Source organism: Tachyglossus aculeatus, chromosome 16 (assembly GCF_015852505.1).
Source record: "Tachyglossus aculeatus isolate mTacAcu1 chromosome 16, mTacAcu1.pri, whole genome shotgun sequence".
In the NCBI taxonomy this organism is placed as follows: Eukaryota; Metazoa; Chordata; class Mammalia; order Monotremata; family Tachyglossidae; genus Tachyglossus; species Tachyglossus aculeatus.
In genome coordinates, this window is record NC_052081.1 from 27,189,131 (window position 1) to 27,333,309 (window position 144,179).

Below are 144,179 nucleotides of genomic sequence, written 5' to 3' on the forward strand. Positions count from 1 at the left end.
ATGCAAAATTGATTTCTTATGTCACCTTTGGACTGTTTTCAACTGTCCAGAGCTATTCTGGTCTGAGCCAGGAAATGAGCCAGTGGTGATAAATACATCTAAAATCTTGGAGCGTCTAAGACTTATTGATCCAAATATCATTAGAGGAAGTAACATGATCTATTTTGACCTCAGGAAAGCTGCTTTTACGTGTGTGATCATTTAATGTACTGGAGGTTGAATGAGAGTTTTTGACAGAGGAGGGGGAAGGAATATTTAGGAAAAAAATACTGAATTAGTAGTTGGCCATTTTAAGTCCAAACAGAGGCCCAATAGTAACTTTAAAACTTTTTTTTAAGTACTGACAAAAAGACAACAGTACCAATGAACATCCAGGCAAATGTTAACGGGGAAATATAAAGAACTGGATTAGACTCTGTAAGGGCAGGGCCCGTAGCTACCGATTCTATTATATAGTCCTCTCTCAAGCATTTAGCACAGGGCTCTGCACACAGTAAGCACTCAATAAATACCATTGACTGATTGTTTGAATCCAGCTTCTAGGAGACCTGGCTTATAGTTCTGAGTCTACCACTTGCCTACTATGTGAGCTTGGGAAAACCACTTAAGCTCTCTATGCCTCAGCTTCCACACCTGTAAAATGGGGATTAAAGATCTGCTCTCCCTCTCTTCTAGACTGTGAGATCTATGTGAGACAGGGATTGTGTCCAATCTAAATATCTTGTATCTTCCCCAGAATTTAGGACAGTGCTTGACACATAGTCAGCTCTTAAATAATACCATCATACTGTTACAATGTTACGATGTTGAGAAGAAGCATGGCTCAATGGAAAGAGCACGGGCTTGGGAGTCAGAGGTCATGGGTTCAAATCCCAACTCCACCAATTGTCAGCTGTGGGAAAGTCACTTAACTTCTCTGTGCCTCAGTTACCTCGTCTGTAAAATGGGGATTAAAACTGTGAGCCCCACATGGGACAATCTGATCATCTTGTATCCCCCTCCAGCACTTAGAATAGTGCTTTGCACATAGTAAGCACTTAACAAATGCCATCATTATTATGTGCTTTTAAGGTTAATTAAATTTGATGCTACACTATAAAAAATTAAATTGTATGTAAATTATCCCGGTTCCCTTAAAAATGCACAGGTTCCTCTTAGAGAGTGGGGGAATTTCATTTATTTATCTCATAGTCCCAGACTTGAATTCAATTTTTTTTTACAAATACCAACCCTATCTAAATCATCCTAATCATCTTAAGTATTGAGTATCTACTGTGTGCAGAGCACTGTAATAGATTCCTGGAAGCATAGAGCATACAGTAAAAAGTACAAGGTACAATCTCTAACTGCTTTGAAGGACTTTATAATCTAATGGACTCAAACATTCCGCCATCACACTATTTTTGTAATTGGTTGCAGTCCCATTAACCTTTCTCTTTTTTTTAAATCTGTGACTTTTGTTAGTTTTTGGCCACTATTCCATAACACATGTTTGCAATGCATCAAAATATTCCCAGGACCAATTTCAGAAGTATGCAAGTTTAAGCAGGGGCCCACCGCTAACGGGAAATAGTGTGATCCAGGGGAAAAAGCACAGGCCTGGGATTCAGAGGACCTGGCTTCTTATCCCAACTTCGCTATTTGCCTGCTGTGTGGTCTTGGGTAAGTCACTTAATATCTCTATGCCTCAGTTGTGTCATCTGTAAAATGAGGACTAAAAACTTCTTCTCCCTTCCTCCCTCCCTCTTAGACTATGTCTCTGTGAGCCAGGGACTGTATCTAATCTTTTTTTTTCAAACACATTTATTGAGCACTGTACTAAGCACTTGGGAGAGTATATTATAACAACAAAGAGACACATTCCTGCCCACAACAAGCTCGCAGTCTAGAGGGGGAGATACACATTAATATAAATAAATAGATAAATAAATACATTACAGATATATACAGATAGAAACTGTATAATATAATCTGCTGACACAGTATCTACCTCAGTGTTTGGCACATAGTGCTTAATAAATACCACAATTCTTATGATGTTGTATGGGACAGAAAGCTGGAAACAAATTTTTCTCTGCCTCAGGATGGTGAAATGACTAAAGTAGACCCTGAATATTTCTATTCCCTCAGGAAAGAACAGGATGGAAAGGGAATACTTAAACCCACAACTTGATCTCCTTTGGTTCAAGTGCTATTTTTTTAAAATTTCATTTTTAAGGTATTTGTTAAACACTTACTATGTGTCAAGTACTGTTCTAAGTTCTGGGGTAGTTAGGAGGTAATCAGGTTGGACACAATCCCTGTCCTACATGAGGCTCACAGTCTTAGGTAGGGAGTAGAAATTATCTGGGTAATGGAGAGGGGATTTAAGGGGGAGGAGGTGTAGAGGAGGGAGATGGTCTGCACGTTGTTTTTGGGCACAGTTGAATGGAGAAGACCTGAAGCTGAACAGAGCCCCAGAATACTTGAAATACCCTGGAGAGACCCTAGACTGGGAAAGTTTGCTTCTAAGAAATGCATCTTGGAATCCTGGGGGATCTCCAAGTCAGGACTGGGCTGATTCCAATAAAGTTCCTGGGAAATCCTTAGGATCATAAAGCCTTGAGAGCAGAACGTGGTGCAGAAGAGAAGGTTTGAGGAGGGGATTCTCCTGAGCGACTGGTTGCTATCTGCCTTCTGCCCTTCACAGTCTGCAGATACCTCAGAGCAGGGAAGAGAACATATCTACCAACTCTGTTATATTGTACTCTCCCAAGTGCTTAGTGTAGTGCCCTGCACACAGTAAGTGCTCAATAAATACCAGCGATAGACTGATTGATGTGTAGCTCCACATGGGCATCAGCTCTCTGGGATTTTCCCAGCATCTCAGTGAGCTAACCCAGATCTGATCAGTGATCTTGCCCTTGAGGCAGGTTTGTACCAGACCTGCATCTATTTCAAGGGAAGAAGTGTAGATGGGACTAAACTGAAGTTGAGCTAAACTGTACCTCTTAATGAAGGCTTAGGGGCACCCGAAAGAAGTCTAAAGTTACTCTCTGGAAATGTTGCTCACCTGAAGGAAGTCTAAAGTTACTCTCTGGAAATGTTGCTCACCTGAAGGGAGCAATAACTTCCAAACGCCCATCGGGCTGTTCTGTGGATTGCTATCTGGATTGGTTATGCACTGCTAAAATACACTACATAGCTCCCTGATCAGAATAAACCTGGGAAATTGACATAAATCAAATCCTACTAATCAATCAATCAATCGTATTTTTGGAGTGCTTAATGTGTACAGAATATCGTTCTAAGTGCTTGGGAGAGTACAATATAAGAGAGTTGATAAACATATTTCTTGCCCACAACAAGTTCACAGTCTAGAGGGGGAGACAGGCATTAATAGAAATAAATAAATTACAGTTATCGACCTAAGTACTGAGGGGCTGAGGGAGTGGTGAATAAACGGTGCAAATCCAAGTGCAGGGTGACACAGAAGGGAGTGGGATAAGAGGAGTAGAGGACTTAATTGGGGAAGGCCTCTTGAAGGAGATGTGCTTTTAATAAGGTTTTGAAGGTGGGGAGTGTGATCGTCTGTGGGATATGAAGAGAGAGGGCGTTTCAGGCTGGAGGCAGGATGTGGGCGAGAGGTTAGTGGTGAGATAGATGAGATCAAGGTACACTGAGTAGGTTGACATTAGAGGAGTGAAGTGCTCAGGCTGGGTTGTAGTAAGAAAGCATTGAGGTAAAGTATGAGAGGGCAAGGTGACTGAGTGCTTTAAAGCCAAAGGTAAGGAGTTTCTGTTTGATGTGGCAGTGTATGGGCAGTCATTGGAGGTTCTTGAGTGGGGAAATGTGGACTGAACTATTCCTTTTATTCTACATTCCCATGTTTGCCTACAAGTCAGGGGCCCTTAAATCTGCTTTGTGAATATGCCAGGAAATTCTTCCAACTCAGTTTTTATAAAATTGCCATGGTATTTGTTAATAATAATGATGGCATTTATTAAGCACTTACTATGTGCAAAGCACTATTCTAAGAGCTGGGGAGGTTACAAGGTAATCAGGTTGTCCCATGGGGGGCTCACAGTTTTAATCCCCATTTTACAGATGAGGTAACTGAGGTACAGAGAAGTTAAGTGACTTGCCCAAAGTCACACTGCTGACAAGTGGTGGAGTTGGGATTTGAAACCATGACCTCTGACTCCAAAGTCCAGGCTCTTTCCACTGAGCCATGCTGCTTCCCATTTGTTAAGTGCTTACTATGTGCCCTGGCAGTGCCTGCACTGTTACTAAGCACAAAGGTAGCTAAAAGCAAATCAAGTTGATCATGGTCCATATCCCACATAGGATTCACTGTGTTAATCTCCTTTTACAGATGAGGTAACTGAGGCATTAGAGAAGTGAAGTGACTTGCCTAAGCTCACACAGCAGAAAAGTGGCAGAGCTGTGTATGGCAGGTCTTCTGACTCCCAAGCCAGTACTCTTTCCACTAAGCCATGCTGCTTCTCTACTAATATCAAATGGAACACAATTTTTTGGGGAGTAGGACACGTGAGCAGATTGGATAATAACACAGTACCATCAGTGGTATTGATTGAGCACTTACTCTGTGCAGAGCACTATACTAAGTGCTTGGGAGAGCACAATACATCAGAGTTAGCAGGCACATTCCCTGTCCACAAGGGGCTTACAGTCTAGCCAAGCAGTGATCATTTGGTGAACTGAAATGGGATGTGCTAAAAATAATACTAATTGTGGTATTTGTCAAGTGCTTACTATGCGCTGTACTTACTGTACTTACTGTACTAAGCATTGGGGTGGATACAAGCAAATCGGGTTGAACGCAGTCCCTGTCCCACGTGGGGCTCACCGTCTCAATCCCCATTTTACAGATGAGGTAACTGAGGCCCAGAGACGCGAAGCGACTTGCCCAAGGTCACAAAGTAGACAAGTGGTGGAGCCACAAGAATGGCTTCCCTCCATATATCACCAGGCCCTCAATCGTTTTGCATGCTATCCTACCCAAGGAGTCCTCATAATGTACAGTAACTTGTTTATTGTATTTTGTTGTCAAAAATCAATCTAACTTAAGCCTATGAAATTATATACAGCAGAAGTTCTCAAAATTTCCCTTTTTAAGGGCTTTTGCTTAAAAAACAAATCTTCAGACTGGAACTAAATTACTAAGCGCTTAGTACAGAGCTCTGTACATAGTAGGCACTCAGTAAATACCACTGGTTGACTCAACAGGATAAAATTTGCTAGTCTATTTCAAATTCAGTTAGGGTGCCTGGAAAGATTTCATGTTTTGACTTGGCTGATGACTGAAAATGTATCTTATGAAATAGAAATCACTACCAGTTTTAATTCAAATCAAAGCCCCATCAACTACTGTTCAAAAATGCAGGGTTTGAATAAATCACATCAATAAAAATCCCAAAATTCCACTCTGTTCTATTATTTTTGCTATAAGAAGTTGCCAGAGCTGTAGAAAAGCCACCCAATACCATTTATCTTTTCCAAAATAATGAGATCAGGTAGCTTTGCTTCCTATTCATAGACCTACTGCACACATTGTACTGTACTCGAATGACTTTCTCTTTTTGCTCCCGTAAGTATATTTAGTTCCCAGAAAGTCCTGTAATGAAATTCTCCTAGTAACTCAATCTTTCTAGTTGTTGTTAGAACAATAGCCCTGGGTTGAATAGGTGTAATTTATCCCACCTATCATATGATATTCATCTACCTCTGTGCTTGAAATGGATATACTCCAAGACTGGCAGAGTAGCTCAATTTCAGTGACGCATATATCACGTTGATAGGTCAGTCAAGAGTTTTCCAAAAGGAACATGCTTCAGCCTTCTAAATTCTCTGTTTCAAACTTCAAAATGTCAGGCCTGAAATTCAGGATCTGCATTGTGTTGCTTTCTAGTCTTTTTATAAGGGTTGCTTATTGGCAAACCCTTCAAAAACATTAAAGAAGAGACATGGCCATTTATATGTCAATCTGCACAATTAAGGGCTGAGCAAGGCATGAATCAGAAAGGATTTCATAGGCTGTAGGTCATTAAAAGAGATTACTTGTTTTGGGGTCTAAAGGGAAATATTACTTGTTTCCCTGGAGTTGGGTAATGTCAGTCAGTGGAGCCACTGGTATTTATTGAGACCTCACTGTGCGCAGAGCACTGTACTAAGCGATTGGGAGAGTTCAGTACAACAAACGAATGCAGTGAGGCTGGAGTTGAGCAGATAATCAGATTCTGTTCCCAGGAGAACTCCAGTACATCCATCTCCTTCCTGCAAAATATCCCATTAACTGGAATGGATAGGGAGAGAGAAATAGGACTTCACTTTTACTTCTACAATTAAAGCTTGCCATTGAATATCCACAGTTGTAAATAAATAGTTTATAAAAAAGTGAGCTTCTTATTTCAAAGCTAATTTCTGTAGGTACTTTTAAAAACTAATTTTTAAGTGGTGTTTCATCTTTTCTGCCTTATCAAAACATGACAGCATCATTTGCATGAGTTACAGCAATTACAATTGTAACTTCCCAAGAAGATCAACTTAGCAAATACGTTTATTCTAAGGAATTATGCACCTTGAGCCTTGGATAGAAATCGTTCTGAGGAATGGCATGATGGAATCTCCCAACAGGAATAACAGATGAGCCTCAGTCCTGAGACTTGGGGACAAAAACCTGCTCAGAGGAACTGAAAAGTAAAATAATTGTAGAATTATTTCTAGAATTATAGAAGAAAAAGTAAAGTCCTATTTATCTTTCTCATTCCTATTATCTTTCTCAATCCATTCCAGTTAATGGCATATTTCCCAGGTAGAAGGTGGTTCTAATAGAGTTCTCCTGGGAGCAGAATCTGGTTATCTGCTCTTCCCCATCCTCAAAGTGATAGTTTGTTGTACTGAAACCTCCCAATCACTTAGTACAGTGCTCAACTCCAGGGAAACAGTGATATTTATTATTATTATTATGGTACTAGTTAAGCACTTACTGTGTGCTAAGCACTGTTCTAAGCACTGGGGTAGATACAAGGTAGTCAGGTTGGGTACAGTCCCTGTCCCACGTTGGGCTCACACTCTTTAATTCCCATTTTACAGTTGAGGTAACTGAGGCCCAGAGAAGTGAAGTGACTTGCCCAAGGTCACACAGCAGACATGTGGCAGAGCCAGGATAAAAATCCATGGCCTTCTGACTCCCAAGTCCTTGCTCTATCCACTAAGCCATGCTCTACTTCCCTTTAGACTCCAAATGAGTAATCTCTTAATGAACTGCAGCCTATGAAGTCCTTTCTGATTGGCTTTGCCCAGCCCCACTGACACTAATAATAATCATTATGGTACTTGTAAAGCACTTGTTATGCGCCAAGCACTGCTGTAATAAATGCTATTGAATGAATGAATGAATGAGAATTTGATCACCTTGTATTCTCCCCGGTGCTTAGAACAGTGCTTTGCACATAGCGCTTAACAAATGCCATTATTATTATTATTATTAATAATGACATGTATTAAGTGCTTATTATGTGCAAAGCAGCGTGGCTCAGTGGAAAGAGCACGGACTTGGGAGTCAGAGGTCATGGGTTCAAATCCCGGCTCCGCCAATTGTCAGCTGTGTGACTTTGGGCAAGTCACTTAACTTCTCTGGGCCTCAGCTCCCTCATCTGTAAAATGGGGATTAAGTTTGTGAGCCCCACATGGGACAACCTGATCACCCTGTATCCTCCCCAGCGCTTAGAACAGTGCTTTGAACATAGTAAGCGCTTAACAAATACCAAAATTATTATTATGACGATGCTCTCTTCCTTCAAAGCCCTACTGAGAGCTCACCTCCTCCAGGAGGCCTTCCCACGCTCAGCCCCCTCCTTCCCCTCCCCACAGCACCTGTATATATGTATATATGTTTGTACGTATTTATTACTCTATTTTATTTGTACATATTCATTCTATTTATTTTATTTTGTTAATATGTGTTGTCTTGTTGTCTGTCTCCCCCTTCTAGACTGTGAGCCCGCTGTTGGGTAGGGACCGTCTCTAGATGTTGCCGACTTGTTCTTCCCAAGCGCTTAGTAAAGTGCTCTGCACACAGTAAGCGCTCAATAAATACGACTGACCACTGTTGGGTAGGTGTTGCCAACTTGTACTTCCCAAGCGCTTAGTACTGTGCTCTGCACACAGTAAGCGCTCAATAAATACGATTGATGATGATGATGATGATGACTGAACGAATGAATGAATGAATGAAAACGGCACTTAGCCTCCAGACCTGGAGCGCGTGCCCCTCCCCTGACGTCTTTGTCGCCCCCCACCGTGACGTCAGTGCACCGCCTCCCCCCTCCTAGCGAGCGCGAGCTCCTGGCGCGGCGCAGGGAGGAGTGAGGGAGCGTGCGCGTGCGCGCGCGCGCTCGTGGAGCCGCGCAGGGAGGAGTGAGGGAGCGTGCGCACGCGCGCTCGTGGAGCCGCACAGGGAGGAGTGAGAGAGCATGCGTGCGCGCGCGCGCTCGTGGAGCCGGGCAGGGAGGAGGATTGAGGGAGCGTGCGCGCTCTGGCTCGCCCAATGCCGGGATGACGCACTCGCGTCCGTCCAATGAGCGGGGCCGGTGGGCGGGGCCCGGCTCCCCCTCCCCGCTCCGCTCCCCCCGCCTCACCCGCGGCAGGCCATCTCGGCACCCGCGGGGCCGGTGCGGGAGGACCCCAGCTGCCCTCCGACCCCCTCCGATGTCCTCAAGATGGAGGCAGCGGGGGCGGCGGTGTGAGGGGGCGCGGCGAGCGGGCCGCAGCAGGTGCCTGGGCGGCGGCGACGGAGGAGGAGGAGGAGAAGAAGGATGGGGCTGCTCCTGGTGATCGTGGCGTCGGCCGTGGCCGGCTCCTTCCTCACGCTCCTGGCCCAGATCCTGATGCTGTACCGGAGGAAGCCGGAGCCGCCGGCGGGGGAGGCGTGCGGGGGCGGCCGCTACAGCGCGCCGGGGCCGGGCCTCCTCCTGCGGGACTACCTCTATGGCGGCGGGGGCGGCGAGGAGGCCGCGGGGCCCGCCGAGGCGGGCGGGCCCGGCCCGGAGACCTGCTACTTCCTCAACGCCGTGTTCCTTTTCCTGTTCCGCGAGCTGCGGGACACGGCCCTGGTCCGCCACTGGGTCACCAAGAAGATCAAGGTGGAGCTGGAGGAGCTGCTGCAGACCAAGACGGCGGGCCGGCTGCTGGAGGGGCTCAGCCTGCGCGACGTGTCCCTGGGGGACGCCCTGCCCCTGTTCCGCACGGTGCGGCTCCTCAGGCCCGCGGGGGGCGAGGGCGACGGCGACGGCGAGGCCCCGGCCCCGGCCGGCGACGAGGGCGACGAGCCCGGCCCGGCCCCGCTCCCGGAGGAGCTGAGCTTCGAGGTGCAGCTGGACTACCCCGGCGGCTTCCACCTGGCCATCGACGTGGACCTGGTCTTCGGCAAGTCCGCCTACCTGTTCGTCAAGCTGTCCCGCGTGGTGGGCAAGCTGCGGCTCGTCTTCACCCGCCGGCCCTTCACCCACTGGTCCTTCAGCTTCGTGGAGGACCCGCTCATCGACTTGGAGGTGCGCTCCCAGTTCGAGGGCCGGCCCATGCCCCAGCTCACCTCCATCATCGTCAACCAGCTCAAGAAGGTCATCAAGCGCAAGCACACCTTGCCCAACTACAAGATCAGGTCAGCCCGGGGGCGGGGAGGGCGACGGGGGGCTCACCTCCCTTCTCTCCTTCTCCAGCCCAGCCCGCACCCTCCGCTCCTCCGCCGCTAATCTCCTCACCGTGCCTCGTTCTCGCCTGTCCCGCCGTCGACCCCCGGCCCACGTCATCCCCCGGGCCTGGAATGCCCTCCCTCTGCCCATCCGCCAAGCTAGCTCTCTTCCTCCCTTCAAGGCCCTACTGAGAGCTCACCTCCTCCAGGAGGCCTTCCCAGACTGAGCCCCTTCCTTCCTCTCCCCCTCGTCCCCCTCTCCACCACCCCCATCTTACCTCCTTCCCTTCCCCACAGCACCTGTATATATGTATGTATGTTTGTACATGTTTATTACAATATCTATTTATTTATTTATTTTACTTGTACATATCTATTCTATTTTATTTTGTTAGTATGTTTGGTTTTGTTCTCTGTCTCCCCCTTTTAGACTGTGAGCCCACTGTTGGTTAGGGACTGTCTCTATATGTTGCCAACTTGGACTTCCCGCAGTAAACGCTCAATAAATACGATTGATTGATTGATTGATTGACGGGGGAGGGGGAGTCCAGGCCACCCTGGGGGGCTTCTTTCCAAACCCCGCCCGAATCCTCCTCCTCCTCCTCCTCATCGTCCTCATTCATTGAGAAGCAGCGTGGCTCAGTGGAAAAATGCCCGGGCTTCGGAGTCAGAGGCCATGGGTTCAAATCCCGGCCCCGCCAACCGTCAGCCGTGTGACTTTGGGCACGTCACTTAACTTCTCTGGGCCTCAGTTACCTCATCTGGAAAATGGGGATTAAGACTTTGAGCCCCCCGTGGGACAACCTGATCACCTTCTAACCTCCCCAGCGCTTAGAACAGTGCTTTGCACATAGTAAGCGCTTCATAAAGCCGTCATCATTGTTGTTCATTCAATCGTATTTATTGAGTTCTTACAGTGTGCAGAGCACTGGACTAAGTGCTTGGGAAGTACAAGTTGGCAACGTATAGAGACGGGCCCTACCCAACAAAGGACTCACAGTCTAGAAGGACGGACAACAAAACAGAACATGTGGACAGGTGTCAAGTCATCAGAACAAATAGAATTAAAGCTAAATGCACAATGATGGTGGGTGCCGAGGGTTGGGGTAGCCACAATAAGAATAAGGTTGGTAGTTCATTCAAGCGTATTTATTGAGCGCTTATTGCGTGCAGAGTGCTGGACTACTAGAGGAGCAGTGTGGCTCAGTGGGAAGAGCATGGGCTGTGGAGCCAGGGGTCATGGGTTCAAATGCTGGCTCCACCAATTATCGGCTGTGTGACTTTGGGCAAGTCATTTCACTTCTCTGTGCCTCAGTTCACTCATCTGTAAAATAGGGGTTAAGACTGTGAGCCCCCCCAAGGGATAACCTGGTCACCTTGTAACCTCCCCAGTGCTTAGAACAGTGCTTTGCACATAGTAAGTACTTAATACATGCCATCATTATTATTATTATTATCATCATCGTCATCATTACTAAGCGCTTGGAAAGACCAAGTCGGCAACTGAGAGAGACGGTCCCCACCCAACAACGGGCTCACAGTCTAGAAGGGGGAGACAGACAACAAAACTTGTAGACAGGCGTCAGAACCGTCAGAACAAATAGAATTATAGCTCTATGCACGTCATTAACAAAATGAATAGAATGGTAAATTTGTACAAGTAAAATGAGTAATAAATCTGTACAAATATAGACAAGTGCTGTGGGGAGGGGAAGGAGGTAGGGCAGGGTGGGGGGATGGGGAGGAGGAGATAAATATGATTGAATGAATGAGAGGAAAATAAGAGCTTACTAGGTGCCAAGCACTGTTCTAAGCACGGGGGAGAGACAAGGTAAGCAGGTTGTCCCACGTGGGGCTCACAGTCTTCATCCCCATTTTACAGATGAGGTCACTGAGGCATAGAAAAGTGAAGCGACTTGCCCAAGGTCACACAGCTGGCAAGCGGCAGAGTCGGACCCATGGGATTCGAACCCATAACCTTTTACTCCCAAGCCCGGGCTCTTTCCACTGAGGTTGTCCCACGTGGTGCTCGCAGTCTTAACCCCCCGACCATCATAATAATAAATATTATGGAATTTATTAAGCACTTACTATGTGTCGAGCACTGTTCTAATCTCTGGAGTAGATACAAGGTACAGGGGAGGGAACTGAGGCACAGAGAAGTGAAGTGACTTGCCCAAGGTCACCCTGCAGACGAGTGGCGGTGCCTCTAGACTGTAAACTCATCGTGGACAGGGCACGTGTCGGTCAGTGGTTGTGTTAATAATCATTATCGCATTGGTGAAGTGCACTGTGGTGGCCAGGTACTACACTAAGCACTGGGTTGGATACAAGCTGGTAATCGTAACGTGTCGGTTAATGGTTATATTAATAATCATTATCGCATTGGTTAAGCGCTTTCCATGGTGCCAGATGCCGTACTAAGCGCTGGGATGTATACAAGTTTGTAATCACAATGTGTCGGTTGATATATTAATAGTCATTACCGTATTTGTTAAGCGCTTACTGTGGTGGCTGGGCACTGTACTAAGCGCTGCGATGGATACAAGTTTGTAATCTTAATGTGTTGGTTGATTGTTATATTAATAGTCATTATCGCATTGGTTGTGTTTATTATGGTGCCAGGCATTGTACTAAGTGCTGGAAGGGATACAAGCTTGTAGTCATAATAATAGTAATAATAATAATAATGATGGAATTGGCCAAGCGCTTACTCTGTGACAGGTGCCATACTGAGTGGCAGCAGCATGGCGTAGGGGCCAGAGCACAGGCCTGAGAGTAAGAAGGCCCTGGCTTCTAATCCCGGCTCTGCCATTTGTCGGCCGTGTGACCTTGGACAAGTCACAAGGGAAAGTACAATCACTTCCACTTCTTTATGCGTGTTACCTCATCTGGAAAATGGGGATCGAGGCTGGGACCCGCACAAGGGACAGGAATTCTGTGCAACCCTATTTGCCTGTATCCACCCCAGCGCTTAGTTCAGTGCTTGGCACATAGTAATATTAATTATTAATATTATTATTGAAAGCAAATCGGGTTGGACGCCGTCTCTGTCCCATGTGGGGCTCAGTCTCAATCCCTAGTCTACAGGTGAGGGAACTGAGACACAGAGAAGTGAAGTGATTGTACTTTCCCAAGCACTTAGCATAGTGCTCTTTACACAGTGAGTGCTCAGTAAATTACAATTGGTTGAACTGCACCTGGCCAGGGGAGGCAGAGGTAGGGGGCCCACTCTTCCACCTAGCCATCATAAGGCTTGGGATTGAAGATGGGCAGCTGAAGGGCCAGCCTTCTTCAGAGTTGAATTACTTCATCTAGAGACCCTTCCCTAGGTAGGCAGCGGCGACACACGTGAGAAGTAGATGTGTAGGGGACCTGTTGAATCTGACCTTGGAGATCAAAGGAACATGCCCCAAGGCACAGGAAACTATGCCTAGATGTGGTCGCTGCATTGGGCAGCAGTGTCATTGCCCTTGCAGCTTTATGAAGCTGCAAAGAATGTTGGGGCAGTCGGAAAATTCGGCCTGGACACGGTTAGAACTTCAAATGTCAAGGTGGCCCTTCGGATCGAGATCTGTTGGCCGTTGTATTGCCTGACGGTGACCGTTACCATTTTTTATCTTTATGCTTACCTTAAGCATACTGAGTTTGGTGCATTTCTGATTAAGGTTATTTAGGATCTTGATGTTTTTGATGAGTGTCCTTCAGTAAGGCACTGTCCCAGCATTCCTGATGCTCTTCTGAAAGAAACTGGAGCTGTGGGCCAGGGAGGCTGCTAGCCTGCCTAGGGAATCCTGCCCCTCCAAGTCGGTACCAGACCTTCTCCTGCCAGGACAATCTATGTAGAGTTGACCCTTGTGAACAGATAGTTTAGTAGTCTATCCTGCATGTGCGTGCTTGCTCTCTCTCTCTCTCTCTCTCTCTCTCTCTCTCTCTCTCGTGCGTGCGCACTCCCTCTAGAAAAATGAACCGATGCCTCATTTCTTATCACTTTTATGGAACAATATAAATAACCAAATTGTAAGTGCCCTTACATCCTTGAGTTAAAGTTGAGTGCACATGTAAGGTGTATGAGAGAATGCTGTACCAGTTGGACTGAGCCCATTGTAGGTCCCAGGAGATCTGAGCCCTTAGGACTGGATTGATTTGGCAGAAACTGAAGGCAGCCAGGTTTGGCCTGGTATTAGACTCCATTTCAAGTGGACTCTAAGCCGCTGCCCAAGTGGAATACAGCCGCCAAACCAGAAGTGGCCCGGAACTCATTTCCAGGGGGCTCGCCGGCCTCTGAGACCACTCGGTGGGCTGCTGAGACGAAAGCCTTATATCGCAACGTGTCCTGGAAGTGAATTTGGGGTTATTTCTGGTTTGGCCCAGCTCACTGTTGTATTCTGTGGCCAGGTTTTAGACCTCTTATATTGGGCCAGGTTGGGCACGGCATTAGTCACTACAAAGGATGTAGATTTCCATGCTGGAATGTAAGTGAGCATTAAGTGTCCCAAATCATAAAAGTGATAATTCTCTGAGGACAGGGAGTAACTCTAATGGTATTTGTTAAGCGCTTACTATGTGCAAAGCCCTGTTCTAAGCGCTGGGGGGGATACAAGGTGATCAGGTTGTCCCATGTGGGGCTCAGTCTTAATCTCCATTTTACAGATGAGGTAACTGAGGCACAGAGAAGCGAAGTGACTTGCCCAAAACCACACAGTTGACAAGTGGCGGAGCCGGGATTAGAACCCATGATCTGTGACTCCCAAGCCCGGGCTCCTTCCACTGAGCCACGCTGCTTCTCACTTTCCATCCTCTCGCTTTATTCTCTCAAGCCCCAATTCCATATTGGCAGACCTCACTCAACACCACTGAACATTTTTTTTGAAACTCTATATTTTATAAAATTGCTTCTTCTGAATTATTGAGGATTATTCTTGAGGATTCAGATTTCAAATATCTGAAGCCATAGGTACACTTAATTTTAATTAAAGTGCATTTTCAGTACATGATTTGGATAAAGTAAGATGGAAGAATTATGGAGTATTCTTCCCACAGCGTGCATCTGTTCTGGTATAATATAATCCACAAATTGGATTTAACAATAATCCTTTAGACTGTGAGCCCACTGTTGGGTAGGGACTGTCTCTATACGTTGCCAACTTGTACTTCCCAAGCGCTTAGTACAGTGGTCTGCACACAGTAAGCGCTCAATAAATACGATTGATGATGATGGCAAATTGGTGCAAAAAGATATGTCATAGGAAAAAATAGTTGTATTCGTATGTATGGGCTCTGTCAAGGTATGCTGCTGTGACACTTACCAGTCTCAGCCTGATTACTGGATTGTTCCATATAGTGCTTTTTTTTTTCCCTCAACTTTACAGCATTTAATACAAGAAAATAGCATTGAGTGGCAAGGGAAGTAAGATTGCAGTAGTAGCAGTATGGCTTAGAGGATAGACCACGATCCTGGGAGTCAGAAGGACCAGGGTTCTAATCCCGGCCCCACCGCTTGCCTGTTGTGTGACCTTGACCTTGGGCAAGTCACTTCACTTCTCTGTTCCTCAGTTACCTCATCTGTAAAATGGGGATTGACAGCCCCAAGTAGGACTTGGACTGTGTCCAGTCTGATTAGCTTGTTTCTACCCCAGCACTTAGAATAGTGTTGACCCACAGTAAGCGTTTAACAAAAACTGTGAGAAGAAAAGGGGAGTTACGCATTCCTGTAATAGGAATAAATATGGGATCTTGTATCACCATGTGAAACAGCGTTGTCAGCTTTTAATGCGGAGTGTGGGGCATGGGGGAACCTCTTGGGGTAAGGAGGAGGAGGAGCAAATCCAGGGTCAAATCAGAGTCACGGACACATGCAGCAGGGCCAGGGAGCTGGACTTAGAGGCACTTGCCTTTGGGCACATATACGCGTGTACGAGTGGCATGCAGGCTCCCAGCCTTACATAGGTGGGCTGGAAGGACCAGGCACAGAGGCTCATACGTACCCATGGGGTCTAGAAAGTGAACACACGGGCATACACACTTGCACACGGAGTCTGGGAGGTGGTAAGGAATGCACCCACTTTCACATAAATGCCCTCTCATGTCAAGTCTTGGGTAATGCCAGCTGCACAGTCCTCGGGGCACCCGTGGTTTGTGGCGGGGTGTTAATGGGGCCGGAAGCGCCTGCTCCCCGCTGAGAAGGGGCCAAGAGAGAGCCACGCCCAGGAGCCTTGTTGAGACTCCAAGTTCTGGCCAGCTCCCTCGCCCTGATAGATATGTAGTTAGGTAACCCAAAAAGCTGGGCAGGCCAAGATCGTGAGAAGCAGCGTAGCTTAGTGGAAAGAACACAAGTTTGGGAGTCAGAGGTCTTGGGTTCTAATGTCGGCCCTGCCACTTATCAGCTGTGTGACTTTGGGCAAGTCACTTAACTTCTCTGTGTCTCGGTTACCTCATCTGTAAAATGGAGATTAAGACTGTGAGCCCCACGTGGGACAGCCTGATGACCTTGTATCTACCCCAGCTTTTAGAACAGTGCTTGGCACATAATAAAGCGCTTAACAAATGCCATCATTATTATTATCGTGGCTTCCAGGAGTTTCCATTCAATCAGTGGTATTTATTGAGCACTTACTCTGTGCAGAAAGCACTGTATTAAGTGCTTGGGAGAGTACAGTGAAGCAAAGTAGACCTCTTCCCTTCCTATAACAAGCTTACAGTCTAGAGGACTGTAATTCCACGGTGTGATAATCCCCATTGTCCCTCTGAGTTGGCCCCCTTGCCGTAACCTCTTTTCCTGACTTCCATCCTTCTGCTCTGTCGACATCAAATGTGCTCCTGGAGCTTCTGCTCCTGGGATGCTTTGCCAGCTGAATCGTCCCAGCAGCCTGGTTTCCCAGGGTTCCAGTCTATTTGATATATTTCCTGTCACAAGATGTTCATCTTCAACTAGATCCACTTTTAGTTTAAATTTGCATCACATCAAGTAATGTAACATCATCGTGGTCTGCTTGACACCAAGGAGAGCTCATGTTATAGGGGAAAGAATATGGAATGGAGAGTCAGGACACCTGGCTTCTTATCCTAGCTCTGCCAGCAGTCTGCTGGGTGCCCTTGGGTAACTCACGTAATCTCTCTGGGCCTGTTTTCTCATCTGTAAAGTCAGGATGAGACATCTGCTCTCTGTACCTCCTGGATTGTGAGCCCAGTTTGGGATCTGGATTGTGTCTAATCTGATCATCTTGTATCCACTCCACATTTAGCACAGTGCTTGGTGTATAGCACATAAAAGCCATAACTAATTTCTTCATCTCTGTTGTGTGGTGAGCCATTTCATGAACAAACCAGCTTTTTAACTCAATCTCCTTTTTAAAACATTTCTACCATTGAAAAAAGCGTGAGCCTATGTCAAAGCTGTTTAAATAGTTTTAAACAGCTTTAAAACTATTAGTTTTAGTTTGTCTGATTAGTTTGTCTTATTGTGGATAAGGGAATATATTCCGTAAACCACTGTAAAATGTGATCTTGAGCAGTAACCACCTTGTTTTATATGTCTTTTTAAAAACACTTAAAAATTCTAGTGGATTTTTTGTCTAACACAACTCTGAGACCAGAGATCTAAGGATTAGCTTAGTCACGTGTAATTGTGCTTCCTTATGCTTAGTGAATATTTTCAGTCATTCTTTTTGAAACAAACTGCAGCTCCCTCATCAACAATTTTAAGAAAAATTGTCATTTTGAGCCGTTGACGTTTCCAGTGTGGTTTTTTTTTTGATAAATTTCACATCCCACATAAAATTAACAGGTGGGAAGTACTCTGTGGTCAGCTTGATTTGAATTTTACTTTGCTATTTCACTCAATAGAATGCTTAAATTTGTCCCATTTGGGGAGATACTGCATCAGACTTGAATCCAGTGCTCAGAAAATCAATGTTGGTGATTAGATCACGTTGTCTTTATCTTAGCAGTGCATAATGGGTAGCCTTCCTGCTTATTTTGACATAATTGCATCCCAGTGTTGGTGATTAGATCATTTTCTTTATCTTAGAAGTGTATAATGGGTGGCTTTCCTGTTTGTTTTGACAGGACTGCGTCTCACAATTGTCAGTTTGAGAACTTCTAGAGCAGAACTGCATCACCTCTAATTTGAAATTGATCGTTTGACTAATTAGGTCATTCGTCTTTGGTGTTTAATCTAAGGCAGTTTATGGCAGAGAATAAGGCCACAAACCACACTTTAGGCTCCTCTTTGGGGTTCTCAATTTAAGGTTGATCTTGAGGAAACTGGCTAGCTGAGAGCAGAAATTAATTTGTTTAACTTCAAGTAACAAAGGGCCAGTTTTCTCTAAACCAGCTGATATCACTTGGCTGGGTAAACATTCCATTGTTAGTGTGTCTAGATTGCTGTTGTGTACTACAGGAATTCCTCCGTGGCAGGTGTTTTTAAGGAAAACGGGAAGTTTCAGCATTACAGCATTGGTTTTTACCTTTACAAAGCTAGCCCCCTTTATGCATCTTGCACAGTGGTATGGGCAATAGCCTACTGAGGCTGTGTGGTAGCCCTGGGGAAATGAGGAAACCATTTTAAAAACCGCGACGGGGAAATGGGGGGAGAAAGTTTGAAGAGGATGGGGAATGTGTTCAGAGGGAGTGGAAGTAGTGAGGAGTTACATGATCTCCTCAGGTGGAGTCACCATGGAGGGTCCCTATGTCCATTTTACCTTGAGTAAACTAAAAATTAGTTATCAATCAGTCATTGGTATTGAGTGCTTTCTGTGTGCAGAACCCTGTACTAAGCACTTGGAAAAGTGCAAGACGGTTGGTAGACATGACCCCTGTCCACAAGGAGCAATGTCCAATGGGAGGCATTTAAAACAAACTGCAGAAAGGAGCAAGGGTGGAGTGTAAGGATATTATAATAATAATAATAATAATAATAATAATAATGGTATTTCTTAAGCACTTATGTGCAAAGCACTGTTCTCATAAGTGCTGTGGAGCTGAGAGTGGGGTGAAGATCAAGGGGAAAAATTCACATGCATAGGCATTGCAGTGGGGAGGAAAAGGGGAATAAGGGGCTTTTTGGTAGAGATGTGATTTTAGGAAGGCGTTAAAGGTGGGGATAGTGGTGGTCTGTCATAATAATAATAATTATGGTATTTAAGCACTTACTGTGTGCCAGGCACTGTACTGTAATAATAATAATAATTATGGTATTTGTAAACACTTACTAGGTGCCAGGCATTGCAGTAAGCACTAGGGTAGATACAAGAAAATCAGGTTGGACATAGGCCCTGTCCCACAGTCTCAATCCCCATTTTCCAGATGAGGTCACTGAGGCACAGAGAAGTGAAGTCACTTGCCCAAGGTCACACAACAGACACGTGATGGAGCAGAATTAGAACCCATGACCAGCACTGAGGTAGATACAAGCATATCGGGTTGGACACAGTCCCTGTCCCACGTGGGGCTCAGAGTCTCATTCAGTATATGCAGGAGGAGGGAGGACATGGGCATGGAGTTGGTAGCAACATGGACAAGATTGAGATACAGAGTGGGTTGGCACTAGAGTGGAGTGTGGGGGCTGGGTTGTAGTAGGAGATCAGTGAGATAAGACACTTGTATATATTTGTACAGATTTATTACTCTATTTTACTTGTACATATTTACTATTCTATTTATTTTGTTAATGATGTGCATAGAGCTATAATTCTATTTATTCTGACGACTTTGACATCTGTTACATCTTTTGTTTTGTTGTCTGTCTCCCCCTTCTAGACTGTGAGCCCATTGTTGGGTAGGGACCGTCTCTATAGGTTGCCAACTTGTACTTCCCAAGCGCTTAGTACAGTCTTCTGCACACAGTAAGCGCTCAATAAATACGACTGAGTGAATGAGGGGACAAGATGATTGAGGGCTTTAAAGCTGGTGCGGAAGTGGATGGGCAGCTGTTGGAGAATTTTGAGGAGTGGAACGATATGAATTGAACACGTTTTAGAAAAAGTGATCTGGGGAACGGAGTGAAATACGGACTGGAGAGGGGAGAGACAGGAGACAGGGAGGTCAGCAAAGAGTTAAGTGCTTAACAAATGCCATTAAAAAAAAGTTGCAGTAGTCAAGGCAGCATATAAGTGCTTGGCTCAGCTTAGTAGCAGTTTGGATGGAGAGGAAAGGGCCAATTCTAGAGATGGAACCTAACTGATCCGGTAAGTACAAACACACTTAGCTGTATTACCTGTAACTGATTCAGGATCATTTTGGCACATAGATGATATCTGACCTTGATTCAGGAACCAATCTCCCGTTTCTAACATTGCTTCTATAAGAAAATTGGTCTAATTTTCAAAATTTCGACTTCAGGTGCATTTTTCAGAAACTCATTGTCATAGGTCCAAGGGATTCCTATATTCTGTAAATATTTTAAATAATTTTTCATTAGTTGTGACCCTTAAGAGTTTTCATTGAATGAGAAAGAAAGCTGGAGAACAGACTAGTCTGATTATCTACACCCTGCAAATTGGAATTAAAGTTTTAAATTAAATTTAAATTTTGGAAATATTTAGGGGATGAGGTATACCCTAAGGACCTTGCTAGGCTACAATCGTTATATTTAATTGTAAAAATTTGAAATTATAAATAATATTGTGCTCTTAATGTCACTGTTCATCTTTTCTCTAGGTTGCGAGATACTTTAAAGAAGGGGTGGGTTAAGTTCTTTTCTTCCTCTGCATATCTCCAAGCATCTAGAATATAGTCTTATGCAATTTAAGCACCCAAATTATCTAAAAAAAATCCTTCCCCTTCCCATTTTTCTTTATTTTATTTTATGTATTCAAGCGCTTACTTAATGCCAGGCAGTAAACATTGCAGTAGAGATACGAGATAATCAGGTTGGACAAAGTCCATGTCACACATGGGGGCTCTCAGCTTTAATCTCCATTTTACAGATGAGGTAACTGAGGCACAGAGAGGTTAAGTGACTTACCCAAGGTCCCACAGCAGATAAGTGGCAGAGCCAGGATTAGAGTACAGATCTTCTGACTCCCAGGCCTGTGCTGTTTCTACTAGATCACCCCGCTGCCCAGTTAAATGAGAATCTTAAGTTTTCATTTTTTGGAGGGGGTGAATAATGTGGTTTATATTGAAATAATCAGGTTATTAGCCTTCCAGAATACTAAAATCTGTGGATGAAAGCGTTTCTTTACAAGGCAACTTACTTTAAATTAGAGATTCCAAGAGGCCTTTTTAAGAGGGTAGACGACTTTGTTATATTTCATACTTCTGTGTATTCAAATCTCATAGCTGCTGTTTCTAAACTGACGGTTTTGCTAGCTCATCCTATTACCTATTTAATCTTCTTAGTAGAGATAAAGGGTAAGAATTTGGTATATTTTAGGACAACAGCATTTGTGTTGCATAACAGAAGCAGTTGTTTTCATTGCAGTAACTTTTTTTTCCTTCATGGCTCTGATGTTCAAAAAAATGAGTGGGTGGTCTTGCAGATGATCACCTTTTATAATGCAGTGTTTTATGAAGAGATATTCAGCATTCAGGGGATATGTTGGAAAATACACAGCAATGCTACATGAGTAGTTTAAAATAACCTGCCAACGTTAGAAGCCTTTAATTAGCATATGTGAAGCATAACTGACAAAACTATAGAACCTGGAAATCATTGTCATTCCTGCCCCATTGTTTTCTTTCTTTCAAAAACCGTAATTCATAGTTGTTAACTATTTTAAAAATAACTAAATTTGGTCATCTCTCCCTCAGAAAGTAGAATCACTAATGAAGAGTATCATCTCCACCTTTTGGAACAATATTGGAGTAGATGTGTTTGAGGATTGTTATTGGGGATTATAGAAGTAGCCACAGAACCAACTGATGGAGCTTCTGTTTATGATCTGACCCCTATCCAGGCTAATCCCTGTTCAGTGGGGTGCAGTAGCTCCCATGTATTTCTAGCTTTTTTCACTGATGCCTCTTACTATAGGTATCTGTGCACATTAGACATTATAACTTTCAAATAAAAAAGTAATGGTACTGCCAATTAAAGACCTAACCAGTTAGTTTTACCTCTCCAGCCACGACCCCTCTTCTTCTTTGCAGTCATGCATTTCCACCTGCCTTCAGGGCATCTGTATCTGAAAGTTTCTCAATACCTCAAACTTGACAGATCCAAAACACAACTCTTCCCATTCAAACTCAATGTTGACATACACCCTCATCTTCCCTGCCTCCAAGGCCTGGAATCTTGGCATTAACTTTGACTCATCTCTCTCATTCAACCCACATTCAGCCAGTCACCCAATCCTGCTAGTTCTGTCTTTCAACATCTCCACAATCTGCCCTATCCCCTCCATCCAAACTGCTACTCCACTTGTTAAATCCCATTCTGACAACTACACCCATCTCAGTCAATCAGTGGTATTGATTGAGCGCTTACTCTGTGCAGGACACTGTACTAAGCTCATGGGAGAGTACGATGCAGCAGAGTTAGTGGACATGTTCCATGCTCACATAGAGCTTACAGCCCACAAGGGAAGACGGACATTACAATAGATAAAATAGGCAGGAGGAAACAAGACTACAGAGGAGGAGGGGATCAGGGCTGGAGATGTAGATTTAGGAATCATCCGTATAGAGATGGAAGTTGAAGCCGTGGGAGCGAAAAGGAGTGGGTGTAGATGGAGAATACACACATATGTATACACACACATACATAAACACAGTACTTTCATTCTAGTTATAATCCGTAAGTGGTGAATCCTTGAACACTATCAGATTTTATAGACAGTTACTGAGGTAAATATATATGAAATGTAAAGTTTAAACAGGTGGCAAGTCTGAAGGGCAACTGTATTCACAAAAACTCTTATCTGATCTGATTATCTTGAATGAACCCCAGTGCTTTGTGCAGTGTTTTGAACATAGTAGGTGTTTAATAAAAGCCACGGGGAAGAAACATCTCACATTATAGTACTCAAGCCTTGTTCAACACCAGGCATAAAACTATTTCTTCTTACGTCATCATATTATATCTAGGCAGGTGTTTGTTGTTGGGAGAAAGTTTCTTAATAACCGTCGATCCAAAATACATAATGAAAATGCATATTATAGACACCAGACTGTCATTTATATAAAACATACTAGGAGTGTGGGAGCAGGGCAATTCTCACCTCCTGTACTATAAGTGACTTTGCTCAATTAAAAAAAATTGTACAGAGTTGTACTGTAAGAGGTCTTTCACTGCTGGCAAGCCAGTTCTTGTTTTCATACATACAGGCAGCAGTTTGGATTTAATGAATCTTCTATTTGCTGTTCGTGGAGCAGTTCTGTTGAATTATATTATCTGCCATCAAAAACATCAGTGAGTTATCAACATTAATGGCAAAACATTGAAGAAAATGTTTGTTGTGCTGAACACTGCTTGTACTTCCAGGTTTCCAACACTATTAGAGACTGCTAAGAGAATACTTGTGTTTAAGAAATCGGCCACTAAGTGTATACCAAAATTATACTTTTGAAAACCAATCTTCAGTCAATTGTATTACTGTGCTTACTGTGTGCAGAGCACTGTACCAAGCGCTTGGGAGAGTACATTATAACAATATAACATACACATTCCCCATCCACAACGATCTTACAATCTTGTATTAGGCTCTGCAGTGGAGAAAAGAAAAGAAACCAGGCTGCCTGGAAAAAAGTACCCTCTTCCCCCGGCCCCCAAGTTTGTTTTCAGGCATACCCTTGGTTCTGAATGACCTCAATATGTACAGTCCAGGGACCCTTTCTGCACCAGTAGCTGGCATAGCCTAGGATATCTTGACACTCTACCTGACATTACGTCCAGTTACTTTAGGGAAGACTGTTCCCTCCCCATTCTTTCTTCTTCTCACCATGGCTGCATTAGTAAGTGATTGGCAAGTGGGGCTCTGTTTCAGCAGGGCTTCAGGAGGGCGGGAGCACAGATGGGGCCAGAATAAGAAAGAGGCTCCCTCTCTCCTCTCTTGAGCTACCTTTGGTCAAAGGATGAGAAAGTCATTCACCTGTTCCCTCCTCCCTGCCATAGCTCCTTTCTTACATCAGTTGTATGTTAAATTTGGTGTGTGGTATCTGCCTTCAAGACTTCTCTAATTGGATGTCCTACTGTGACCTCAAACTTAAAATGTCCAAAACAGAACTCCTTTCTTTCCCACCTAAACCTTCTTTTCCCCATCTGTCCCATCACTGTAGTCAGCACTACCATTCTTCCTGATTCACAACCCAATAACCTTGGCGTTGTGTTTGATTCATCTCTCTCATTCAACCCACATATTCAGTCTGTCACTAAATCCTGTTGGTTCAACCTTCACAACATTGCTAAAATCCCCCCTTGTGTCTGCATCCAAACTGCTACCATGTTAATCCAAGCACTTACCCTATCCTGTCGTGATTACTCTATCAGTCTCTGTGCAGACCTCTCCTGCCTCCTGTCTTTTCCCACTCTACTTCATAGTTCACTCAGCTGCCCAGATCATTTTTTTACAAAAACATTCAGTCCATGGTCACCCACTCTTCAAGAACCTCCAGTGGTTGCCCATCCACTTAATAAATGTCATTAAGCATAAGCGCTTAGTAAATGTCATTATTATTATTATTATTTATTATTATTATTATTATCATCCACCTCCCCATCAAACAGAAACTCCTTACCATTGACTTTAAAGCACTCAATCACCTTGCCCCCTCCTACCTCACTGCTCTCCTACTATGACCCAGATCACATACTTGGCTCCTCTAATGCCAAAATACTCACTGTGCCTTGATCTCATCTATCTTGCCAATGACTTCTTGCCCACATCCCGCCTCTGGCCCGTAATACCCTCCCGCTTCGTATCCAACAGACAATTACTCGCCTGGCCCCTTCAAAGCCTTATTGAAGGCACATCTCCAAGAGACCTTTCCTGACTGAGCCCTCATTTCCTTTTCTCCCACTCAGTTCTTCAGTGCCCTGATTCAGTCCCTTTATTCAACCTCCTCTCTTCCCCCACCAGCCCCACAGCACTTATGTACACATCGATAGTTTATATTAATGTCTGTCTCCCCCTCTAGACTGTAAGCTCATTGTAGGCAGGATATGTCCGTTATATTGATGTATTATTCTCTCCCAACCGCTTTGTACAGTGCTCTACACATAGTAAGCACTCAGTAAATGTGATTGGTTGACTGGGGAGGGAGAAGAATGGTGAATTGGTGGAAAGCTGCAGTCCCTTACCACAGCCCAAAGTGCCCTTAGGCTAAAGTGATATCTGGTCTCCATGGTGCTGAAAATTGACAAGCTAGCAAGAGGGAGGCAGCCGCCTCACTGTTGTTTAGGGCAAGGAGGTGGGGCCACGACTTAGCTCTCAGTCAATCAGTCATCATCATCAGTGGTGTTTAGCACTGTACTAAGCGCCCGGGAGAGTACAATGTAACAGATTTGGTAGACATGTTCCCTACACCCAAGGAGCTTACTGACCACTGGAACCCCAGTCCTTTCCTGTTCCCTTTCTGCTGGAACCGATGGTGGCAGGATATGGCTTGAGTGGGAACCCCATGAGTCAGTATTAAAAAAAAATACTGTTTAGGTGGGTCGGGTTGGGGGGGGTGAAACTGATTGAGGGAGCCAATATTTGGAAATCAACAAATTTCTTAGGAATAATAGGAGAGAAGAGATGATGAAAGGTAATAATAAGGATGACATTTGTTAAGCGCTTACTATGTGCAAAGTACTGTTCTAAGCACTGGGGAGGATACAAGGTGATCAGGTTGTCCCACATGGGGCTCACAGTCTTAATCCCCGTTTTACAGATGATGTAACTCAGGCACAGAGAAGTTAAGTGATTTGCCCTAAGTCACACCGGTGACAATTGGTGGAGCCCGAATTTGAACCCATGACCTCTGACTCCCAAGCCCGTGCTCTTTCCACTGAGCTATGCTGTTTCTCTAGGGAAGGTAGGGAGGGAAAGGTAGGGAGGGAATCTACAGGATCCTTTTCATTTACTTGTAAGAGCTTGGTTTTCATTCGTAGCCAGTCCTGGAATGGGAAATTAGCCAATTACATAAAGAAGTATTGAAAGTCTAAGGGAAAGCTGAACAATACAGTTCACAAATCAGAAATCCAGATTCAATGAGCTTATCTTTTTCACAGTGAAGAAAAGGATGAATTTACGCTTTTTCCCCAAGCAAGGTGAAATGAGACACCAGCAGCACTCAGTCAATAGAGCAAGGAAGGGAGAAGAGCAAGGGAGCAGCTATCTTTTTCCCTGGAATCTTCAAAGCTTCTGTTGGATCAACACTTCCCAGGAAGTAAAGAAAATTTCTACCCAGCAAACAGCCAGCCACTTTGTGATTAGGGTGGTGGTACTGTTGCATTAGAGATTCAAGAGGCCACAAGTAGTCAAAAATTAAAAAGTCTTTGAAGTGCACTATTACTTCCTTATAGAAATTAAGCCATGGGAGTGGAGGGGGGCGGGGGTGACCCACTATTCTGCAGTAGGAATTAGTTTTTGTTTTGTTTAGTAAAAGTAAAGCTTCTTATAGAAAAATTACTGGGTGCCACAGTTTGGCTTACTAAGGTGAAAACTGACCCTAATTCACAGTTAGGTGCATGGTTACTGGCTGTTTTCCTTAAGCAAAATTTCTGGCTTAGATGTGGTAGTAAATCCTGTAAATTTTTTTAATGGTATTTGATAAACAGTTATTTTGCACCAGGCACCAAAGTGCTGGGGTAGGTACAAGCTGATCAGGTTGATCCCGCATGGGGCTCACAGTCATAACTTCTCTGTGCCTCAGTTATCTCATCTATAAAACAGGGGTTAAGTGACTTCCCCAAGGTCACACAGCAGTCAAGTGATGGATCTGGATTAGAACTCAGGTCCTTCTGACTCCCAGGCCCACGCTATTCAATGATATTCTGAATTTTTACCCTAAATAGTATTTAGTCTAATTCAGAATATTGCAAACAAATTGTGTAATGTTTCAAAAATAGTAGTGCACTCGTTTCTGAAGTATTTGGAAAGCATATAAATTCTTTCCTGAATGTTGCATGGAAAATGAACACACATTACTGTGGTATAATTTGGGATGTTTTCATTCTGCTCAGTTGAATTAGCCTGAATTTTTCTCTTCAGAACATTAAAAATTCAAATGTACTGTATAAGAAAACTACCTTCTCTTTCTCCATCCGTAATAAAGTTCTCATAATTACACCAGATGATAGACACTGAGAATGGTCTTTAGGGAAATTTGTGTTCTTTCATTCACTTTGGACCTCTGTTTGGGCTCTGGTTCGAGTTTTAACCGGTTTAACCACATTCTGAGTTTGTTACAAAGTCTCTACCTCCACTCTTTTACCTCCACATGTTTTATTGAAAATGGAGCTTTGGATTTTTGACTTTTAAATTATCCCATAGAAGTGATGTTGTCTAATGGATGGAGCACTGGACAGGAAGCCAGGAGACTGCTTCTCTATTTCTGGCCCTGCTAATGGTTTGTATGCTGACCTTGGACAGATCACTCAACCTTTCGCTCTCTCATTTTTTCCATCTTGTGAAATAAGGCTAATGATACTATAACTATAAAAGGGATCATTTGAGTTGGAATGAGCTCATTTGTGAAGCACTTGAGGTCTTCGGAGAATGCAAGGTATTTATTAATACCCTTCTCTGTGTGCAGACAGGATGTTTCTGTTCTTAGGGCTCTTTCTGTAGTGACTTCTGTGATGGCACTCACTCACATACCATCATCATCAACTCAATATGTCCAAGACTGAACTCCTTATCTTCCCTCCCAAACCCTGTCCTCTCCCTGACTTTCCCGTCACTGTAGACGGCACTACCATCCTTCCTGTCTCACAAGCCTGCAACCTTGGTGTCATCCTCGACTCCGCTCTCTCATTCACCCCACACATCCAATTCGTCACCAAAACCTGACACTCACCTCCACAACATCGCCGAGATCCACTCTTTCCTTTCCATCCAAACCACTACTTTGCTGGTTCAATCTCTCATCCTATCCCGACTGGTTTACTGCATCAGCCTCCAGTCTGATCTTCCATCCTCCTGTTTCTCCCCGCTTCAGTCTATACTTCACTCTGTTGCCAGGATTATCTTTGTACAGAAATGCTCTGGGCATGTCACTCCCCTCCTCAAAAATCTCCAGTGGCTACCAGTCAATCTGCGCATCAGGCAGAAACTCCTCACCCTGGGCTTCAAGGCTGTCCATCACCTCGCCCCCTCCTACCTCACCTCCCTTCTCTCCTTCTACAGCCCACCCTGCACCCTCCGCTCCTCTGCTGCTAATCTCCTCACCGTACCTCGTTCTCGCCTGTCCCTCCATTGACTCCCGGCCCACGTCATCCCCCGGGCCTGGAATGCCCTCCCTCTGCTCATCTGCCAAGCTAGCTCTCTTCCTCCCTTCAAGGCCCTGCTGAGAGCTCACCTCCTCCAGGAGGCCTTCCCAGACTGAGCCCCTTCCTTCCTCTTCCCCTCGTCCCCCTCTCCATCCCCCCCATCTTACCTCCTTCCCTTCCCCACAGCACCTGTATATATGTATATATGTTTGTACATATCTATTACTCTATTTTATTTACTCATTTAATTTACTTGTACATATCTATTCTATTTATTTTATTTTGTTAGTATGTTTGGTTTTGTCTCCCCGTTTTAGACCGTGAGCCCACTGTTGGGTAGGGACTGTCTCTGTATGTTGCCAATTTGTACTTCCCAAGCGCTTAGTACAGTGCTCTGCACACAGTAAGCACTCAATAAATACAATTGATGATGATGATGATATAGCTGTAATTCTATTTATTCTTATGATTTTGACACCTGTCTACATGTTTTGTTTTGTCTGTCTCCCTCTTCTAGACTGTGAGCCCATTGTTGGGTAGGGACTGTCTCTATATGCTGCCAACTTGTACTTCCCAAGCACTCTGCATACAGTAAGTGCTCAATAAATACGATTGAATGAATGAATCATCACAATTAATATGAATGAGAAAAGAGATATAAATGTATTTCCAACTGGTCAAAAAAAATTGAATGTAGTAGCAGTAATAGTATGAAGAGCCTACTTTGTGCAGACACTCTATAAGCCCTGGTAAAGAATACGTGTTTTATGGTCCTTTTTTAAGCACTCACTATGTGTCAAGCACTGTTCTAAGCACTAGGATAGTTATAAGTTTATTAGATTGGTTACAGTCCCTGTCCCACATGGGGCTCTCAGTTTAAATAGGTGGGAGAACAGGTATTTAATCCCCATTTTACAGTTGAGGAAACTGAGGAGCAGAGAAGTTAAGTGACTTGGGGCGTCAGGGTCACACAGCAAGCAATTAGAGCTAGGATTGGGACCCAGGACTCTTTCCCCTAGGCCATGCTGCTTATCATGTGGGAATTAGTCTTGCCTGAGTCCCTCACAGTCAAAAAATTGAATGTAGTAATAGTATGAAGTGCCTACAATGTGGAAACATTGTATAAGCACTGGTAAAGAATAATTGTTTTATGGTATTTTTTTTAAGTGCTTACTATGTGTCAAGCACTGTTCTAAGCACTGGAATAGTTATAAGTTTATTAGATTGGACAGTCTCTTTCCCAAAGGGAGTTCAAAGTCCAAAAATGTACAAATAAATAAAATTAGTGCTGAAGATAGCTATAAATACATTCATATATAAGTAAATACAAACAGTAAGTAAAAGTTGGAAATATAAGTGAAAAAAATCATACATTTTGGAATTGGAAGTTTTAAATTACTCCCTGCACACTACATTAGGAAATAAATGGACTACAACTAGAGTAGCAATGGATTGACTCAAAGAAACAATGGAATAATCATTTTCTGCTAAGCACCCATCATTAAAACACTGGAGTTATTTTCTTGGAAAATACCAATTAATTTAAGTATGCTATGAGTCATTGAGTTGATGCAAATAAAATTTTCAGAAGTAAATTTTTCATTAAAGCAAGAACCCAATCCCTAATGGCTTAAATTATTCCCTGTTGAGAAATTAAACATTTTGGGTAAGGCAGTTAACTCTCATGCAGGTGTGCTTGAAACTATTTCTAGGAACTGTTGATGGCATTGCTGCCTTCACTGCTTCCTCTAAATAGTTCCTCGGTAGTTGAAAAAGTGAAAGTTTCCCAAATACTTGAGTTACAACTACAGAAGAGAATTGGCATGTTTGTTAAAAAAAAATGTTAAAATGGTAAATATTTATTTTCATCAGTGTGTTTCTGGACCTCTTTTTCTCCTTTCAGTGTGTGTGCGCCTCTCCCAGTTGTGTTTTTCAATTTGTGTGTTATTTGGGTTCCTCTGCCTTTTAATAGTATTTGCTTGCCCACGGTTTGCAAAGTACAGTAGAATTAGTAGACTAATTTGCACCATCAAGGATCTTATGTAGCTGGGGACGCAGCTTTTAAAATAAATTCAGTTAGAATAATTTAATAGACTGTATATAAGATATGTTTAGCTCATTGTAGGCAGGGATTGTGTCTGTTTATTATTAGAGTGGATTCTCCCAAGGACTCAGTACAGTGCTGTGCACACAATAAGTGGTCAATAAGTGATCGAGTGAATGAATATGTGGGCTACAGGGTTGAGGACTTAAGGGCTTTAAGGTATCTCAGAGTACTGAAGAGGCAGTTTTTGGGGTGTCAGAAGGGGAGATTAGAACTTAATCAGGGAAGGCCTCCTGGTGGAGATGTGATTTTAGTAAGGTTTTAAAGATGGGGAGAGCAGCTGTTTGATATGAAGGTGGGGGTCAGGGTGGGCAGGGGTAAGATGGAGGGAGAGATCAGCAGTGGGAAAGTAGGAGTCACAAGAGTAGATTAGCAGCTTTACAATATTAGTGTCTGCTTCCTCCTTTTTCTCTGACTAAAAATCTACAATAGTAACAGGAAATGGTGCCTTCCTACTGGCTATGTGTTTTCTGCATGCCATTCCCTGCCATTCTACTCAGCAGGAGTAATTCGTAGTTAACCTAGGGTCTTGCTGGCCACAGTGTAAACCACAAGTTGCTTTTTTGAGTTTCCTGCAAAGTTTGTCTTTCTTTGCAGGCCGTGAGCAAAGGACACTTTTAAAGGGAGTTCCCAAGGTCTTTAACATGGGGAAAAGAATCATGTGTATTTGAATTGAAATAGTGCTGGATGAGTTTACATCATATAAAGCTGGTCTACTTGTGTTTTTGATTAGGAAGGATCAAGAAATAGATCTGGAGAGCATCTTGTCACTTATAAAATTACCGATGTGGAAGGAACTTTGAGACCCTGATGTTCAGCCCCTGCCTCCAGGCAGGGTGATTGCTAAACCATCCATAATATATATTCTCATTTCCTTGAGAGATCTCCAGGTATAAGATTCAACATCATCCCTTGAGTTTTCTCAAACTCATGGTGAAGAAGCTCTTCGGATATCTAAAATCGAAAACTCTTCTTGCACTTAAATCCATCTAGTTGAATTCAACAGGAGTGGTTAAAATTGTCTAGCCACCTTAGCGCTGTCCATCATACAGTGAATAAAATATACCTGGGGGAACAAGTAGGGCTGAAATGGCTGACTGTGGTTTGAGAAGCCCAACCACACTATTTACACACAAAGATTGTTCCTTGTGCTGATGTGTTGCTGTTGAAATACCTGTGCTAGTTGCATTTTTGCTTCTGCCTCACAGATCACTCTTGTAGCTACTTCTGATAGCAGTCTATCATGCTTATCTGTGTACTGCAGTTGTCTCCCCTGTGTCAGCTATGATGCCATCTTGTCTGAATCTGTTTTCTTATACTCTGATGATGTTTCCTCAATCTTCCTTAGTCTCAGATGCCCCATTTCAGCTCCTCACTACATACCGATTACTTGTGCTCCCTTTCTCATCCATTATCCTTGCATCTATTTCCTTTCCACCCAGTGAAGTTGTGTTTAGGTGAGCATAACAGCAATGCTAGTAGGCTTATTTTATTTGAATACTTGATTTTTTTCTGAGCCAGATGTCACTTGGTGCTGAGCGATCTTTAAAGACACTGAGGAATCACATTTGGATTCAAGGGGGATCCTGAGAAGCAGCAAGGCCTAGTAGAAAGAGCATGGGCCTGGGTGTCAGAGGAAATTGTTTTGTGACTTTGGGCAATTCACTTAACTTCTCTTGTTCCCTAGTTACCTCATCTATAAAATGGGGATTAAATCCTCCTCCCTCCAATTTAGACTGTGAGCCCCATGTGGGACAGAGATTGTGTCCAACCTGATAAAATGGTATCTAAGAGAAGCAGCGTGGCTTAGTGGAAAAGAGCCCAGGCTTGGGAGTCAGAGGTCATGGGTTCTAATCCCAGCTCCGCTGCTTGTCAGCTGTGTGACTTTGGGCATGTCACTTTAACTTCTCTGTTCCTCAGTTCCCTCATCTGTAAAATGGGGATGAAGAGTGTGAGCCCTACAGGGGACAACCTGATTACCTTGTATCCACCCCAGCGCTTAGAACAGTGCTCGGCACATAGTAAGCCCTCAACAAATATCAACATTAATTATCTACCCCAGTGCTTAGAACAGTGCCTGACCCAAAATAATTGCTTAACAAATACCGTTAAAAATAATTAAGTTTGTTGTGGGCAGAGAACCTGCCTGCCAACTCTGTATTGTACTCTCCCCAGGCACTAGTGCAGCGCCCTGCACCCAGTAAGTGGTCAATAAATACCACTGATAACCTTAAAGAGAGTTGGGCAGCAGTACAGCTCCGTAGACAGAAATTCAAGTGAATTTCAATTTCGGAACTGAAATTGTTCTGCATTTCATTACCAGGCTGTGATCATACTCTGACAGTCTCCCAAAGAATGTGCTGGCCTGTTTGATTAGATGTAGTACTTGTCTCTCATTGCATCGTTGGCCATTTAGATGCTTAGGTAACTGAATTTTGTTAGGATGTTTAGCCCCAGGTTTTCAGTCAATCAATTAATACTACTTATTGAGCACCTAGTCTGTGCCCAACACTGTACCAAGCTCTTGGGAGAGTACAGTAACATCAGTGGATACACTCCCTGCCCTCAAAATGCTTGAACATCTAGGATGGTTATAAGATAGGTTTGAGAATCATGGTTAATTCACCAGGACATCTAACTTCAAATAATTTCCAGAGCATAGTTCTGTGAGTGACCTGAAGTAGTAAAGCGTAGGTAAAGTGTGTTGAGGTATTGCTACTGCGTTCTGTAACTTATCCTAAATATTATGTGCTGCAAAGATCTTATTGGCTTTACCGTGCTGTCATCTGAGTCCACTTTATGGTTCTGGGAGTGTGCCATTGATGTTTGCCCTACAGCACCTGTGTACATGTCTATAGTTTAATGTCTATCTCCCCATCTAGAGTGTAAGTTCCTTGTGGACACGGAACATGTCTACTACCAACTCTGTGGAATTAGAATAATAGTTATGATATTTGTGCTTATTGTATGTCCAGTATTGTTCTAAGCATCAGGTATATAGAGGTTAATCAGATTGGATGCAGTCTCTGTTCCACATGGGGCTCACAATCTAAATAAGAGGGAGAACAGTCATTGTACTCTCCTTAGCATTTAGTACAATGCTGTGCACATCGTAAGTGCTCAAATACCACTGATTGATTGGCTGCCTTTAATTCTCTTCAGTAGTTGGCCTAGAACGATGTTGCTTAAGAAATCTGCCAAACAGAGGAGGGCAATAAGATGCCACCATAGTTAACTTGAAATGATCTTTTACCAGTCCCAAAGGTGTTGCTGATGGTAACGTCTTTGAGTTCCAGACTACCATATGCTGAGTCTGGGAAAGTGGATGTATTCCCTCCATGCTGGCAGATTTCAGCAGATTTGTTGGTAGATTTTTCTATGCTTTGTTAGGGGCTCATCTTTTAAAGAGAAGATGTGTTAATGGGAATATTGAAGTGCTGTTGCCACCTTGGCAGGATTTCCTCATTGTGTTGAAGCTAGAGCTATCTTGACTCTTCACTGGGGGTGTGTTGGTGGGAAGCAGCTGCTTTAACTTTAGTGATCCGTAAAAGTCCTTGGTCAGGAAATGGGTCAAACTCACCAGCTAAGCAAAGAGTCTTTGAATTAGGGCCAGAACTAGCACTGGGTTTGGCCTGCCACCAGGAAGGGAATTCAAAGAGGGGAAGTATGTGGGCCTGTTTCCACCCCTCTCTCAGAAGCCCATATTAAAAAAAAAACCAGTTTAACTTAGCATGTATGCTGTAAAAATGCAGAGTGACTATTTTTGAGAAGCAGCGTGGACATAGTGGAAAGTGAGAGTCAGGGGACCTGGGTTCCCGTTCCACCACTTGCCTGCTGTGTAATCTTGGGCAGTGCACAGCTTCTCTGGGATTCAGTTTCCTCATTTGTAAAATGAGGATTAACTACCTTTTCTCCCTCCCCCTTTAAACTATGTGCCCCACGTGGAAAAGGCACTTTGTCCAATCTAATTATCTTGTATCTAGACAACACTTAGTACAGTTCCTGGCCCATAGGAAGGGGTGTACCATATACCACGCAATTGACAAGCTGTTGATTTTTAGCTGTTTGGTGTTGAACTAATATATTAACAAATCTTGTATTATTCTTATAGTTTATATGATCATGCATTAATAGCATTTTATTGTCAAGAAAATGAGACTTATTCTAACTTTTCTCAGGTACAAGCCATTTTTTCCATTTCAAGTCTTGCCGGGACCCGGGGACGTAGAAGACAGAGACCTCCACGTACAAGAATGGGCACTCACAGAAGGACGGCTTAAAGTTACATTATTAGAGTGTAGCAGGTATGTTCTTTGGTATTGTTCAGTCCCAGCAAAACAAATATTTTGGGAAAATGAATTTAAACCCTTCATACTTCCTTGTTTGTTACTTTTTTTTTTTTACTTGGAAACTGTTTTTATTGTATGCCCTTAATGTGCTTCATGTCTGTAATTTTAACTGCATCTTGTCTAAAATATTTCAAGCCAGGAAAAATGAGCAGAGAAAAAAAATCCAAGAAGCAACTTGGCCTAGTGGAAAGAGCCCGGGTCTAGGAGTCATAGAGGCTGGGTTCTAATTCTGGCTCTCCCATTTGCCTGCTGTGTGGACTTGGACAAATCACAACTTTTCCACGATTCGTTTTCTTCATCAATTTCAGGGGTCAATACCAGTTCTCCCTCCCACTTAGACTGTGAACCCCATGTAAGACAGGGATTGGGTCTGACCTGATTATCATGTACACTTAAAGTGCTTGACACATACTAAGTGCTTAACAAATACCATAGTTCTTATTACTAAGCACAATTTCTTACTGGATCTGAAAAAGTTAACCTCTTCGAACCTTCATGTTAAATTGCTAGGTACAGAGACAGTTATGATAGGATCCTTGTGTTCTGAATTGTATTAGCTCCCATTTCCAATAAGAAAAAAGGCTGATCAGACGTGGAGTTGACAAATTGACGTATCCCAAGTGGCCTTTTTTTCCTCTTGGGCCTAGCCCTTGCATGGTGAAATGTAATTTGTGTACATTTCAATTAGGCGTTTCAGGGACCCAAAGGAACACAGATACTGCCCAATAGGTACTGAGTTAACTTGACAGGACATGAGAGTAGTTGAAAACAAAACTGCACCTTTTAAATAACCTGAAAGGATTCAGAAGACTAAGCTGGGTAAAAACACCAATTAGGAAAGAAAAGAAGCTCCAGTTTGTCATGAGTAGAAAGTTTTTGGGGGAGTTTTTTGTAGGGGTTCTCAGTGGTGTGATGTATGTCGACTGCACCAGTTGCTAGAGAATGGGATCTGCAGTATCTGCTCTCTTAGGGGGATAAGTTCAAAACCACAGAGTAGATGATCTTGGCAAGCAGTGTTTTGAAGTACCTAATCACTATAAGAATTGGGCCAGCCCTAGCTCCTAGTGTTTTGCATAATGTCTGAATTTTCAGTTTCCAAGCAAAAAATGGTTAATCTAATAGATGCATGCTCACTGATCACAGTAGTAATTTGATCATCTCTGACACTTATCAACTGATGGGTCTTTCTGAAATTGACTAGTCTTAAAACCCTGAACATGAGGAACCCTGTAGTTACTCCACTCCACTCTGGTCATAAATTAGATAAGAAGCAAAGTGGCCTAGTGGATAGAGCACGGGCCTGGGAGGCAAAAGATCCTGGGTTCTGGTTCCAGCTCTGCCAACTTGTCTGTTGTGTGACCTTGGATAAGTCATGTAACTTCTCTGTGACTTGGGTACCTCATCCGTAAAATGAGGATTAAGACTGTGAGCCCCATGTGGGTCACGGACTGTGTCCAAACAGATTAGCTTGTATCTATCCCAGTGCTTAGAACAGTGCCTGGCACATAGTAAGTGCTTAACAAATGCCACAGTTGTTATTATAGCTCATTAGTATTTCATCCTCCAGATAGCAATTCTGCCTGTTCCTTAAAGGCGTTTTCCAGTAGTAAGTTGGGCAGTACCGGAGGACCACTGAGATACCATTTGGTGCATTATGAGAGGGTGAGTGCAGTAATTGTACCAGCATTTTGCATACTGATACTTCTGTCAGTACACCGATGAAAGCCAATCATTTATTTTCCTCACCACAGAGGCCCTATTTTCCAAAATAACCGTGTTGAACTATCATAAAATAAAGAGCCTTTCAGTGACCTGGTGATTTACACAATGTGTATCATCAGTCAGTTAATCGTATTTATTGAGCACTTAGTGTGTGCAGAGCATTGTACTAAGGACTCAGGAGAGTACAGTCAACAGCAAACCAGCACATTCCCTGCCCACGATGAACTTACAGTCTAGAGAGGGAGGCGAACATTAATATAAATAAATAAATGAATTACAGGTAAGTACATAAGTGCCGTGGGGTGGCCAGGGCGAATAAATATAGGACACAAGTCAGGGCAACACAGAAAGGAGTGGAAGGTAAGGAAAAGGGCTTAATCAGGAAAGTGCCAGCAAGATGCTACATACCATATGGGCATGTGATGGAGTATTTGTTTTACTGTTATCTGTTGCGTTTGAGCGCAAAACACCTTACTGAGCTTGGGGGAAATGCACAAGTGTAGCAGTTCAGACCTAGCCCCTGGAAACCAAAAGTGGGTTTACAATCTAAAACAGGTGTGGGGAGAAGAAAGACAAAAGGAAGAAAATAACTTGAAAACTAAAAGTAAAAAATAAATGGACAATAACTATGGTTTGCAGCCCTTCTCAGAGCATAGGCTCTTTTCCAGGCTTCTCAGCCAGGACCGTAATGACATTCCAACAACCGTTGCCCATGTTTGCAGGCTTTAGCATCTGCCTGCCCTTCCACTTTTTGATGTAAGCCCATTTGGGGCAGTGAATGTACCTATCAATTCTGTCATACTAAGCACATGGTACAGTGCCCTGCACTCAGTCAGCGCTCGATTGATTGAGTCAAACCATGTGGCTATAAAGTCTACATACTTAGTTTTAGGGCCATAGAACAGATGAAGACACACGTTACGACAGAGCTGGCTCTCTAGAGAATTATGTGTGACCTGTAGTTCTCCAACTTCTCTGAGAAATAGAAAGTGTGGTAGTGGGGTTGGGAAGCAGAAAAGCTGTCAAACACTGGAGGTTAGGGAGGGAGGAGCAGTAGGAATCCGATTCCTCCCTCCGCAGGATCCGGTCCCTTGTATTTCCTTATAGATGAAGGAACTGAGGGACTGAAGGTGACAGATTTCAGGGACTCACTGCAGCTGGAATTAGAACCCAGGAGTCCTGGCATCTAGACTTATGTGCAGTAGTTTGTGAGACCCTGAGCCCGGTACTTTGCAAGAATATCAAAGGGGCTCAGAAGAGTTAGGCTACTGTACAGTACGTTCTGAAGCAAAGAAGAGGTGTTCAATCTAAGCTGGACAACTACTGCACAGATAATTTTTTGAGAGCTTTGTTTTGTGCATGTCTTCCCACTCCTCCAGATTCTTCAGTGGTCACCCATTCCTTTCCACATTAAGCAGGAACTCCTGACCATTAGTTTTATGACCTTTGGTCATCTCTCTTTGCCCTCTACCCTTGCCCCTCTCCACTGCAGCCCAGCCAACACATTTCACCCCTCTACTGCCAACCTCTTCATTTTGCCTTGCTGTCAAGCTCCTGCTCACACCCTCCTTCCTCCCTAGAGTTCCCTCTCCCCTTCATATCTAGCAGACTACTACTTTCCCAGTCCTCAAAGCCCTGCTAAAATCACATCTCCCCACCCTTTCTTCCCCCCACCAACCCCCACTGCCACTTTGACACTTCAGCTTCACCTATGCATTTGAGTCCTCATCCACTAAACACTTAGGTACTCACCCCGGCTTGCCCTAGTGTGAAGAGCATGGTCCTGGGAGTCAGAGGACCTGGGTTCTAATCTCAACTCTGCCACCTGCCTGCTGTGCAACCTTAGGTACATCACTTCTCGGTACCTGTTTCTTCATCTGTAAAATGGGGATTGACAGTGAACCCCATGTGGGACGTAGGCAGTGGCCATGCTGATTAGCTTGTATTTACCCCAGCACGTAGTACAGTACCTGGCACATAGTAAGAGCTTAACAAAGACCATTAAAAAAAAACCCCAAAAACCAGCAAACCCTCTCTCCCTCGCTGCCCCCCCACAAGTTGTACACATTTTAAGCTCTATTGCTTTCCCTTTTGTGGAATTTATTTTATTGTTTGTCTACTCCCCATAAGATTGTAAGTTCCTTGAAGTCAGGGATCATGTCTACTAATTACACTGTGTACTTTTCCAACTGCTTAGTATAGTGCTCTGCAAAGAGTAACTGCTCACTCAATGCTATTGATGGATTAAATTGGTTCACTAAAGTGGAAAAGGTACTACATAACACAACAAGCTTCTAATATAGCCTCCTGTAAATCATATTCTAGTGATAATCATATGTATTTAGTTAATTTATTGATATGTACTGACTTATTTTAACAAAAATTAAACAATGCTTTAATGATTAACATTTTAGTATATAGCACATAAAGGAAATTCAAATTTTTCCAGAGGTTCTGCAATGGATCCCAAACATACCATTCTATGGATACTGCCTTTCTTGATAAACAACATTTTCAAAACCCCACTCTATATTGGAATATGTCTATATGATGTAGCTTCTAGTACTTTTTGCTTTCGGTTTTATTTAGTGCTTCTAGTACAAATGGAATTTTTGGGTTTAGTCATACTTTCCTCTCTAGTAATTTGAAAGATTGAAAAGATTGAGATTACTTGCCTTGTCTTTGTTTCCCAATACCTAGAGCAGGCTACTTCCTTCACATTTCTTTTTTAATAGGTTTATTATTTTTGCCCTTAAAGATATTCATGTATTTGCCTTAAAAAATAAACTTTAGCATGGTTTTTACAGTTTTTGTGGTCTCATTTAATTGTTTGGCTTCAAGTAAATATGTTCATAAAAAAATTTGGGGTAGTTACTTCCCCCATTCAATTTGAGAATAGTCTTGTTTACATTATCTACAGCAAAAGTGTTTTAACATAAATGTTCGTTTGTGGAAATGTTCATTGGAAAACTTGGCGGTAAACGAGTTCTTTTGATATTTACCTGTTTGTAACAGCTGATGGCAGCAGAGCTCAGCTAACAGAAGAAATTCTTTGTATTTTGCAGGTGGAAGAAATATTTCTGCCCAGTAAAATATTTTGAAAAACCAGAACCTCACAGTTTGATCACTCTATTCTGATATGTAATTTAAGGGCTGTGCCTTCTAATTGAGTATTCTTGGATTATTCAGTCTCTGCTCCTTAATTACATTAACCTTTGTTGTAAAGTCCATGCATTTATAGGTGAGCTCTGCAGTACAGAGCAAGAAACCAAGCCAGTTTTATCTTTTGGAGATTGAAAGACCTGTTCAATAACCTTGAGATAAATCTTCTAATTTGTATTTTTTCTTCAGAGATGTATGTCCATATGCAGTGGTAAACCAGCCCTAGCTCAGAGGCAGCATATTAATCAAGGTTATTCTTGAATTTATTTGAACCAAACTGGCAAACTAATTTTCCGATTAGTTAAGATAGTACAGAATTTAGAGCTTAGAAAAACATTTATGACTAAATCCTGGAAACTGATAAATTTTGGTTTGGGTGGCAAAACGTGTTATAGAAGTGATATAAATTATTTTATGAGGCCTTAGAGCAAAGAAAGTTCCTAAGTAGTATTGCAATCCAGCAAGTATCCTCTACAGAGGTTTTGATTGCAAAGAAATGGAAATTTTAAGATTTATGTCTTTTGGAAGAAATTGTCCCCTAAACTTTGAGTCATGGTCTTCACCATACAAGAAGGTAAATGAAAAGCTCACATTATGGGGTACATCAAAGTTTGATTTTACTTTCCTTTTCCACTAGAGGGTGCAGTAAGCTCTTAATTCCAGTTCTTTAGTTATTCCAGTTCTTTAGTTCACGATGCCTAAATTGTAGAAAAGGTCGGAGACTGCACTCAGTTCTGTCAGAATGTGTGTATTCCTTCTCATTTTGGTTAGGATGTGACAACAGAATTAGGTTTGCAGTGTCAGAAGAGTGTTCCCTGTCGTGATAGAGCATTATGTGATGTCGGAAGAAACAGTTGTCTACAAACGTGTGCTGTCAAGAGGATGAGTACCGCAAATACAAATTTTCACTAATGTAGGAGTACTGCATAAGTCCAACCCCTGGGTTATAGAATAACCAGATTTAAATCATTTATGATTTGGGACTAAGATCATATGAAAGATCACAAATGGGTAAAATTGGTGTACTAGTCTTGCCCAATTTTTTTTTTTCCATTGCAGGTTACTGATATTTGGATCCTATGAAAGAGAGACAAATATTCATTGCACACTTGAGTTGAGCAGGGGTGTGTGGGAAGAAAAATCAAGGAGCTCTATTAAGACGGTAAAATTCATATATATTTTTATGTAGACCTTTGTTGTTTTTGTTGGCAGTTGATTGCCACAGAAAAGAGCAAGCAAATTATTTTTTTTTAGGATAGTAGATTGGAGCCTTTCTACTTCTAGTTCATTCATAGTTTTAGACTTCTATGAACAACCCAGGCTGTGGCACAATGGTTTTTTTTTTTTCATCCATGTGTTTTGGCTAGAACACTATTAAGGAATTGATGAATGCTCATCCAACAGTGTGAGCCTATTTGGGTATAAAATGCTGCTGAGTTGGAAGAAACTGTGTATATGAGTGGCTTCTGACACAGTGAGTATTGTGGTGTGAGCTTTCCTTAACATAGGGTTTTACAAACTTGCAGCTATTGACTTTTAGAAGAACTAGAACATCATCATCAACGAGCTCTATCTTATTGAAGTATTGCTCATGGGCCTCACAGAACTGTATCCCGATTGCTTACAAGGGAACCTTGAATTTGGAAGAATGTCTGCTCTAGAATATTTTTGAAACTGAATATAATTCAGGTGGAAACAATAACTTGGAAACAGTTGATGGCAGCATCGTTAAGCTCACAATTATACAGCATACCAGTTCTGCCGTGACTCGTTTTCACAACATGTTTTGTCCGATATCATGTCCCTGCTTGATATAGCATACCAGGATAATGATTGTGCTATTTAAGGGCTTACTGGATGCCAAGCACTGTACTAAGTGCTGGGGAGATAGTGTAAGTAGATCACGGTCCCTGTCATCCCACATGGAGTTCACAATCAATAAGTGGTATTTGAGTGCTTATGGTGGGCAGAGCACTGCACTAAAAACTTAGCACTGTACCTCACTCAACAGGTTGGAAGACATGGTTTCCACATAGATGAATACCTTTGGAAAGGAAGAGTTTTACAGTGCAAGTTTTTCGAACTACAGCGTTTTGAAAGAACGCAGCCTTTGTGTCATAGAACTGGTGTAGAAACATTGAAACTGGAGGAAAAGCAATTGTGTAAAATGAATCTATTTCTCTTCATAGTGACTTCCTCAAAACAACTATTGCTTAACATTGCTGACAGCAATGCTTGAGGTCAGAAAGTGGGTGAGGATTTTGGAAAGGATGGCAGAGAGAATTGGGATTGGGCACGAGCTTCAAAGACGTAATAAATCAGAAAACTACCATTTTGAGTCTTACCAGCTCTGATTATATCTGACAGACAGTGACTCTTCCCCCGCTTCAAATCGTTACTGAAGTCACGTCTCCACCAAGAGGCCTTCCCTGACTAAGCCCTCCTTTCTCCTTCTCCCATTCCCTTCTGCATCACCCTGACTTGCTCCCTTTATTCATGCTCCCTTCCAGCTCCACAGCACTTATGTACATGTCAGTAGTTTGTCTGTATTGTTTGTCTCTCCCTCTAGACTGTAAGCTCATTGTGGGCAGGGAATGTTGTTTATTGTTATATTGTATGCTCCCAAGCGCTTAGTACAGTGCCCTGCATACGGTAAGTGCTCGATAAATATGATGGACTGACTGGAAAGTCAGTTGTTTTCAGTGACCTAGGATGAGCAGGTCTAGGAAGTCTACTCAGGAAGTTGTGGAGACAATCTTCCCTCCCACCGCAGAACCCTCCTGGAATAGTTGCCTGAAGTTGTCAGGGAAATTGTATCCATGAGTGTGTCTCACACTGGAATCCCCTGCACACGTGCCCGATTTATCCATCAAAATAGAGTAGCACCCTTTTTCTGTTCCCTTGCCATTTTTGGGTGAGCACTGCTCAGTCCACCAGTGAATTGCAACAGAAAAGGTACATCCTACTCCAGCTGGACACGTACTTGTATTGTTTATGCTTCAGTGGTGATGGTTTGTGCTGAGCCATCCACACGCTCTCACCCCATATCCAGCCACATGGATTGCAAAAAGCCTGGAAGGGAGAATGGAGGTCGCCGGTGGTCACAGAACCAGATGATCTGTGTGGCCTCTAAAGCAGTAGACACCACCATTCCCCTGTCCATTTGTAAAGCCAGCTCTGAACAGCATTCTGAGAATGCCTTAGGGACTAGACTGTAAGCTCACTGTGGGCAGGGAATGTGACTACCAGCTCGTTTATATTGTACTCTCCCAAGCATCTAGTACAGTGCTCTGCACACAGCGCTTAATAAATACGATTGATTGATTGACTAGGGTCAAGGGAATCCTTTCCACTTTCTTTCAAAAACCAGAGGAATGGGAAAAAGGAGAAAATGAACAAGAGCAGCCCCCCAAAAAAACCAAAACAAAAAAAAACAGCACTTCCACACAAATAGGCAGACCAAAACCGGAAAACAACAGAAACATCAGTACAAGGTACAGGTAGACAAAGGTGATTCTTCAGGGGGCAGTACAAAAGACTGCTTCTTTAACCAATGGGTAGATTTGGAAGGGCAGTTCCCAGCAATTGTCTGACTTAGAAATCACACTGAGACATTCATTCTGTCACAGTCTTATTTATTGAGCGCTTACTGGGTGGAGAGCACTGTACTAAATGCTTGGGAAAGTACAGTATAATAGTATAACAGACACATTCCTTGCCCACAGTCTAGAGGGAGCATACAGTGTAAATGGAAGACTGCTCCAAGGGTAGACCTCTCCAAAATAGGATGCATCCAGGACCTGCCTCATGAGAGGAGGGATGCCTCATTAGGCACACAGCCTTACAGCTTAGTGCTAGGATCCCGACTCCATAGCTAGACAGCTTATATGACACAAGCGATACCATCCTTCCTAAGGCTTGACAGATGACATCATTACCCAGGACCTCAGTAAAGAGAGGGGTTCGATAGCCCACATTCTAAACTTGACAGGTAGTGCAGGAATGAGGGAGAAAAAGTTAAAGCCCACGTTCTGTGCAACACCAGCCTTTGAATTAAGGAAAACTACTATCCCAGAAGCCCCCACCAAACCGATATTACATTTAAGAAAAGGACCTGATGACACGATATGTATGTAACTTAAGATAGCCAAAAATCTTGGATGGCTGGCTAGCAAACTAAGGGGTCATGGGAGGTGTCATACTAAAGAAAAAATGAAAACTGTTAGGTGAAAGTCGGGTGAGCCTGAAATAAGCCAGGCCAGAACGATGCTTGGCATGTACTTCTCCGGGGACGTCAACTCTAATAATGTGCAAAACATTATTCTAAGTCCTGAGACATTCGGACATGTTCTCTTGCCCACAAGGTACTCAGATTCTAAGTGGACAAAGACAGCACTTAGAACAAATGAATATCATATCAATGCAAGTTAATGTAAAAAAAATACAAGGATAGTAAGTACATCAAGCATAGAGCAGGATACAAATACAACCCTTCCAATGTTTGAAAAGTGGGGAAGGCGGGTGCTCTGCGCTTCTTTAGGGTGGTGGAGCTACACTCCGTGGTCTTCAGCAGGAGGCTGGTCTGGGTGCCAGGTAGGCATGGGGACTGCAAGCAAGAAAAGGAAACTTCTGCCCAACTTCTCCAGTAGGAGGAGTGGAGCTTCACTCTCATAGTGTTTAAGGGGCAGAGGAGGCTGGTCTGTGTATTCTGGGACCCCTCTCCTTCCTCCCCACCTCTCCAAAGGCTTGGGGATCTGTGATTTTCTTCTCTTAATCCAAGCTTCCCCTCATAAAACTTATTGGTGAAATAGAACACCTCTGCACCAAATGAAAGTGTTTTACCTTGGCTTTAAGGCACGCACTCAGCTCTTCCCCGTCCCACCTTTCCTTGCTGATATCTGCAGTCCAACTCTCACACCTCATTCCTCTAATGCTAACTTATTCTCTGTACCCCAATTTTGTCTAGTCATAGCCTCCTTCTAGCCTGGAACTCCCTTCCTGTTCATGTCTGACAGACTACCCTCTCCCACCTTTAAACCCCTCTTAAAAGCACATCTCCTCCGAGAGGCTTTCCCTAAGCCCTCATTTCCTCTACTTGCCTTCTGCATTGCCAGTGTCCTTGGATCTATACCCCCTAAACTCTTAATACTCACCCCACCCATAGCACTTAAATACATACCCTTACACTGTGCCATTTCCACAATGTGTAATTTATATTTATGTCTGTTTTTCCTCTTCCTTCTAAATGGTAAGCTCCTCGCGGGCAGGGATCATGTCTACCAACTATATTGTACCCTCCCAATAATGGCATTGCAGTAAGTTTGGCAAAAGATAGAGGAGAGAGGTATCCATAAACAGATGATGGCTACTACAGAGAAATAAACTGCTAGTAATGGTTGCTGGATTTTGTGGAAAGTGTTAAAGATAGTGAATGGGTTGAGACCTCCAGGAGAGGATGGTAAAAGAGAAGGTGACACCTTTTAGTGTGTGATAATAGAAGTGGGTGGTGTGCTTCCCCTTAATAAATAACTAGTTGTTCATTTAGTAATCGTAAATAATACCTCTTGTTTAAATATTTTCAAGAGCACCATTAAAACACTGTTTATGTAAAACAGGTACAACTATTGAGGAAGCAGTGCAGCCTCGTAGAAAGAACCCAGGAACCCAGGCGTGGAAGTCAAAGGACCTAGGTTCTAATCCCAGCTTTGTCACTTGTCTGATGCATGACCTTGGGCAATCACTTAACTTCTCTGTGCTTCAGTTCCCTCATCTGCAGAATGGGGTTTTAATACCTATTCTCCCTTCTACTTAGACTGCGAGCCCCATTTGGGACCTGTTTATCTTATATCTACCCCAGTGCTTAGTACAGTGCTTGGTGCATTTTAAGCAATTAACATATAACATGATGGATGATGATGATTATATTATTAGAAGGATCCTAAGGTTTTAAATAAATCTTGACAATTCAAAAAAGTTAACTTCTAAAATGAATCATATAAGTGACTTCAAAAGAATATTTGCAAGCAAATCTTTAAAGCAACAAAGTAATTGTAGAATTATCTTAGAAATAAACTGCATGATTTAACATGACTCGACTGCATTAAACTATATCTTGGTTAAAAACGTGTAATATATCATAAGGCATTTTTCAGTTGCCTTGGTGTTTGCTATTGCATGTCATTATACAGTTTTAATACCTGATGTTACATGTTGGTAAGATTTTTAATCTGAATGCTTTATTTGGATATTGATATGTCACAATTATGTTAGAAAAATTTCTAGCTCTGCAAACCTAGTGCCGAAAATGTCAGCAATATTATGACCTTTTTGAAAAGTATTAAATCAATGGCCTAATTCCAGATTGCTATGGAAAGTAATTGGAATGATCTCCAGGCAGAAGCTATAAAGCGAAATTAAATTCATGGCATTTTGTAAGATCATTAAAAGTGGTTAAGTGTGGTTTGTGTTCATATTATGATTTTAAGTAAAAAGAGTAGAGCTTAATGCATCTCAAAAAGTAATAGTCACTATTTCATTTCATTATAAAAGTATATCTTATAAACAGACCAGACTGTAAAGTAAATTTATTAAACATAATTGACAAGTAATTATTTTAAATAATTTACAAAATGAAAGAACTGTTGTGCTGTATTTTTTTGGTAAAATGTTTATTTTGTTAATAGTGGCAATATTAAGTACTTACTATATGCAGAACACTCTGTAGAGTGCTGTGAAAGAATAACACAGATGAAGTATAGGCAAGGAGCCCTGATCCCCAAGTAGTCACAATCCAAGAAAAAAGATGGGGGGGGAGATTTGGCCACAGACCTGAGAGCACCATGTGGGATATGGACTTTCCAACCTGATTTATCTTGTATGTACCCCAGCGCTTAGTACAGTGCTGGCACACAGTAAGTGTTTAATGATTACCGTTAAAAAAAAAGCCCACACTGAATGCAAAAGACAAAAGTAATGACAAATAAGAAAGGAGCAACAGGATTCGCTAAACATTTCAGAACTGCAAGCAGGCTAGGGAACAAGAAAGAGAGGGGAAGAGTGATATAAAAATGGAGGACAGAGAGTCCAAAAACAGTCCACGTTCCTCCAGTCATGGTAATCATGTGGTTTGAGCTTCGCAGGTGGAGTTGAATGAAAGAATGCCACTGCCCTTCCCTGGCTTTTGCATCCAGGGCTGTGCTAATGTCAGTCACAGGCCCTGATGACATTTCACCCCAGGCTAATCTCTAGGGCATTGCTGGAAGTAAACAAGAACAGTCAGTCAGCAGAGTTTATTGAACACCTACTGTGTTCAGAGCACTGTACTAAGTGCATGAGAGAGTCCAATAGAAAGACATTGGAAATAGGAATGTAGCTCTGCTGCGGTTTAAAGAGAAGTCCTGGGACTGCCCTTGTGGTGAGAAAGTAGTTCAGGGGTGACCTTTTCAGTTGGTTGGAGAGGTATCCCAAGCCAGAAGAGGCTGTAGCCCATTGTCCATTCCCTATTGTCTCTTGGACAGCAGCAGCCAGAGCCAGAAACCAGGCTGCAGTTGGGAGCTAGGAGTGCAGGATAGAGTGGCCCCTCCCCGCCCAGCCCAGTCCAGACAGCATGGCCCCTCAACCACTTCCTCCCATTCTGCTGAGGCCCATCACTGCTTTCTGACCACATCCCACCCCGAGCGCGATTTCTGAGGGGAAATAGGCAACAGTTGGCCCCCTCTTTTGCTTCCACCTCCCCTCCTCCCCAGACTCCACTGACACCACTGAAGTGCATTGGGCCGGATGTAGGGAAGGGATCATATTCCAGGGAAGAAGAGGGAGACCTCGGGTCCAAGCAAGGGTGGGGGGGGAGGGGGGGGCAACCTTGATTTACAGCCTGTGACTCTGAACTGTCTGCGCATGTTCCCATCGGGCTCTGGGGGAAACGGCCCCAGTTGAGGTGACGGGGAGGAAAGGGGAAAATCTTTCTAGGGAGTTCTGTCTTCTGCTAGACAAAGCCCTGGAGGGCCCTAGGGTAACCTAGCTCTGACATAACAGACATGTGATGTCATGGGTATTCAGGTGCAGTTGTTTTGTGGTTTATTTGTTTTTAGTTGCAGCTCAGCTACAGAATGATGACTGTTCATTGTGTATGTTTTTGCTTCCTAGCAGACTACTGGTAAGTCTTGTTTCTTTGGACCACTCTCAACATCTCTTTGGATCGTAAACTCCTTGAGAGCAAAGATCACATATTGTACTTACTTGTTTTAACTTCCTCCAAGGCCTAGTCCCTGCTCTCCAAAGAACGAGCGCTCCCAGGGCCAGCTCCAGACAATAAGCAATTGAGGCCATTGCCTCAGTACCTTCAGTGGTGGTATGAGAGAGGCAGCACTTAGAAATTTGAAAGCATTGGCTTGTTAGAAGCAGAGTGTATACAAACAGGGACTCTGAAATTAAGGGGACAGGTCAAGTTTCCCCCAGAGAAGTACTCAAATGAGCTTCTGTCCACAACACTCTCTCTCTCAAAATTCCACTATTAGGAGTGTTAGTTGGCAAGCTTAAGAACATATATATGTATATGTATATATATGTATGTATATATATGTATGTATTGTGCACACACCCCACACACATGTCATTTGCATAAATGCACATATAGAGTATATATAGTGCTTCCACTGTACTTCCCAGTGGCACTTTGTATTCAGTAGGCACTCATCAAATACCATTGCACCTATGTGTGGATCCTTAATTTATATTAATGTCTGTCTCCCCTTCTAGACTGTAAGCTCCTTGTGGACAGGGAATGTGCTTACCAACTCCATTATATTCTACTCTCCCAAGCACTTTAGTACAGTACTCTGTACACAGTAAGCACTCAATAAATACCATTGATTGGGTGCCATATTAATTTATGAACTTAACTATTGATATTTACAATATGTAAAATTTTATTTAAACCATCTTCTAGTGTGGGAAAACCCCTGTAAATTCTTGCAAAATGCTGGTGATCGAAGTACCCCCAGTAGAGTTGACCAGATATTCCTTAATGGAGATAAAGGATTTAGGTTAGAAATATGCTTCTCAAGTAGAAACCCTCATGAGAAGAGTCGTTCTTACTGCCGAAAGGGTCTGCCTAGAGATGCTGGATTGCAATATCAAATCTGAATTGCCTGGGAATTAGTAATTTGTAAATACTTTGACCAAATGCCTCACAGTTGGCATTTTGGTGTGGTTATTTAACTACGTAAAGCCAAATGCTTCACAGTTAGCAGTTTGTGGTTCATTTTTAACAGTTTGCCATTTACAAGCTTAATCTTCTCAAAGAGAAGAAGAGGACTAAAGCAAATAAAGCCTTTTGAAAATGTCATTTTTTATGAAAGTCGGGTTCCTGTTAAATTTGATCACATTTGCAAATACAGTAGGGATTCTCTGAGATTTTAGCCAGATATAACATTCTATAATCTCCCTTCCACATAAATTTGAAGGCCCTCAAACTTTAAATGTAAGTCTTGAGTCTCTCTTCCTCTTAGGTAAAGATCTTTTATAAGTTCATAGTGCAGTTTTGGGGTTTGCTAAGAGAAGGATGTGATCAGTAAAAGAAATAGTCTTGTTGAAAGTACTTCTACTAAAGGACAGAAACATCCATTGGCTGCTGAGTAGATCGAAACTTTACTTACCTGTGATTTTCAAATTTGCTTTTTTGAGTGGGTGAGCTATCATGCACATTGCTAGGCAGTCAGCATCTGAACCTGAAACAAGTTGTGGGCAGGGAACGTGACTTCTGTTGTATCGTAGTCTCCCAACCACTTAGTTCAGTGCTCTGATCATAAGTGCTCAACAAATACCAGTGATTGATGTTGTGTAGTCTTAAAGAGTCTATATATACTTGTGTCCAGGTTGAATACATGTATTGAGTGACCTATGAAGAATTTGGGGAAGGCTTTGAGAAGAACACAGAGGTAATTGAAAGTTGGGAAAAGTGGAACTTTGAGAATATTTTAGAGGAGTTGTGATTCCTTTGACCTGTGCAAACCTGGTGGATCATGCTTGCACATGCCCCAGTTGAATGTGATCCAGAAAGTCAACACATCCTTAATACTGCCTACATTCATTCAATCATATTTATTGAGTGCTTACGGTATGCAGAGCACTGTACTAAGTGCTTGGGAAGTACAAGTCGGCAGTTTCAGTTAGTGTTGAGTAGGGAGCTAGAAGCAACCTACTCTGTGAGCTAAGACCATCCTTTCCAGACTGTCCCTGCAAGGAAAAAAAAATCTCTCTGGACATTTGGATGAGTAGTCTGTCTTAAGACCAAGCTGACTCCCAGAACTCTTGGTAGTTAGGGCTGGAAGAGAGTGGAAGCCTAGTGGAAACAACATGACCTAATGGCAAGAGCACGGGCCTTGGGGAGTTAGAGGACAGGACCTGAGTTCTAACCCCACCTCTGTCAGTTGCTCGTTTTGTGACCTTGGGCAAATCACAACTTCTCTATACCTCACTTTCTTCGGTTGTAAAATGGGGATTTAACTCCTGCTCTCCCTCCTACTTTGACTGTGAGCCATGCGGGACGGGGACTGTCTGACCTAATTGAGTTGTACATATCCTAGCACTAAGAACAGTGTTTCACAAAAAATAAGCGCTTCAAAAATACCACAAAAGAAAGTGTGGGATTCAGTGTCAGGAAAAATATTGCACATAGGTAATGATGATGTTGATGGTATTTAAGTGCTTAGTATGTGCTAAAGTGTGGGCAAAGAACATGTCCGCTAACTCTGTTGTACTCGCAAGCACTTGGTAAAGTTCTCTGCAAACAGTAAGTGCTCAATAAATGCCACTGATTGACTCTGGAAGAAGATGGTGTTCTGAGGGCAACAAGAAAGGACCACAGTTCAGCTGGGCTCCTCCAGATGAGACCTGTAATGAGTGAAAAATCCTAGTTGGTTCACAGGCTGGTCTCGCTCTTCATGTGTAATTTATATATGCAGCAGTAGTCGGCAAAGGGGTCTCTGAATCTGTCATCAGACAAAAAATTAACTGCCCAAGCCTGATCCACAGCCTCATCCACATATATGTAGAAACTAAAAGGAACAGAGGAAATTGGTGAGTGGTATTTTTTATGGAGGGGAATTAAGCCAGTGTTTGTTTAACCCCACAGATGGGAATAAAGGATTTAAAGAAGATATCTTGGGTGGAAGTCATAAAGTATGAGAGGAGCAGGAGTTAGAAATTGGAGAAAGGAAGAGCATATACCTTCCTGGGCGGATATGAAAATGCTAAGCATGAACAGCTCATTGTGTTCCTGAGAATAACCCCTTGGTTTATTTATTTTGGGGGTTTCACTGGAACACCAGAATCCCAGGAGCAGAGCTACATTTTTGAGTCTTGGACGGACACACACACACACACACACTCTCTCTCTCTCTCTCTCTCTCTCTCTCTCTCTCTCTCTCTCTCTCTCTCTCCTTTCTCTCCCCCCATCCCTCCCCCTCCCCCCAACTCTTCTTCCCCTTCCCCCCCAACCCCAAGCTGTTACTAGTGTCAAGTTGCATTTTCAGCCCACCTTTCTCTTCCTGTGTGGCTAAGATTGCTTTAGAGGCAACCATAACAATGAAAATCATCTGTGACACGGACCAGGTTAACAGTGGCATACGTAGCAACAGCTACTTTGGTGTATGTTGGACTCACTAATAGAAATAAGGAATTTTCTTATTAATGCCTAATATACTTCTTTAACCAGGCTTATTTCTTGAAAATGCATTCATTTGACCAATGTGAAGAGATTACTGTGATAGACTGTGACCACTGAAACCAATTATTTCAGAAATAAAAAAGTAAACCAAATCTTAAATGGCAGTGATTAGTGCTCTCTGAAAATTACTTTACCTTTCCAGGTTAATGGCTTTTTTATGGGTAAATATAAAGCCCATTGAGAACTGCATATATTCAAGCAGTTAATGTCGTTTCCTTCTCCAATTATTGAGGATAAATTATTTTAAGTTAATAATTAAATACTCTGTGTCTGAAATGTACCTTCTCTGGGAAATGGTGCTTTTGCAGCTTGAATCTTATCGTGGAAACCAACATAGATAAGGTGGACTTATTCTCATGGTTATTTTCAAGTAACACAAATATTGGTTTAATCATCACTAGTGTTATTTGCTGGAACATACTATCTAACTTTCTGTTTAGATTCCTTATCTGTAGTCTTAGTCTGCAATGGTGATGACTGGAAGTTGTCTGTTGGTGGACTCCTTTATTAGGATAGGCTGATCTAGAGGAAGAACACCAGTCTAAATGTTTGTAGCATGGTCTAGTGAAAAGAATATGAGGCTAGGAGTCAGGAGAACTGGGTTGTAATCCCAGTTCTTCACTGACCTGCTGTGTGACATTAGGCAAGTTACCCGTAACCTCTTTGTTCTTCAGTTTCCTGCTCTGTAAAATAGTGATAATATACCTGTATGCCCTACCTCCTAAATTGTGATTCCCCATGTGGGACAGGAGTTTTCTGATATGATTATCATGTATCCACCACAGGTCTTAGCATGGTATTGAGAACATAAGCAAGATCATAATACCATAATAAAATTGAAAATGAACAGAGGAGATAGCCAAGTAAATCTATACTGGGGGTCAGCTATTGGTACAGTTGGGAAACATTGCTTTTTCTACCCAACTGTGATCCAGAGACCTGAACTATAATATATATATAAATATATATATATATTTTATATATATATATATAAAACGTTCCCCCATGACAAGCTCCTATCTTCCCCTCCACCCACCCCACCCAACTGCTTGTGTGTCTTGTTTACATCTTCATCTTGATCTGGTCCCAAAACTGTCAGGGATTAGGAAGATCAGGACAGAGCAAAGGGAATCAGAGCAAAGGAGATGGAGGTGGAGGTGGGTAGGAGATCAAGGATTCACAGCACATGAGATTGTCTGGGATTGGGTGATGTGTTCCCCCTTCCCACGACCCCTGGCTGCTCCCATTGCAGTTCTTCCTGTCTGCTCCTTCAGTGCTTTTCCCCCTTTAAACTCTAACTCAGGGAATGTGTCTGCCAACTCTGTAGTATTGTACCCTCCCAAGGACTTAAAACACTCTTCAAACAGTAACCTTAAATAAAGGGTATATAAGATACAGAATTGCTAAGGGAGATTGAGAATATTTAAGTGCTTAAGTGGTGCAGAAGTGCTGGAGAGGCAGAAGGGGAGAGATACTAGCAGGAAGGATTAGAGATTAATCAGGAAAGGCCGCATAAAAAATATGTGATTTCACAAGGGCTTTAAGAGTAGAAGGAGCTCTTTTAGTCTTTCACATTGAAGGGGGAGGGGATTCCAGGCAGGAGGGAGGACTTGAGCAAGAGGTGGGCAGTGGGAGAGATGAGAATGGGGCACTGTGAATAGGGTAGATTAAGACTATTGTCTAATAATAGCAGTTAAGGTACTAAGGGCTTAGTAGGGGTTAGCACTGTGCTAAATGCTGAGTGTGAACAAAATAATCCAATCAGACAGTCTGTGTCCCATGGTCTTTTTACTAGACAATTAGTCGTGTTTATTAGTATTGTTTATGGGGTATTTTGTTTTTAATCATGTGTATCCTTATGATATTGTTCCATTTCTTCTATTGGTGCGTATGCTGCAATTAACGTAAGAGCATTTGCCTTACCACTTTCAAAGCTTTCATGTCAACCAGCAAAAATCACTTGCTGGCAAAGTTATGACTGAGTAAATGGGGATCCATTGCATGTTCTTCCCCCTTTCTTAAACTGTGATCCCCATGTGGGAAAGAGACTGTGTCCGTCCCTATTAACTTGTATCTACCCCAGTGCTTAGAAGAGTGCCTGCTATATAGTAAGTGCTTAATGAATATAATAATAAAAGTCAGGTTTTGTGACATTGCCAAGAACATAGCCCCCTCAATTCTGTTTCTATTTTCATAACTTTTCTCCCCCTTATGGCAGTGCCATAATGAACCTTGCTGTTGTTTTTGCCGTAGCCTCCCCATCTTCAGTATTTGTTGATCCTTATCTTCCAGATGCAGAAGGGTTGGGGAGTTTCAGGCAGGGTATCTTTGAGGTCCATCGCATTGAGGCTATGGAGGGGAAAAATAAGTTGCAAGCATAGACATAGGATAGAGGGGAGCATGAGGAGATAGGGTGAGTTCAGGGTGTGGAGAGAGGAGTTCCAAAATTTAAAATACCAAAGCGAAAAATGTCATTCATTTCAGGATGGCCAAAGTAACAGAAGTTCATCAAAAAACAGAAAAGGAGAGCATCATGTATTTTGCAACATTAATAGAATAATAATTGTGGTATTTGTTAAACTCTTACTATGTGTCAAGCTGTAGGGTAGATTCATTCTAAGCAAATTGGACACAGTCCTTCCCTACATTTTGGCTCCTAATCTATAAGGGAGAGAGAACAGGTATTTTATCCCCATTTTACAGGGAAGGTAACTGAAACACCGAGACTCATCCAAGGTCACCCAGCAGGCAAGTGGCAGAATTAGTATTAGAACTCTGGTTGTCTGACTCCCAGACCTGTGCTGTTTTGCTGATGCAGAGACACGTAATATGAGGTGATGTAAAACCAAAAAAAAACCTTGTAAATGTTGCCAGAAATGGTCAGACATGCAAATCTTAGTCACTCTGCCAATGTAAATACACATTGGTTTTTATTTTTTTATTTTTAATCTTTGGTTTTACTGCTGTTGTTACTGTTAGTATTTGTTGAATGAGGGTTTGTGAGTTTTAAACACTTGGAAGTGATGAAAATTTGGAAATTATCTGCAAAGAGAAAATATTTAGGTAAGATTATATGAGTATGAGGGGGGTGGCGAAAGAAATGTTCTATATTTTATATGAGGAGAGGATTTGGCTTATGGGTGGCCCTTATTCTTGAGTACCATCCTTTGCAACCACATTAAGTACTCCGGTGAAATATGGTACACTCATGTTATACTTCAGTTTAATATTGTAATAGTAGCATTTATCGAGTGCCCAATTTTTTTTAAATGATATTAAGTGCTTTGTACCCACCAATGTTCTAAGCACTGGGGTAGATCCAAGCTGATCTGTTTGGACACAGTCCATGTCCCATATGTCCCACAGTCTTAATCCCCATTTTACAGATGAGGTAACCGAGGCACAAGGAAGTTAAGTGACTTGCCCAAGGTCTCACAGCAGGCAAGAGGCGAAGCTGGGAGTAGATCCCAGGTCCTTCTGACTCCTAGACCCACACTATCCACACTGCTCCTGCTTGGTACAGTGCACCACAATAGGTGTTTTGGAAGTAAAAAATAACCAAATGATACTTTCCCTGCCCATAAGGAGCTTATGCTTTACATGCTAACAGGTGTTAATAATACGTTAATATTTAATGATGACATGCTATTTTGGACATGTCAAAAGTTTGTGCTTTAATTTTGAAATTTTCAGAATAAGAGAAAAATCTACATGATTGAAATACTTCAAGTCTTAGTGTACAGGTGCAAGCTGGCACATGTTTTCAGTGGGATTTAATTGCTTTACAGATTCATTATGGTGATCTGTGGACTTGAATGTTACTTAGACTGTGAGCCCAGTGTGGAAGAAAGAGGGTGTTGGACCTAATTATCTTGTATTTTTCCAGTGCTTAGTATGGGGCTTAGCACATAGTAAGCGCTTAACAAACACCATGATGATGATTCTTGTTATTACTTATAAGCCTCAGAAGCAGAGCTGTTTCTGTTTGTGTTTGAATAAAAAGAGCCAAAAGAACCACTTTTCCCTGTGTCTCCATAACAACGCCAGCCTTTTCATTCTTTTCTCAGCTATATATCTCTCAGAAGAGTCGCATTAAATTCAAATTAGCCTCAAACCAAAAGCACAAATTGATACTTCAATAGAATTTTAAAAAGATGAAATAGGTTGTATTGAAGGACAATCATTCCAATTGGATAGTCACTTTTCTCACAGACAGAAATGGTACGATTGTTGTGACTTAGATCCTTTAGAAAAAGTATGTTCGTGTGCTGGGCTTTGAGTTTAGCATGATTTAAACCAAATTACTTGATCAATGCTGTGTTTTAGGCTAGGGCCAGTATTCCTTCTTCCTTGAGCTGGAGGGCAGTGATGTTTTTGTAGGTCTAGCTAACTTTGGTTGTTCTAAATACCTGGGTGTGTTCCAAAATAATGCCTATGTCTCCATTCTTTTATAATTTGTAGATCCTTATAGAAATTGATTTGATAGTACAAGGCAAAGCATTCTGTGCACCCATTAGACTTTGCTGTCATACCTTAACTTAATGGGAATTAGCTCTAAAAAGGGCTAATTTTACCTTTGAATTAATATGGCGAATGAAAAAAGAATTATCTCCTCACCTCTTTAAGTTTCAAAGTATGTGAAAGAAATGACATATCTCTTAGTTGGTATCTCTTATTAAATTATGAATGGGAAATATGTTTTTAATGGGACACGTTATCCAGTTACCTTATCTGTAAAATGGGGGTTAAGGTAGTGAGCATCAAGTGGGACATAATAGCAATTGTAATGATAATAGTAATAGTGGTATTTAAACGCTTACCATATGCCAGGTACTGTATTAAGCGCTGGGGTGGGTACAGACAAATTGTGTTGGACACAGTCCGTGTCCCAAGTGGGGCTTACAGTCTTCATCCCAATTTACAGATTAGGTAACAGAGACATGGAGAAGTGAAGTGACGGAGTGATGGGATTAGAACCCAGGTCCTCCTGACTCCCAGGCCCCTGCTTTATCCACTAGGCAACAGTGCTTCTCTTGGTTTTAGTGACTTGCCTTAAAGTCACCCAGGATTAGAACCCAAGTCCTTCTGACTCCCAGGCCCGTGCTCTGTACTCCTCCAAACACTTAATACAGTGCTCTGCACAAAGTAGGCACTCAAATACCACTGATTGATTGATGTGAATTATCCTGAACCAGGCACTTGGGTATATACAAAGATATAAAGCACAGATAGTCCCTGTCCAAAGCATGGTCATAATCTAGGGGGCAAGGGAAATAGAATCAACTAACAGTCTTATATTTAAGCAAAAATATCAACATCTGAGCAAATGGTGACAGTCTTATTCCCCTCCTTCTCCATTGCCAGCCTGATCATTTGAAAAATCCAACTTTTCACATTTCTTACAATTCATAGTCTGCCCTACTTGCACTCTTCTCCCTCAGCCCTACCCTCTGCTCCACAGCATGCTGGCCTGAAGCCTTCTGGGTGAATACCAGAGATTTGATCAAATTTCTCTGACCAATTGACTGTTCAAAAACAAAAAAAAAGAAAGCTGATGAAGTGTCCTATTTTCTTCAATATGTAACACACTTAAAACATTGGGCCTCTTGGTCATCTTTACATCTCTGTACCTTTACAGTTTGATCGTTTCATGTTCTTACTGATTGAACATTTGATTCCTGCTATTGATATATCTGAAGAATCTCAAATTGTTAACTTCTGTTTTTTAAAAGAATGAACACTTTACTAAGCTCTTGGGAGAGTACAATATAGCACACTTGGTAGACACGTTCCCTCCCTACAATGAGATTACAGTCTAGAGGGGAAGACAGACATTAATATAAATGAATAATTTATAATATATAACTTTTACTTTGGCAGCTGGCCATTTCAGGGTTTCTATTTATTTTAAAGCTTTGTGATGAACATTCTAACTTAGGGTTGTTCCCATTTCGTGGTTTTATGAAGGTTTAGTCATCATCTTGGTTTTTTTTTAAGATATTAATCTCAGCCTTTTCCCAGCTATAGTTTGTGGTTTGTCAAAATTCCTTTTTTTAAAATTGGTGTGAGGGAGAGGAAGGGGGAAGCAGGCATGACCTTTCCTCCTCAAGAAGAATATTAGATTTAATTATGTGGTATTACTTTTAGAAGCATAGCTTTCCCTCCTCTATCTCCCTCAAACAATCATACTCACTACTCAGAAATAAATCCAGGATATTATCTTTCCTTCTGGATCCTAGGTCCAGTTGTTCTTCTAAAATAATTTTTCTTATCAAGAAATTTATCTCCATTTCTCGCCTTGAGCAAGCTATTCAGCTTGTCTGTGGGTGGATAATTACATTCTCCCTCTCTGAGTACTGCCCTCCAAGCTTTGCAGCTTTCCCCCGTCTTATTGAGCCTATACTATCATTCCTGCTTCCTGTTCAAGTGGTCTAAGAGAACAATGCTACTATAATATTTTTGTTCCATCAGTCAGTGGTAATTATTGAGCCCTTACTGTGTGCAGAACACTGTACTATGCACTTGAGAGAGTACACAATAACAGAGTTGATAGACACATTCCCTGGCTACAAGGAGTTTACAGTCTAGAAGTTTTGTTGCTTAATTAAGGGATCTTTAGCCAAAGGATGAGTTTTTTTGTTGTTTCATTGCTATTTAGCTTGTCCCTCAAATGGAGTAACATCATCCACTCGTCCATTTGTCTCTATTCTGTAGTGTTTAGCAGTGCAGTATAGATCACATCAGAGCTGAGACCACACTTGGAAGGGGTTGTTCTGGGATGTGACAGCTGTGGTCGTTGACACTTCTGGAAGGGTATTGTGGAGGTGGGGGGCTCTTATTCATGGGAACAGCATGGGTCTAGTGGATAGAGCCCAGGTCTGGGAGTCAGAAAGACCTGGGTTCTAATCCCAACTCCACCACATGTCTGCTGTGTGGCCTTGGAAGTCACTTAACTTTTGAACCTCAGTTACCTCATCTGTCAAATGGGGATGAAGACAGCCCAATGTGGGACAGGGACTGTGTCCAACAGATTAACTTGTATCTACCCCAGCTCTCAGACCAGTGCTTGGCACATAGTAAGTGCTTAAGTACCATAATTATTATTATTATTATTTTTTTTTTTACCCCCAAGCATGGATTAAGGGGAGGAGGAGACCGCTCCCACTCCACCAGTGGATGAACACTGCTTGGTCCTGAAAGTTAGGCCCCAGAACCTGTGCAAAGATATTGTTTACTATAGTGCTAATGGCCTTCGTTCACTCCTGCCAGGTATTTTCATGATTCCGGGTAGCTCCATCCATCAGGCGGAACTTGCTAGGTTATATTTTCAATTATCTTATTTTTGGCTCCTTTATTAAACCACCTCATTTTTGTGTTTAAAAGTCTCTGTGGGTTGGAATTAGCTACCCAAAATTGGTTTCCTGCAGTAAATAGTTTTGTACTATTGGTGAATTTTTAACTATACTAATTGACTTAAAAACCTTTTCAGTTATGGTTACAGTGTTTACAACTGAGGGATGGCAACAATAGGAAGCTCTGGCCCTAGGTGCACCATCTTGTTGCTGTTTGTAATTGGAAGTGACCATGAGCTGTTGTTTCATTGCCTTGCGGCGACTTCTGCCCTATAACTATAACCGAATTGATCTGACACATGGTATTCAGGAACAAAGCACGTAACATTGACTAAAAAATTCCATATTTCTGGTACACTACCCCTGCCCATCAGAACCAAATCTTTGGCAGCTCAGTGTTTAACATTCCCTTTGCTTTTACAATGCAAATAAAGGCATCCAGTGTATTTTGACAGGAATTACTGAGGCTGGCTTGACACCAGATTTTAATAAGCAGGTGTAGCAGTTTATCTTTCTGGGCAAAATTCAATATAAGTGTGTTGAAAAAGCCAGTGATGTTTACTCTTACTGCTTTGCTCTTAGTATATTTTTCTTCATCTAATATTCTGACACCAAATGCAATTTCTTTAAAATCGTATTTATAGCTGGCTTTCAAACAGATAAACTGAGGTAGAGCAGTTATGAATTGTTTGAGAAAGCTCAATAATGTAGTGACAGAGGTCAGAGTAGAGTCCAGTTGTATAGCCCAAATTACTGCATCCATTTAAATGGTTACAAAATAGGAGCTATACTTTTAAGGTAATTTCCAAAGGAAATCTCTTTCAGAATCATTTCAAGGAGTCAGGCAGAGGGTCATATCCAGTTCAGCAATATTGTTTTTCTTAATTATAATGGTGGTATGCTTAAAATGGCTTTTAATTTGCTTATTTTTGTCCTCATTATTTCCTGGCCTGTCTCTCCTCCTCCCACTCCATCCTTTGTGTTTCAGCTTGCTCCTCAGAAGGCCCCGGAGGAGGATTCAGGGCCTTCCCAAAGTTAGGCTCTGTTTGGAGTAAACGAGGTTTGGAAAATATAGAAATTTTCTTTTTATGAGAATGTGTAAATGGGTTACTACATTTGAGGCACTGTATTAAGTGGGACCCTGGAGAAGCAGCATTGTCCAGTAGAAAGAGCACAGCCCTGGGAGTCAGAAGGCCTGGGTTCTCGTTCCAGCTCCGCCACTTGTCCACTGTGTAACCTTGGGCAAGTCATAGCTTCTCTCTGCCTCAGGTACCTCATCTGTAAAATGTGGTTTAAGACTGGGAGCCCTATGTGAAACCCGGACTGTGTCCAACCCGATTAGCTTGTATCTACCCCATTGTTTAGAACAGAGCCTGGCACATGCATCCATTAGAATTGTGCTGTCATACTTTTACTTAAGGGGAATTAGCCATAAAAAAGGGCTAGTTTTATCTTTAGATGAGTACAGTTTTCCTACGTACCAGGCAGTCTACCAGAAATGAAGTCTATGAGCTAAAGTTCCCCCTGAGTAACTTCAGAAGAAGCTTCTCAAAAGGAAACCCTTTCATTTGACTCAGCGCATGAAGGATCCACCACAGCAGATGGAGTTCCTCAGTTTCTTAGAGTTCCTCAGATCCCTGGTCGCCTACCAGCCTCTGTTGTTTCCCCATTCCATTCCTTATCTATCCAGACAGGGAAGGTTGTTCAAGGGGAATTCAAAGGCTTACCAACTTTAGAGAACTATTTACTTGCACCAGTATATGAAATATTTTTTGAACACTTAGTGTATGCAGAGCACTGTACATTAGGAACAGAGACTCCTTTGTGATGCTACTCAAAAGTTTGGGTGAGACAGTTCAAGAACTCCATGTCAGTGTCAGAGAAGCTATAATTTAAAGGCTTCTTCCAATTTAGTGTTTGTTGGAATAGTATAACCAGTTTTTAAATTTGAGGTACATTTCACATTCCTTCCTCTGTCCTTTCCTTCATTCCACTCTCCTTAGATATGAGGAAATAATGTCCTCACTTTTTCTGATTAAATAAAGGGATGCCCCAAAATGGGAATTTGGGTGGGGTGGAGAATTTCAATTCTTACCGTCAAAATATATGTACAGTGTTCCAAAATGTGCACTCTTCCTTTCTGCTAGTGTTTGTATTTCATGGTTCTGTCACTTAGCTGGTATCTATTATTAGACCTTGTTGCCATGAGAAGACTTTTGTAGGACAAATTTGAGTCATGCCAGAATGATGTGTTTTCTTCTGAGAAATATCAATGTTTGGGAGGGCAGGGAAGTGAAATCAATGTTTTCTAATTTTTTTGTGGAGTTGAAGTAAAACATCACAGCTGGGTCTAATAAAAGTTAAAAGAATGTCAGGGTGCAAGAGCACTTCAAAGAAAGCTGTTATGTTGGTGTTTTTACTAAATTGCTCTCTTTGGGAGTGATGCACGTAAAACTGAAAATCTTTTCTTTAACCTGCTTCTGACATTATTGGTGAAGATAAATGCAGACCATCTACTGTCTTGTATGTATTTAACTCTCCTATTCAGCTCAGGTAATTGCAGTTTAGTTAGGATGTCTCAGCCATTCTTGAAAATTGCCAACCGACTTGCTTTTTGTGTGTCACAGAAACTATATTTCAACAGTTGGAAAAAAATATATTTTTTAGAGTTGAGAAAAGCTGAGATCATTTTATCTAGGTGTGCGAAGCCATTTAAAAAAAAATTGCCCCTACCTTTTAATAATTAAAAGCCACTCAGGGTTTGGTGAAATCCCTAGTCTGTATCTGGGTTAGATATGTTACTTTTCTTCCTTCTCTTTTTTCCTATCTAGCCCTAATTCGTTCCCTTTTCCCGCAGTTCCTTCCCAGGCCTCCTTACCATCTCCCCATGGCCTTTATTACAGGCTCTGTCCATTGCCATAGCATTATCAATTTAAAAACTTAGCAGGAATGAAGTGGAGTTGTTTGCTTTTTGGAGGTTTCCTTTGTTTTATAATGGCTCAGTAAAGAAACCTCAGACAGAACAATGGCCTTAGACCCCTGTTCATTACAGTTGACACCTCCAAGTAGGGAATGCCTCCTCCAGCTAGCAAGAAGGATGAAGGGAGGGTGGAGGAGGAGCAGGTTACTGCCGGATCCTTCCCCTCCTGGAAACCGGGTTCGAGGCGTGGAGCGGAACGGCTTGTTGTGAGTAGAGAATGTGTCTGTTATATTGTACTCTCCCCAGCACTTAGTGCAGTGTAAGTTGTAAGCATAAGCATTCTGTACTGTAAACGTACTGTAAGCGTTCAGTAAATACAATTGACTGTCAGTGAGGGACTGGGCTGGGTGAACTGGACTGTGCTGGACTGTACAGGACAGGTGGCTGGCAGTAATATGTTAGAAGTGCAGGGGTGCACTGTGTGACACCTCGCTAATCAGTCAGTTTGTGGAATTGGTTGAGTACTTACAGAGTGCAGATCACTGTACTAAGTGCTTGGGAGAGTACAATGCAACAGAGCTGTAGGCGTGATCCCTGCCCTCGGTGCTCCAGCCAGCCTGGCTCCTTCACCTTGCCATCTCCCCAGGTACCCATTCCATTGCCACCTCTTCCTCCCCATCCCCTTCCTCGAGGCAGGGCATACTTCAGGGACAAAGGGTGCCGCAGTGCACTTTTCATGGCCACTCTCTTGCACTTGGTGTTTCCTTCCCCGAGCTGTGAAATATGTTACAGTTGCAGCAAAAGCCGAAACACCCGTTCCAGCTCTCATTTTCTCAGCAGAGCCCCGTCCTGGTACATTCCAATTTACTGTCACGGCACCTTCCCTCCGTTTTCTGCCTTGCCCCCTTTTCCTTTATTAAACCCTCAAAGCTTGCCCACCCCAAAATTCGCCCTCATATTCAGAAAGAAAAGCCAACCACCCTGTGCAGTGATGTTAGACTATCCAGCACTCGGATATTATGTGCGTGTGTGTATGCCTGTTGTTTGACATTGGAGCACTAACTTTCGTGTATCATGGGAAAGCGAGAGTGAAATGTTTATTATGAAAAGCTCGGGTTATCTGCTCTAGTAATCCAAGTTACATATGCCAGGAGAGGAATCAAGGTTGCATGACTTTATTGACGCTTATGTACCTTGTCTATTTAACCGCCTAATTGTATTATCATTGTCCTTATTTGTTGCTTTCCTTCCATGTGCAGAGCACTGTACTAGTTGCTGGGAATCTTATAATAAAGGTAAAAAAGTTCAGCGTTAATAGCTATCAGATTATAAGGAAAAAAGTCTGGGCTTCTTTTGATACATTTATGCATCAAATCGAATGTGGGAAGAGGAACTACTTTTGTTTTCCTCCAAAATTTGTAGGCGTAGGGGAGACTCCATCCTCATCGAAATGTGGAGACATGCTTCCTTGGCTCACAGGGAACAGCAGGTTTTCATTTCAAGGTGGGGCCTGGGGATCTGGAGAGAGAAAATCCTCTTTCCTCTTAGATAATATTGTTGAAATGTTTGTTTCTACTTACTTACCTGAAGGGTTAAAAGCTTTGCCACATGGTGACAACATACAGTTTGCTATAAAAGTGGCTCTTCATTACAACTCATCTGATTTTCAGTTTCATTTCAGAATGGGTTTGCTGTTTCTGGGGAGTAGGAAACAATGATCTTTCCTTGTGGCTGAATCCATGGAAAATGAGCAATTGTATTTATTGAATGCTTGCCTTGTGCTGAGCACTGTACTAAGCACTTGGGTGAGTATGACACAGCACTGTAAGAGACGCATTCCCTGCCCACAACGAGCTGAATATAGAGGATATTTTAGGTAATCCATTAAATCAAAGCAGCAGGGGAAGGGGCAGGAATTGGACTTTTTTGGTTGGTGTTCAACTAAGTGCATAGCAGAGTGCTCTTTATGCACACAGCTGTTCAATAAATGCTACTCAGTGATAGACTTCATGTCACTCATTTACTTGGCTTGTTTCTGGTAAGAGCTATGGATTTTGAAGCAGTGGATATATCATTTAACTGTAGAATTATTTGGGGATCCCAGATTCTTATTCCAACAGAAAGAAATTTAAGTATGAATGCTCACGATACAATTGGCATTTTTAAGTGTAGGTTAGGGTGTGTTCAAGAGTTTGTTTCTCAAATTAAAACAAACCTTAATTATAAAATAAAATCTCTGCTATTACCTTTTAATGTTCTTTTGCCTTTGAAGATCATTTATTCTGCATTACTTCTGATGATTGGACCTGATTTGTGTCATCCCCAGTTCACAGTCCAACTATTAATGATAGTTTGTACATTTTAAAAAATATATAAATGTTAAAGTATAACATTTCCGGCTTTCATTCACACTGCTGCCCAGATCATTTTTCTAAAAAAAGGGTCAGTCCATGTATCCCTACTCTTCAAGAACCTCCAGGGGTTGCCCATCCATTTCTGCATCAAGCTGAAACTTCTTACCAGTGGCTTTAAAGCTCTCAACCACCTTGCCCCAACCTATCGTACCTCTCTGATTTCCTACTACAACCCAGCCCACACACTTTGCTTCTGTAATGTCAGCCTTCTCACTGTACTTCAGTCTCCTCCAACTCACCACTGACTCTCTCTCCCATGTCCTGCCTCTGACCTGGAACTCCCTCCCCCTTCATATTTGACAGACCACCTCTCCCCAGCTTCAAACCCTTATTAAAAATCACATCTCCTCCAAAAGGTCTTCCCCAATTAAGCCTTCATTTCCCCTGCTCTCCCTTCTGTGTCACCCTTGCACTTAGAGTTGTACCCTTTAAGCCTTGAAATTCACCCCATCTTCAGCCCTACAGCCCACATATCTGTAATTTAATTTAATGCCTGTCTTCCGTTTTAGCCTGTATGCTCCTTGTGGGCAGGAAACGTGTCCAACAACTCTGATAGTGCACTCTCCCAAGTGCTTAATACAGTGCTCTGCACACTTTAAGCTCTCAATAGATATGATTGATTGATTGATTATGGAATTATGCACTTATTCTGCACCGGGCACTCTATTAAGTACTGGACACACCTAAAATTAATCTGGTTGGACTCCACCCTGGGAGGCTCACAGTTTTAATCCCCATTTTACAAATGAGTTAACTGAGGCACAGAGAAGTTGTGACTCATACAGGGTCACAGGGCAGAGAAGTGGCAGAACCGGGATTAGAATCCAGGTCATTCTGACTTCCAGGCCTGTGCTTTATCCACTAGGCCACACTGCCATGTTACATGCATATGATGCCCGGTGTGGAAGGCTGCCCTCTGAGCCATTAGCTGCTCCCCTGGCATCCTTTCGGCATTATTTAAGTGATACTGAGGGCAGAAGACTGTCTGTCAAAGAGTGTTAGAGCAGAAATGCTGAGAGAGTAGGCTGGGTAAGAAGGGTCTGCTCTGCTCTGCTCCTGGTCAGCTGTCAATCAGTATTGTCATCCTGGTACCCTGGAGTTCAGCATGGCAAAGTGAATTGAGCTACAAATCCGTTCCGAGGAAAAACACTTCTTGGAACAATGACTTGAAGGTTTCAAGGGTTATTCATGCATGTATTTCCTTGTCCAACTCTGCACTGTGTGCACTTTTTTAACGTCAAGGAAAAAAAAAAACTTTCCAGGCTATTAGACCACAGCTGCGACAATAAATTAGCCAAGCTAATTAGTAGATTTGGTTTTTAATACTTTGGTATTGCAAAATCTCTTATAAAAGCATTTGACTGCCATGAAGTGTACTCAGCAGCAATCGGACAATGACATTTATTGTGAAAAAGGCAGCTGGCAGAGTAGCGACAATAGCTAAGTTGTCATTACTTCTAATTGCAGTAAAATCCCCATAGTTGAGAATCAATATGCATTTCATTGACATAAGTTTAAAAGGAATTATTATCTAAGAACTGTTACTCTTCCTTTTCGAAATAGGGGTAATACTAAATCTGCCAGAAAAAAAGTCTTTGGAAATTATTTTTGTAGGAAAGGGATGCAGCATTATTTTATGGAAGTTGTTAGATTCCAACTGGGTGAATTATACTTTAATTCAAGTAATTAGACCTTTAAGATTGGGAGCAGCTGATTGGGTGGTTGTGTGTTCCATGTCTTTGGCTTTACTAGTTTTTGTTTTGTAAATGTGTATTTTTTTCCTACTTGCCTTTTAAGGGGACTAGATATAAGTGCAAGGAGGTAAAGTTTTCCATGTGCCTTTTTTGTTCTGGGTGTTTTTTGTTTTGTTTTGTTTTGTTTTTTGAGTCAGGAGAGTGATAGTGTGTCCAAGTCAAATTCTAGCCCTGAAAACTTTGTTTCATACTTGCTGACCCTTCCATTTGAGTGAGATTTAGATGGTGGAGAACCTTCATATTCTGAAACTATTGAGTCCGAACAGAATTCATATATGCGATTCTCTGGATACTCGAGAGGCATTTGCTTTTGTTCTGATACTGCAACTGCTATTTTAAATGCTTCAGTTCAGCATGCACAATTCATAGAAGTGGTCCAGGGGGGCTTAGGAATAACTTAAAAGCAGCAGTTTCCAGCGGCCAAACGGAGTTAGGAGTAGTTGGGAAATGGCTTTGGTTCAGCTAGAGGAGAAATTGAAAATTATGTATTTTTCCAGCAGCAGAACTAGAACAGTTCCTAAATCCAGTCCTAGAAATAAGCATCTGAGAGCAGCAAAGGGGAGAGGAGGAAACAGATACCATTTTGGAAAGTCTGATATTCTGAGATCCAAATAGGGAATTTGGCCTGGGGACCCCAAGAACTGGATCTTAGAGGCCAGGGACCTTGAATCCTCTTAGCCCCTCCAAATGGTTGAGCTTAACCCAAAATGAGATTTGCAGGGATTGTAGTTTTCTCCTTCTGTCCCTGTACTGTTTTCTGTTCCCAGCAGATGGAATGAAATCAGTTTTATTCCAAGTATAGCCTCGTGAATTAATGTTTAGAAAGTAGCAGCTGGACTGTAAGCTCCTGTGGTCAGGGATGGGGTCTACCAACTCTTTTTCTTTTTATGGTATTTGTTAAGTGCTTACTAGGAACCAGGCACTATACTAAGCGCTGGGATAGATACAAAATAATCAGGGTGGACACAGTACCTGTCCCACATGGGGCTTGCAGTCTTAATCGAGAAGCAGTGTAGCTCAGTGGAAGGAGCACGGGCTTGGGAGTCAGAGGTCGTGGGTTCTAATCCCGGCTCCACCACTTGTCAGCTGTGTGACTCTGGGCAAGTCACTTAACTCCTCTATGCCTGTTACCTCATCTGTAAAATGGGGATTCAGACTGTGAGCCCCATGTGGGACAACCTGATCACCTTGTATCCCCCCAGGACTTAGAACAGTGCTTTGTACATAGTAAGCACTTAACAAATACAATCATTATTATTATTATTATTATTATTATTATTATTTATAATCCTCATTTTACAGATGAGGTAACTGAGGCCCAGAGAAATGAAGTGTCTTGCCCATGGTGGTGGAGCTGGGCTTAGAATCCAGGTCTTTCTGACTCCAAGGCCTACACTCTGTCCACTAGGCACACTACTTCTCTATTGTATTGTACCCCCCCAGCACACATTTAGTAGAGTGCTCTGCACATAGTAAGTGCTCAATAAATGCCATTGATTGATCAAACTGCTTGGACTGGTTTAGAAATATCCCTTTCACAAAGCAGGTGTGTTTTTAAGCTCCAAATGCAGTTGCTATCAGGATTCTGATTAAGATTATAATCTCTTCATTTTAGAAACTCTGGAAATAAATACATAAAGAGAAATTTAGAAGTAGATTCACAAAGAAAATCTAAAAATACTTTATAGTCCCTTGTGGGTAGGAAATGTGCCTACCAACTCTGTTGTATTGTGCTCTCCCAAGCAGTTAGTACAGTGCTCTGTACTAGCCCTCAGTAAAGTAAGCCCTCAGTAAATACCATTGATTGAACATGTAAAATTATGTCTTTGAAAGACAAAAATATGATTTTTCAAAAAGATCATTCACATTCCTGACTGTGCTGTTAGAAAATTCCTTACATTTTTACCTTTGAATTACTTGCTGATTTCCAAACTGCCATTTTTGGGTTCCATCTGGTACCCACTCCCAAGACCCCATCTACCTGTTGCTGAGGTTTTCCAAAGCATTTGGGCTCTTCTCTGCTGCTGGGCTCAGTCTTGGACAGAGAAGCTGTGTGTCCTAGTGGAAAGAACAAGGACCTGGGAATCAGAGGACATGTGTTCTAATCCAAGTTCCACCACATGCCTGTTGTGTAATCTCAGGCAAGTCACTTCACTTCTCTGTGCCTTGGTTTCCTAATATGTAAAATGAGGATTCAGTGGTCTTCTCCCCCTAACTTAGACTATGAGCTCCGTATGGGACAGCGATTGGGTCTAACCTATCTTCTGTCTATCCCAGTGCTAAATTCGGGGTTTGGCACATAGTAAGAATCGGGCAACTCTTCTGATGGTCTTGCTTTTCATTCATTCAGTTGTATTTATTGAGCACTTACTATGTGGAAAGCACTGTACTAAGCGCTTGGGAGAGTACAATATAACAAACAGACACATTTCCTGCCCATACAACAAACTCACGTGGTCTTTGAGAACATAGCTGGGGCATCAATTTCTCCGTAACATCAGCACTCCAATGGAAGCCATCACTGATTATCACATTGTTAAGGCAGAGTTCCGAGTATAGACATTGGGGTTTTACCAAGAACACTGTAAATTTGTCTAATGAGTTTTTAAAAAATGTATAGCAGTATATGCTTTTCTGCTGTTTTTATAGCTCTTATCCATGAGCTATTATGTTTGATTTTCCTTCCAAACAGAGGTGCAAGTTTAAGACCTAAAATGTAAAATGGAACCACGGTCATAGGGAAACCAAGCAATTTGTTTCTTTGTGCTAAGTTAGCATTAAACATTTGAAGGGTGCTTCCTGTCCTTTACACTGCATAACTTCCTTTGGCTGCAGTGAAACATGAATGTGGTAAGTGGCCCACGATAATTTTCTGAGAATTCTGCTGGGCAAATAACATCTGACGTGTTTAGGGTTCTCTTATCTTAGCAAACTGCTTACTGGGTAAAGATTGCTATGTATGAATATGCACTTTTTTCCTCCATTTTACTTTTGATTAATATGTTTAACTGGTAATGAAATAGAGGGTCTAACTGAGAAATATTCTCCCAGCAGTCTCCTTGTCTTTATGTTCAGGAAAAGACAAGCCATTCCTTTTGGTTTGGGAAACAGGTTTAGATCTCCCCTGATGTAAAAGACATGGGTGCCATTATAGCTTCCAGACAGTTCCCATCCTAGTGCAGTGCATTCTGTGGGCACTGTGTTAGGACCTCAGAAGCCTGGGTAGACTAGTGACTGGTAGGCCCTGGCACAAACGGGGGCCTGACAAATCTTCCTCGGTCACACGCTAACATTGGACTGGAACCTGGGCCCAACTCTCACCCTGGCTTCTTCACCCTACCTCTTTTAGCCAGCTCCCTCCTTTTCAGCAGATTCTCAAAGGCATTAATCTCTTTTAAAAATCTGGACTTAAAAAGAGCTATGACCAGAGCAGGAGAGCACCTTTGATGCTGGAACTGTTTACCAGAAGCTGCCAGTCTAGAGGTGCTCAAATCCGTGTTCGTCAGAAATGGACAGTGTGAGGTAACTGCCACCATAATGGGCAGTAATCACCATGAGATTTAAAGGGACAGAATCCTAGACCTGCAGCTGTAAAGCAATTCCTCTGCAAAAGCCATTTGGTGGTGCTAATCAATTATCAGTTCAACTACAATTTTGTAGCCACTAAATGTGTTTTTATACCTGTCCACTGGAACTTAATCAGTAAAACTAAATAGATGTGTTATTTAAGATCATGCCAAGGACAGCTTTGTTCCGTCTTGCTCTTCAACTGTCCAAGAGCATAACAATAATAATAATTATTATTATAATATTTGTTAAGCACTTACTACGTGCCAGGTACTGTACTAAGAGCTGGGGCGGATACAACCAAATCAAGCTAGACAAAGTCCCTGTCCCACGTGAAGCTCACAATCTCAATCCCATTTTATAGATGAGGTAACTGAGACACAGGGACATGAAATGACTTGCCCAAGGTCACACAGCAAACAGGTGGAGGAGCCGGGATTAGAACCCATGGCCTTCTGACTCCCAGGCCAGTGCTCTATCCAATGCACCATGCTGCTTCCCTAGTGATTGGAAGCCTGGAAGTTTCTCCACTCAGGGAGGGGAATTCAAAAGGATATTCAGTCAAAACTTTCGTACCCAGAAAGCTTAGTTTTTCCAAACATTTCTAGAATATCCTGAGGGATTGGGGATTTTATCCCTATGGATATTGAGATTGTATGAAAAAAAGAAATGTATGCAAAAGAGGAAGAGGGAACATGTTATTTGACAATATAGAGTAAATGAGAAGAACATGGGCAGGGTAGAGCACTGTATTCGTCAACAGAACCCGGAGTGATGTAAAGAGACGGTACAGAACTCTCAGCTTTTCACCGCTGATGCAAGGTAGAGTGTAAGGCAAGCGGATACTAGTTGAGCACTTTCCATTTCTTCAATTTTGTATCACTTTATTTACAGGTATATAGGTAAAAATATATAGGTATATAGGTATAGCTATATAGGTAAAAATAGAAAGAAATCTCAGACTTAGAGAAACCCCATGTCTTCTGACAGATGCTGGATAGTTGGGCATCTGCTGTTTTGGTTCCAAAATAGCAGATCAATCCCAGAAATCAACATTTTAGAATCATCTTTCCCCCAACTATCAACTCTGTGCCGCCTCCTTCCTAAATAGCTTATGATTAAGGGTCTGACGTATGTACAACATTGTGTTTTTGTTCTGCTGATGTCTTTGGATTGAAAGGTTGTTGAAGCTTGCATGTTGTTGAGGCTTAGACCTTCAAGAGGTCAAGGAAGCTCTAATTCAGAAGGACTTCCATTGCTGTCTTGTGCATTTCTACTTCTATCCTGACAGTCATTAGTTCTGTTATAAATGCTGAATTACTGAGCTTTTAGGTGGACTATATACAACTGGAGCAATTGTAAAAATACTGTAAATATAAAAATTCATTGTGGGGAGAAGCAGCTTGGCTCAATGGAAAGAGCACGGGCTTGAGAGTCAGAGGTCATGGGTACTAATCCCAGCTCTGCAACTTGTCAGCTTTGTGACTTTGAGCAAGTCATTTAACTTTTCCGTGCCTCAGTTACCTCATCTGTAAAATGGGGATTAAGACTGTGAGCCCCATGTGGGACAACCTGATTGCCATGTACCCCCCCTCCCCAGCGCTTAGAACAGTGCTTGGCACATAGTAAGTCTTAAGAAAATGCCATCATCATTATTATTATAAAATAACCACAATCGGGACAAGGATGACAGAAATATGATTTCATGACCTTCTTCATTTAGAAATGGTTTTACACCTGAACGACATAGATTTGTGTTCCCAGTCCAAAAATCATATATTTCTACCCATTTTAGTTATTGGATAGTTGCCCTGTCTGGATTAACAGGACCTGTCGGTTCTTGGGTCAGTGCATTACTTCCCATCAAATCTTGACACTTGACTAAGATGCAGTAAGCTAACTGTAGGACTCTCTCTCCCTCTTGGTGACTGTGTAGCATGGCTTAGTGGTAAGAGCATGGGCTTGGGAGTCAGAGATCATGGGTTCTAATCCCGGCTCTTCCACTTATCAGCTGTGTGACTTTGGGCCCGTCACTTAGCTTCTTTCTGCCTCAGTTACCTCATCTGTAAAATGGGGATTTAAGACTGTGAGCCTCATGTGGGACAACCTGATTACCCTGTATTTACCCCAGCACTTAAAACAGTGCTTGGCACATAGTAGGCACTTAACAAATACCGTAATTGTTATTATTATTCTGTGCTGTTTTCATTTGTAAAATCTTAATGTGGGACCAATTGTCTCAATTTGTCCGGTATTCATGCTATGCTTCCACATGAGTTATTTGAAGGATCGGGCTTGTAAATTTTAGTATGTGCATCTTATACAGTTTGCTAAGTGCCATGTTACCATGTTTACTTCAGAGTGGGACATGGGAGTGTAGTGTTTGCCAACAGACTTGGTAAAGTAATATTTTATGCCCTGTTGCTTTATCATTGTGCTTATCTGGAAAATAAATAAAAGGAACAAAATTATAGTGGAACAGATTTTCTTAAAAGTTTTGTTAGTGCACTTTGCTCAACCTGATATTAGTCTAGGTGCCTGTCTCTTACAATTTTGGAGAGATGAAGATTTAATGCAATTAAAACAATTGTGTAAAATATTTTGATTCAAAACTTCCACTTAATATATCTAACAAGCTTTGTGGCCTAAAAGATAAGAATTGTACATTGTAAATGTTTTGGTGGTGGTGGCTGGGTGGATGGGGTGAGGCGAGGGAGTGAGAGAGAGAACGGAAAATTATTGTTGTTTTTATATGGCACATTCCCAGTTAGAGAGTTTTACATGCAATAAGATCTTTGAACCTACCACTGATGAAAAACTAGAAGGGTGAGGCAGAACTAATTGAATTTATTTGTTTCTTGTATGATCAGGTTGTGGTTTTTTATGTATATATGTTTTGGTCAGTTTATCTGAACGTACAAGGTTATTCTGTCCGTCCCTCCAGGTGAAATCACTGCTGTCTCTAGGCTTGTTCACTGTTGGCCCTGTCACCTTTGAACCAAAGGACCACTTTACCTCAGAGTCCTCCAGCAAGGGTTGATACTTGGAAATGATTTTTTTTTTTTATGTCGATTGAAAAAACCTCAATGAGTGGGAAGTAATTCAGAGCCATGCAGTTTTTGTACTGGTCTGTTGGCTATCCAGGGACTGCTTGAAACATTATGTGCTGTTTGTAACCTAGTGGTACAATAGATGACTCAATCAATGGTATCTGTGGAGTACCTACTTGGTATAGATGAAGTATTGAAAATCCACAAAATGCATGTGGTAATGTGGTGAGGTAGTGTGGTTTAGTGGAAAGAACGTGTCTGGGAGCCAGAAGAGTTGGCTTCTGTCACTGGCCTTCTGTGTGAGCTAGGGCAAGCCACTTAATCTCTCTTAGCCACAATTTACGCATGTATAAAATGTAGATAAGATAGCCCCATGTGGGACAGGGACCATGTGCAGTCTGATACCTATGCATCTACCCTAGCCCTTAGCACAAAGATGAAAATTGTTATCATTGTTATTATCTTATTATTACCACCAAGCAGTAGGCAGGTTCTACATATGACCGCAGATTTTTTTCAATGTGTGGCATAATTTTTGTCTGTGTGATTTTTTTATTTTTATTCTTCTGGCACTAGGGCTGCAGCTGAAGCTCAGGTACAGGTTTGGAAGGGCAGTAGCACCATTAAGCAGCTATAGCTAGCAGTTTCAGGTGAGGGTACAGACCTCCGACTGGGAACTGACTGCTGGAATTATTTGGAGGCAAGAGTCCAAGATGGGGACCTGTTGCTCCTCCAATTCCTACTCCTGGAAACAGTGCCTGTTGCCAGGCGGGCCCAGCCTCATCCAGAAACTCCACTCTGATGGCCAAGGACCAGGAGGAGGTCTCCACCACCATCAGAGTTAGGACTTCCAGGAAACTATCCCTTTACTGAGTTACCCTGCTCAGGATAGGGAAAAGGAAGGTTGTGGGGAGGAAAGGAGGTGAAAGAGGCTGTTCCCCTTTGCAAATAACAAGAAGGAACTGCACACTCTGTGTTAAGCGAGGAAGTTACAGAAGTATACGTGCTATCACTCCTTTCTAATTTTTTTTCCACAAAAGACTCATCAGCATCCATTGAAGCCAACTTATCAATACTAATTTTTTTTATCTTGTTTCTTTTTCAAGGCTGAATTGATTAAAGGGAACTTACAAAGTGTTGGACTTACACTTCGTCTGGTCCAGTCAATTGAAGGATACGCAGGGCACGTAACCATTGAAACAGTGGCCCCAAATTCACCTGCCGCAAATGCGGACCTCCAGCGGGGAGACAGACTCATAGCCATTGGAGGTAAGTGTGTTGCTAATCTCTTAATCATTCGTAGTGATCAAAATGTGTGATTTTTCAACATAAAGTTCACCAAACGTATATAATTTCCATTTTTACTGGATTGGATAGGTGTGTCTGTAGTTGAAACTTAGAACATTCAAAACCATGTGCATATCCTTTTATAAGTAAATGCTGCAGTGAGTATCACCTGAAAAATATTTGTTCATGAAGAACTGGTGACTCTAGGCTTGATAAGAAAAACTAGCAAATGAGTGGAATTGGAGGCATAAATAGAACCTCCTTGTAGACCCTGTTTAATGTCAGGTGCATTTGGGCCACTTTGATATGAGCAGACAAGCAGAATAAAAGAGAAAGCAGGGAGAGGAACATGCTTTCTCAAGTAATTTTATTCCCAATTATTCAGTTAATCATATTTATTGAGCACTTACTGTGTATGGAGCACTGTACTAAGCACCTGTGTGCAGAGCACTCTACTGAGCCCTTGGGAGAGTACAATGCAACAGTATAGCAAACACAATCTCCTTTTTAGTCTCTACCTTTCCTGCTTTCTGCCCACCATTATGGAGAGGGCTCTGATGAATTAAACAGTGTCTACCTTTCCTGCTTTCTGCCCATCATTATGGAGAGGGCTCTGACGAATTAAACAGTGTGCAGCAGTATTACTTCCACAAATGCTGCTTCCCTGAATTGGTTTAGCTTTAAAATAAATGTTTTTGTTTTATGGTGACCTTTTCTGGTTCCCCCCAAAGTAGCTCCGTTTGATAAGTAAATTCAATGAAAAGCATCTTGAGAGGAAGACCCTCTTGGTAAGTCAGTTGTTGTTGTTCAGATTTTTGACTCTTCCCTCATCACCACAGATTTAAATCTTCTGTTCACATTTCACTAGGATATATGCTCTCTGAGATTTAAAATACTGGTTTTTGTTTTTTTTTTGCAATAGGAGTTAAAATCACATCAACGGTGCAAGTCTTAAAACTCATCAAGCAGGCCGGTGACAGAGTGTTGGTGTTTTATGAAAGACCAGTTGGGCAAAGTCAGCATGGTGCAGTGCTTCAGGACAGCTTTGGACAGTTAGAAGACTCTCCTTTTCTGCCCCAACCGTGCCCACCAAATTTTGAAGAAGATACGTCTGGAGTTGCAACAGATGGTGATAACAGGGACCTGGATTCCGAATTTGAAGACTTGGCCTGCGATGCCAAGACACCCAGTGAGCCCAAAGAAGAAGTAGGATCAGCGATAAATCCAAGTCCCAAACGCACTGTATCAACATTTGCTGCTAAGCCCCTTGGAACCATATCTCCAATTTTAAATCGCAAATTAAATTTAGGAAGTCACCCAGCAGTCGTAAAGACCCAATCGAAAGATGGAAATAAGTCCCTAGCTCCCAAAGTTTCTGAATATCAAGACACAGCCCAACAGTCAATAAAACCATCTCCAGGATCCACTGTTAAACCTCCCGTACCACCAAGACCACAGGTTAAATTTACGATTGCATCTTCCGATCCCCAGAATCAGACAGAGGCAGGAGACTTACCTGTTGAAAAACCAGAGCGGCCTTCTCCTCCTCCTCCTCTCCTCCCTCCTCCTCCTCCTCCCCCGCCTCCTTCTCCTCCTAATGGGGATAAGCCTGCAGAAAGATTAGTAAAAAGCTCAGATCAACTAGAAGATGCAGCCATGGCAAAACAACCTGCAACAAAGCAAGAATTGGTAAAAGACTTGATCTCTGAAAGTTCAGCCAATACTAAGGACATTTCAGATGATCATCAAACGTGGGAATCATCTGAAGTTCCTTATCGCAATAGGCTAGGTAAATGGACAAGATCCAGGGCGACTTGTGTATTTGATGTAGAAGGCTCTCATAGGTACCTCAATGTTGCACTGTGGTGCCGAGATCCTTTCAAGATGGGGGGTCTCATCTGCTTGGGACACGTGAGCATAAAACTTGAAGAGATCGCCTTAGAGTGCTTGGCTACGTCGAACATGGAATACCTTACAAAATTCAGATTGGATGCCCCGGTGCCTAAAGCTATAGTCAGTAGAACTGCCCTGCGAAATTTAAGCACTCACAAAGGATTCAATGAAAAATTTTGCTACGGCGACATCACTCTGAATTTCAAATATTTGAAAGAAGGAGAGTTGGAACTGTCGAGTACTCTGATGGAGAAAGAAAGGGAATGCAGTTTGATAGACGAGGCTTCAGCATTTCATAAAGAGGAACCCTATGCTGGGCAGATGGCATTTACTGAGAACAAACACAGTTTCCAGGATACTCAGTTCCAGAACCCTACATGGTGCGACTATTGTAAAAAGAAGGTTTGGACTAAGGCGGCATCCCAGTGCTTGCTTTGTGCTTACGTTTGCCATAAAAAGTGTCAAGAAAAGTGTCTCGCAGAAACGCCGTTGTGTGTGGCAGCTGAAAGGAAACTGGAGCGAAGCTTAGGAAACTTGAGGCTGGAAGGACAGGAACCTGCAGTAGGTCTGGCCTCTCGGACTGACGGTGAAACGAAATCGGTGAACAAAACCACAGGGTTAACGAGGCACATTATCAACACTAGCTCCCGTTTGTTAAATTTGCGTCAAGTCCCCAAGGCGCGCCTTGCCGAGCAAGGAACCGACCTGGCCGAGCCCTCACCGAAGCACACTCCAAACACTTCCGACAACGAGAGCAGTGACACTGAAGTCTGTGGTTCAAATAGCCCTTCCAAACGAGCAGGCAGCACAGGAATCAAGTTAGTAAGGAAGGATGGCGGTCTGGATGACAGTGTCTTCATTGCCGTTAAAGAAATCGGTCGTGATCTCTACAGGGGATTGCCTACAGATGAGCGGTTCCAGAAGCTAGAATTCATGTTGGACAAACTGCAAAATGAAATAGACCAGGAGTTAGAACACAATAATTTGCTCGTTCGAGAAGAGAAGGAGACAGCGGAGCCGAAGAAAAAATCTCTCCTTTCTTCTGCGTTGGCTAAATCAGGCGAAAGACTGCAGGCTCTGACTCTCCTCATGATTCACTATAGAGCGGGCATCGAGGATCTCGAATCTTTAGAAAATGCAACCATAGATCAGCGCTCCAGGAAGACGAGTAAACACCCGGAGGACACAGGTAGGGCAGAAGACCCCGATCAAGAAGATGACCAATTGATGGAGCCTCCGCCGTTCAGCAGCATATCAGAAGAATTGTTTGCCACTTCTGAATCGGTGTAGTTGGTTATTTGCCTAGTTAGCCTACGGAATAATCGAGTGGGGAGAGAAAGTTGTTGTCCTTTATGAAGTAACATTGATGGCATCCACGTTTAAGCACTGGTATAATGTCCATGGCTGGATTCTCCAATATTGCCTAGTTAAGAGTAAAGGGTCGGAGGTTGTTTTCCAGCTGAAGTGGGAGCACTTGGTTAAATTGTTTGATTCAGGTTGCATTATGACTAAGCTTTTTTGGGTTTTTACTGGGAACTTATTTTTACTAATTTATTTTTAATGTTTTCTAATTATGTAAGCTAGCATTTCATGTTGTGGTATATGTGTGAGGCATCTCTTCCGCTTTCTGAATTTCCGTTGAATAGGTGACTGTCAGGATTCTATAAGTATTTTGGTTTTCATCGTGGTGATAGTTTTGAATGTGCTGCATGCTCAGGTGGAAAATTCAGCAATCATCGAGGGAACAGAATGTGCAACTTTAGTGTGTTAATGTTGGTTTGCCTTTTATTGATTGTGTATTTCTTTTTGCCAATAGTGTATCATGAAAGCATTGTCTTTTGCAAGGATTTAGTAAAACTGTTATTACATATCACCCATTGCTTGCTTTCTATACTTCTGTAAACAATTTTCTTTTTGGTTTTTTTCATTGTTGCTAAACCGAAGCAGGGTGGTTTTTTTCAGAATGCCCTGCTTCCAACATGGGTTATTTGAACACTGAATATAATGGAAATGATACTATTCATCGTTTTTTGGTCAGGAGCTTGCCAGCAAGTTTACCTAAATGGCCCTAAAAACAAAAAAATAATGATAGCCAATGGGATTGCTGGTCAACCTTGCTGAAGAGTCTAACTGTTAAGCAGCATTTGAAGTTTGTAAAATGTATAGGCTTTTAAAAATCATACGCTCCACAGAAAAAAAAGAAGCGTTCAGGGAGACTTAAAATTTATAAAAACTAGTCATGGCAGTTACTGGAATTTGTTCTTGTCTGTAAACATTTTATGATACTGCACAGTGTTGTGAGAAACAGGATGCATCAGTTTGTGGTGCAGTGCTTCTCCCATCATCCTGACTCACAAATTGCATTCCCACCAAAGGAATGACTGTCTTGCAACATCTTGTCTGTTGGTTTGGTATGTCAGCTTCTGCTCAAAAACATAGGGGTACAAAAGGCATGGGAGGAATAGTCTTTGCATCCGATAGATTGGCCAGAAGTTATGGATTATTGCATTATTGAAGGGAGATGTACGCGCATTATCTCTGTTGGCAAACTGTAAGTTGTGGCCCTCTATGGACTCACAAATATATATGCATAGTTCCTTTCTTATTATAGGTACTGTTATTTTTTTAAAAAGTGATTATAGGAAATAGCAGTTGTGATGTGGCAACTAAATTCAAACTTCAAAAGGTTGTTGATGTGCAGCATCTATTTGCCCACTAAGACATTACAAACTAAATATCAAAACTATGATGGAAGAAAAATCCTCATACTACACTTGGAAATTTAACAGGTGCTTCATTCATGCAGCTATTTCAACATTTTGCAGAATATTTAGGACCCTTGATACTTGCTTGGCTGTGTGTGAAAAGGTAGTCAAACAAAAAAAATCAAACAGAATAAGCATGTTCTATATTTAAAAGAATTATTGCTTCAGCAAACATTTACAGAAAAAAATTTCCCTGAAAGCTGAAAACACTGTAAATTACTCAAAACTACCTGCTTGATTGACTAATTCTGCCCTGTGTAATTTCAAAGCTCAGTATACCATTAGTACAGGACTGAGTTTCCAATATTGGCTGTTAACTATAGATCACCACGGGAATTTTTAATGATAGCCACATACACCATCTAAACAATACCAGATATAAGCTGCAGAAATAATGCAAAACTATGGTTTTGTAAAAACCCATTCATGTTTTAAAAGTGTTTAATTCTGTAGTATAATGACTATGAAAAGCTAGATAAAACTTATTTATATAATGCTGCTAATAATGTTTCTAAGATGTACACTTAATGTAGGTAAATATTTTTCTATATGTTGGGGTGGGGGGAGAGTAAAAGCAGTTGTCCTTTTAGAGAAAGGGGAAGGAAAATCCACCTAGTTCCAGGAATTTTGCTCCAGAGGGATATGTGGTGATACAGTATATTACATTCCCAATGTAATTTTTGCCTTCATTGCTATCAGTAGCTAAAGAAGAAAGGCTACCATAGAAAATACAAGCTTCTTTATTTTACCTAGACAGTTGGTGGGTGTTACAGAATTGTAAAGAATTCTGCCTGGTGTAATTGTCATGAAAATGAGCATTAATAATAAAAAGTCCAGTTGCACCAAACAGTGTTTTTTTTAAAAAATTGCTATCTAATCTCTGAAGTATTTGAGGATTTATGCTTATGACTTCACTAAACTAGTGATGAGATTATTTTAAAGGCATGCTGTTCAATTTGAAAAATTCAGAGGGAATAGAAACCTTTGAGTCTCCTAATATATGTTTAATCTTTGGATTTGAAACGTTCACAATTTATTCACTAGTACTTCCAAAATGTTCTTCACTGAAGCCAGTAGTATGGCACCCTAGTCATCTCCATCAAATTAAATTGCATGCTAAAAGGGTGCTTGTGATTTCAAGAAGGGAAAATATTTAAAAATGCAGGACCTCCCGATTTCACATTACTACAAGCAAAGTGCCGTGGGAATTTGAGCTATTTTGGATATTAATGCGCAAAGAATATCTGCATTGCTTTTGAGGAACGGTTTTAAATGTTTTTCATACACAATTTTCATGAATTCATAAATGTTTGGTTCCTGCCATTGCAACCACAATAAAAATCTAATTCAATAAGACAATTGATATTTTTTCATTATTGTTTATTCAAAAAAGTAAAGGCTGTAGCTGACTGCAGGAATTGTATTTCCAAGATTTTCTGACTTCTAATAAATATGAATTTATGCAATGAGTCATTTTACATCAGTCTGTATAATCAGTAACAAATATCCAAAATAGTGCTCTATCAAGTTGAATGGTGTATCTGATAATGGTTGTGATGTAGCATCTTTTTACTAATGTTGCTGGCTACATATTAATTTAATATATTCTAGTTATATAGTAAGTCTAAAAATATGATGGACACCAAATTGGATGTTTTACCCGGTATTTTCAAGACGATTGCTTTGAAATAAATTTCCACAGGCAAGGTAACTCTCTCTCACCATTGCCACACTGCAGTGCCCAGATGATATACTAATACGATCAGACAGGGTGTAATATTCAGAACATATTTATTACTTGTCAACTGGCCAAACATGACTTTCACAAGTACACGCACCAGTTAAACGAGCATCACTGTGACTCAGTGTAGGGTTCTTGAAGTTTACTCCACATGAATAATTTTCCCAGGTACAACATAAAAATCAACGCTGATCAGAGTACAACCTCTTAGAAAGGTATATACACCTACATAAATACATAGCTTTCTGCTACACAAAGTTGATAGTACCTTACTAGCCGTGGTCTGAGATGAAGGGATTTTTAAAAGAATGTATGAGCCACGAACTACTTGTACGTTTTCAAATTCCACTGGCATATCTGGGATCTCCTGTTTCCCAGAAATGATCACTACTACTTTGGAAAGTATTTTTTTCCATTCCTCAGTAGTGCATCACCACCATGTGTGCACACTCGTATCTCTACCTATTGCCAGCAGTGGAAAAGTTCTCATCAGTTGTTCATTCAGAAACTGAAACATTTAAGAAAATACAGACAAATAGATGAGAAGTCTGAGAAGAAATAACTCATTTCCAGGGCCAAATTTCTCAAAAGCAAGAAAGTTTCCCTCTACCCAATAACTCTTTATCTGGAAAAAAAAGGGGGGGGATATTAGCTCTGTTCTTCAAGAATGCCATATTCTTTTTAAAAGCTTCTTTCTCATGCAACTAGAGGGAAATAGACCTTTACCTTGAAGTTCTGCCGTAGGAGAATATCATCCTGAACTATTCCTTGTGGCAGCAGTTTGAAGCAGTGGCACTGCAGTAATTAGGAATTCCTTTGGAGCACACACTCATGGAGAGAAATAGGACATTTGGAATGAAGATATAATCCTTATTTAAAGATTTCTTTGAAACATATGAGGATGAGGTATCTGCCGTCCAAAAATAAATTAGAATTCAAGAGGTTCAGAGAAGGGAGAAGTTTTCACCTTAAAGCATCATGGTCAGGGTGTAAACATTCTGTAGCTCAGGGAAATTTGGAGTTTTGTTACAAAACATCAGTAACGGAGGTTTGGTTACAAAATGCAGAATTATTCACTAAACATTTGGTATGAGGTCTATAGCTTCCTTTTATGCTTCATACATTTTATAAACTCAGCAGACAGGACCCACTGGAACACAAAATGTTTACTGATACATGAAAAAGGCACAGATCATTTTTAATTCACAAATGAAAAAACGTATTAGCACCTGGTAGAGTTTGTACTAAATGTCTTAGATATTTAATTTTCAATTTACCATACCTTAGTGGACTTTAGGGCATAGAGCACACTTACTCTAAAAAATTCAACTTTTACATTCCTTTATGAGCTATTTCACCGCTTTCACTAATTTTTGTTTCCAAATGGATTAATTATAATAATTTTAATGTTACATAAATTAGGTCCAGAAACATAACGGTGAAATTCTTGCTAACGAAATGACTCGAATTATATTCGTGCAAACCTTTGGGGGGTTTTTTTCCCCAAGAAAATACTAAGTTTTTAGTTTCTCCTTACTTGAACTCAAATGTTTTAGCCATCAGAGAAGCAGCGTGGCTCAGTGGAAAGAGCACGGACTTTGGAGTCAGAGGTCATGGGTTCAAATCCTGGCCCCGCCACTTGTCAGCTGTGTGACTTTGGGCAGGTCACTTAACTTCTCTGTGTCTCAGTTCCCTCATCTGCAAAATGGGGATTAAGAATGTGAGCCCCACTTGGGGCAACCTGATCACCTTGTATCCTCCCCAGTGCTTAGAACAGTGCTCTGCACGTAGTAAGTGTTTAACAAATGCCATCATTATTATTATTATTATTATTATCAGAGCGTAAGGGAATAATTAGAATAGTGTATGTTGCAGGTACTTATATCATCCTCAATATTTATTCACCTCAAAAAACTTGAAGTACAAATTTTGAGTTCAGTTTTCCCAGTTTTAAGTTTACTCCCTGGAAGTGAGGGGGACTGATGCATTGAGTATCTACCCAGTTTGTTATATTCTCTCCCAAGCGCTTATTTCAGTGCTGTGCCCACAGTAAGTGCTCAATAAATTCCATTGATTGATTACAGGAGTATAAGCTCAATAAATACAATTGACAACTCCCTGAGCCCCAAATGTTCAGAAGTGTGGCCTAGCGAAGTCAAAAGGATGTGGGTTCTAATCACTGCTCTGCCATTGTCTGCTGTGTGACCTTGGACAAGTCACTTAACTTTTCTGTTGCCTCATTTACCTCCTCTGTAAAATGGGGATTAAGACTGTGAGCCCTATGTGGGACAGGGCTTGGGTCTAACCTGATTAACTGGTATCTCCCCCAGTGCTTAGATCAGTCCTTGACATATAATAAGCACTTAACAAATACCATTATTATTATCATTATTATTACTCAGAAGGCTTTAATGCTCCCTGCAAAAAGATGCTGGGTCCTAGGAGATTTGGACATACTGCTAAAAGTCAGGTTACCTGTTTTTGCTGGCATATTTTTGACCATTTATATTTGCTTTAGTTATTGATCAAGTGCCGCCTACAAGTATAATTTTATATCAATTCTAATGTTTCTGAAAGAGAGGTTAGTTATGCTGACAGTATTTCATTAATAAGCCAAAAGGCCAACTGCATCTTTCTTTCTAAGTATAGACTATTTTTTAAAGATCTATTTGTTGGCCTGTTCATTTTTTTTTTAATTTATCCCAGAGGAACAGTACATTCAACCTTCTTGTAAATATGCTGATGGTCACTGCAAATTCAAGAAAAAAATCAGCACTTAGCCAGCGGTTTTATGGCTGTTGAACTGGATCTCTTTTGCAGTGTTGAAACAGGTTAGATAATGCCTGCTTTATTATCATACACGTTACCATTGTGATGGAGAGAAAAAATAGAGAATATTTTGCAAAGTGCTTATGAATGTGAGCCTAAAAAATTATACTTGATTTCAATTCAGCTATTTATACAGATTTACACCACATTTAATAAAAATATACTGTATAATATTTAATAAAATTAAATACATAAAATAAAGTTTTCAACACTATACAAATCCCTAGAAAAGCTTTTTCTTAATAAGGCTGTTGGCCATCTTTCATAACCATGGGAAAGAAATAATGAACCTTTGGTTTCTTTACTATTTCACCATTAAAGTACAGTACAACTAAGACAGGTCTTGATGAGCCATTTCACAGGAAATACTGCAGTGTATACAACAAAATATATGGCTTCAAAATTATTCGTCACTTTCGGAGTCTTCCTCTGCTGCTGGGTATGACTGGATACTGTTTTGGGTGTACATTTTTGTTTTAATGGAGCAATTGTGATCCATGAGTATTGCCTAAAAGAAAACAGAACGGATGAGTTAATAAATACTCCACAGAGAGGTATTTGTCTCACTTTGAAGAAAGAACACTTTTTTAGTTGGAACCTTTTACTTAAGATTGAAGCTATTGCTATCAATAATAATAAATATGGTATTAAGTGCTTACTATGTGCCAAGCCCTGTTCTAAGCACTGTGGTAGATACAAGCTAATCAGGTTGTCCCACTTGGGACTCACAGTAGTAATCCCCATTTTACAGAGGGGGTAACTGAGGCACAGAGAGGCTAATCACACAGCAGACAAGTGACAGAGTCAGGATTAGAACCCATGTCCATGCTGCTAGGCCATGCTGCTTCTCCTATATCAATCCATTTAGGTGTGATTATAGATACCATTGTGCCTTTAAATAAAGACAGCCACTTTGGGTCACATCTTACAGCATAACAGAATTAAACTAGTTTATTTCCTTCAAAATATTATATGTTATTTAGCTGTTTTAGGCATTCTGTACCCAGGATCCATCACAACAATGGCATTTCCTTTACATTTCATTGACGTAGTTCATTCATTCATTCAATTGTATTTACTGAGTGCTTACTGTGCAGAGCACTGTACTGTTTAAAATGAATGTTTTCTTACATTTGTGGCTTCCTAAGGCATTAACAATATTGATATTCAGGGTATTGGACATGTTGTTGCCCCCGTATCGGCTGGTATTTTTTGCTCGTGAATATTTGGGCCTTAGATCCTAGTGTTCTCTATATGAACAAGTACTGAGTGGAGCTTAACCTTTCTTATTATCGTTTTAATATCAGCACTTTGTGCTCTTGCAGTGTATTTTCTGCTGAAATTTATTCCAGATTTTCCCCCAGTAGCCCAATAAAAATGTGCCATTAAACATGAATATATGAATGTAATAGATATGCATGTATCATTGATCCCGCACGGTCAGCTTCTCTAATGCCAGCTTGCTCACTGTGCCCCGATCTTGTCTTTCTCACCGCCGACCCCTTTCCCATGTTCTCCCCCTAGCATGGAACTCCCTTCCTTTCCATAAAAGCCAAACCACTACTGTCTCCAAATTTAAAGCATTATTATGGTCACATTTCCAAAAGATCTTCCCTGATTAAGCCCTTAACCAAGGTTGACTGTCCTTTTTTTAGCCAAATTACTCAGAAGTGGGTACTCAACAAATTAAATTGGTAATAGAGTTAAGTTAATGTATTTCTACTAAGATGGAGAAGTTCCAAGAGAAGGCAACCAGTATCTATGTCATTGGAAGTAAAATGGATGCGGCGACCCTCCCAGCTGATTTTGCCTGTCAATTAAATAATGCTCCCTGCAGACTTCTCCTTCTCCATCACAGCTCTGAAAACTGTTTCCTAGTTTCCCCTAATCTCCTCTGTGCTCTCCTCCCAACAAAATCCATGCCACAAAGGAAGCTAGCATTGGAAAGGGTAAAGCTGAAGTGCTGCAAAATTATCATAACTCAAAGCATCTTAAAGTCAAGGGCTTCCTGTGTCCAAAATACTCACACTGGCATGTTAACCATAGCCTACAGCTTACAATAATAAAATAATGCCTCCTCATTAAGGAACCTAGATTTTTCTGAATCCCCTCTCCCCGCTGAGTTCCCTTCTGCATTGTGGGACTAACTTTAATTCATGAATAGCAAGTTTGCCCAGTTTGGAGGTTGCAAGTACTTTAAAATTCAAAGTTTTTATCTTCTCCTTCCTAATGTCTCTTCCTACCTTCCCTCACATTCCCACCCTCTCATGTCATTATGGGCTGTCACTCTGAACTCTGCTGTTTCCTGCTCTATTTGCACAATCAGCAGCAGATGTTGGTGAGCTAGAATCAAGAGATGCCATTATGCTAGTCTGATGAGCCTGACTTGATGCCTTCAATTACTGGCTGCTAGCTGTGCATCTTCTCAAGACTTTAATGACCCAACTTGCTAAGTGTTTATTTGGCTGTTGTCAAGTTGCACTGAAAAGCCATTCTGAGAATCCTCCTAATATTCATTCAGTGGTTGTGGTACCCAAAATCAGGCTCTCTCTGTTTCTTATTGAGCTATCCATTTGTTTTCATCAAATGAGACCGATTAAAAAAAAATTCCCCACATACAGGTGTCACAGTGTGACAGCTGAACGAAAGGCAGGTTTGTGAAGTTGCTGAGTGCCAAACTCTGTTGTATTTGCACTCTCCCAAGAACTTAGTAGAGAAGCAGCATGGCCTAATGGATAGAGTACGGGCCTGGGTGTCAAAAGGACCTGGGTTCTGATCTGATTTCTGCCACTTGTCTGCTGTGTGACCTTGGGCAAGTTACTTAACTTCTCTGTGCCTCATTTATCTCAAATGTAAAATAGGGATAAGATTGTGAGCCCTATGAGGGACAGGGACTGTGTCTAACCTGATTGGCTTGTATCTACCCCAGTGCTTAGGACAGTGTCTGGCACATAGCAAGTGCTTAACAAATACCACAATTATTATTATTATTATTATTATTGTTACAGTGCTTGCACACAGTAAGCACTCAAAAACCATTGATTGATTATCTAGATAATACTAGTCCAACCAAAGAAACTGACCCTGCATGTAGAATCAGAACCTATTTCTAAACCATGTGCCAAATTCTGTCATCTATCCAAACTAACATTAAAACTCTGAAGTCCTCAAATATACAACTCAAGTGAAAGGATAATTCTGTGAGTCTTGCTACCCTTGCCCATCCCTCCCCATGAGAAAAATGAAGGAAGGTTCTCTCATCATTGAAGTGCTATAGGGAAATGTCCTATTAAAGCCCAGCTAGGAGGTTGGGTCTCCACACACCAAGTTCTATCGATCAGTGGTATTTATTGAGCGTTTACTGTGCAGAGCACTGAACAAAGTGTTTGGGAAAGTACAATATAGTAGAGTTGGTAGACATGTTCCCTGCCCACAATGAGCTATCATGCTTCACCCTGAAATGTGCTTTTTTGACCTGGATGTATCTTTAAACTGTGCAGGTCAAGGTGAAATGCAAGCTGGAAAAAGACCACTTCAGGATGGCAAGATGATTTTTCAAAACCAAGTAAATTTTCCATTGGAAGATGATGGGTGAGAAATAATTCCCAGGTAATTGTTTTATTCATATTAACCAAGATTTTAATCTTGGCTCCACCATATGTCTACTGTGTGACCTTGGGCAAGTCACTTCTCTGTTCCTCAGCTACCTCATCTGTAAAATGGGGGTTGACTGGGAGCCCCCATGGGACATGGACTGTGTCCAACCTGATTAGCTTGTTTTTATGCCAGCACTTAGTACAGTGCCCAGTACATAGTAAGTGCTAAACTAACAACATTTAAAATTTAAAACTGTTAAATTCAATTGAAAATAAGATGGCTAATATTTCATCCAATTTGTCAGACAGTCATAGTTGTGGGAACGTGTCACTTTGTTTTTCTGTACTTCCCAAATAAGTACTCAGTAAGTACTGCTAGTATTACTACTTCCTCATCTTTGATCCTGTAATTATGAATTGCGAGCATGCTACAAACCAAAGCCACACATATGCAGGTAAAGGCACGCTACTTGTGACAACCCTATTTTTGTTGCAAACCAGAATATTAGGCCACGAATCCAGGATTGCATATGCCTTACCCTCTTCTGGCATTAGGAACAGTGGAAGTTAGGGAGAATAATATAGGCTAAAGTCTCCCGGTTATATCCACACTACAAATCCTTCAAACTGAGCATGTGCTAAGCAGAATAAAATTCAGATGTGGAAGTCCAAGGATGCGAAGAGTTAAAGGGGATTGTTGTGAGGTAAGCTGATTAAGCCCAGCCAGGTTAGCTCCGATTCAAAACATTTGTTTGGATTCTAAAGTTTTTTCTAATGCCAGGAAAGTTTGTACGAATATAGGGTTGTTCCAGCTCACTGAGCTAACTGTCCAGCCTACCAAAGCCAACTACCTAATTTTAGCGGGAGCCCCTTATTAAGATGGTTTGGGAAGCAAGAGGGGTGTCAAAAATGGTTAGTGGTGATGACTGGAATCTGGAAGAAGAAAAGCAGATAATCTGTTTGGATTTCTCCATCTCGATAAATAATCAAAACTGCTATTTAAATTCTGTTAGGAAAATTTATCTTTCAGAATGTCGATGATTACCCATCCTTCCCTTGAACTAACATATCTATAATTTTCATTGTTTTGAAATGAGAATATTCCCTTTGTAGTTTTGAACTGAAATTCAATATAAGGCCATAAATCACGGCAATTTATGTATGTGTGGCTTCTATTCCCCAAACCCTTGATCCATATGTTGAATTTCAACCAGGAAATTTCTTGGGAGCTATTGACACCACCAATACCAAGAGTTATCAGAAATGAGAAGCAACATGTCCTAGTGGGTAGAGCACAGAACTGGGAGTCAGAAGGACCTGGGTTCTAATCCCAGCTCTGCCACTTGCCCACTGTGTGTGACCTTGGGCAGGTCACTTCACTTCTCTATGCTTCAGTTACCTCATCTGTGAAATAAGGATTAAGACTGTGAGCCCCATATGAGACAGGGATTGTGTCCTAAATGATCATCTTGTATCCACCCCAGTGCTTAGAACAGTGCCTGACACACAGTAAGTGCTTAACAAATACCTTTAAAAAAAAAGTGAGCCCCACATTCACCATTCATTGACATTCAAAAGTAGTCTTTCTCTTACCATTTTTTCTTCCTTGGCAGGTGGGCTCCTTAGGAAAAAGCACAAAGGGGCAAAGAGAATGTCAATTACCCCTATAATGGTTATGAGCCAAGAAAATCCAATTGCCTTTGCAATAGCTCCTCCTGCAGAAGGACCTTTTGGGAAACAGAAAGATGTCTCTGAATGCCGTTTAGGTAGTAAACTGCCAAATCCCAAATGCAAATAAGAGGAAAAAAGACAAGAATGTACAGTATTTGATTGCATTTGAAATGATGGGGAAAAAATGATCCTTACCTATAGCAAATCCCATGCAGAAGGCAACATCTGCAATTGCGTATACACTCCCATAAACTGAAACGTGACGGAGATCTACGAGGTAGCCCATGAGAGGCATCATTGAAGAATCCACCATTCCTATTGAGAGTAGAGGGGGAAAACCCAGTGCAGAACAATCAATCACTCAATCAATCAATTGTATTTATTGAGTGCTTCCTGTGTGCAAAGCACTGGACTAAGCGCTTGGGAGAGAACACTGTAACAGAATTGGTAGATATGTTCCCTGCCCACAATGAGCTTACAGTGTAGAGGGGGAATATGACTTCAAAATAATATAAAAACAGGCTTATCACATGGGTTTATTTAATCCATTGGGTTTAATGCATTTTTGCATATGCTTCAGATATTATAATTATCTACTGCCTCTTCCATTGAAGCCAAAACCATGTGATAAAGTCAACAGAAGTATATTTTACCTGAGTGGTTGATGTTTTATTTTAAATAAGAGGCAGAAGATGTGGGATGGATTACTTCAGAAATGCTGTTTGGATTCCCCCCAAATTTGATTATTGAAACCTTTCCTGGTACCGATACCTTTTTGCTTAAAAAGTATCTCAGAATATTTTCTGATATGTAAATTACTCAATCATTAGTCAATATTTTCTGCACCATCTCTTCAAAAAAAACCCCCACCATACTGCTCGATTTTATTTTACAGAAAGAAACCAGTTTTCACACTTAATGTGCACGATGTATAATATTCAGTTTTTACATCAAGCACCTGTAACAGACTCATTCCTCTGGACAAGCCTCTCGTGCAGATGTACATTTGTATGCAGATGGTACTTAAGCTGTAATATTAACACATCCCTTTAAAATAATTAGTTGCCTAATAGCAGAATTGTCAAAAGCAAAGGCCAGGTTTCTTTCACACACATTAATACTTGATGATTAAATAGTTCTGGCTCTATTAATGTGGAGGGTGTTACTAAGCAAGGTTTCTTTGGGTTAAGGAGAAATGGCTCAAATTTAGGGGGGAAGCAAAAAACAGGAAAAAGGGGTTTGTTTGTTTTTTCTTTTTTCAGTGCAGCCCACCTACATATTAAGTGGCCTTCCTATAGGAATGAATTTACCACATCCGTCTTAAAATAAATAAGCTGATACTGTACGTGGTACCCATTTAGTAATAATAATAATAATTATTATGGTGCATATGAAGCGCTTAGTGTGTGCCAAGCACTGTTCTCAGCACTGGAGTAATTATAATCAGGTTGGACACAGTCCTTGTCCCACATGGGGCTCACACACAATTCCCATTTTGCAGATGAGGTAACTGAGGCACAGGGACATTAAGTGACTTCCCCAAGGTCACACAGCAGACAAGTGGCAGAATCAGGATTAGAACCCAGGTCCTTCTGACTCCCAGGGCTCTGCTCTATCCACAAAGCCATGCTGGCTTGTTAAATAAAGTCATCCATGCAATGAAGTATTCATAGAGCACACATACAAGCCATGTATGTGATACTCACCAGGGCACGTTAATAGCTAGTGCCCTTCGAGTGTACATGTACGCCTGCTCAAAAAACTGCTTACACACACGATCACCTAAATTATATTCCCCCTGGGAATGCTGACTGAAAGCAGGGGGAGATAGTGAGAAGGATGTAGCTAAGGCTTCCCAGATCACACTGTGGATAGAAGGGTTTGCCTAGAGTGATTGCTGCTGCAGGAATGGAAAGATGCTGAGCAAGGAGGCAGAAGCCAAACCTGAGCCAACCAGTAACTATTGCTAGAGACAGCCTCAGCAGCACCTCTTCCTTTATCTACTTTTATGTCTGCCTCCCCCTCTAAACTGAAAGCTCGTGGTGGGCAAGTTATGTGTCTGTTTATTGTTATAACATATTCTCCCAAGCACTTAGTACAGTGCTCGGCACACAGTAAGCGCTCAAAAAATATAATTGACTGACTTGCCGTTGCTATTTCTGCCATCACTACCCAAAAGCTAGGCTTTGTGGGCTGCAAGTTTGACATACCTGCTTTAAAGTTTATTTTATCAAAGGTCAACAAAAGAGTTCAGTTTGCTTTCCGTAAATATCAAACTCTTGCAAAAATTGGTTTCTGAGGAGTCAATGGCTAAAATCTAAAAGCAAGTCCTTTCATATGAGCCAGATATTTGATCTTTTTAAGGGGATGGCCACCTCTTCTCAGCCTTGTGTCAGCCTTTAGGCTCCAAGGAATCAGAGCCAAAATTTCCTACACAAGTATCCAACGAATATTTAAGTACAAACTAAAGATGATTTACCAATTGCAAAACCAACTCCAAAGTTTGGGGCAATCAATCCATAGATGTTTTTGGCAAATGGTACCTATAGAAAAAAATACAGAAAGAAATCAAGGTTTCATTCTATCTCATTAGCTTATTAGGTCATATTCTCATCCTCAGTTTTCTCTGTGCCCTCAAAATCTCTTGTAGATCCCAAATGTCCATTTCCCATTAATTTAACCCAAGGAGCTTCTGAGAAACAAAGAAATGGCTGTCACAATTGATTAGCCCCTGAACAGGGATAAAAGTACTAGTTAGCTAGAAAGAGTATATTAAATTCTGTTTTTTTGCCCAGTAAAATCAAGGTATTGGTTAACAATAGCATTTCATTTATTCTGGGGTAATTCCATATTTTGCTTAATTATAGTAGCCATCATCCACCGGCTTCATAAACGAGTGTAACTTTTGAGATGCTGAAAATGATGTTTTTGAAAATTATGTTCAAAGCATTATTCCAATAAATAAAAACTTAAACTTGATGAGTTTGGGTAATATTAATCCAAACTTGAACATTGAGTGTTGTACTCATAGAACTGAAATTTCAATTATAAAATGTCATCTCTTACTCACACATAAGATGCTGATTCCAACAACCATCATCCCGATAAGAGCACAGAGCCACCTACCAAAGGAAAAAACAACCACCACCACCACCAGTGAATGAACAATAGCATTATTTAAACTAAGACTTTTAAAACAAATCATAAAAGATAATGAACTTCCAGAAAGACTTAGCCAGTCTTAAAACTATAAAATATTTATTATATTCTTTTCTTAAAATAATTATATTATTTCCTTATTTTTAGACCAACTAGAAATTCTGCAGTAATTAATTAGAAACTCCTTTACAAGTACAATGGGTTTGCATTTTGAAATGAATCTTACCTTCCCATTTTGTGTGCAAGTACCCCGAAAGTATTGGTTCCGATAAGATAAGAGATACTAGCTGGTAGGAAAGCAACGCCTGGAAATTATGAAAGGGATATCTTATCAGTACTGACTTCACTCAAATGTTAGAAAAACCAATAACTGTAGACACAACAATTTTGATTAAAGCTCATCAAAGGCTCCCCAAAGCCTAGACCTGAGCAGCTAATATCCGGTTTGCTACACATCTAGCCTGGACTCCACATAGTTTATCCATCAAATAAAAAAAAAAATGTGTTATATAAAAATAGAGATTTATTTCTTTTAATCAACTGTTTAATCTTCCTCTCTTTTGCCATCTCTCTGTCTCTCCTTGTCCCTTTTTCCATCTCAACCTGTCTTTCTCTTTTTCCATCTCTCCCATCTTTCTAACTCTTTGACTCACCCTGTTTTCCTCCATTTCTCTGTGTCTCTTCCTTACTCTGTCTCTTGCTTTCTGGCTTTTTCTCCATTTCTCCCTGTGTCTCTCTGTCTTTAAGTCTCTCTATATGGTTATCTGTCTCTTTTTCCATCTGCCATCTCTTTGTACATCTCTGTCTTCCTGTTTCTTTGTCCAACTCTCTGTCTCCATCTCATATCTTTCTGCATCTCTCTCCCCACACCCCTGCCCAATATCTAGGCTGATACATTTGACAAGAAGAACCAAATGAACTGTGGATTGTTCCAAATTCTGAAACCTCTCTGTATAGTATCTGACTTTATAGCGATACCTGTTCAGGTATAACTGGGAGTCATTTTAAAAACACCAGCCTAAAATTGTTCCAGGAAAAATAACATTCATTGTTCTGCAACTTCATGGTCCTTTGCTTCCTGGTATCATTTTTAATGACTGCTGAAGAGCCCCTTTGTGTAATCCCTGCAAGTTTTATTTCCCCACACTTCCCAAGAGGATGAAATCTTAGGAATAAATACAATAAAAATTTCAAAGTCTAGTCATTTCATCCTTAGCAATATTCTCTTTCAAAATTCTAACCTAAGGTTTTCAGGATACCTGCATTAGCATTTGAAACCATTCAGCCCCTTTTGATTTCTGGGGGAATACAATGGGTGAGAAGGCAAGTTTAGAACTAAGGGCATACACAGTTTGTGTAGTAAGCACTAGTTGAGATCAGGAACGATTTAATCTGATACTTCAGGAATGTGCTATATTGTTTCTGGGATTTTACACCTTCTATTAATGCATCCCAAGACATCTATTTTAAGAGGTCTGATGGTGTAATACTGGAATGAAAAGTCAAATTGCATGTTAACCCACTCATGTCTGCTGGTCTTCCACATTAGATTGTAAATTCCTTGAGGGGAGACATTCCTTGAGTGCCCCTCAAGCTCCTAGTACAGTATTTGCTCCCAGAAAACACAATAGAAATGAATACTGATTACAATATGATGGTGATGATGACTATCCGATCTTTTGTCTTAGGAGCAGATTTTAAAAGTTAAGATTGTGTGCAACTCAGTAAGCTAATTCCACTTTAAATAATATATACTAAATATATATTTACATATAAATATAATAAAATAAATATAAAGTCAACGAATATTAAAAATTAAAATTAATAAAATACCTTGATTTTGCTTTTTAATTTTTCAAAGAACTTGCATATAAATGATCCTATTTTCTCCTCATACCGGTAGGGAGAGGCAGTTATTTCTATCCCCATTTTGTAGTTGGGGAAATTGAGGCCCAAAGAGGCTAGGTACCTTGCCTAAAGTCACATAGCAGACCAGTAACAGAGTAGAGACTAAAACTCAAATCTCCTGGCTACCAGACCTATGGTCTTTCCAAGTCTGATCCCAGGAACATAACCTAGCGTCAAAGGCTTGGACATTTGTAAAGTAAGTTTTTCATGCCTCCTAAGTAACCCACTGGGGTAACATGCAAACTACGGAGTGTTTTGGGTTTTTTTTGTTTTGTTTAGTTTTTTTAATTGTTGGGGAGGTGGGTTTACGGGAATGTCATTGTTTACTGTTGTATTGTACTTTCCCAAGCACTTAGTACAGTAGTCTGTACACAGACTTGGAAAGACCTTCCTTGAAAGAAGGAGGAGATGTGAGACTGGGGAGAGGGAGAGAGTTCAGGGCTGGTGATATAGATTTGGGTGTCATCTGTACAGAAATGGTAGTTGAAGCCATGGGAGCGAATGAGCCTCCAAGGGAGTGGATGTAGATGGAAAATAGAAGGGGACCCAGAAATAAACCATGAGGGACCCCCACAGTTAGGGAACGGGGGGGGCAGAGGAGGAGCCTGCAAAGGAAACTAAGAATAAATGGTCAATGAGATAAGAGGAGAACCGGAGAGGACAAAGCCAGTGAAGCCAAGTTTGGATAATGTTTCCAGGAGAAGGGGGTCCACAGTGTCAAAGGCAACTGAGAGGTCGAGGAGGATTAGGATGGAGTAGAGGCCATTGAATTGAGCAAGAGGGAAATCACTAGTGACCTTTGAGAGGATGGTTTCTGTTGAGTGAAGGGGACGGAAGCTGGATTCGAGGGGATCAAAGTGAGAATTGGAGGAGAAGAATTTGAGACAGTGGTTGTAAACAACTCATTCAAGGATTTTAGAGAATGATAGGAGGGAGGTGGGGTGATAACTGGAGGGAATCGTATGGTCAAGAGGGGGTTTTTGTAGGATAGGGGAGACATGGGCATGTTTGAAAGCAGTGAGGAAGAGGCCACTGGAGAGAGAACGGTTGAAGATGACTGTTAGGGAAGAAGGGAGGGGGTGAGAGTTTTGATAAGGTGCAAAGCAATGAGGTCCAACGTGCATGTGGAGGGGTGACTTTTGAGAGGAGACAGGAGATCTCCTCTAGAGAAACTGCTGGGAAGGATGGGAGAGTTGAGGGGGGGCCGGAGGAGGGAGGGATTGAGGAGGGGCAGGGGCAATTTTAGGGAGCTCACACCTGATGGTGTCAATTTTCTTAATAAAGTAGGAGGCCAGGCCACTGGGGGCATGTATAGGGGACGTGGGGGTTGGCAACAGAAGAAATGAGGAGGGAGTTAAATGCCTGGGACAACTGGTGAGGGCAATGGGCATGGGGGGTCAATATGGGTAGAGAAATAGTTTTACTGGGCAGAGGCGAGGACAGAGTTAAAGCACATAAGGATAAACTTAAAGTGGAAAAAGCTGGCCTGATATTTAAATTTCTACCAGCAGTGCTCTGCGGCTCAAGTGCAAGAGCTAAGAAGGCAGACTTTGCAGGTGATCCAGGGCTGTGGGTTAGTGGTACGAGATCAAAGGGATAGGTGAGCGAGTGAGTTGAGTTCAATAGAGAGGTGATCTATTTATATTAATGTCTGTCTCTCCCTCTAGATGGCAAGCTCATTGTGGACAAGGAATGTGTCTGTTTATTGTTATATTGTACTCTCTCAAGCACTTAGTAAAGTGCTCTGCATCTTCCCTCTTTCCCCAGCCCCCAGACTCAACTGAAAATTATTATCATTACACACAGTAAGAGCTCCATAGATTGTTATTGATTACAGTTAGAAATTAACAGACAAGTCTGCTTCTTAGGCCATTCTGAAATGAAAGGGGAAGCGAATGTCGGTATGATTTGTGAGTCAGTTTGAGATATCGTGGTGGCCAAGAGGAATCTGGAGATTTGAATCAGAGGAACAAGTTCCAATAGAAAAGATAAGTGGGAGCCAACCCTACAGAATGCTAAGGCAACCTAGACCTTCTACCCACAACCTCTCCTTTCCAAGTCACAGCCCGCCTCGAGCAGAGGAATTCTGCAGGACTCCAAGACTCCCCATGGAGAAGCAGTGTGGCTCAGAGCAGGAAGCATGGGCTTAGGAATCAGGGGACCTGAGTTCTAATCCCAGCTCTGCCACTGATTGCTTTGTGACCTTGAGCAAGTCACTGACCTTCCCTGGGTCTCTATTTCCTCATCTGTATAATGGGGATTCAATACCTTTTCTCCCTCCCCTTTAGGCTCTGAGTTCTTTGGGGCCAGAGACTGTGTTTGGTCTTATCTTGTATCTACCCCAGTGTTTAGTCCCATACTTAGAACATAGTAAGCACTTCACATAGACCACCATTAAAACTGTTCAACTCTAAGCTCTTTGTGGGCAGGGATCACATCTACTGTATCATCTACATCTACTGTATCAGAGAAGCAGCGTGGCTTAGTGGGACAGGAACTGTGTCCAACCTGATTAACTTGTATCTACCCCAGTGCTTAGGGGGCCAAGAGGATGGCACAAAGTGAATGGCACATAGTAAGCACTTGTCCCATTATTATCATTATTATTATTCCACCCCAGCCCCACGCTGTGTCCAGACAGATGTGTGTCATGGGAAGAACACTCCCTAATTCCCCCACAGAGTTCCATGGACCTTCTGAGTCCCAGGCCCGTGCTCTACCCCCCTGGACTTTTCTGGACAGGTTTAGTAGGCAGGGCTGGTAACATTCCTTCCGGGTTAGCTCGAACCCAGCCAGCTTGGCCCCCAAGGTGGAAGTCAGTACTTCCAGAACTAGACGCTTCCAAATTTCCTCAAGCCCTTGGAGCTTTGCCCTTGGTCAGAAAGGGCTGCAAACAATCATATCTGAGTTCTTGTGTATCGTCTATCTTTGATAAATCCCAGGACAGTTCAATATTTATTGGATCAATGTTGCAGTGCCAAGGAAATACAGCCCCCACCAATTTCCTCTCTCACTGTCCCCTCTCCCTGCATCCATCCTGGAGAAATCAAGACACCCCATCATCAACCAGGAGCCAGAATTGGCCAGGACCAGGATCCTAAGGTTTCTATGTCACTGTGGGCAGTGGAGGCCAGCAACAGCTGGTCTTAGACCTATGGAATCTGGGGCAGCTTGAGAGTAAAATCTGAGCAACATTATCAGTACAGCTTCCCTCTAGCATTGTTCTTCTACCCATTTTACCCTCTATCTCTTCTTTCTTGCATTTGTAAATGTTCCTGTCTTCTGGAATTTGCCTTTTCTAATAATAATAATCATTATTATGATGGCACTTCTTAAGCGCTTTCTACGTGCAAAGCACTGTTCTAAGCACTAGGGTAGTTACAAGTAATCAGGGTTGTACACAGTTCCTGTCCCACATGGGGTTCACCCTCTTATCCCTATTTTACAGATGAGGTAACTGAGGTGCAAGTGAAGTGACTTGCCGAAGGTCACACAGCAGACATGTGGCGGAGACAGAATTAGAACCCAGGTCCTTCTGACTCCCGGGCCCATGTTCTATCCACTCAGCCATGTTGTATGTGTCTCTCTTTCCCCATCTAGATTGTGAGGCCCATGTGAGACAGTAACTGGGTCTGAACTGTTTATCTTCTATTCATGATAATGCTTATTCACAGTACCTGGCCCAAAGTAAACACTTACTACCATAACAAATTAATCATTTATTCATTCAGTAGTGTTAATCACAAGGCTGCTGTGTGAAGAGCACTATACTGGGAATTTACTATGTGCAGAGTGCTATTCCAGGCACTCGCTGTGTGCAGATTACTGTTCTGGGCACGTGAGAAAGTAAAAGTCACTACCCTTAGTGGATCTTAAAATCTAATGGAAGAATCAGGCAGATGTGGACTAAAAACATTCAGTAAGAATGAAAGAACAAAATAGAGCTATAACTGGTAATTGCAAGAGCCCAGAAAGAGAGCATGTACATCGGTATATACCCACGTGCTCAAGGTGGCTGTCAGAAGGAAGTGACCAGGGCAGGGGAAATTTGTCAGGGAGACTCATTAGGACGTGGATCTCTCTGGCCATTTTGAAACTGGGGAGGGATGGAATCTGGCAGATCTGAAGGGGATGGAGGGCCAAACCTAGATCAGGGTTGAAATGGAGTCAGCAAGAGTCAGCGATCAGGGTACTAACACCCCTGCCTCAGACCTCTTCAGAGTCCCCCCACAGGTAGTACTGAAGGAACAAAAAAGCTGCAGTGATAGGAGGCTTCAGCCTCCCGGAATTTGCACCTGGGCCTCCCTGGACCCTCTCTGACCAGACCAAAGGACAGACCATGCCTATCAGCCTCCGCCTTGGGAAACTGAGAGATTCTTTTGTTCCCACCATTATTATCCCCCTACCAATTCACTTATGTCCAAATACAGCCACACATCTGATGAAAGATCCCTCTGTGGAATCAACCCAATCACCATCAACCCAATCACCTTCTGGCCCAAGCCCCAGGTACTTGGCTTAGCTGACTGCAAGAAAATTAAGTCCCACGCCACAGCTCGAGCCCTTGAGAAACAATAGTCCATACTTTACCTAGTTGCCACTTTCTGGGGCACATAGTCTCCATCATCCAGATTGGCAGTGCAGGTTCGAGGATCGCAATGGCCATGTTTGAAAAGCAGATTGAACCTGTAGTGGAGAAGAAAGGGTGTTTTGTTTCTTTTTTTCTTTTGTGTCAATCCAGAGTACTGCCATCTTGCCCCAAATAGGAAAATGAAGCCATTCCAGATTGGGTCCTTTTAAGCCCAATTTGATAGACAAACACTATTGATTGTTGCTGAACCACTTGGGATTGAATGAATCCTTGAAGCCTCTAATTTGCTGGAAGCCAGTGCTCTAAGAACTCACATAATCAAGGTGGCTATTTACATAATGAAGAAGGGGTGATTCTGCCATCCTTGGTGACATTTAAAGACTGGATTCACTAAAAATAATGTTCAAAAGATTAGAATTGCATTTTTTTCCTTCCAACCTCAATAGCCACGTGGCCTGGAATTGTCAATATTTTGACATTTAGTTCCCGCCGGGCGCATGCAATGTCTGTTCCTAGCGAAAGGGAAACAGCTCGAGCAGTAACAGATCAAAATGCTCTGTGCTCTGGCCAGCAGTGTGCCTGGAACCTAGAGGCAGTGAGAGTCTGGCTCTAAATTCAGTCTTATTTGATTTCCCTGCTGTTCCGACTAACAAATTCTACTTCCTACTTCATCCACCGGTAATTTAGGGTTTTGACTCTTGGTGCTCCCTAGAAATATCCCAGAACCCCACTTTACAGATAGGCAAATCAGAGTGCAGGACAGGGTTATGACAAGCATCATATGGGCTAAGCAGACAGCCTGGCCTTGTAAGGAAGGAGAGAGGGCACCAGAGGAGGGAGAACAGGGAGATCCCCATCTAGGGTAGTGATTCTGCTTGTTTTTGAGAACAGAATAATGCTTAATAATAATAATTCTGGCATTTGTTAAGCCCTTACTATATGCCAGGCACTGTAGTAAGCACTGGGGTAGAGAGAACCTAATCAGGTAGGACACAGTCCACATCCCACTTGAGGCTCACAGTCTTAATGCCCATTTTACAGATGAGAGAACTGAGACAGGGAAGTGAAGTAACTTGCCCAGGGTCATTCAGTGGACAAGTGGTGGAGCTGGAATTAGAACCCAGGTCCTCCTGATTCCCAAGCTTGTGGTCTCTCCACTAGGCCATGCTGCTTCCACAGTGTGGAACCCCTATTTACCTTTAAAAATGACAGGGCTAAATCTTTCTGATATCTCAGAGCAACTATATTTTTTCCGAGAGGAGAGCTCTTCTCGTCACACAGTTCAGCACAACTGGGCGCCCCTCCCATCCTCAGTTCACAAATGCCGAGAGGAATTAGAATAGGCAGCTGAGATGTCTGCCGTGAGGCTGCAGGCTCCTTACCTGTGATGTCTCGGGGTCACCGGCAACAGCCTTTAATGCAAAGGTGAAATCTGGCCCGCTCAGAATAACTAAACTTGGGTGTGCTCTGAGGCCTTCCAGTATCTTTGAGCAGAACCTCCCTCACCCCTCCAGGAGAGTCAGACCCTCTCAAGTTAAGTAAGTTTCTAAGAATATCCCTGGGAGGAGACCATTTCCTGTGATTTGCAATGTACATGGCATAGTAGATAGAGCATGGGCCTGGGAGTTAGAAGGTCATGGATTCTAATTCTGGCTCCACCACTTGTCTGCTGTATGACCGGGACAAGTCACTTCACTTTTCTATGCCTCAGTTACCTCATCTGAAAAATAGGAATCAAGACTGTGAGACCCATGTGGAACAAGGACTCTATCCATTCCAAATTGCTTGTATCCAGCCCAGCGCTTAGTACAATGTCTGACACATAGTAAATTCTTAACAAATATTATTATTATTATGATGATCTGGGCTTTTGGGGATCTTTTTTTGGCTTGCCCAGTATTCCTAAAGCTAATTCACAATCAATTCTTCACCCCCATCATATTTAAAATGCAAACTGCCTCAAAATGCATTCTGATTATGGAGAAGAGGGATGATTACACTCTACCTGCAGCAATCAGGATGTAAGGGTCCTTTAACAGGGTGACTAATGAGGTTCCTTTTTGACTCTGCCAAACAGAAAAAGCAGCGTTAAAGAGAATGCACTCCCAGCTGATGAATCCCAGGTTTTACAGAGCTGCTTACCTCTGGCTGTACTGTGGATGGCTGGAGAGTAAACAGTTGGACAGCTACAAAAAGAAGGAAAATGGCTTTTTAGGCAAATGGGCTGGGATAAGAATGTGATTTTTAGTAAGACTTTCCAGGGTAATGAACAAATGAAGTTCTCTTTTGCTATTCACTGACCTCCATCCAACAGAGCGAGAGCAGCCAGCACCAGAAACGGGGCAGTCTTCCCCACAAATTCATACATCACACTCCCAAATGGCGGCCCCACTACAAAAGAGCCCAGAGAGGGAGGGGTAACAAGGTTATCCTAGCAACTGGAGTGCCTGCAGACATATCACTGGCCATTTCATGCCTAATGACCAAATCTTGCCAAACCCAGAAAAATCTAGGTTCACTGTCAGAAGTGGAACTTCACATGGTCTCCAAAATTGCAGACAAATCAGACCTTCCCCTTCTTTTAAGGCATGGTGAGTTGTTGCGAGTGATTAGTGGGATGTGGAATGCTTAAGTTTCAGTGATTGGTTTGGAATATTGGGGATCTTTAGATTTTCAAGGATTTGTCATGTCACCACCTCCATGAGGAGCCTAGGGAAGTGACTACAATTGGTAGCAGCAAGATATAGTAGATGACTAGATGAGTGGAAAAATAAGAAATAATATGAGCTGTAATAGACTGTAAGTTCATTGTGGGCAGGGAATATCTCCCAAATGCTTAGTACAGTATTCTGTTCACAGTAAGCACTCAGTAAGTACCACTGATTGATACAGACGTATGTGAGACATAAATGATATAAACATAGGAGAAGCTGTGTGGTCTAGTGGATAGACCATGGGTCTGGGAGTCAGATGGACCTGGATTCCTATTCTGGCTCTGACACATGTCTGCTGTGTGAGTTTGGACAAGTCAATTAATGTCTGTGTGCTTCAGTTACCTCATCTGTAAAATGTGTAAAATACTGTGAGTGCCATGAGGGACATGGATTGTGTCCAACTTGACTAACCTGTATCTACCCCAGTGCTTAGTACAGTGCCTGGCTCATAGTAAGCACTTAACAAATATCACTTTTTAAAAAGTGCTCAAAACTCTTTAAAAATTCTGAACTGATTATCTTTCATGTACAATAGAACCTAGTGAAGAATGAGACACAGAGTAATCACTTATCAGCAACATAACTAACTAAAGTATTCCATTTATCAGCAAGGCTTATGTTGTCCTGGCAACACCGTGATTCACACTGTCCACAATTAATTTGATATAAGCTCACTGTGGGCAGGGAACATGTCTACCAAATCTGTTATATTGTAATCAATCAACCAATGGTATTCATTGAGCGCTTACAGAACACTAGTGCTTGGGAGAATACAACAGACATAGTGGACACTTTCCCTGCCCATAAGTTTACAGTCTGTTGTACTCTCCAAGATGTACTCAGAGGAGATCAAAATCAGTAACCCTACAACTCCTATTTGGGAAAATGAGCTGGGGATGGAGATGACCCTTGGGAAACCATTAGCTGACTTTCCCCATTGAGGCTTTGCCTCTGCAAGTTGATCATTCACTTCTGCATCATTCTAACAGACACCAGTTGGAAAAAGACAAATGTCCACAGGTGTGTGGAATCCCAACTCATATGCCACATCCCAACCCCACACAATCTTACTGACCTAAAACGCCCAGGGCAAGGCCCCCCAGGGCGATCCCCATCGCATTGCCTCGCTCTTCATCGTCTGTGTAAATACTTGCCAGCATCCCCATTCCTAAATAATAAAGACAGATCAAAGGAGCACAGCACTTAGTACAGTGCCTGGCACATAGGAAGCACTTAACAGTTACCATAAAAAACAAAGTAATCATTTTACCCCTCTCAAACCCTTCTCAGGAATGTAGAAAGAGTAACCAATTAAAAGCATGTGAACTAGGCAGTACTTTGGACCTCCTCTTCCTACTGGTAAAATAACCTACGGCCAAAAACAAACCATGACACAACCCATGCAGATGTCCCAGGACAGATCTAGATTCTTTGAATGTAGAAATGATTCCCCAAGTTATTTCACAGGCATCAAACAAATGACCAGGCAGGCACTGAGGGAAAGCACAATTGTTCAGTGACACTGCAGAGAGAGTCCACTGAGGTACTTTACTACCTACCAGCCACTGAAGAACAAGAAGAGCCAATTCCTTGAAGGGACCTTGCTATGAAGAGTAGAGTATAACTTCCAGAAAAAGCAAACACTGAAAAAAGAGGTCCAAAAAAGTTAGGCTACTTCCAATTCAAGGGGCAATTAAAAACATTTTATAGAGGATCATTTCTTGAGATATGTATTAATCTGTGACCCTGAGGGCCAAATTGTGCTTTTACTGTATTTAAATTTGTGATTATTGATTCTTTTTTTGCAAAGACAGTCAAGAGGAAGGAAGGAAGGGAACTGAAATCTCCCCCAAACTGAAGTATTTAACAAAGACAGTGCTGGCATCAGGATACAAAATATAAAAAACAGGTACTCACTAATCGTTGAGACAAACATGATACAGAATCCTGCAAACATTGGAATCTGATAACCTATTCTGCAAAACAGAACAAAATAAAACAGGAAAAGATTTAATGGTGGCATTGTAGTTTTTCTGGGCATTATATCTATTCCATTTGATGCTTTCCTTAAGTTGGAGGATGTAGGATGGCTGTGGTTGCCTCAAGACTCATCTCTTTGACTATTTGGCCTTTTTCTGTTTCATTTTCTTTAATAAGAAATACATTTATGTCTAGTTATTGCCATAACATTCTCTTTGGCATAAATGTTAATACATAATTGGCTTAATGGCCCAGAAGGTGTTCATGATGTATATCATTCCTTTCATTTTCTTTATGTTTTTTTTTTTCAGATTTTTGTAATTATGGCCTTCATGAGATTGATCTTTGGATGGAAGTACAATCAAATACTGGCTGGCCCAGAAGTGCCTTTAAAAATTCAACCAGGTACAGGATGATTAAAATTTATTTTAAAGCTTAGTAAAATACCATGAAGATGAAAAATAGCCATCATTGCCTTTCATTTTGAAAGCTCATCTTAGAACAGGCATGCTGAAACTTAAAAACTGGGGAAGAAGAGTGACCTCCTGGAAAGAGCACATTTGGGGATCAGAAAACCTGGGTGGCAGTGCTGGATCTATGACTTGCCCCCCTCTGTGACTTTGGACAAGTCACCCAACTTCTCTGTGCCTCAGTTTCCTCATATGTAAAATGGGGATTCAATACCTGGGAGTGTTTTTATGGTATTTGTTAAGTGCTTACTATGTGCCAGGCACTGTACTAAGCTCTAGGGAGGAGACAAGTTAATCATGTTGGACGCAGTCCATATACTACTGGGGGCTCCTAGTCTTAATTCCTGTTTTACAGCTGAGGTAACTGAGGTATAGAGAAGTCAAGTGACTTGCCCAAGGTCACACAGCAGACATGTGGCAGAGCAGGGATTAGAACCCAGGTCCTCTGATGCCTAGGCCTCTGCTCTTTCCATTAGGCCATGCTGCTTCCCTCTTCTTATCCCATAGCTCTTTTCCCTCATGTCCTTTTTGTTTTTCACCCATTCTCCCACCCTCCCCTTCCTCTCAGGCATCTTTTCTCTGCTGCAGTAGGATTGAAATCCCCTCCATTCACATGGAGGAGACGGTACTGAGATGCTTCAGAGAGTCAAAGACACAAGCTTTTGGGATGAATGAGGATGTTAAAGAACTAATTTAAAACTGAGGAAAAGTTTTTCTTGTGAAAAAATTTAGAGAAAACAAATCTTGCTATGTGGCTTTGGGCAAGTCACTGAACTTTTCTGTGTCTCAGTCTCCTCATCTGTAAAATGGGGAGTCAATATCTGTTCTCATTTGAAACAGGGACTGTGTACCATTTGATTATCTTGTACCTACCCCATAGTGTGTGACACATAGTAAGAGCTTAACAAATGCCACAGTTATTATTATTATTGTTATTATTATTATTATATTCTGTCGCAACCTAGTAAGTCAGATTATTTAGTTCTGACCATTACCAAAACCCAGAGACATTTTCCATGTGGACGATGTAAGACCATAGAAAAATAGGGCAGGAAGGGTCTCAAAAACTAGCCATTTAGAGAAGCACTGTGGCCTACTGGGAAGAGCACGGGCCTGGGAGTCAGAGGACCTGGGTTCTAATCCCAGTTCTGCAATGTGTCTTCTGGGTGACCTTAGGCAAGTCACTTAACCTCTCTATGCCTCAGTTACCTCATCTGTAAAATGGGGATTCAAGTCCACTCCCTCCTAGTTAGACTGTGAGTCCTATCTGGGACAGGTACTGTTTTCAACCTGATAAACTTGTATCTATCCCAGTGCTTAGAAGAATGTTTGGTGCATAGGAAGTGCTTAACAAGTACTGTTATTATTATTCTTATTATGTCCCCTGCTGCCACAAAGGCGAATTATTAAAACTTTCAAGACACTTGAATATCCACTCTTTTCTAAAGATCTCCACATAGTTTATCCCAATATTTTATCACACTGATGTTCAAAAGGCTCTTTCCTAGGGGAAATCAAATCTCTCCTGCTTTCATTTCATGTCATTTCTTCTTTATTCTTTAGTGGACAGGGAACCACTGGTCAGCACTTTTCCCATAAAAAACTATGAAAACAGTTATTAAGTCCTTATTGTTCTACTCATCAAACAGATTCAACATCAAAGACCGCAGAACAGTTCAGAGGTAAGAATTGAGCATTCAGTGCCACAGTCAACGGCTACAAAGGTTGAAAGACTCAAGCAGTAGGATAAAGGTTTATAATGTTTGAAGACATACTGAAAAAGATTACCTCATTTCATATCTTGCAAAGGTTTTGGAACTCCTGACTGCTCTCTTGCCTGGAGAGGTCTCCCCACCTTCAAAGCCCTACTACAATTATATCTCCAAGATGTCTACCTGACTAACCTCTCATTTCCTACCTCTCCACCCTCCTTTCAGTGTCTATGTAACTGGGTTGCTACCCTTAAGCACTTGGTCACTCATCCCACCCTCAGCCCCACAACATTTTAATACATTTAAAATGTTTCTCCTATTTGAAATTTATTTTAATATCTGCCTCCCCCACAAAACTGTAAATTCCTTGAGGGCAGAGATTATGTTTACCAACTGTATTGTACTGTACTCTCCCAAGTACAGCGCTCTGCACAAAGTAAGCACTCAGTAAATACCACTTCGTTTCTCTAATGGCAACCTACTCACTGTACCTCAACTGTGCCTACCTCATCACTGACCTCTCACCCACATCCTCCCTCTGGCCTGAAACTCCCTCCTCACTTCATGTTCGACAGACAACTACCCTCCCCACCTTCAAAGCTTTATTAAAATCACATCTCTTCTTAGAAGTCTTCCCCAACTAAGTCCTTATTTCCCCTTTCCCCTCTCCCTTCTGCATCGCCCTTGCACTTGGTACAGAACCCTCTAAGCACTTGATATCCACCCGACCCTCGGCCGTTCAACACTTACATATGTATCCATAATTTATTTTCATGTCTGTCTCCCCCTCTAGACCGTAAGCTCCTCTTGTACTCTCCCAAACATTTAGTGCAGTGGCACATTAAGGCCCACATGAGCCCCGATGCAGAAAAACATCTGATTAGCCCTCCAAACTCTCTTTGTAATATGGGTACATCCTTGCTTCCGCAGGACTGACCACGAATCACAGCCCGCCCAAGGCGGAGCTGGGATGGGGTCGGGGGGGCTGCCCTAGATCTTACTGATGTTCCCAGTGGACCCCCTAGTTAATCTCATCCAGTCTGTCCCACTCTGCCTCGTTAATCACCAGCTATTTCGAAGACAGGATGCTGGAGACTGTAAGCTCATTGTGGGCAGGGAACAAGTCTGTTTACTGTTACAACGTACTCTCCCAAGCACTTAGTACGGTGCTCTGCATTCATTCATTCAGTCGTATTTATTGAGCGCTTACTGTGTGCAAAGCACTGTACTAAGTGCTTAGGAGGGTACAATATAACAAACAAGCACATTCCTGTCCACAATGAGCTCATATAGTAAGCACTCAATAAATACGATTGACAAACAAGCACATTCCTACCCACAATGAGCTCATACAGTAAGCACTCAATAAATATGATTGGATGAATGATTAAATGAATACACTGAAAGCTCAGTAGACTGCAAAACACTAAACTGTGAACTCAAATATATTTCAGATCAAGCACTGTTGCCCAGATTCCTCTCTCCAATCACTTCCTCCCTGGAAATCTCAAATTGCTTTTACTGTGGATGACCTTCATGTGCCTCACCATGCAGCAGTTTACAATCTCCACGCAATGAGAAATCTAGACTGTAAGGTAATTGTGGTCAGGTAATGTTTCTACCAACTCTGATGGATTGTACTTTGTACAAGTGCTTTGTACAGTGTTCTGCACACAGAAAGCACTCAGTAAATACCACTGAGGATGATGAAATTCCCCTTTCCTCTTTATCCAAACCGCTACCTTGCTGGTTCAATCTCTCATTTTACCCCGACTGAATTAGTGCATCCGCCTCCTCTCTTATCTCCCATCCTCCTGTCTCGCCCCACTTCAGTCTACACTTCACGCTGCTGCCCGGATCATCTCTGTACAGAAACGCTCTGGGCATGTTACTCCCCTCCTCAAAAATCTCCAGTGGCTGCCTGTCAACCTATGCATCAAGCAAAAACTCCTCACTCTTGGCTTCAAGGCTCTCCTTCACCTCACCCCCTCCTACCTCACCTCCCTTCTCTCCTTCTACAGCCCAGCCTGCGCCCTCCACTATTCTGCCACTAACCTCCTCCCTGTACCTCATTCTCACCTGTCCTGCTGTCAACCCCTGGCCCACGTCCTCCCCCTGGCCTGGAATGCCCTCCCTCCACACATCCGCCAAGCTAGCTCTCTTCCTCCCTTCAAAGCCCTACTGAGACCTCACTTCCTCCAAGAGGCCTTCCCAGAGTGAGCCCCCTTTTTCCTTTCCTCCTCCCTATCCCCCCACCCTATCTCCTTCCCCTCCCCAAAGCACCTGTATATATGTTTGTACAGATTTATTACTCTATTTATTTTACTAGTACATATTTACTATTTTATTTATTTTGTTAATGATGTGCCTTTAGCTTTAATTCTATTTGTTCTGATGACTTGACACCTGTCCACATGTTTTGTTTTGTTGTCTGTCTCCCCCTTCTAGACTCTGAGCCCGTTGTTGGGTAGTGACCATCTCTATATGTTGCCAACTTGTACTTCACAAGCGCTTAGTACAGTGCTCTGCACACAGTAAGTGCTCAATAAATGATTGAATAAATGAATGAATGAATGAATTCTGCCAGAAACTTTCTCCTGACTCCCAGTGGGTGAATTATCTGGTTTCTGCCAATTCATTCGCCAAATAGCTGCTTTCCCTACATCCTGAAAAAATGAAAAAGTCACTACTAATTACTAAAGGCCAACTGGCAGGGATTCACTACACTATATGCTAAGATAGGCTGCAGGCTTTTTTCTTGTAACTCAGGTACTGGTTAAGACTTGATTTTCAAATGCACAAGGTGCCCAAGGAAATAGATATACATGACTTATTGCTATTAGTTTGATTAAAAACCTAAATAAGAAGCTGAAGAAGAAGTATGGAAGTACTCAGTAATTAGCGCAAACCAAGAAATACAAATCAATTCCTGCTCCTTCATTGAGCTGGTGTAAAGCAGGGATGCATCCTATTTCCCATTGTCCTGATTTGTCTAGACTGTAAGCTCACTGTCTGCCAACTCTGCTGAATTGTACTCTCTCAAGCACTTAGTAATAATAATAATAATTATTATTGCACAATAATATGTAATATAATATATATTTACACAATATAATTATTATTATTAAAAATAATTATTAATAATAATAATGGTATTTGTTAGGTGCTTACTATGGGCAAAGCACTGTTCTAAGCACTGGGGGATACAAGGTGATCAGGTTGTCCCACGTGGGGCTCACAATCTTAATCTCCATTTTACAGATGAGGTAACTGAGGCACAGAGAAGTTAAGTGACTTGCCCAAAGTCACACAGCTGACAAGTGGCAGAGTCGGGATTAGTACCCGAAGCCCGTGCTCTTTCCACTGAGCCCCGCTGCTTGCTCTACACACAGTAAGTACTCAAAATACTATTGGTTGGTTGATTGATAAGAAAAAGTTTTCATATTTTCAATGTGCCAACCCAGATTTCCTTTTTTGTTTCCAAAGTCAAGCAATTTTTCGGACCAGCTGTCGACAGGAGCCCCTATGAGCCTCCCTTCTTCCTTCCACCATCTTAATTAGCTGCAATTCTATCCAGTGGCAACCCTGGGCCTACCAAATAGGCCACTTGGCCCTCAAAATATGGGGAAGTGACCAAATGCACTATCTGCTCTCAGCAAGTTCAGTAACTGTGTTTGCACCCTAATCATTGCGTATGCCAAACAGGAAGCCATCTTTTCCAAATCTAGTCTTTCCATCCCTTGTTCAGGAAACCCACCACCTGCATTATTCATAAAAACTACTCTTAGCCTTCTCTAAACACTTCCAAAAGGCAGCATTGACAGGAGCTACTAGAATTGTATAACCATAGTGACATAATCACCCTTTGGAAAGTTGCCAATTTTTTTTTTCCAGCGGCCCATGTAGGTTTATGTTTCCTACCGTTTGTGCAAGATCATGATGCTCTGCATTATTTCAGCCTGAAAGGCAGACGCGATCGTCATGTGCTCATCTAGGCTGTCCATTGACGAAAGACACGGACTCGCCACCATCACTAATGCAATAATCTCGATTCTTGCTTAGGGGGCGTTTAAAAGCAGGTGTCGCCTCAAAATTTACACATAGCAATCTATATGAAGCACCCTAAGAAACAGCTTCCTTTCAGAAGTAACCCCAGGCCTGGATGTCAAAGGAATACAGTGGCATCTTCACCTCAAATTTGGAGATTTACTATTTCTAGGCACACTACCTTAAGGTTATCAGGGAAGCCAGTGCAATATGACTTGAACCTATACCCACTTCCAGCTGGAAAGCTTTTATTTTGCTTTCATTTAGGGACCTGGAAGAAGTTCAAAAAGCATTCTTATTGTCATAGAAGGTCCCTAAGAAACAGACAGGTGAGGTGACTTTCCTGAGATCACATAGCAAACTGGAGTGAAAACTATAAAGATCTACCCATAGTGAGAACTGGTAACAGATGAAGGGTTTTGAGACCTTTGGAAGTACTGTGTAATCTAATATCAAGAAAAGGATTGGTTTTGATGCCTGTTCATGTAGATGTTCAGGACAGGAAATATTTCGTAAATTGTGGTCTCCGCATTTCTGTTTCTTGCATAATTGAGATAATGATCTGTTTATGCTTCAATCAAAATGAGGACTGGATTGAAGTCACATCAAATAAAGAAGGCAAGTAAGTTTGGCACTATTCCATAAATGATCCACACATACCAAAGGCAATCGGCCTTGTGTCCAACAGAAACTGAAACACTGTACTATGTAAAATTGGCTTTCGTTTTGCAGATGTTGTTGCCAGCAGGGACCTTGTAGCCCTGGGTGTTGAGTGTCTTTGGGAAAGAATCTATTGCACAGTTTGTGTCTGTAGTTTCTAGATAGCCACTAGTTAAAAATGGGTTGCTTCTGGGTAGCACAAGTAAACCATTAAAAAGAGAATGAGATTTTTAAAAGCCAGCATTTATAATTTGCTTTGGAAATCTGAAATGCTCAAACCATTTGAGGCAGGTCTCCAAGTATTGTTCTGCTTGACTCCTGCCATTCACACCCAGGTGTTTCACAAGGGCATTATTATGGAAATTTCTTCCATTTTGATGCAGAACAGTTGAGCTATTTATCTTCTCAGAACACAAAACCCTGGGTAGTTTTCTGTAATTATAGCAGATGTATTTTTAAGAATGCTTTTTAGCTGGTGTGTTTGTTTTCTTTTTCTGAACCAGAGAGATATTGAATGCTACCTTCCTGCTGAGGCTTATCTGTGGGATTACATTGGAATCTACCTATGACTTGATTTTGCTGATGTGTGTTTTAGTAGGTTCTGTAGGTTTCACAAAGCTGCAGCTTTGAATGGGACTCTGCCTTGGTATGACAAGATAATGATAATAATAATGGTATTTGTGAAGTGCTTACTATGAACCAAGCTCTGTACTAAACCCCGGGGTAGATACAAGATATTCAGGTGAAGCACAGTGTCTGTCTTAAATGGGACCTAGTGGAAAGAGTATGGGTCTGCTGTGTGACTTTGGGGAAGTCATTTAATTTCTCTGTGTCTTCGTTTCCTCATCTGCAAAATGGAAATTCAGTACCTGTTCTCCCTCCTACTTAGACTGTGAGCTTCAACTAGTTCCTGATTTTCTCACATCTACCCCAGTGCTTAGTACAGTGCTTGTCACATAGTAAGCACTTAAATACCACAATTATTATTATTACGGGGCTCATAGTCAAAGTAAAAAGGAGAACAGGCATTGAATCCCCATTTCACAGATGAGGAAACTGAGGCACATGGAAGTTAAGTGTCTTGCCCAAGGTCACATAGGCAAATGGCAGAGCCAGGATTAAATCCCAGGTCCTTTGACTCCCAGGTCCCTTTGCTTTCTACTGGGCCATGCTGCTTCTCAACACATGAGAGGTTCATCAAATTGGTCTAGGAAACCACAAGAGAAGTCGCACTGTCCATTGTCCTTAACAGTAAAAAGTAGTCTACTCCTCAGTGAGGCTAGCTCAAGAGAAGGAATTGACATCACCCCCTACAACTCCAACATCATTTTCTAAAATTGCAGCTGTAAGAGATCTTCAGAGATCTTTGATCCACTAGATATTATTTCTCATCGTTATTCCTCCCTTGGCAAATTCATCTGGTCTCTACAGAGTAGCACTTAAAAGAGCCTAACCTCCCTCCTCACTACAAACAGCTTCAAAGAGCCTCATGTAGGACAGGGACTCTATCTGATCTGAATATCTTATAGCTACCTCAGTACTTAGTGCAGTGCTTTTTAATGGTACTTGTTAAGCATTTACTATGTGCAAAGCACTGTTCTAAGCATTGGGTTGGATCCGGTCCCTGTTACAAAGTCTAAGTGAGAGGGTGGAGGATTTAATCCCCATTTTACAGAAGTGGTAACCGAGACACAGAGAAGTTACCACTGACCCAAAGTCACTCAGCAGACAAGTGGAAGAGCCAGGATTGGAATCCAGATCCCCTGACTACCAGAGTCATGCTCTTTTCACTAGACCATGCTACTTCTCAATACAAGAACAGTTAAGCTGCTTAGCATAGAGTAAGTACAAAACTAAATAACACAATTATGTATAACCATAGGTTTAAGGGAAAAAATAAATGGACAGTACTTAAAAACTTTAAACAGGAAAGGATTATTGTACAGAACCTTAAGGATTACCTAGACATAAAACAGTTCCTGTAGTTAAACAGTGGATAATAATAATAATGATAATATTTCTTAAGCGCTTACTATGTGCCAAGCACTGTTCTAAGCACTGGGGTAGATACAAGGTAATTAGGTTGTCCCATGTGGGGCTTAAAGTCTTAATCCCCATTTTACAGATGAGGGAACTGAGGCACAGAGAAGTGAAGTGGCTTGCCCAAAGTCACACAGCTGACAAGTAGTGGAGCTAGGTTTAGAACCCATGACCTCTGACTCCCAAGCCCAGGCTCTTTCCACTAAGCCACACTGGATGTAGGGAAGAGCTAGCCAAGGGAATAAAATTGAGAGGAAAGCACACAAGCCTGGGGAATCCAGAGACCTGAGTTCTACCTTCAGCCCTACCACTAAATCTCAGTTCTTTATGCCTCAGTTTCCACATCTGTAAAATAAAGAGAATCTCTGCCCTTCCCTACCATTGGGTGTTGAGAACCAAATGAGGTCGTTCATGTGCAGTGACTTTGGTAAAATAAGCACTATTGGACAAACTCAAAGCCACATTAACATGAAGCTTCCACTCCAGGACTCATCTTGCCCCACCCTCTTTTTTCAGTCAGGCATGTCTTTGGTGCAGGTGGAGAAAAATGGCTAGAAATACATTCACTGATGAAGAGAAAAGGTGTGTATGGCCGGGGGGGAAGGGTGTGTGTGTGGGGGGGGGGGGGGTGCTCATTTTTCATTCGAGTCACTAATGGATGATGGAATGATGAGTGGTATGGAAAGGTGATGTAGAAGTAGAAAGAAGCCAAGTTAACATGAAATGATTTGATTGATGCATGAAATTACCTACCTGTTGGTCAACGGCCCTATAAAAGGGTTAGTGAGGAGCTGGACTGTTGCTTTTGAAGCAAACAACAAACCAACTTGCACATTTTCATTGAGCAGGTCTTTGTCTTCCTTGGGACAATCAGAAGAGGTGCTGGTTGAATTAACTACCATTTGCTGGATTGCGGCTCGGTATAAATCTCCTCGAGACAATCCCCTAGTAGCATTTTCAATCGTCATTGTGGAGTTATCATAATAGGAGAAGATACTCTGAAAGCTGGGGGTTGAGGGTGAATCAACCTCAGGCTTGATAGTCTGGATTTCGGTGGCATTTTTCTCATGCTCAATGGTGTATAAGTAACTCGGAATGATAGGCACTAGAATCAATCACAAATACAACACAGAGGCTGATAACATACTGTAAATTTATCTGCTCTCCAAAACTTGGTGCAACTCATTCAAAAATGTCAAACACCAGAACTAGCTGCATGCTTATTTTCAAAACCCAAAAACAGTATTTGAGTTTTCAGATCTTGAAATGTAACTCACTGCAAAGAATGCAAATCACAGACTCTGTCTGAATTCTACAGCTCAGAAATAACTGCAAGATCAACTACTCCCTCTCACCCACCAAGGCCTTGCCCCCACCCCAGGCATTTAATTAACTGTGGTTCACGGAACAGTGGGGGTTATTATTATTATCATTATTTATTTCCCTCAAGAGGAACATTATTTAAAAGGCAAAAATGTTATCTGAAGCCTAAGGCAGAACCTGTGCAGGGTCAATTCAGTGCTTCCCTAGAAAGAGCATTTATGCAGATGGAGAAACATTTAAACCTAGGAAGCGAAGATACAAATTGTATTATACGCCTTAAGACCCTGGCAGGAAATAGCAATTCGGAAATTCTGCAACAGTTTAATGTTGTCTTCTCTTGCATTCACTGGGAGTTTGTGTTTATTAAACAGTAGGAGTTAAGCCTTAATAATATATTTTACTTTTTGAGCATTAAGATCTAACCGTCTAAAATTTTTAATAGTGGAACACTGTGTCTTATGGAGGAGAGAAGGGGTCACAATAGTAGGAACCGTCTCTATAAGTTACCGACTTGTATTTCCCAAGCGCTGAGTACAGTGCTCTGCACACAGTAAACACTCAATAAATATGATAAATACGATTGAATAGGGAGTCCTTTTTTCACTTGCATATTGCAAGGGATTAACTCTATTTGCTTTTCTGAAAACCACATGTAATGAGTAAACCTGCAAATCTAACATTTTGAGTCATGTATAAGCAATGTGGCTTTAATTAAATTAAAAAATAGAACTTTTTTAAAAAAAGATTACACATCAAATTTATTCTTTCTATGCATTTTGTTCATAAATTGAATTGTGATGAGTCTGTCGGGAAGACCTTATGGATCTTTTTAGCTATTGACTACTCATACTTGAGATGTCAAAAAGGCTTACGCTGATACAAGCCCTCTTAAAATTCAAAACCAAGATGGAATGGAAATTGTTTCCATTTTAACACACTTGCAGTGGTGTTCATCGATGAAATATACAGTTTTGGATTTCCTGGAAAATATTATTCCAGTAAGTGGGCATACAGAAGATCCTAATTAAGTTCCCCTTGATGAGTGTTTAATAAACAAAAAAAAGTACAGAGACCTTTAGAATTCTAGATAATCTTCCCCTGCAACAGAAATCTTTTCCTCCACAGTGAAAAAAGAGAACAATCAAAAGGAAGCATAAGCTCTGAGTCTTATCTGGTCTGTCACATTTTTTGACATGAAGAACTCCAAGAAAAGAAGTTTTAAAACTGAAATGATGGCAACAACTAATGCCTCTGTAGCCCAGGCACCCAATACAATTTGCTTAGAAGTCTGAAAAATGAATGCTAATAATTACACTGAAGTCCCGGCTACAGTCTTTGTCCCCTGGTAATTGATTATTCGAAAAGGGTCAAAGAACTCATTCGATTCTATTTGATCAGAAACAAATAAATTGTCTTGGTCGGGAGCTGGCGGCCACAGTGGACTTTGAATGTCCAAGCATCGGTACTACGCTTAGAAGCGATTGCTAAAAGGAGATGAAGAAACGGGTTTTTCACATACCCACTACAGTGAGTAGCATGTTGTCTAGCAGCAAGGCAATGAAGACTATCAGCAGGATTAGTTTTCGGGACTGGCGGCTTTCCCTAAGCCAGCGGAGTACAGCAAATTCACTCGGAGCCATAACTTCTGCTGCAAATAGAGAGGACAGTTCAGTGACTCCTGGAACACCGTTCCAGGCATCCTGTGTTAGATTTTCAGCAACTTAGTTTAAAGATCACTTTTCAGGATCAAGTTAGTAGCTGAGGAGGTTAGCACGCCAGAACGTCAATTCCCCTTTGAGTTCCATCTCTCCAGGCCTACCTTCCTTCGCCTCTTGAAAAGGCACTCTCTACTTTTCTAGTTCCTTAAAATTAGAGGGGAAAGGTGGGGTGAAACTTCAAATTAAGAGACTGCAGACGGTAAACTGGTGGTGGGCAGGGAATGTGTCTACCAACTCTTTATATTGTACTCTCCCAAGCGCTTAGTACAGTGCTCTGCACACAGTAAGCACTCAATGAATTCTATTGATGGACTGAGAGGTGTTGTTACAGGAATTCCCATGAAACTAAACCACCACTTCCTTTTCAATTTTGTTCACCCTCTGAGGAAGATGCCTCTTGTTCATTATCCCTGGTCTTTTCCTTTCAAATCATCAGGAAGGATTTGTCAAAACGCCACAATCCACCAAGCCCAAACCCCTCTGACACAGAACTTCCGTGGGGAGTTGAAGACATTCAGGCTCCCAGAGAATTTGATAGGTTTCATGGGGGAAGGAAGACTCTGTCTCTCAACTTCCCCAGGCTCTTTCCCCCCCATACTCACCCACCCTTCTTTTTGTTCTGAGTTTCCCACAGCTCCCCTTCTCCCCGCCCCCATCCCTGCCCCCTAACTAGGCTAGAAATCCATCAGGAGTCAAGTAAATAAAAAGCAAGTGGCCAATTACAGTCAGTAAAGGGTGAGAAGGAGGAAGAGGAGAAGCAGGAGGAGGAAGAAGAAAAGCAGGAGGAAGAAGGTGAGACGTAGGAGAAGGAAGAAGAGAAGCAGGAGGAAGAAGGTGAGAAGTAGGAGGAGGAAGAAGAGGAAAAGCAGAGGAAGAAGTGAAGAAGCAAGAGGAAGTTACAGGATGAGGAAGAAAAGCAGCAGGAGGAAGAAGAGAAGTGGGAGGAGGAGGAGGAGGAGAAACAGCAGAATGAAAAAGTAGAGAAGCAACAAGAGGGTGAAGGAGAGAAGCAACAGGAGGAGGAAGAAGAGGAAGAGAAACCAGAAGAGGAAGAAGGGGAAGATAAGCAAAAAGAGGGAGAATAAGAGCAGAGCCAACAGGTGGAGGAAAAAGAGGAAGATAAGCAGAAGGAGGGCAAAAAAAGGAGAAGCACAGGAGGGGGAAGAGGAGGAGAAGCGACAGAAGGAGGAAGAAGAAGAGAAACAAGAGGAGGAGAAGGGACAGGAAGAAGGAAAAGAGGAGAAGCAACAGGAAGTGGAAAACGAGAAGAAGTAAGAAGAGGAAATATGAAAAGCAACAGGAAGAGGAAGAGGTGAAGCAGCAGGAGGAAGAGCTAGGGAAGCAACAGGAGGAAAAAGGGGAGAAGCAGGAGGAGGAAGAGTGAGAGAAGCAGGCGGAGGAAGAGTGAGAGAAGCAACAGGAGGAAGAAGGGGAGAAGCAGCAGGAGAAAGAGTGAGAGAAGCAACAGGAGGAAGAAGGGGAGAAGCAGCAGGAGGAAGAATGAGATGAAAAGGAACAGGAGGAAGAAGGGGAGAAGTAGCAGGAGGAAGAGAGGAGCAACAAGAGGAAGAAGGGGAGAAGGTGCAGAAGGAAAAAGAGAAGCAACAGGAGGAAGAAGGGGGAAAGCAGCCAGAGGAGGAAGAGCTGAAAAGCAACAAGAGGAAGATGGTGAGAAGCAGCCGGAGGAGGGAGAAGCAGCAGGAGGAGGAAGAGTCAGAGGAGAAGCAGCAAGAGGAAGAGTGAGCGAAGCAAGTGGAGGAAGGAGGGGGGGAAAGCAGCCGGAGCAAGAAGAAGGGGGAAAAACAGCCGGAAGAGGAAGAAGGGGAGAAGCAGGAGGAGGAGGAAGAGTCAGAGGAGAAGCAGCAAGAGGAAGAGTGAGAGAAGCAACAGGAGGAAGAAAGGGTGAAAACAGCCGGAGGAGGAAGAGAATAAGAGCCACGGGAGGAAGGGGAGAAGCAGTAGGAGGAAGAAGGGGGGAAAGCAGCCGGAGGAGAAGGAGAAAGGGGAGAGTCTTCGTCCCGTCCCGCGGGAGCATCCTTACCTGGCGGTCCCCCGGGGGGCTGACCTGTTCTGTGCCCCGGACGGTGCCCCTGCGGCTGTGGGCGGCGTGCCGCGGGGTCCCCGGGCAGTGGTGGGCGGCTGGCCGCTGGGTGCGGCGGCCCCCCGTTCAGCCCCGCAGCCCCGCTTTAGCCGGGTCCCGCGGCTGACGTCACCCACCGATGCTTATCGCTCCGGCTCGGCCCCACCGCTCACACCACAGGACGGGACACACCGCCCGCCCACGCCCCCGGGACCCGCCCCTGACACCCTCCTCCTCTGCTCCCCTGCCCCCTCCTCCGCTCCCTGCCCCCCTTCTCCTCTGCTCCCTGCTGTCCTGTTCCCCTGCTCTCCCTCTCCCCTCCTCCCTGCTCTCCTTCGCCCCTGCTCCCCTTCTCCCCTGTTCCTCTCTTCCCCTGCTCCCCGTCCCTCTCCTCCCCTGCTCCTTTTCTCCCCGCTCTCTGCTCCCCTCCTCCCTCTTTCCCTGCTCCCCTCCTCCCTCTTTCCCTGCTCCCCTCCTCCCTTTCCCTGCTCCTCTCCTCCCCTGCTCTCTGCTCCCCGCCTCTCCTCTCCTGCACTCTTCTACCCTACTGCCTCCTCCCCTGTTCCTCTCCTCTCCTGCTTTCTGCCCCACCCCGTTCCCCGTTCCTCTCCTTCCCTCCTCCCTGATCCCTCTTTCCCTGCTCCCCTCCACCGTCCTCCCCTGTTCCTCTCCTCTCCTGCCCTCTGCTCCCCTGCTCTCTGCTCCCCTCCTCCCTGCTCTCTCTTTCCCCGCTCCCCTGCTCCTTTCCTCCCCTCCTTGCCCTGTTCCTCTGCTCCCCGCCTCTCGGGGCTGCACCGGACTCGGAGCCCCTCGGGGAGGCTGCAGCGGGGATGCGCAGGGACCCCGACCCTCCGCCGGCCTCCTGCCGCCCTGGCTCCTGCTCGCCGCTCGCTAATCTCATCAGCCTGCTTCCAGGAGACTCCGCCTGCATCAGGCTGCCTTGGCGGGGGGCTCCTTTTGGTTTCTTTCCCTAGACTATTTGCAATGAGGCTATTTTCGATCTGGGGGTTAACTCTGCTTTTCTTCAATCCCAGGAGATCTGGAACAAGGGAGAAAAACAAGGCGGGGGATCAGACTAGATTTACTCGCGGGGTGATGTGGGTTCCCTTTGCCGCGGGAGAATTGTCCGGGTGGGCATGGGCTCGGAGCCCATTCGGAAGCCAGAGAGAGCCAAAACAGGGTCTTCCCACGGCTGACAATTCAGTAAATAGAATTGCAATGAGCGGTTCCAGTATGAACAAAACTGGCTGGCCAGAAAAACAATTGAAGTTGACAATGTTGCCTATTGTAGGTCTGGGAGTGGGGAGACCTTGGGTCCTGCTCCCACCTATGCCACTGGTCCAGTGTGTGATCTCGGGCAAGTCGCTTAACTTCTCTACACCTCAGTTACTTCATCCAAACAATGGGCATAAAATACGTGTTCGCCTTTCCTCTCAGACTGTGAGTCCAGTGTAGGACAGGGATTGTGTCCTATCTAATTTTTGTATACTGCTTTGATGTATAGTAAGTTCTTAATAAAGACCAACGGTTTATAGCCCTTCACATTTGAAGTTGCCCCAGCTGATGAAATTCAATAATGAGAGTATGTGTGCATGTATTTCTGAAAAGACCAAAATGGGGGCCACAGTTTCAACCCTACCATGATTATTATTGTGTCGTCGAATCGTTTCCGATTCATAGGGTCTCCAAGGATATATTTTTTCCAGAACTTCCCGTCCTCTGCAATAATCCACAACCTTTCTAATGGTTGCGGAATGGTTCTTCCGTTATCGGAATGGAATGGTTCTTCCGTTATCGTTATGGTCTCTATCCACCTAGCTGCCAGTCTGCCTCTTCCATGTTTTCCCTGGACTTTTCCTAGCATGAGTGTCTTCTCCAGAGAATTAGTCCTCTTGATTATGTGTGCAAAATATGCTAATCTAAGTCTAGTTATTTGGCCTTCCGAAGACCACTTGGGTTTAATTTGCTCTAAAATCCATTTGTTTGTTTTTTGGGCAGTCCATGGTGTTCACAAAAGCCTTCGCCAACACCACATTTCAAATGAATCGATGTTCTTTCTGTCCTGTTTTTTCACTGTCCAGCTTTCAGATCCATACACTGTCACTAGAAACCCTACCATGCTCATGTAATAAAGTCTGCCCTGTGTTTTGCCATCGTGCTTGTTTTTCCAGGGCTTGATGCTGTTTTGTTTCACAATCCTCTTGATGCTTCTCAAAAACAGTCACTCCTCTCCTGATTGCCTGATGCCACCAAAGATATCCCAATCCTCCTCGACCTCTCAGCTGCCTTTGACACTGTGGACCACCCCCTTCTCCTCAACATGCTATCCAAACTTGGCTTCACAGACTCCGTCCTCTCCTGGTTCTCTTCTTATCTCTCCGGTCGTTCATTCTCAGTCTGTTTTGCAGGTTCCTCCTCCCCCTCCCATCCCCTTACTGTAGGGGTTCCTCAAGGTTCAGTTCTTGGTCCCCTTCTGTTCTCGATCTACACTCGCTCCCTTGGTGACCTCATTCGCTCCCACGGCTTCAACTATCATCTCTACACTGATGACACCCAAGTCTACATCTCTGCCCCTGCTCTCTCTCCCTCCCTCCAGGCTCGCATCTCCCCCTGCCTTTAAGACATCTCCATCTGGATGTCTGCCCGCCACCTAAAACTCAACATGTCCAAGACTGAACTCCTTGTCTTCCATCCCAAATCCTGCCCTCTCCCTGACTTTCCCATCACTGTTGACGACACTACCATCCTTCCCGTCTCACAGGCCCGCAACCTTGGTGTCATCCTCGATTCCGCTTTCTCATTCACCCCTCACATCCAAGCCGTCACCAAAACCTGCCGGTCTCAGCTCCACAACATTGCCAAGATCTGCCCTTTCCTCTCCTTCCAAACCGCTACCCTGCTCGTTCAAGCTCTCATCCTATCCCATCTGGATTACTGTATCAGCCTCCTCTCCGATCTCCCATCCTCCTGTCTCTCCCCACTTCGATCCATACTTCACGCCGCTGCCCGGATCGTCTTTGTCCAGAAACGCTCTGGGCATGTTACTCCCCTCCTCAAAAATCTCCAGTGGCTACCAATCAACCTACGCATCAGGCAGAAACTCCTCACCCTCGGCTTCAAGGCTCTCCATCACCTCGCCCCCCTCCTACCTCACCTCCCTTCTCTCCTTCTACAGCCCAGCCCGCACCCTCCGCTCCTCTGCCGCTAATCTCACCGTGCCTCATTCTCGCCTGTCCCACCGTCGACCCCCAGCCCACGTCATCCCCCTGGCCTGGAATGCCCTCCCTCCCCACATCCGCCAAGCTAGCTCTCTTCCTCCCTTCAAGGCCCTACTGAGAGCTCACCTCCTCCAGGAGGCCTTCCCAGACTGAGCCCCCTCCTTCCTCTGCTCCCCCTCCCCCTCTCCATCCCCCCCGTCTTGCCTCCTTCCCTTCCCCACAGCACCTGTATATATGTATATATGTTTGTACGTATTTATTACTCTATTTATTTATTTATTTTACTTGTACATATTTATTCTATTTATTTTATTCTGTTAATATGTTTTGTTTTGTTCTCTGTCTCCCCCTTCTAGACTGTGAGCCCACTGTTGGGTAGGGACCGTCTCTATATGTTGCCAACTTGTACTTCCCAAGCACTTAGTTCAGTGCTCTGCACACAGTAAGTGCTCAATAAATACGATTGAATGAATGAATGAATGAATGAATATGGATACAGCATAATATGTGAGCAATTAAAAGAAAATTCATACCACAGGAAAAAAAAGTGTTAAATTTAGGAAAACAGTAATTAACGAAATTGAAATGGTGAAGCAGTATGGCCCAATTGGGAGAGCATAGGCCAGGGAGTGAGGCAATCAGGTTTCTAATCATGGGCCTGCCATTTGCCTGTGTGTGACCTTCTCTGTGCCTCAGTTTCCTCTTCTGTAAAATGGAACTAAACTATTCTCTCAGATTGGGAGTCCTATATAGGAGTCCTACAGGGACTGTATCTGATCTATTTTTATCTATCTTAGTGCTTAGTGCATAATAAGTAGTTAATAAATGCCACCATTTTTATTATTCAAAGCTTCCAGATCTTGGTTTTTTTAATGATTTTTCTAACTCTTGTGCAGGACTGAATAGGCCTGCAGAGAAACAGGAGATGCTGCCTTAGAGAAAGAGAGACCCAATTCTAGCCTTCTGTTCCTAAGCATGACTGATCAAACTGTGTCCTGGAGGTCTCCTTGGAGTGAAAAGTGAGGAAAACAAAGGCAACAGTGTAGCCAGTGTTAGAGCCAATGATAGGTCAGGTCCTATTAGACCTGAGAGGGGAAACTTCAGAGGCCAAATTAAGGAGGCAGATTCAACCTCAATAAATAATTGGTGCCCGATGTTGTCTCTGGGGACTGGTATTCCACGGTCCTTAATTCAGAGAAAATTGCAGCTTTAAATATTACTTTGGCTCTATCAGTGGTTCTCTCATGAAATGTCTAAAGAGAAAGCTCCCTGGATTTCTATTTCTTCTCCTGTCTTGGTGCTTGAACAGTGACAGGGGTCGTAAGACATTTTCAATGTAAGTCCAAAAGATTTCCCTGCTGGAAAATCTGCCTGATGCTTTCCCTGCAAAGCCTGCCAAATTTTCCAGAAGGCCATCGATTCACTGGTTTTAAACTTTTGAGTTTCCCAGGGAATTGGCAGGAAGAGTTTTCCCATGTCTAGGCAACAACAGCAGTGGTTGCTGTTGGGAAAACTGGGCAGTTCCAGTTCCAGAGAACCTAGTACTGCGCAGATGGAGTCTCTGAGTGAACAGGTGAGCCTCAGTTCAGTTCCAGAGGCATCTGGATCAGGAACCTGCCCATAGGAATTGATTATAAGGCTAGTAGTTCGTGTAGTGCCACTCTCACCCACCCTCACCAGTCACAGCGCCCTGGGGCAGTGGGTGCGACAAACCGTCCATACAAGAATCTTAACTATAAAATCCATTTATGGCCACAATGTCTGCAGCAGAGTGCCAATGCTGCATTAATTCACCATGAAAGAGAATGGGAAAAATGGGCTTTAATTATGGTGGATTTCCATTGCCCAATATAAAATCATTCTGTAAGAACAATAGGGCATCAAACTGGCTGAAGAATTGTAGCTACTTTGAATTTCTCACAGTTTTGAATCAAGCAATGCTAGCAGAATGAATTTCTACTGACTGTGTGAGATTACCTGAATAAAAACCAAAAGCAAGGAGGGCAGAAGGAAAGGTTTTAAGGACGCAGTAAAACAAAACCTCAGTTAATGCTGCATTCCATCTGAAAACTAGGAATCAATGGCAGAGGATAGAGTTGTGGGGCAGACTGCTATCAGAAAGGAGTGGCTCTTTTTGAGCAAAAGATTTTAAAGGAACAATAGACAAGGAGGCGAAAAAGAAAACAGCACCAGGCACTGCAAAAATAACCATCACAACACAATGAGGGTCTATCATTCATTCATTCATTCAATCATATTTATTGAGCGCTTACTGTGTGCAGAGCACTGTACTAAGCACTTGGGAAGTACAAGTTGGCAACATATAGAGATGGTCCCTACCCAACAGCAGGCTCACAGTCTAGAAAGGGGAGACAGACAACAAAACAGAACAAAATTAACAAAATAAATAGAATAGTAAATATGTACAAGTAAAATAAATAGAGTAATAAATCTGTACTAACATATATACAGGTGCTGTGGGGAGGGGAAGGATGTAGGGTGGGGGGATGGGGAGGGGGAGAGGAATGGGGGGGCTCAGTCTGGGAAGACCTCCTGGAGGAGGTGAGCTCTCAGTAGGGCTTTGAAGGAAGAAAGAGAGCTAGCTTGGCGGATGTGCGGAGGGAGGGCATTCCAGGCCGGGGGAGGACATGGGCCAGGGGTCAACAGCGGGACAGTCAAGAACAAGGCACAATGAGGAGGTTAGTGGCAGAAGAGTGGAGGGTACGGGCCTCGAAGCTGAAAGTGAGGAGTTTTTGCCTGATGCGTAGGTTGATTGGTAGCCACTGGAGATTTTTGAGGAGGGGAGTAACATGCCCAGAGCATTTCTGCACAGAGATGATCCGGGCAGAAGCGTGAAGTATAGATTGAAGTGGGGAGAGACAGGAGGATGGGAGATCGGAGAGGAGGCTGATGCGGTAATCCAGTTGGGATAGGATAAGAGATTGAACCAGTAGGGTAGCTGTTTGGATGGAGAGGAAAGGGCGGATCTCGGCGTTGTTGCGGAGGTGAGACCAGCAGGTTTTGGTGACAGATTGGATATGAGAGGTGAACGAGAGAGCAGAGTCGAGGATAACACCAATGTTGTGGGCTTGTGAGACAGGAAGGATGGTAGTGCCATCAACAGTGATGGGAAAGTCAGGGAGAGGGCAGGGTTTGGGAGGGAAGATAAGGAGTTCAGTCTTGGACATATTGAGTTTTAGATGGCGGGCAGGCATCCAGATCAATCAGTGGTATTCATTGAGTGCTTACTGTGTGCAGAGCACTGAACTAAGCATTTGGGAGAGTACAATATAACATAGTTGGCAGATATATTCCCTGCCCACAACAAGCTTACAGTCTAGAGGGGAAGATAAATAAATTACAGATATATACATAAGTGCTGTGGGGTTGAAGGAGGGGTGAATAAAGGGTGTAAATTAGAAGATTTAGAAGGGATTGGGAGAAGGGAGATGTGCTTTTAATAAGGTTTTGAAGATGGGGAGAGTGATTGTTTGTTGGCTACAAAGAGGGAGGGAGTTCCAGGACAGAGGCTGGATATGGGTGAGGGGTTGGCAGTGAGATACATGAGAATGAGGTACAGTGAGTAGGTTGGCATTAGAGGAGTGAAGTGTGTGGGCTTCGTTGAGGTGGGAAAGCAGCCAGATGAGGTAAGAGGGGGGCAAGGTGATTGAGGGCTTTTTGAGGATGAAGGACTACTTTTTGGTATACTTGGTATTCTTCTAGGCACCTGCTATAGTGGAGAGAGCATGGATCTGGGAGTCAGAAGACCTAGGTTCTAATCCCAGCTCCACCACTTACCTGCTGTGTGACCTTGGGCAAATCATTTAACTTCTCTGTGCCTCATTTCCCTCATCTTCAAAATGCAGATTTAATAACTGTGGGTTCCACACTTGTCTTTTCAGCTACACATACCCTGAGAGGTAATTTCACCATCAGGCCTGTCTTCTTCAATATGAAAAACAGCTATATGTACATATCCTATACATATATAGCATATCATCCATATATCACATATCATATCATTGTACTCAAGCTCTTAGTGCAGTGCTCTGCTCACAGTAAGTGATCAATAAATTCAATTGATCGATTGAATGCCCAGTAATTTCCTCAACCCAAGATAAGTATTTTTCTGATCATTTCAATTAGCTTTTCTCTTCTGTAAGACTTCCTCTAGTGCTGTCACCAAAAATAGGAAAAAAACCTCTTTGCCAAACCATAAGAAGCTCACTGTGAGCAATGATTGCATATACCAACTCCATTTTATTGTTCTTTCCCTAGCATTTAGTACAGTGTTTTGCACATAGTAGCCTCTCAATAAATGCCATTGATTGATTGATTGGTTGGTTAAGAACAAGTTGAAAACTCTTACCGAATTCCTCTATCCTGTTCACCTCCCCAACAAGGGGCTACCAAATTAGAATAGTCTTTTATATCTACGGAAAAACAAAGAACTTAGCCCACTTGTAGTTCAGAGTTCTTCTGCATCATTTTACTTTCCAGGGGGATACCAGACCCTCCCTCAACATTTCATCAAATCCCTACTGCTCTCTGTTTCATGACTTCTCTGAGCAAAGCTGAGGTAATGGCAAAACAAATGTCAATTTACCCCAATAATGCCTTGCTGACTTTCAATGAAATTAAGACGTAGATGCTCCGACTTAATAATCGAATCACCCAATTAAACTGGTCGAATGCAGCAGTAGCCACTAAACATTGGTTTCGAGGTTCTGCCACTTTAATAGTATCACTCACCTTTCCGAGAACATTCTCTGTAATTAAAACTGTCAGAGAGCCGGGCACAATCGGGAATAACTATTGGATTAGCTGTTATGCTGTGCTGACCTGTCACCACTGTCATTTAGATTCTGAACCTAGAGTTTCTTTCACAGTATTTCATGAGGGGGTGCTTTTCTGGTGTTGACAGCTCCAAACCATTTTACTTGTACATAAAGGTCACATGTAAGCTCCCTCTAGACTGTTAGTTTGTTGTGGGCAGTGTCTACAGTTCTTGCCCTTTGTTTCCATAGACTCATGGAACTAGAAGGGACCATAATATACAAATACCAAAATTTATATTATATATATAAATATATAAATATATATATATTTATATTATATCATCATCAGCCCCATCACTATTTATTCAACTCCTACTATGTTTAAAGGACTGTACTGGGTACACGCTGCTTACAAAGGACTATAATTAACTGTTAATTGTGGTATTTTTAGGTGCATTCTATATGCCTAGCACTATACTAAGAACTGGGGCAGATACAAAATAAACCAATCAATCAATGGTGTTTATTGAGCACTTAGTATGTGCAGAGCACTCACTGGGGAACTCCTGTATGCTGATGACTGTATTCTGGTCTTTATATATGATTTATTATTAACAATAATTCATTCAATCATTTTTACTGAGTGCTTACTGCGTGCAGAGCACTGTACTATGCTCTTGGGAAGTACAGTTGAGCAACCAATAGAGAATCCCTGCCCACAGTGGGCTCACAGGCTAGAAGTCAATAAATGACTTATATATAATTAATTATTAATAACAAGAAGAAGAATGAACAAACCCTAGCTCCGTGAAGTCCAGTGGAGAATGTCCAGGTTTTTTGACACTGTATCCTTTATGTGTCCTTTCCAAATGGGTATTTTGTCTGAGGTAAACCTAGGCCCCTGGGGGTCTTGATGTTAGTCCATTGACCAATGGCCCATCATGCTGAACTCGATGTTGCAAACCTAATTATCTTGGTCAGAAACTGTCTGTAACTAAAAGGCCTCTGACATATCATCTCTCCTTGCCCTGGAGGGCAGCGGAATCCAGTCATTACATTCAAATTGGGTTTCCATCGACGGCTTCATGGCTGTTTCATTAGCGGCTGGAAATGCGCAAGTTCATGCCCAGTGCTCCATCTTCAACCGGGTTGGATGGTACTGAAAGAAAAGAAGGGCAGGGAATGTTTCTGCTAATTCTGTTGTTCTGTGCTCTTCCACGTGCTTAGTGAAGTGTTCTGTACATAGTAAGTACTCAATAAATATGATTGATTGATTGGTTGTCACCTTTCAGGGCTATTTGCCTGAGGCTATTCAGTCAGCCCTGCCACGACATGTTTTCTCTAAACATCGTGGCTAGAACATCATTAGGGAATTAGGTGATGTTCATTTGATGGAGTAAGCCTTTGTAGATCCATTTTTGTGTGTTTGTGTGTGTGTGTGTGTGTGTGTGTAATATTTGTTAAGCACTTACTATGTGCCAGGCACTAATAATATAGTAATAATAATTGTGGTATTTGTTAAGTGTTTACTGTGTGCCAGGCACCTTAATAAGACCTGGGGTGGATACCAGCAAGTCTGTTTGGATACATGTCCCTGTCCCATGCCGGGCTCAAAGTCTCAATCCCCACTTTACAGATGAGGTAACAGAGGCACAGAGAAGTGAAGTGACTTCCCTAAGGCCACACAGCAGGCAAGTGGTGGAGCCGGGAATAGAACCAGGGCTATGCTCTTTCTACTAGGCCATGAAAAGTTTTGGAATGGTGTCAGAACTCACTTACACTGGTTTTGCAAAAGGGGAGAAAGAAGGAAGGAAGAAAAGAAGAGAGGGAAGGAAGGGGCTCTTTCCCATTTATTTTCTCTACCCTTCACTAACCTTAACTGGTCACTACTAATGTTTCCTCCACTGCTTCAAGCCCAGTGACAGCAGAAGGAAACAGGGAAAGAGAGTAGGTCAGTAAACAGACAGACCGGGCAATCCACTGTCAGGAGATTTTCAAACATCTTGAAGTAGAAACGTTTTGATTTTTCTCTTCTCTGAACCTTCCCTCCAACCCACCAATCATTGTTTGAGATCCTGTGCAGCAGTAGGTCTGGGGGAGATGAGCTACTTCTGGGCTAGAGGAAGCCATGTGAAAGACTCAGCCCCAGGTGGTAGGGTTTCAGAAAATAGCGAGGGCCACCAGAAATCTTTGCTGGGCCAATAATGTCTAATTAGCACTGATTCAATCAACTAGTTTGATGTCATTATCCTAGGAGACAGCTGGGAGGCTGAAAGAAGAAACCCTTCCTCAAACATCCGTCCAGATAAGGTACCAACGAATCTAGGTCTTGGGCGATCTAGGGATGGGACAGAAGGGTAGAAGGATCAAGGGAGGGGTGGGTCAGAGAAGGGGTGAGGAATAAAGAAGCAGCATGGCTCAGTGGAAAGAGCACGGGCTTTGGAGTCAGAGGTCAGAAGTTCAAATCCCGGCTCTGCAAATTGTCAGCTGTGTGACTTTGGGCAAGTCACTTCACTTCTCTGTGCCTCAGTTACCTCAACTGTAAAATGGGGATTAAGAGTGTGAGCCCCTAGAGGGCCTGATCACCTTGTAACCTCCCAGCGTTTAGAACAGTGCTTTATCCATAGTAAGCGCTTAATAAATGACATTATTATTATTATTATTATTATTATTATTGTTATTATTATTATTATTTATTATTAAAGAAGGGGGGAAGCAGGCAGAGAGGGGCAAGGAAAGGGTAGGGCAGAGGTAAGCAGAGAAGCAATGTGGCCCAGTGGATAGAACACAGGCCTGGAAGTCAGAAGGACCTGGGTTCTAATCCCAGCTCCACCACTCATCTGCTCCGTGACCTTGGGCAAATCAATTCACTTCTCTGTGCCTCAGTTACCTCATTTGTAAAGTGGGGATTAAGACTGTGAGCCCCATGTGGGACATGGACTTTAACTAACCTGATTAGCTTGGATCTATCCCAGCACCTGCCACATAGTAAGCACTTAACAAATGTCATAATATAAAAAAAGAAGATTGTAGGGGGAGAGGGGACAAACACTCTGCACTGCTGACATCCACTGATGTTGTTCACCACCGTCACCAGGGGAGGAAGTGTTGGAAGCAGCAGCAGCAGCCAGTTGTAGTAAGTGGCAGGGAAGTGAAAGGAGTTGAAAAGAGACTTCTCCACCTCCTCTTAATAGCAGTTGCAGTGTTTGTTGAGGTTCTGCTACACACCAAGCACTGGGATAGGTACAAAATCATCAGGTCAGATACAGTCCCTGTCCCTTATAGGGCTCTTAGCCTCAGCAGGAGGGAGAACAGGATTTTAATTCTCATTTTACAGATGAGAAGACAGAGGCACAGAAAAGTGAAGTGATTTTCTTAAGGTCACACAGCAGGCAAGGGGCAGTGCCAGGATAAGAACCCAGGTCCCCTGATTCCCCAGCCCGTGTTCTTTCCATAAGGCCAGGCACACTTTCTCATTCTTGTCTCCTCCCTCCTCTTTCTCCTCCTATTCTTCTTCCTCCTCCATCTCCACCCTCCATTAATCATCAGTGGTATTTATTGAGCGCTTACTGTGTGCACAGCACTGTACTAGACATTTCAGAGAGTAGGATACAACAGAATTGGAAGACGTTCTCTAGCCCACAGTGAGCTTACAGTCTAAGGGGGAGACAGACATACATATGAATAAATAATTTACAATGTGTAATTTATGGATATGTACATAAGTACTGTGTGACTGAGGGTAGGACAAATACCAAATGCCCAAAGATCACAGATCCAAATGCATAGATGACACCGAAGGGAGACGGCGCAGGGGAAAACAACTATACTGCGATACCATGACTAAGAGTCTTACTTAGTTCCATGAAAATAGTGTTGAGTGAAAAAGCACTAATATATAGTTTCCTTCAAGAAATGATGTAAAGTATATTATTGACAAAATCCAAAAAAATGCCAATATAAATATTTTTATGTGACAAGGCAGTATGGTTGGATGATCAAAATAGCCATGTAAATATGGACCAGTATCTGACTATGCCAGAAACTCTCCCTCCTAGTAGAGGCTTGTTTATGTGCTGTGTAATGGCAGGAGCAGCAGGGGCCCAGAGGCCCAATAGTAGCTGCTACTATTGTGCCAAAGAAAAGAAAGAGGAGGAGGAGGAGGAGGAAGAGGAGGAAAAGGAGGAGGGAGAGGAGGAGGAGTATTCAGTCATTCATTCATTCATTCAATTGCATTTATTGAGCACTTAATAATAATAATGGCATTTATTAAGTGCTTACTATGTGCAAAGCACTTTTCTAAGTGCTGGGGAGGTTACAAGGTGATCAGGTTGTCCCCCGGAGGGCTCATGGTCTTCATCCCCATTTTACAGATGAGGTAACTGAGGCACAGAGAAGTTAAGTGACTTGCCCAAAGCAACAAGTAGAGACAATCCCTGCCCACAACGGGCTCACAGTCTAGAAGAGGGGAGACAGACATCAAAATAAGTAAAAAGGCATCAGTAACATCATTATTAATAAATAGAATCATAGATATATACACATCATTAATAAGAATAAATAGAATATAAAAATAAATAGAATGAGGAGTAGGAAGAGGAGGAGGAGGAAGAGGAGAAAGGTATAGCCCCAAGATTTAGATTTTTGTTTTTCTGGTATGAGATTCATACCCACATGCTCCAATCAATGCCACTGGGCTAGGACCGTTGGGACATAGTGATGGCTTCACTATCCAGCAAAGGCCCCAAGAGACCATAAACCTTCCCACTGTCCAATAGCCTCCAGAGCTACCAATGAAGCCATGTTCCCAGTTCATCCATATGCTCCTTTGTGAGGCCTGGGATCTTGTCTACAAACTCCATTGAATTCTCCCAAGTCTCCCAACACCATATAGTGTTGAAAACTGTGTACACACAGTAATACTACTGATTCATTGATTGATTTAAGCTCCTTGTGGGCAAGGAACATGTCTACCAACTCTCTTAAACTGAAAGGTCCCAAGCACTTAGTATAGTGTTCCAAATATAGTAAGTACTTAATCAAGCAGTCAATTGTGTTTATTGAGCACTTACTGTATGCAGAGCACTGTATTAAGTACTTGGGAGAGTATGGCATAGTGGATAGAATATGGGCCTGGGAGTCAGAAGGTCATGGGTTCTAATCCCGGCTCTGTCATCTGTCTGCTGTGTGACACTGGGCAAGTCACTTCACTTCTCTGTGTCTCAATTACCTCATCTATAAAATGGGGATTGCAACTGTGAGCTCCATAGGAGGACAGGGACTGTTCTCTTGTCCAACTTGATTGGACAGGGACTATCCAACTTGATTTTGTTTGTATCCACCCCAGCGATTAATGCAGTACCTGGCACATAGTAAGCTTTTAACAAATATCATCACTGTTACTGGTATAATGGACACATTTCCTGCCCAGAATAAGCTTACAGTCTAGAGGGGAATACAAAAACACCATAGATTGATTCCCATCACCTTTGACCACCACTCCTCTCAAAACTTTTAATGAGAAATTTTGAGAACACACTTCCGTGTCCTTCTGCTATGTCATCTTGGCTTTGCTCCTCTTTTCCCAGGAGAGCGAATAATACTTTCTGCAACCAGAGTGGTTGTTCATCTGGTTTTATAGCGGACAGTCTGATTTTCAGCTAGTTTATTCCCCTTTCGCTGCTGATACGACCCTGGACACCTTTATGTCCAACATTTCTATATTAAGTGCCTGCCTTCCCTCCCCCAAGCCTCCTGTCACTGAGTCCTGGGGCTCAGAAGCAGCCCCCAAGTTTGCAGGAAATTGGGCAGGGAACGCCAGGGCTCCAGAGTGAGGGAGGGGGTCAGAGCCCCCCACCCGGCATCACACTCTATATTCTGCCTACTTTCTATAAAAGTTCTACATGACATCACTGCATTGCATCCCACAACCTGCATTGCACGCATAATGTAATATACTTCCCGGTCAGGGGCATGCCCTTTCTGTTGGCCCCCCACTGTTTGCAATGGGTGGGAGGATCTTGGTTCCTGAGGGTTTTGCTGCCAAACAGTGGCCCAGCTAAGTAGACTACCAGGTCACTATGGCAAGGCCACCCTGCTCTCTCATCCCTTCAGGTCTCTGGGTAGAAACAGGGAGGCCCACTTGATCAATTTCCAGAAAAGAGGAATTAGGTAGTCACTTTCAGCCACCAGTGAAGTAAGTCCAGCCAGAGCAAATGGCTAAAGGTAGCCCCATCCAGGTCACCCAGGATCAGCCAGGCAGGGAAAATCTGTGAATGCTGTTGCAATGACTATAAGCTTATGGTGGGCAGGGAATGTGTCTGTTTATTGTTATATCGTACTCTTCCAATAGCTTAGTACAGTGCTTTGTGCATAGTAAGTGCTCAATAAATATGATTGAATGAATGAATGAATAAATGAATGGCTGAACTACTGAAGGGGGTACAGCCTCCAGTCCAGTCAGGAGGAAGCTGATCTGTCTCTCTCAGTGGAATCGTGGCTGCCAAACCTGAAGCAGCTTGACCTAGTGTTCATGCTGCATCTTGGTTATTCTTGATTATTTGTATTAGAGAAGAGAGAAGGGGAGGCCACACATGACAAATCCCTAGATAACAACCCAGAACCCATAGTTCGGGTCTCAGATCCACATCCAGAACCTATTCTGACACTCCCCAGCAATCCCCAATTCTCTGTTCAGGAAGAATGACTCATGCAGCTATGGATGGCTGCTTGCTTTAACACTATTGCAGCCCCACTGAAGGCAATTACAATTCTGGGCTCCTTTCAACCTCAGTAAATCAATCAATGGCATTTATTCAGCAGTTTCTCTGTGCATAACATTGTACTGAGTGCTAGAGAGAGTACAATAGCTGGCAATAGCTTCACCCACTACAGGAAGGCACTTATGAACATGTCCTTGCACTCTGTGCGAATATATCATTGTCCTTCCCCATCCTATTGCAATGCTTTATTTCCCCCACCAGGTAGTAAGCTCTTTGAGAGCAGGGATCATCCTGGGAGTCCAAAGGGGCCTGGGTTCTCATCCTGGCTTCACCACATGTCTGCTGTGTGACCTTGGACAAGTCACTTCACTTCTCTGTGCCTCAGTTACCTTGGCTGTTTGGGTTTTTTGGGGTTTTTTCTGTCTCCCCCCTTCTAGACTGGAGCTCATTGTTGGGTAGGGACCATCTCTATAAGTTGCCAATTTGTACTTCCCAAGCGCTTAGTACAGTACTCTGCACACAGTAAGTGCTCAATAAATACGATTGAATGAATGGATGAATGAATGACTGTGAGCCTCACGTGGGGTAGGGGCTATGTCCAACCCGATTTTCTTGTATCCACCCTCAGCGCTTTGAACAGTGCCTGGCACATAGTAAGCACTTAACAAGCTATTGTACTGTCTTTAGCACTCAGTACAATGTTTTGCACAGAGAAACTGCTGAATAAATGCCATTGATTGAGTTACTGAGGTTGAAAGGAGCCCAGAATTGTAATTGCCTTCAGTGGGGCTGCAATAGTGTCAAAGCAAGCAGCCATCCATAGCTGCATAAGAGTCATTCTTCCTGAACAGAGAATTGGGGATTGTTGGGGAGTGTCAGAATAGGTTCTGGATATGGATCTGAGACCCGAATTATGGGTTCTGAGATGTTATCTAGGGATTTGTCATGCTTGGCCTCCCCTTCTCTCTTCTCTAATACAAATAATCAAGAATAACCAAGATGCAGTATGAACAGTAGGCCAAGCTGCTTCACACTGGGTTGGGGTCTCTCAATACCCACCATAAATACCATTATCTCAGTAGCCATCTCAGCCAATGTGAAGATTCAAGTTCAGTTAATCAACTGTATTCATCTTTCCATACTCTTAGTTATCCATTGCTTTTATATCTCTCCTCCTGTCCCCGCTGTTCATCTATAATTTATGCCTGCCTGTCTCCCGACATGAGATTATAAACTCCTGAAGGGCAGGGACCTTATTCTTCTGCTTTTATTGTACTCTCCCAAGGACCTAGAATGCCGGTTCTGTAGGCACTCAACAAATAGTGTTTAAATTAATTGAGAAGCAGCATGACCTAATGGAAAGAACACAGACCTGCAAGTCAGAAGACCTGGGTTCTAATCCCATTTCTGCCAATTGCTTGCTGCGCAACCTTGGACAAATCACTTAACTTCCCTCATCTGTAAAATGGGAATTTAATCCTCCTCCCTCCAATTTAGACTGTAGCAGGGACTGTGTCCAGCATGATAAACTTGCATCTACCCCAGCGCCTTGAACAATGCTTGACACATAGTATGCATTTATCAAATACCATAAAATGTTTAAACGAAAATAAAGGGAAGGATTTTTTTAATTTTTTTTTTTTCAATGGAAGTTGTTTCTTGGATGCCGAAAGCCCTTTCACAGCTCACACTGAAGATCTCATTTCCCTGGAGTGGCTACTCTGACAGAGGTGAATCAATGTAAACAGAGTGGAGCTGGCAGAACAAAAATTCATAACCTCCAGGAATGAGATTTCCATTATAGGTGGAGCATGCGTCAGTCAATATAGTAAACAAAGGGATCTATAATATTCTTTCATTTAAGCAGAGAACTTTACAGCTTGTATTAAAAACTCACAGTGTATTTTTCTCTATTCCCAAACCAGAATTAATCTTTGCTTCTTGTTTTTATCTGTCCTTTTGGGTTACTGGGATCCAAATAAATAAATCTAGAAGAATCGATGTAGGAATATAAATGACCACGGTTAGTCATGGAGTAGACTGAGGCAATGAGATTTCACCATAAAATAGAAATGTCTGGGTTTTGTTGTGTTAATAAATGCTCCAATATTGCTCCTAAAGACAAGAAATCAGCAGTAATTGAACACTGTCCTGGGCATGTCCCTCTCATTTCCCCCCTCCAGACGTTCTCAAATTAGCTTTAAATGGCTATTAGGAAATCCTAAGTATATTTATTTGGGGGCAGTCATTTTAATTGGGACATGTTATCTCAAAGTCACCATTTTAGCTCCAGGTAACTAGCATTTTCCAGTCGGAAAGGATTTCCAGGATGTGACATTTGGTGACGTTCTTGGTGTTACTGGGGCAACAATATACCACACGCTCCACTGTGGACTGGCTGGGGATGAGGACTGGGAAAAGCAGTCTCAGGTGCTAGAGAAGGATACGATTCAGAGAAATAGGATGATGCTCAGGCAGTGGGCTCAGTCAAGCAGTAGTCTTTATTGAGCTCCCCACTGTGTGAAGAGAGCAGTGTATTGAGTACCTATTGAACGTGGAGCGCTGACACTTCAAAACAGACAGTACCATTGAAAGACGAGATCACTGCCCTGAAATAGCTCACAATCAATGACTGTAAGCTCATTATGGGTAGGGAACATGTCTACCAATTCTGTTATAGTGCTCAGTAAATACGATTGGTTGACTGAAACTATGAGGAAGACAGACACAAATTCTTTGCAAAGAGAGCAAGAGAGAGTTGAGGCTATAGCTGGTATTAACAGGAATAGGGGAAATAATCGGAGAAATAAGTTAGAAAAATAGACTAAATGTATCAATATGTACCACTGACGAGGTTCTATTTCTCCATTGTCCCCCCTACCTCATCTGTAAAATGGGGGTTAAGACTGTGATCTGCATGTGGGACAACCTGATTACCTTGTATCTAATGCAGTACTTAGAATAGTGCTTAAAAAATACCATCATTATTATTATTATTACCTTCCCAACCATCAGTCCCCCCAAGCTCCTGATTCAGTCATATGGAAGCTTTGGTTTCTTATATCAGAGTTTCATTTCTCCATGAGATTAATGGGATTTGGCCCTCAAAAGGGCTCACTTTGCTACCCCTGCTTTGAGCTAGTGCTGTTCAAATAGGTACTTGCCCTGGTCTAAATGAAGAGAACAAAAACAGATGAACAAAGGTTTCATTAAGATAAAAAGAAAAAATAATAATTTTCATCCAAAGCTCATGTAATCATCAGGCGGAATCTATGTTCTCTGGGTAGTCAAAGTCAACTTCAAAGTTAGGTTATTGAATATAAGAGCCTTCTGTTCCCATGGCAACAAATTGGGTCTCAGGGCTCATGAAAGACACGACAAATTGAATGTGGAAACCACACCAAACAAAATATAAATACATGACCAAAAAAAATGTGGGGGAAGGGCATAAGGGCTCAGGAGAAGCAAGATGGTGGTCCCTCTTCCAGGAGAATTTACCCTACATCCCCCACAAAATTAAGGGATTAGTAATTTCAGCATTTCACGGTTCTGAGCTGATGAGACAGCAGAGTTACAGAAAGAGGCCTTGTCTGTCTCCCCTTCCCCTCCCCTGCAATCCCACTCCAACACATCTGTTTTCCCTCTCATCAATTCTCTGAGTAGATGGCAGTCCTAAAGGAAAAAAGAGAATCAGGATTATAGCAGGATCATTTTTAACCTACTTCTGTGCTTTTCCATTTTTTTTTAAAGAATACTACTCAGGTGAGACTTGATCCCCAGCAGAGCCAAGGCCCTGATGGAGAATTAGAACAACTTTTACTGTGGCACTAAAGACTTGAACAATTAACAAGAAATTTCAGATTAACCATTTTACACAGAAGTGGCTCAGCAGTATTCTGAAGAAAGCAAATCATCCTTATTCTCTTTTAGCAAAGCAAACTGCAGGGACTAATTTAAGGGACTTGTCTCTCCATCATCTGGTCCAACTGTACTGTATGATCTCTTCTCCCAGTATTCCCCAGCTTGCTGTCTCTGGTCCTTGCAAATCAATCTTCTAGCTCTATCTTGCTCTTCACTCACCCACTTCTGGCCCCTCATTCATGTTGCTTTCCCAAGACTCCCTCCCTCCCCATATCAGACAGATCCCAGCTCTGCCCACATTCAAAGATGTTCATAGATCACACCTCCTCCAACAAGATTTCCCAGATTAATTTCCCAGCACCCCAAGCCATGTCATCCCATCAGTCAGCTGTATCACTTAATAACGTATTTGCAACCTCCTTAGCACTCATGTATATTTATTAATTTTTTACCCCCCTAGTTGTAAATAGCTTTATGTTTGTCTCCCCTGTTAGAATGTAAGATCTTTGAGAGCAGGGAATATGTCATTTCTTTATTCCCAAGTGCTTAGTACTATGCATTGCACCAAGTATGTTCTCAATAAATACTACTACTACTATTACTACTATTTGTTAAACACTTACTCTGTGCCAAACACTGTATTAAGTGCTGGAGTAGATACAAGAAATCAGGCTCCACATGGGGTTCACATTTTTAATAGGAGGCAGCGCAGGTATTGAATCCCCATTTTTGCAGATGAGGAAACTGAGGCACAGAGAAGCTAAGTGACTTGCCAAAGGTCACACAACTGGTAAGTGGTGGAGTTCGGACTAGAACCCAGGATTCTGACTTCCAGGCCCATGGTCTTTCCACTAGGCCACTAGTACTGCTACTACTGGTTGGGCCACCAGGTGGGCTGAGAATGACCACCAATGGTACAAATTAAAAGCATTTCAAGTTGCCATGACTGAGCCAGACCCAGGACATGGTTAAATGATTTTGGTTCAGTGTCTATCATAAAAACAGGAGCTCTTCCTTAAGGGATCTTGATAATGGAGACTTTGGCTAATACTATTAAAGAGACTAACTAGTGCTTAGGTTTTTACCATCAGTCTTCCCGTTGTGCTGTACTCATCTAAAATGACATCTTTCTGGAGATGAAGACATTTTTTTTAGAGAAACCTTTGCTACCGACTCCCTGTGATGCTCCACTCTCCCATCCTGCTATTTAGCATTCTCCCAAGTGTTTAGTACAGTGCTCTGTACCCAGTAAGTACTTAATATAAACAACTGATTGATTGTTTGATTAGCACAAGTCCAAAGTAAATATCACTGTCATCATGATGGTTATGATTATCATAATTATCTTTAATAGTTCCACCTGAATTTTCAGTTGCCATTTGGAACATAGCAAACCTGCATGAATCTAATTTCCAGTTTGACCATTTGCAGTTGGATTCATTCAGAGAAAATAAAAGAAGGTTGGGGACACTGCTATTTGTAGTGTCTTAACACAGCATCTTCCCCTTGCTAACATGATATTACTAAAAGTCTCAGCTCTAAGGCTCACCCTAGCTCTTTCACACATCCCACAACTAGGCTGCATTGTTAGAGGTTCTGCTTCAGCATATCTTTACACTAAAGCAAAACGGAAAGAGCTCGGGCCTGGGAGTCGGAAGACCTGGATTCTAATCCCAGCTCTGCCACTTGCCTGAATGATTGATGCAACACTTAAAATGTTCTTTGGAGTTTTTACAAATCTGTAATGATTTGCTAACTCCACGGCAATTTCATAATATGGTTGTACTGATTCCTTTGGGAGCAAGATGATGATGATAATAATAATACTGGTGTTGAGTACTTACTATGTGCCAAGCACTGAGGTGGATAGAACCCCAGCAGATCAGACAGTCCTGTCCCACATGGGGCTCATAGTCTAAGGAGAACATGGATCTTATCCCCATTTCTATAGATAAGGAAAATGAGGCACAGGGAAGTTAAGTGAATGGCCCAAGGTCACTTGGCAGGTAAGTGAAAGAGCCGGGATCAGAACCCAAGTGTCCTGACTCCCAGTCCTGTGCTCTTTCCATCTCTCCAATGTGATTACATCTGACCTCCACAGTGATAGCTGATTACGGGCAGGGAATATGTGTTATATTGTCATATTGTACTCTCCCAAGTGCTTAGTACAGTGTTTTGCACATAGTAAGTGCTCAATAAAAATGATTGATTGATGTGCTAAAGAGCTGCCTCTTGAATTACTGCTTTCCTTGTCATGGGAATAAGATGGTGATATTTGAGTTAGCTTGGAAGAGTATGAAGCCTCATACTTCTGCCTTGTATTTTTTGTTCTCATTCTATACAGAGAGGATCCTTCTCTGGGGCTCTCAATTAATGCATTTATTGAGCTTGAAAACCACATCTGCTTATCTAGAAACTTCTTTTTCCATTGCCCAGGGCTTTATGCATATACAAAATTATATTTCAAGCCACATCAGTTTTACAGATGACTCTTGACATAATCAATGAGTGTTTCAAAAGAGCTGTGGGATCTGTCAAGTTGGAAGAACCTGTGTCTGTGCATATGTGCTTGTGCATACAAATTATTATCTTCAAGGAAACTCAGCTTTATACTGTTTGTTTGAACAGAGAGAAGATTTATCGAATGGCTTGTTTCTCCTTGCTTGATTTCCATTGCTAGGACTCTGTGGAGCTGCCTTCCTTTCAGTCCATGCTGTTCCTTCCAACTGGAATTCTTCATCTCTTCTGGGGTGAGGAATTGCTGTGGAAAGGACTAGTGTGGACTAAGAGGGAGGCAGCCTCAGAAAAGGGTGCAATCTCACACAACACATATCAGACTGCCACTGCACATATAAACCATGTCCCACCTGCACTACATAAAGTATAATACAATATTTAATTGTGGCATTTATTAAGCACTTATGGTGTGCTAAGTGCTGGGATAGATTCAAAGTTATAACACAGTTCCTGGTGCAGAGAGGGCTCACAATCTACCTTATCCCCATTTTACAGGTTAGGAAATCAAGGCCCAGGGTCTCATAGTAGTCCAGTGGTGGAGCTAAGACTCATACCTGGATTTCCCAATGTATTCACATCCTTGTCTCTCTCACCACCTCACGCTCCCACTCTTCCAGCTGCCTGGAAGTCCCTATTCTTCTTACATACCCCCCTCTTACATCTGACAGATAAGCGTGGCTTAGTGAATAAAGCTCAGGCTTAGGAGTCAGGAGGACCTGTGTTCTAATACTGGCTCAGACACATGTCTGCCGTGTGACCTTGGACAAGTCACTTAACTTCTCTGGGCCACAGTTACCTCATCTGTAAAATTGGGATTAAGAGTGTGAACCTCATGTGGGACAGGGACTGTGTCCAACCTGATTTGCTTGCATTTACCCCAGGGCTTAGTACAGTGCCTGGCACATAGTAAGCACTTAATAAATACCATAAAAACAAAACAAACAAACTAAAAAAGAGTGCAGTTTAGTGTAAAGAGCATGGATCTGGAAGTCAGGACATTTGGGTTCAAAATCCGAGCTCTGCCACTTGTCTGCTGTGTGATCTTGGACAAATCCTTTGACTTCTCTGTGCCTTAGTTTCCTCATCTGTAAAATGGGGTTTAATACCTAGTCTCCCTCCTACTCAGACTGTGAGCCCAGTGAGGGACAGGGATGGTGTCCAACTTGATCATCATGCATTCATTCATTCAATCGTATTTATTGGGTGTGTACTGTGTGCAGAGCACTGTACTAAGTGCTTGGGAAAGTACAAGAAGCAGAGTGGCTCGGTGGAAAGAGCACGGGCTTCGGAGTCAGAGGTCGTGGGTTCAAACCCCGGCTCCGCCATTTGTCAGCTGTGTGACTTTGGGCAAGTCACTTAACTTCTCTGTGCCTCAGTTACCTCATCTGTAAAATGGGGATTACGAATGTGAGGCCCCCCATGGGACAACCTGATCACCTTGTAACCTCCCCAGCGCTTAGAACAGTGCTTTGCACATAGTAAGTGCTTAACAAATGCCATCTTTATTATTATTATTATTACAATACAGCAGTAGAGACATTCCCTGCCCACAATGAGCTCATATCTATCCCAGTGTTTTGTAATGTGCTTAGCACAGAGTGAGCTCTTTAATAAATACCACAAGTATGATTATTAGAGCAAGTATTCAATAAATATAAGTGATTGATCAATCTTTCCAGTAGGCCATGCTGTCCTCATTTCCTTTATTTGCTATAATTAGCTTGTGATTCAGCTCTGATGTCATTTTAATGTGAAAATGTTGGGTGTTGGAGTGAAATATATTTTCATCTTCAGACTATATGTGCGTATTGAACTTGGCCAGCTAGGAACAAGACAGGGTTTTTTTCAAAGGCTTTTTCTCTACAATGTTTCATCTGCTAATTTGATAACCTTAGACAGATCCACATTGATTTGTGATCTGGGGCCAATACAAGATGTTTCTATTTCCCTTCTGCTCCAATTCATTCTGGAAACCAGGTTTTGTTGCTTGAGTTTTTGCAGGACTCTGAAGTGCACAACTGAGCAGCCTTGTAAGAGGGGCCTCTTCTGCCTCTTACCCCTACCGTGGTGCTTAAGGAAGGAAGGGTGACTATAATGGTTTTCTTTTGCCACAATAATGATAATGGTGATATTTATAAGGCATTTACTAGGCAGGAGGGAGAACACAAATTTAATCCCAATTTTCAGGGGAGGAAACTGAGGAACAGATGAGATTAAGTGTGTCCAAGCTGGTGAGCGGGTGAGGTGGAGAAGAAATTCAGAAGTTGAGGAGTGATTGAAGGCAGGCAGTGGAAGGGCAGTCGGGAACATCTAACTGGTTATTGAAGTCCCCAAGTATCAAATGTAGGCTTGGGGAAAGTGAGAAGGAATGTGTGAAAGAGATCAAAATGATTAAAGAAGTTGGATTTGAGGCCTGGGGTGGGGTAGAAGATAGGTACTAGAACCTGAAATGGGTGGTAGAGGAAGATGGTTTGGGCTTTGAAGGAAGGAAGGGAAAGAAAGGGATGGAAGAGGTGGAATGGTGCCAAAGTGGAATTGGGGCATGAGAAGGAACCTCCTCCTTTCCCAATGAGTCTGGAGGGGGTGGGAGGAGATGAAACCCCTTCTGGAGATACCAGCAGAGGAGACCGAGAGCCAAGTTTCAGTGATGGTGAGGAGAATGAGTGGCTGGGTCAGGAACAAGTCAATAATGAAGGGAAGCTTCCTCATGATGGCATGGGGGTTTCACAGGCCACCCTAGGCTGAGACTATGGGGAGGGTGCATGGGGTGGGGATTGGGGTGAGGGGTAGGAAGGCGTTGAATGGGGATGAGAGGGTGGGGGTCAGTGCATCAGTGAGGGACAGAGCTGGATAGGATGACAGGGATGGAGCGGAGGAGAGGGGTGGGAAGGGATTCATTCGTTCATTCAGCCAATTGTATTTATTGAGTGTTTACTGTGTGCAGAGCAGTGTACTAAGAGCTTGGGAGGGTACAATACAACAATAAACAGTCACATTCCCTACCCACAACGGGCTTGCAGTCTAGAGTGGGGCAGACAGACATCAATACAAATAAATGTAATTACAGATATGTACATAAATGGTGTGGGTCTGGGAGGAGGGAAGAGCAAAGGGTGCAAGTCAGGGCTATGCAGAAGGGAGTGGGAAGGGGGATGAAGAGGGGTGCTGGGCATGGGGGACAGAAGAAGGGAAACCAGAGGGAGGGGAGTGAAAGTGCAGTGTAGGGTTTGGGCATAAGAAAAAGAAAGTCTTGAGCTGCAGCAGCTGATCTAAAGATCCAATGGGCTGGGGCAAATTCCTCTAATAGGGAGTGACTCAGCGGCTCCCAGCTGGGATTAGCAAGCCATTAAAGAGTCTGCCCAAGTGAAGTGCTAGTGAATCCTTAGTGGTTGATGGGTAACTGTTGATAGCCTTAAGGAGTCGATGTCCTGGTGTGTGATTGGCAATTTCTGGCCAATCTCCTGCTGGCCCAAGTCCTCTGATGTGGAGTGGGGGGGAAAGAGGGGGTTGGTGTCCTCTATCTCAGTACAGTTCTAGGCCCCCTGGGTACATGGAGATAAAGGGGTCCAGGTGGAGATCCTAGTAGAAAGAGCACAGACCTGGGAATCAGAGGAACAGGGTTCTAATCCCACTCTACCACTTACCTTCTGAGTGAACATGGGTAAGTTACTTAAGGTTCCTTATTACCAAATAGGGATTCAATACCTGTTCTCCCTCCTACTTAGATTGGAAGCCCCTTGTGGGACCTAGTTATCATGTATCCACCCCAGTAAGCCTTGCCATGGCAGGAAAGTTTGTGTATGCCAATGAAGCTTAGAGCTATGTTATTGAGAGATTCTCTCTGGCAGGTTTACCCGTAATGGAAAAGCCAAAGTGTCAGACTTGTACTGGGCAGCAGTGGTATAGGAAAGAGTCAAAGAATCAAAGGCGGGTGATCAAGTGATCAAAATGGCGATCAAAGACAACAGCAGAGACTTATCTTCTTATTGTGCTGAAGAAGGCAATGGTAAACCACTTCCATATATATTTTTTTTACCAAGAAAAGTCTATAGATAAAATACCAGAATGACTACAGATGGCAGAAGATAGGACATCCTGGAGAAGCCACGACATTGCTATGAATCGGAAACGACTCGTCGGCATTTGAGGATGGTGATGACTGCAGCACTTAGTACGTAGTAAGTGTTTAACAAATACCCTAATTGTTGTCATTTTGCTTTCTTGCCCTGGTTTCAAATGGATAAACTGAGGCACATTCCAGTTGTGGGAATTGTGGCAAGCCAAAGGTAGGGAGAGCAAAGATTAAAATCCTCAGCTCCCAGACCCTTGGAGTACCATGGTATAGTTGCGTTGCCATTCCTGTTCTCTCAGGTGCCATAATAATGGAAGTATTGAAGACTTGAAGGAGAAGTCACATGGACTGATAGAGCACGGGCCTGGGAGTCAGAAGGACCTGAGTTCTAATGCAGACTCTTCCAGTTGCCTGCTGTGTGACCCTAAGCAAGTCACTTAACTTCTCTGTGCCTGTTACCTCATCTGTAAATTGGGGATTAAATTTCTGTTCTCCCTCCTGCATAATAAATGATTAACAAATATCACAATTATCATTATTATGGCAATCAGAAACCATGATAGTTAGTGAGTCCACTCCTTTGTGGATTAATATTGTGAGCCCCATGTAGGATATGGACAATGTGTATTACCTCACTGCTTAATACAGTGCCTGGTATGTAGTAAGCACTTAAAAAATACAATAAAAAAGGGCTGGTAACTAGGCTGGGTGGATGACAACGAAGGACAATATGAGAAAAAACTAGCAGTCCGTGTACTGGTCACAGGTCCTGGTGGGTGAAAGCAGCTAGAAATAAAAGACGATCAGCATGTGCCAGGCCCTGGAGAACGGGGGAAGGGGAGGATAGCTTCTGGGTCATGGATTCTAATCCCAGATCTGCCACTTATCTGCTGTGTGACCTTGGGCTAGTCACTTTACTTCTCTGTGCCTGTCATCTCATTTGTAAAATGGGGATCAAGACTGTGAGCCCCATGAAGAATAGGGACTGTGTCCAACCTGATTTGCTTGTATCAACCCCAGTGCTTACAACAGTTCCTGGTACATTGTAAGTGCTTAACAAATATCATAATTATTATTATTCTAGAACTGCATTCAGATGAACAGTTAATCTCCCTCCTTATTTCAGGACACAAAAGACCCAACTCCTCTGTGATCCCCAAGGAAAATGTATTTTCTGCTTGAGTTCATCTCAAGAGATAGGGTAGGGGGATACAGGTGGAAGGGATGGCCTAGTGGGTAAAGCACAGGCCTGGGAGTCAGAAGGATCTGGGTTCTAATCCAGGCTCCTCCACTTTTCTGCTGTGTGACTTTGGGCAAATCACTTCATTTTTCTGAGCCTCAGTTACCTCATCTGTAAAATGGGGATTAAGACTGAGCCCCATGTGGGATATAGATGTCTCCATCATGATGATCTTGTATCTATCCCAGCACTTAAAACAGTTTTTGGCACATAGTAAGCACTTAACAAATGCCATTATTATTATTATTAAGTGCTTACTACATGCAAAGCACTGTTCCAAGCACTGGGGGGATACAAGGTGAGCAGTTTGTCCCACATGGGGCTCACAGTCTTAATCCCCATTTTACAGATCAGGTAACTGAGGCACAGAGAAGTTGTGAATTGCCCAAAGTCACACAGCTGACAATTGGCGGAGCTGGGATTTGAACCCGTGACCCCTGACTCACAAGCCCATGCTCTTTCCACTGAGCCACACTGCTTCTCTGTGGTATTTGGTAAGCACTTACTACATGCCAAGTACTGTTCTAAGTGCTGGGGTAGCTACAAGCTAATCAGGTTGTCCCATGTGGGGCTCACAGTCTTAATCCCTATTTTACAGATGAAGTAACTGAGGCAGAGAGAAGTTAAGTGACTAGCCTAAAGTCACACAGCTGATAAGTGGTGGAGCAGGATTAGAACCCATGACCTCTGGCTCCCAAACCCCTGCTCTTACCACTAAGCCACACTGCTTCTAGTGATGATGATAATTGATGGTATTTTTTATCGAAATTATTAGTATTATTATGACCCTGGCTTCCCAGATCATGCTGACTCTTCTGGCCAGGGTTCAGTTTAGAGTCAGATCACTCGGGAAAGGGGGGGATGTCAGGGGAGAGGCAGGTTGTGGACAAACAGTCCATGAGCCAGAAGCCTGCCTCACTTCAGATGAAATGTCTGTACGTTTCTGTTTGGGGTGGTTTGGGCATTATGCTTATGACAGCTCCTGATGAGCAAGCTCAGTCCTGACCTTTGGGGGGCTTTACAAGGATTCCTCTCCACTTTGGTTCCTGGGTTGCAAACAGAGGGTTTTGTGTAGTGCAAATGGCAATTGAAAATAAAAGGATCCGAGGGCTAAAGCAGGTGGCCATTTGCCCAGTTTAATACCAGAAGGTCTAGTTTTCAGCTGGTCTTTCCCCTGTCCGGTATTGAGACAGTCCCAGGTGCCTTTATGCCTGGGATTTTTATTTTGAAATGCCCAGGCTCCCTCCACCCCACACTGTGTCCTGCAGCTTGGATGTAGAAACAGTGTTCCCAGGAGGCAGAAGTCACCCACCTGGTGGAACACGCTGCATCCTGAAGACTTCCTCAAAACGCCCCGTATGTCATCTGATTTGGAAACGATGAGATGCCCATCATGTAATATCTGTCAGATGACCA

At 42.5% G+C, this 144,179-nt stretch overlaps 2 protein-coding genes across 2 annotated transcripts; one reads left to right on the top strand and one right to left on the bottom strand.

Annotated features, from left to right (window-relative positions):
* The first annotated feature begins 8,628 nt into the window (after positions 1 to 8,628).
* PDZD8 (PDZ domain containing 8) lies at positions 8,629 to 77,094 on the top strand. The gene is made up of 5 exons (XM_038758515.1): positions 8,629 to 9,664; positions 34,332 to 34,457; positions 40,446 to 40,548; positions 73,278 to 73,440; positions 74,381 to 77,094. The coding sequence occupies exons 1-5, from the start codon at positions 8,820 to 8,822 to the stop codon at positions 76,639 to 76,641; spliced, it is 3,498 nt and encodes a 1,165-aa protein (XP_038614443.1). The 5' UTR covers positions 8,629 to 8,819; the 3' UTR covers positions 76,642 to 77,094.
* Positions 77,095 to 82,900: 5,806 nt separating this feature from the next.
* On the bottom strand, positions 82,901 to 116,395 carry SLC18A2 (solute carrier family 18 member A2). The gene is made up of 16 exons (XM_038758182.1): positions 116,317 to 116,395; positions 114,077 to 114,205; positions 111,988 to 112,339; positions 102,243 to 102,301; positions 101,885 to 101,968; positions 101,401 to 101,493; positions 99,913 to 100,002; positions 99,754 to 99,797; positions 99,617 to 99,677; positions 97,611 to 97,706; positions 91,339 to 91,417; positions 91,024 to 91,075; positions 90,433 to 90,496; positions 88,149 to 88,268; positions 87,876 to 88,009; positions 82,901 to 83,194 (listed from the first exon to the last, which is right to left on the bottom strand). The coding sequence occupies exons 2-16, from the start codon at positions 114,195 to 114,197 to the stop codon at positions 83,090 to 83,092; spliced, it is 1,554 nt and encodes a 517-aa protein (XP_038614110.1). The 5' UTR covers positions 114,198 to 114,205; positions 116,317 to 116,395; the 3' UTR covers positions 82,901 to 83,089.
* Positions 116,396 to 144,179: the final 27,784 nt, after the last annotated feature.

Excerpts from the sequence above, each read along its gene's own strand:
- PDZD8 (XM_038758515.1), top strand. The coding sequence starts at position 8,820 with ATGGGGCTGCTCCTGGTGATCGTGGCGTCGGCCGTGGCCGGCTCCTTC. Across the intron at positions 34,458-40,445 it reads ACATTATTAGAGTGTAGCAG|GTTACTGATATTTGGATCCT; the intron begins GTATGTTCTTTG and ends TTTCCATTGCAG. Across the intron at positions 73,441-74,380 it reads CAGACTCATAGCCATTGGAG|GAGTTAAAATCACATCAACG; the intron begins GTAAGTGTGTTG and ends TTTTTGCAATAG.
- SLC18A2 (XM_038758182.1), bottom strand. The coding sequence starts at position 114,197 with ATGGCTCCGAGTGAATTTGCTGTACTCCGCTGGCTTAGGGAAAGCCGC. Across the intron at positions 99,798-99,912 it reads TCTCGCTCTGTTGGATGGAG|CTGTCCAACTGTTTACTCTC; the intron begins GTCAGTGAATAG and ends TTCTTTTTGTAG. Across the intron at positions 99,678-99,753 it reads CATCCACAGTACAGCCAGAG|AGTCAAAAAGGAACCTCATT; the intron begins GTAAGCAGCTCT and ends TCTGTTTGGCAG.